Source organism: Sceloporus occidentalis, unplaced genomic scaffold (assembly GCF_023333645.1).
Source record: "Sceloporus occidentalis isolate IW3139 unplaced genomic scaffold, rSceOcc1.0.p SCAF_73, whole genome shotgun sequence".
Taxonomy (NCBI): Eukaryota; Metazoa; Chordata; class Lepidosauria; order Squamata; family Phrynosomatidae; genus Sceloporus; species Sceloporus occidentalis.
Genome location: NW_028317053.1, coordinates 5,071,915 through 5,200,000, shown reverse-complemented (window position 1 = coordinate 5,200,000; position 128,086 = coordinate 5,071,915). Strand labels below are relative to the sequence as shown.

Genomic DNA, 128,086 nt, shown 5'->3' with positions numbered 1-128,086 from the left:
TAAGGTTAGTGTTAGGGCTAGGGCTTGGTGTTAGGGTTAGGGTTAGGGTCAGGGTCAGGGTCAGGGTTAGGGTTAGGGCTCGGGTTAGGGTTAGGGCTAGGGCTAGATTTAGGGCAATGGTAAGGTTAGTGTTAGGGCTATGGCTAGGTGTTAGGGTTAGGGTTAGGGTCAGGGTCAGGGTCAGGGTCAGGGTTAGGGTTAGGGTTAGGGTTAGGGCTAGGGCTAGATTTAGGGTTAAGGTAAAGTTAGTGTTAGGGCTAGTGTAGAGGTTAGAGTTAGGGTTAGGGTTAGAGCAAGATTTAGGGTTAAGGTAAGGTTAGTGTCAGGGCTAGGGCTTCGGTTTAAGGTTAGGATTATTGTTAGGTTTAGGGTTAGGGTTAAGGCTATTGCTAATTTTAGGGTTAAGGTAAGGTTAATGTTAGATCTAAGGCTATGGGTTAGGGTTAGGTTAAGGTAAGGTTAGTGTTAGGGCTAGGGTTAGGGCTATCCTTAGGGTTAGGATTAGGGTTAGGGTAAGGGCTAGGGCTAGTTTTAGAGTTAAGGTAAGATTAGTGTTACGGCTAAGGCTAGGGGTTAGGGTTAGGGTTAGAGTTAGGGCCAGGGCTAGGGCTAGATTTTGGGTTAAGGTAAGGTTAGTGTTAGGGCAAGGGGTAGGGGCTAGGGGTAAGGGTTAGGGCTAGGGCTAGGCCTAGATTTAGGGTTAAGGTAAGGTTAGTGTTAGGGTTAGAGCTAGGGTTTGAGCTAGGGTTAGGTTTTGGGTTAGGGTTAGAGCTAGATTTAGGGTTAAGGTAAGGTTAGTGTCAGGGCTAGGGCTAGGGTTTGGGGTTAGGGTTAGGGTCAGGGTCAGGCTTTGGGTTAGGCTTAGTGTTAGGGTTAGGGCTAGGGCTAGGGCTAGGGCTAGGGCTGGAGCTAGATTTGGGGTTGTGGTAAGGTTAGTGTTAGGGCTAGGGCTAGGGGTTAGGGTTAGGGTTAGGGTTTGGGTTTGGGTTAGGGTTAAGGTAAGGTTAGTGTTAGGGCTAGGGGTTAGGGTTAGGTTTAGGGTTACGGCTCAATTTAGGGTTAAGGTAAGGTTAGTGTTAGTGCTAGGGCTAGGGTTAGGGTTAAGGTTAGGGTTAGGGTAGGGTTAGGGCTAGATTTAGGGTTAAGGTAAGGTTAGTGTTAGGGTTAGGGGTTAGGGTTAGGGTTAGGGTTACTGTTAGGGTTAGGTTTAGATTTAGGGTTAAGGTAAGGTTAGTGTTAGGGGTAGGGGTAGGGGTAGGGGTAGGGGTAGGGGTTAGGGTTAGGGTTAGGGTAAAGTTAGTGTTAGGACTAGGGCTAGGTGTTAGGGTTACGGTCAGTGTCAGGGTCAGGGTCAGGGTTAGGGTTAGAGTTAGGGCTAGGGCTAGATTTAGGGTTAAGGTAAAGTTAGCGTTAGGACTAGGGTAGGGTATAGAGTTAGGGTGAAGGTTAGAGCTAGACTTAGGGTTAAGGTAAGGTTAGTGTCAGGGCTAGGGCTAGTTGTTTGGGTTAGGGTTAGGATCAGGGTCAGGGTCAGGCTTAGGGTTAGGTTAGGGTTAGGGTTAGTGTTAGGGCTAGGGGTTAGGGTTAGGGTTCTGGTTTGGTTTAGGGTTAGGGTTAAAGTTAGGTTAGTATTAGGGCTAAGGCTAGGTGTTAGGGTTAGGTTTAGGGCTAGGGTTAGGGTTAGGGCTAGAGCTAGATTTAGGGTTAAGGTAAGGTTAGTGTTAGGGCTAGGGCTAGGGCTAGGGGTTAGGGTTAGGGTTAAGGCTAGGGTTAGAGTTAGGGTTAGGATTAGGGTTAGGGTTTGAGCGAGGGCTAGGGGTTAGGGTTAGGGCTAGGTTTAGGGCTAGGGGTTAGGGTTAGCATTAAGGTTAGGGTTAGAGTCAGGGTCAGGGTCAGGGTTAAGGTTAGCATTGGGGCTAGGGCTAGGGCTAAAATTAGGGTTAAGGTAAGTTTAGAGTTCTGGCTATGGCTAGGGGTTAGGGTTATGGTAAGTGTTAAGGTAAGGTTAGTGTTAGTGTTAGCGCTAGGGGTTAGGGTTAGGGTTAGGGCTAGGGCTAGATTTACGGTTATAGCAAGGTTAGTGTTAGGGCCAGGGTTAGAGGTTAGGGTTAGGGTTAGGGCTATGGCTAGGTCTAGATATAGAGTTAAGGTAAGTTTAGTGTTAGGGCTAAGGCTAGGTATTAGGGTTAGGGTCAGAGTTAGGGCCAGGGCTAGGGCTAGATTTTGGGTTAAGGTAAGGTTAGTGTTAGGGCAAGAGCTAGGGGTTAGGGTTAGGGTTAGGGCTAGGGCTAGCATTAGGGTTAAGGTAAGGTTAGTGTTAGGTCTAGGGCTAGGGTTAGGGCTAGGGTTAGGTATAGGGTTAGTGTTAGAGCTAGATTTAGGGTTAAGGTAAGGTTAGTGTCAGGGCTAGGGCTATGGTTTAAGGTTAGTATTATTGTTAGGTTTAGGGTGAGGGTTAAGGCTATTGCTAAATTTAGGGTTAAGTTAAGGTTAATGTTAGAGCTAAGGCTAGGGTTTATGGTTAGGTTTAGGGTAAGGTTAGTGTGAGGGCTAGGTTTAGGGCTATCCTTAGGGTTAGGATTAGGGTTAGGGTAAGGGCTAGGGCTAGTTTTAGAGTTAAGGTAAGATTAGTGTTAAGGCTAAGGCTAGGGGTTATGGTTAGGGTTAGAGTTAGGGCCAGGGCTAGGGCTAGATTTTGGGTTAAGGTAAGGTTAGTGTTAGGGTTAGAGCTAGGGTTAGAGCTAGGGTTAGGTTTTGGGTTAGGGTTAGAGCTATATTTAGGGTTAAGGTAAGGTTAGTGTTAGGGTTAGGGGTTAGGGTTAGGGTTAGGGTTACTGTTAGGGTAAGGTCTAGTGTTAGGGCTAGGGCTAGATTTAGGGTAAAGGTAAGGTTAGTGTTAGGGGTAGGGGTACGGCTTAGGGTTAGGGCTAGGGCTAGGGCTAGATTTAGGGTTAAGGTAAGGTTAGTGTTAGGGCTAGGGCTTGGTGTTAGGGTTAGGGTTAGGGTCAGGGTCAGGGTCAGGGTTAGGGTTAGGGCTCGGGTTAGGGTTAGGGCTAGGGCTAGATTTAGGGCAATGGTAAGGTTAGTGTTAGGGCTATGGCTAGGTGTTAGGGTTAGGGTTAGGGTCAGGGTCAGGGTCAGGGTCAAGGTCAGGGTCAGGGTCAGGGTTAGGGTTAGGGTTAGGTTTAGGGCTAGGGCTAGATTTAGGGTTAAGGTAAAGTTAGTGTTAGGGCTAGTGTAGAGGTTAGAGTTAGGGTTAGGGTTAGAGCTAGATTTAGGGTTAAGGTAAGGTTAGTGTCAGGGCTAGGGCTTCGGTTTAAGGTTAGGATTATTGTTAGGTTTAGGGTTAGGGTTAAGGCTATTGCTAATTTTAGGGTTAAGGTAAGGTTAATGTTAGATCTAAGGCTATGGGTTAGGGTTAGGTTAAGGTAAGGTTAGTGTTAGGGCTAGGGTTAGGGCTATCCTTAGGGTTAGGATTAGGGTTAGGGTAAGGGCTAGGGCTAGTTTTAGAGTTAAGGTAAGATTAGTGTTACGGCTAAGGCTAGGGGTTAGGGTTAGGGTTAGAGTTAGGGCCAGGGCTAGGGCTAGATTTTGGGTTAAGGTAAGGTTAGTGTTAGGGCAAGGGGTAGGGGCTAGGGGTAAGGGTTAGGGCTAGGGCTAGGCCTAGATTTAGGGTTAAGGTAAGGTTAGTGTTAGGGTTAGAGCTAGGGTTTGAGCTAGGGTTAGGTTTTGGGTTAGGGTTAGAGCTAGATTTAGGGTTAAGGTAAGGTTAGTGTCAGGGCTAGGGCTAGGGTTTGGGGTTAGGGTTAGGGTCAGGGTCAGGCTTTGGGTTAGGCTTAGTGTTAGGGTTAGGGCTAGGGCTAGGGCTAGGGCTAGGGCTGGAGCTAGATTTGGGGTTGTGGTAAGGTTAGTGTTAGGGCTAGGACTAGGGGTTAGGGTTAGGGTTAGGGTTTGGGTTTGGGTTAGGGTTAAGGTAAGGTTAGTGTTAGGGCTAGGGGTTAGGGTTAGGTTTAGGGTTAGGGCTCAATTTAGGGTTAAGGTAAGGTTAGTGTTAGTGCTAGGGCTAGGGTTAGGGTTAAGGTTAGGGTTAGGGTAGGGTTAGGGCTAGATTTAGGGTTAAGGTAAGGTTAGTGTTAGGGTTAGGGGTTAGGGTTAGGGTTAGGGTTAGGGTTACTGTTAGGGTTAGGTTTAGATTTAGGGTTAAGGTAAGGTTAGTGTTAGGGGTAGGGGTAGGGGTAGGGGTAGGGGTTAGGGTTAGGGTTAGGGTAAAGTTAGTGTTAGGACTAGGGCTAGGTGTTAGGGTTACGGTCAGTGTCAGTGTCAGGGTCAGGGTTAGGGTTAGGGTTAGGGCTAGGGCTAGATTTAGGGTTAAGGTAAAGTTAGCGTTAGGACTAGGGTAGGGTATAGAGTTAGGGTGAAGGTTAGAGCTAGACTTAGGGTTAAGGTAAGGTTAGTGTCAGGGCTAGGGCTAGTTGTTTGGGTTAGGGTTAGGATCAGGGTCAGGGTCAGGCTTAGGGTTAGGTTAGGGTTAGGGTTAGTGTTAGGGCTAGGGGTTAGGGTTAGGGTTCTGGTTTGGTTTAGGGTTAGGGTTAAAGTTAGGTTAGTATTAGGGCTAAGGCTAGGTGTTAGGGTTAGGTTTAGGGCTAGGGTTAGGGTTAGGGCTAGAGCTAGATTTAGGGTTAAGGTAAGGTTAGTGTTAGGGCTAGGGCTAGGGCTAGGGGTTAGGGTTAAGGCTAGGGTTAGAGTTAGGGTTAGGATTAGGGTTAGGGTTTGAGCGAGGGCTAGGGGTTAGGGTTAGGGCTAGGTTTAGGGCTAGGGGTTAGGGTTAGCATTAAGGTTAGGGTTAGAGTCAGGGTCAGGGTCAGGGTTAAAGTTAGCATTGGGGCTAGGGCTAGGGCTAAAATTAGGGTTAAGGTAAGTTTAGAGTTCTGGCTATGGCTAGGGGTTAGGGTTAGGGTAAGTGTTAAGGTAAGGTTAGTGTTAGTGTTAGCGCTAGGGGTTAGGGTTAGGGTTAGGGCTAGGGCTAGATTTACGGTTATAGCAAGGTTAGTGTTAGGGCCAGGGTTAGAGGTTAGGGTTAGGGTTAGGGCTATGGCTAGGTCTAGATATAGAGTTAAGGTAAGTTTAGTGTTAGGGCTAAGGCTAGGTATTAGGGTTAGGGTCAGAGTTAGGGCCAGGGCTAGGGCTAGATTTTGGGTTAAGGTAAGGTTAGTGTTAGGGCAAGAGCTAGGGGTTAGGGTTAGGGTTAGGGCTAGGGCTAGCATTAGGGTTAAGGTAAGGTTAGTGTTAGGGCTAGGGCTAGGGTTAGGGCTAGGGTTAGGTATAGGGTTAGTGTTAGAGCTAGATTTAGGGTTAAGGTAAGGTTAGTGTCAGGGCTAGGGCTAGGGGTTTGGGTTAGGGTTAGGGTCAGGGTCAGGGTCAGTCTTAGGGTTAGGCTTAGTGTTAGGGTTAGGGCTAGGGCTAGATTTGGGGTTGTGGTAAGGTTAGTGTTAGGGCTAGGGCTAGGGGTTAGGATTAGGGTTTGGGTGTGGGTTAGGGTTAAGGTAAGGTTAGTGTTAGGCGTAGGGGTTATGGTTCGGTTTAGGGTTAGGGCTAGATTTAGGGTTAAGGTAAGGTTAGTGCTAGTGCTAGGGCTAGGGTTAGGGTTAAGGTTAGGGTTAGGGTTAGGGCTAGACTTAGGGTTAAGGTAAGGTTAGTGTTAAGGTTAGGGGTTAGGGTTAGGCTTAGGCTTACTGTTGGGGTTAGGTTTAGGGTTAGGGCTAGGGCTAAATTTAGGGTTAAGGTAAGGTTAGTGTTAGGGCTAGGGGTAGGGGTTAGGGTTAGGGTAAAGTTAGTGTTAGGACTAGGGCTAGGGTTAGGGTTAGGCTTAGGCTTAGGGCTAGGGCTAGGGCTAGATTTAAGGTTAAGGTAAGGTTAGTATTAGGGCTATGGCTAGGTGTTAGGGTTAGGGTCAGGGTCAGGGTCAGGGTTAGCATTAGGGTTAGAGCAAGGGCTAGGGCTAGATTTGGGGTTAAGGTAGGGTTCGGGTTAGGGTTAGGGTTAAGGTAAGGTTAGTGTTAGGGCTAGGGCTAGGGCTAGGGTTAGGGTTAGGGTTAGGGTTAAGGTTAGAGTAAGGTCTAGGGCTAGATTTAGGGTTAAGGTAAAGTTAATTTTAGGGCTCAGGCTAGGAGTTGGGGCTAGCGTTAGGGTTAGGGTTGGGTCAGGGTCACAGTCAGGGTCATGGTTAGTGTTAGTGTTAAGGTTAGGGCTAGATTTAGGGTTAAAGTAAGGTTAGTGTAAGGGCTGGGGCTTGGGGTTAGGGTTAGGGTTAAAGTAAGGTTAGTGTCAGGGCTAGGGCTAGGGGTTAGGGTTAGGGTTAGGGTTAGGGCTAGGGCTTGATTTACGGTTAAGGCAAGGTTAGTGTTAGGGCCAGGACTAGGGGTTAGGGTTAGGGTCAGGGTTCGGGCTAGGGCTAGGGCTAGATTTAAGGTTAAGTTAAGTTTAGTGTTAGGTATAATATTTTTTTTTAGGTATAAATATTTTTATTTTAAAAAATACATCCTACTAACAAATTTGCTACTTCAAGTGTTACAAAACCATTATATCATTACAAAATGTTAAACATTATAAAAACATTATAACTATAAATCTTTTTTTTTTACTTTTGTAATTACACTTTTTTCAAATCTTTGAAAACCCAGTAATTACATTCTGATACATAAATAATCTAGAACCAAAACTCACATACTTTACATAAACATATGACAAGAGTATATCTGCAATGGATGCCTCTCAAGTGATGCCCGGTGTGGCCTCCGTCATCCAATAAGGCTGATCATCGGGACCGCACTCGCTCCCGCTCTGGGTCCCCGGCGGCCACTGATGTTCGCGCTGTGCCATCTGAAGTGCGCCGCTCTTCTGGACATCAACATGACCTAGGTGATCTCCCCAGGGAGGATCGTGCTGGCACCGAGGAGACGACGGGAGCTGCAGTGCCATCTTCAGTTCCAGGGCCGTCGGCTTCTACCACTGTTCCCTTTCTCCTGTTGGACGATGAGGACTCTCGCGACCTTCGGAAGTGGTCCCCTTCACCTGCCCCTCACTCTCCGGTTCGGGTTCTGGACGACGGCGGATTCTTCTATGACTCCGAGACCGACCAGGGGTTAGGGTTAGGGTTAGGGTTAGGGCTAGGGCTAGGGGTTAGGTTTAGGTTTAGGGTTAGGGCTAGATTTGGGCTTAAGGTAAGGTTAGTGTTAGGGCTAGGGGTTAGGGTTAGGGTTAGGGCTAGGGCTAGGGCTAGATTTAGTGTTAAGGTAAGGTTAGTGTTAGGGCTAGGGGTTAAAGTTAGGGTTAAAGTTACTGTTAGGGTTAGGGTTAGGGCTAGGGCTAGATTTAGGGTTAAGGTAAGGTTAGTGTAAGGACTAGGGGTAGGGGTTAGGGTAAGGGTTAGGGTAAGTTTAGTGTTAGGGCTTGCACTAGGGTTAGGGTTAGGGTTAGGGTTAGGGTTAGGGCTAGGGCTAGGGCTAGATTTAGGGTTAAGGTAAGGTTAGTGTTAGGGTTAGGGCTAGGGGTTAGGGTCAGGGTCAGGGTCAGGGCTAGGGCTAGATTTAGGGTTAAGGTAAAGTTAGTGTTAGGGCTAAGGCTAGGCGTTAGGGTTAGAGTTCGGGTTCGGGTTATGGTTAGGGTTAAGGTAAGGTTAGTGTTAGGGCGAAGGCGAGATTAGGGGTTAGGGTTAGGGTTAGGGCTAGATTTAGGCTGAAGGTAAGGTTAGTGTTAGGGTTAGGGCTAGGGGTAAGGGCTAGGGTTAGGGTTAGGGTCAGGGCCAGGGTCAGAGTCAGGGTCAGGGTCAGGGTTAGGGTTAGGGCTAGATTTAGGGTTAAGGTAAAGTTAGTATAAGGGCTGGGGCTAGATATACGGTTAAGGTAAGGTTAGTGTTAGGGCTAGGGGTTAGGGTTGGGACTAGGGCTAGATTTAGGGTTAAGGTAAGGTTAGTGTTATTGCTAGGGCTAGGGCTAGGGGTTAGGGTTAGGGTTAGGGCTAGGTTTAGGGTTGGGACTAGGGCAAGATTTAGGGTTAAGGTAAGGTTAGTGTTAGGGCTAGGGGTTAAGGTTAGGGCTAGGGCTAGGGTTAGATTAAGGGTTAAGGTAATGTTAGTGTTATGGCTAGGGCTAGGGGTTAGGGTTAGGGCTAGGTCTAGGTCTAGGGGTTAGGGTTAGGGTTAGATTTAGGGTTAAGGTAAGGTTAGTGTTAGGGCTAATGGTTAGGGTTAGGGCTAGGGCTAGGGCTAGATTTAGTGTTAAGGTCTCAACCATGCAGTCATTAAACCATGCATTTAATAAAAATGTGGTGGAGGTGGCGTGGAGAGTCTAAAGGAAAGACTTAGAACTGGAATGCCTTTCTTCTTACAGGAAAGCACAGGAACCACCAGTGTGAACATCACATCCCAATATGGAAGTATGCATCCTTGAAATCAAATACAAATGAATTAGTACCTTCTCTGTAGCAATGGGAAGATGGAGGACAGAGACATCATTCTGAAGCACTTGTGTGGAATATATGTATTGACATGTCTGACATCCGGTATCAGACACAGATTCACATCTTTTTTTGTTGATGATGAAGTATCAGAAGAACTCCTGATGAGTCAAAGTATGAGAGACAAGTTCAATGGCACCTTTGTCAAGCAAGATGTTGACCCCAAGATGTTGAGATGAGCATCAGAGTGGAGAATTACATGGATTTTCCCCATCAGGGGAAACTCTTCAAACTCTATGGCATACCCCCTCCTGGTGTTATTGAGGACTGAAGTGTCAGCAGTGATGGCAGACCATGCAAGATAGTAGTGCGTGAGTCTGTCTCTGAAAGTTGCAGGGCGAGTAAGAAGAAGAGGTTTGCAGAAGTCAAAAACACTTCTTAGTCACATCTTGGCCCTTTTTCTTGAAGGAAGAGAGCTATCTCGAGGATGAAGCCTGCCTTTTCCCTGAGGATAATGAAGACTGGGAAGGGAACCAAGACTTCCTCATAAAAATTGGGCTAAATGAGCAACATTGACTCGAAGCTGATCTTGGCCAATTGTACCTTTGCTTAGGGTATCCCTGATAGTTAGAGGGCATATTGTATTTCTTTGCTGTCAACCTCATTTACTGAGTAAATTCCAACTTCCCATCTGTTGAAAAGGCTGGATTCATTGGAACTTCCTGGGCGTGGCTATGCGTTAGCAGCGTTTCGAAGGAACTCCTGAGAAACGCCGCTCTACCTTGTGAAGGAGAGATCAGACCCCCCGGTAACAACAAGGGGTGAGTGACAAAGATCCTCTTGGAAAGAGGTGTCAGTGGGACCTGCAGCGGCTCCAGAGCTGGGAGTGTGCTCTGGTTGGAGGAGAGGTGGCAAGGGAGAACGCTCGGAGAAAGCTCAAGAGCCATAGGGGAAACCCCAGCGAGGCAGAGCAGCAAAGGCGGTGAAACCGCAATGCAAGATGTCCTTTTTTTAAAGAAGCTTGCTTGGGGGGGAAAAAAAGGGAAGCTTGGGGTTAAACCCAAACCGAAGACATTAGCTTATCTGAAATAATAGACTTCACAAGCATAAAAGAACAAGAGACCTGTAAGAATAAATAACAAGGAAAGGAGGAAGAATGTGAATGAGGAGACGGGGAAAGGAGAGCAAGTTGTAATGAGGAAGGAGGAGGAAAGAGAAACCCCCAAGGAGAGAGAAAGGTTTGAATCCTACTAAAATAAAGAGCCACTAATAGAGACATTTAAAACCAGTTCTGTGTATTTAAATTCAAAGGTCATTATAATCTTTAAAGATTGGGACTTTGCATTAAAAAAGGTGACTTAGGATTCAGCTGTGAAAGGAAAAGGGAAACACCTGAGGCAATTAGCTGAAATCCGCACTGGCAAAGAGTTCTTTTGTTGTTATATTGCTGCAATTGAGCAAAGGGGAAGGAGAGTGTGTGATGAATGGAATGCCGAGAGTGGAATTTGGAGAATAAACACAGAGGCAAAGATTCAGAAGAGGTGCAAGGCAATTCATAAAACTAATAAACAAAGAGTGCCTGTGTCTATAAAGAAAGAAATAAGAATGGCGACGTCAAGGACTTTCACAGCAACAACGCAACTACAAAAACAGTCCCAAAGAAGACAATCTTTTGATCAGACTTCTCTACTTGAAGAGATGAGGAAAATGCAAATTAAAATGCAGATGGAAATGGAACAAAATATGAAGAGGGAGATAAAGACATTGAGGGCAGATATTAAGCAAGATTTTAGATCAGAACTGTCAGAAATAAGGGAATTTTTAGAAGATATAACAAAAGACATGAATAATGCCAAGCAAAGAATAATGAATCTGGAGGAAAAAACAGAGAACATCGAGGAAGAAATAATAAAAATGAAGGACAAAGAGAAAGACGAATTGGAAAAAAAACTTGATGAAAAACCTCTAGAGCATTATAAGATTAGAGAAAAATGTCTGAAAATAAGAGGATTTAAAGAACAAAAAGGAGAAAACCTATATTATCGTTTCATTCCCGTCCTCACATATTATGCACAGATTCCAAACCAAGAACTTCATTGGGATATAAGCAATATGTTCAGATTGAATTCGGCAATAGCAAAAAAAAAAGGATTGGCCCCGAGACATTGTAATTTATTTCTTAAGAAAAAGAATAAGAGACCAGATATTAGAAATGAGTTATAAGAAACCTTTTTTGTTTGAAGAAGAGGAATTAAAATTTTTCAAAGATGTCACAAAGAGAATTTTGAGGAGGAGAGATGAATATAAATTTTTGACAGTTTTACTTAATGAAAATGGAATAATTTATAAGTGGGAGAAACTTGAAGGTTTATCAGTCCTGTATAAGCAAAAATGGCATAAATTAAACTCTGTTCAGAAAGCTAAAGACTTCCGGAAAAGGTGCAACAGAGATATAAGGAAAAATGCAGAGAAAAAGGACTTAAAGATGTACAAAGAAAAATTAAAGTCAGCAAATAAGTTAAAGGATGGAAATAACCCAAATGAAGATCCAGAAAAAACAGGAGAAGAGGGGAAAGGAGAAGGGGGTGGAGAAGGAGAGAAAGAAGGGAACCTGAGCGGAGAAGGAGGAGAAGGAGAAAGTTCAGAAGAGCAAGAAACATAAAGAAACATAAAGACTACTGGACTCCTTGATTTTTGTTTTATTTGATTAAAGGAAGGGAATTTAAATGACAGAACTCAAAGATTTGAATTTGTTTTCGTGGAATGTAAAGGGTTTAAATGAGAAAAAGAAAAGGAAGGAAATATTTCATAAGATAAATCAATTAAAATATGATATCGTAACTTTGCAGGAAACACATATAAAGAGTAAAGATAAAAGATTATTAAGAAACCCTAAATTAGGGAAGGAATTCATCTCAGCTTACAAGGAAAAAAAGAGGGGAATTGTGATATATGCTTCAAAAAAACTTGAAGCAAAAGAGTTATTTAATGATATTAATGGCTTCTATTTGGGAATAGAACTTAATGTACAAGGAAGAGAAATAATTTTGGTTGCAGTTTATGCCCTTCAAGAGAGGAAGGCTAAATTCTATTAAAAAATTGGAAGAAATATTGCAAGAATATAATGGAAAAGATATTATACTATGTGGGGATTTTAATGGGGTATTAGACCCACAGATGGATAGATTGGCAAGCAACAGAATTAAGGTAAGACAAGGTAAATTACCGAATACTTTTTTTAGATTGATGAATTCCTTGAACTTGATTGATATTTGGAGGCATAAAAAGGAAAATGTGAAGGAATTTTCTTTTTTCTCTGAGAGGCACAAATCCTTTGCTAGGATTGATTTCTTTTTAATTTCAAAAACGCTCTGTTCAAAGGTGAGAAAGGTCGATATTCTTGCGAGAACACACTCAGATCACAACCCCATAAGCTTACAGTTAAAAATCATAGAATGTGAATATAATTGGAGATTACAAGAATACTTATCAGAAAATGAGGAGATCATAGAAGAAGCTAAGAAAGTTCTCAAACAATATTTCACTGAGAATATGAACAAAGATGTGGGTATAGAGACTGTGTGGGATGCTGCGAAAGCAGTTATCAGAGGGTTTTTTTATACAAAAACATAAGCAATTTCAGAAGAGAAGAAGGGACAAAATAAACAAAATAACAAATGAAATTAAACAAAAAGAAGTTGAATTGACAACTTGTCTAACTCAAGATAAGGGAAAATTAATACAGGAAATAAAAATATTACAAAGACAATATTCCATAGAAAATACAGAAGAGAAAATAAAAAATATGAAAAGAGTTAAAGCTAAACAGTTTCAAGGAGCAAACAAAATAGGGAAATGGTTAGCATGGAGATTAAGAAAAGAAAGAGACAAAAATATGATTATAAAAATTAAGAAAGATGATAAAAATTTTACTGAACAGAAAAAAACTAAAGAATTTTTTTCCAACACTTTAACAAACTATATAAGGCTAAAGATCTGAAAGAAGAAGAGATGGAAGAATATCTAAAGAAATACAAACTTCCCATAATAGAAGACAAAATAAGAAAACAATTAGACCAGCCTATTACAAAAGACGAATTAGAGAAGGCAATAAGAAATTTAAAAAATAATAAAAGTCCAGGTCCAGATGGCTTTACAACCAAATTCTATAAAATCTTTAAAGAAGAAATATATGATCCACTAATTCAAACAATGAATAATATTAAAGAAAAAAAAATGCCCCAGACATGGGAAGAAGCAAATGTTTGTTTAATATTAAAAGAGGGGGGAAAATAAAGAAGATATGAATAGTTATAGACCCATCTCTCTTCTAAATGAAGACTATAAACTATTCGCAAGCATCCTTTCAAACAGATTAAAAAAAATATTAAGAAATATAATTTCCAAGGAACAATGTGGCTTTGTTCCAAATAGACAACTAAAGGATAATATAAGACAAATAATAGATACAATAGAATATTACGAAGTACATAACCAAAAAAAATTGGCCTTGGTTTTATTAGATCTCAAAAAGGCTTTCAATAATTTGGACTGGAAACTAATGAAAATGATACTAAAACAAATAGGAATTGGAATGGAATTCCAAAAATGGATAAATGCGATATACAGAAAACAAACAGTCAAGATAATAATTAATGGAAGCAGAACCAAACCAATAGAAATAAAAAAGGGGACAAGACAAGGATGTCCCCTCTCCCCATTGTTGTTTGTGATTACTTTAGATATCTTTATAAGGAGATTAAATGAAGCAACAGAGATCAAAGGAGTCAAAATAAAAGGTGATCAATATAAAATTCGTGCTTTTGCAGACGACATTGCTTTATCAATAGAAGACCCTATTTCTTGTATTTCAGTATTACTAGACCACATTAAAGAATTTGAAAAGATATCAGGTTTAAAAATAAATTTAGATAAAACAAATGTGATTACGAAGAACATGAGAAGAGAAGAAGAAATACAAATAAAAGATATGATGGGTTTCAATGTGATGAAAAAAGCAAGATATCTAGGTATAATAATAACAAAAAAAATGCAGACTTAATTTGGAATAACTATGTAAAAAAGTGGGAAGAGATAAAGAAGGAGATGAAAGAATGGAAAAAATTTGAAATTATCTCTACTGGGGAGAATTTCGGCGGTAAAGATGAACTTAATCCCAAAAATATTATTTTTATTTCGTACCATCCCTGTGATTAAGAATCAAAAACTCTTTGCGGAGTGGCAAAAACAGATCTCAGAATATATATGGGATGGAAAAAAACCAAGAATAAAACAAAATTATATGCAAGATACAACAAATAGAGGAGGGCTGGCAGTTCCTAATGTAAAAACATATTATGAAGCTTGTACTTTAGAATGGCTTAGCGCCTGGATTAGATTAAGAGAAAAGGAATTATTAAAACTGGAGGGTCATGATTTAAGATTCGGATATCATGCCTACATGTTTTATGGAAAAGTCAAAGTTAATGCTGCCTTTAAAAATCATTTTATAAGAGCTTCTCTTATTAAAACTTGGGAAAAGTATAAAAGATGGATTAGCCCATTTACCCCTCTCTGGTTATCCCCCCATGAAGCATTGTTTAACACGGATATCCAAAAGAAAGAAAGTTGGTTGACTTATAAAGATGTATGAATAAAAAAGGGGAAAGAATTTGTAATGAAATCTTTGGAACAGATTAGAATGGAAGGTCACAAGTGTGACTGGTTTTTATATCATCAAATGCAAGCTAGATACAAAATGGATAAAGGAACAATGAAAATGGGGGAGAAACCAACAAAGTTAGAAGAAATTATGGTACAAGAAAAACCTGCTGTATTATCTAGATTATATAAGGCATTGTTGGAATTTCAAATGGAAGGAGATTTAATAAAAGAAAATATGATAAAATGGGCAAAGGATTGTAAAAAAGCATTGGAATTAAGACAATGGGAAATATCATGGGGGAAAAGAATGAAATATACAGTTAGTCAGGACATTAAGGAAAACTTTGTAAAGATCATGTATAGATGGCACCTCTCTCCTGAAAAATTATGTAGAATCTATGGAAAGGGACAAAACTTATGCTGGAAGTGTGAAAGGGAAAGGGGTACCTTTTTTCACCTATGGTGGGAATGTGTTCAAGCCGAAAAATTTTGGAGAATGATAGCCAAAGGAATCAAAGATATATTAGATGTGGATTTAAAATTTAGACCGGAAATCTTGTTATTAAATATGTTGGAGGATAAGATAGAAAAGAGCTATGGGAAAATAATTTTCTATATGTTGACTGCTGCTAGGTTAACATACGCAAAATATTGGAAATTAAAGAAAGTTATTGAGATAGAGGAGTGGATTATCAAACTGATAGAATTGATGGAAACAGACATAATTTCTGAAAGAATAAGAGAAAATACAAAAACGATCTCAGAAATAGAGGAGAAGAAAAAGCAGGATAAGAAGAACTGGGGGAAAATGTACAATTATATAAAAGAGAAATGGCCAAACATACAAGATAAAATTTAACAAGGTACTTACGAATGTAAGTAAGCTTAGATTAGAAGGAATTGACTAGCTAAAGAACTTTACACTGTAAAAAATTAGAATAAGATAGTAAGAAGGGTAATGGGTGAAGTCATAGAAAAAATTTAAAATGAATATCTGTAAACAGATACATACAGATAAGCAGTTAGAAAATATAGGAGATTATCGCACTGCGTTCTGAGAACGTTCTCATCACGTGATGAGAACGGAACGCATTTGAGTATACCGCACGTATGTGTTCCAATCGGGTTCTCAGAACGCTTAAATGTGTTCCAAATGTGTTCCAGGAGGGTACAGATATGAATGTGTTCCCAGAGAGCTGAAACGTGATGAGAACGTTCCAACAGAAGTGTGTGCGATATTCTTATCCGTTCTCAAATCCGTTCCCTCATTCCTCCGTCTCCTGATTGGCTGAAAGAATGCCCTTCCCTTTTAGTCCTCCAAAGTCCTAGAGCGTACTAATTTTTTCTTTGCTCTCCCATGTATGACGTGCCCCCGTCTTTGACAAAAGGATTTTATCCTATTCTCTGCATACACACACGTGTGTGAGGTTTTTTTTCTGTGCACGGGTACAAAAAAGCAGAAATGGAGACATTACATAGACATAATGTATAGCACTAAGTATCACAGGTTGCATGTTTGCAAACTGTTACCGAGTCGCAAAAGCAGAGGATACAAGTGTCTCCGGAATTGTCACAGAGTGACTTCTGTCGCCAGCATATTGCAATGTGTCTAGACATATTTATCTCTGGAGTTGTGTAAGTGACCCATCTCTGTTGTGTGTAAGCACAATACACCATGATATCTGGGGGCTGGTGTTTAAAGGACATCTGGGGTCCGCGGATGCAGCGACACCGAGGGCTGCACAAGGAAAAGGGGGGAAATTTTCTGAGCGGGGGGGGGGGGAACCTGGAGGTTTCTCAGTTTTTTGTCTTTTTAAAACCTCTGTCTGTCGGGCTCTGAGGATTTGGGGCTGGCCTCCCTGTGGGCTTATGACAGATTGGGCTTTTTCCAGCTCGGCTTTGGGGCTTCTCCTCCCACTGCAGATGATTGACAGAGGAAAGGGAGGCATTTAGGGGCAAATTTAGACTGGGGGTTGGTTGTTCTGGGTCACATGTACGGAGGCAAGGAGACTATTGGATGGCCGGGTTTTGGGTATTGAAGCCATGGAGGCCATAATGGATGAGGGGTGCTGGAATGCTGGGAAATATATGCAAATTAGCTTTAAATTTTGGACAAAACGAGCTCATAACAGCAAAAGGAGCGGGTTGTGGGCAGCAGGACAAACGGTATAGGATCAACCATATAGAAAGAGATGTCATAGAGCAAGGAACGGAGATACTCGCCATGACACGAAAGACAGTGGAAATGTGTGGGGTCTGGGTTGCTCTTGATGCCAAATTGCTCAGTCGTGGCTCCTGTTATGGGAGTTTGACATGCTGCTGTATGCTGTTATCCTTGTGGGTGACACAGAAAAGAAAGGAGTCGCCTGCAGCGGGCAGAATTCTGGAGCAGCATTAAAGCATCTCATGAGATGCCCTAATGGGCTGCCAGAAGACCGCTGGCCAATATGACCCTGTTCTCATACTGTGTGACCTACAAGGATGACAGTATATTTCAGCCTGCACAAAAAGAGGCAGGGAACTTCCCCGCCTCACATTCTGGTAAAAGAAAAGAAATAGAAAAAAAACCCTTCCCTCCCCAGTGTCCCCTGAAGGTCTCTTCCATTTTGGGAGAAAGGGTGGGGGCCATGTAGAAATGCATGCAAGGCGGAGTTTCACACACTATAGACATCCATGGAGGGTGTACCGGGGATTGGCAGCATGCTGGCTAATATGCAAATGGATCTTGTTCTTTGAAACGCAGGAGCAGCCCAAGGAAGAGTGTTAACTAAGCCAAAATTACATCTGAGGAAGTGGGTTTATGTGTAATGTTGACCATGGTTTTCATTGCTGGCTGGTAAAATTATTTTCAAAGAACTGTTCTCCCTCCAGCATGTTAAAAAAGGGATCATTTCTGGATTTCAGGAATTATGTTCTTTTTCATCTGTAATCTGTTATGCATTTGAGAAATTATTTCATATTCAGAATTTAACTAATATTAGAATTTGTTTATAGTACTGCACAATTTGCCACTCAAAACTTACCATTGCTGATGGATCATTAAGCAACCATGTATATCAATACTCTCTGCCTGAATATTATTATTGTTATTACTGTTAAGCTTTATTTGCCAAGTGCTGAAAGTGTACACAGCAATGTATTTCCATTGCTTTTAATTGGGATAATTTTTATTTTGTAGAACATTTCTACTTGCATGTATAAAATAACATGTATGGCCACTCTACCATGCATTTTGGATTGTTTGAATGAAGACACTTCTTGGTCACAAAGTACATGTAAAGGCTGTCAAACAGAAGCGGTATGATGTGGGCTAACTTTACAGGAGCCAACTGGTAAATGTCATACCAGCATCTACCTTGACTGTTTGGAATGCTAGCTTTTCACAGCTAAGCGAATTTGATATCTGGATAAAGGTTGTTATGTTACCTCTATCTTTATGAAACTATGTACCTTTGATGCTCTTGGCAGTGTGTATTTCCTGTACTTGGTGGCATGGTATTCCAGAAATTATCAATCTGCCAGTCTGAACAGGTATTTTTATATAGAAGTAAAGGACACTACTGTTAAGCATGGCAACAGATGTGAGTTATTAATTACAAACTGCATTTATTACACTGCGACGCAATACAACAAAACAATCTTCTCAATCTGTAATAACAAACAAATGATTACCCAGAAATTGGGGAATCATACTGGTTAAAAATAAAGTCTGGTTCCCTTGGAACAACATACTTGTAACATATCCAACTTTGGATGCAAGTCAAAAAAAGGTTTTATAAAAAAATCAGAAATACCCTTTTAAAAAAAAGGACAATCAATACATCGTTATCATCGATCGATGCATGTTATTGGACATCTAAATAATAGCCATCTTATGTTGACAGTACAGTACTGTGTCCAACCTCTAAACTTGTATTCAATAACAATGCAGTAATAATAACATGTGTGAATACATTTAAGTGGTGGATGTTTTCTGCAGATGCAATTCAATTATATTCTCGATTTTCTTTAATCTTCCATTCATTCCCTGTAGTACTCCCACAATTTTCCAATTGATATTTTCCTGGATTTTCAGGGAAGATTGCACTGTACAGACAAAAGATATATACAAATAGCTTTTAATAAGACAGTTTATTGCAATGTATTCTCTGTTTAACACAATATGTTCGTATATTTCTTTTTATTTACTGTCTTGAAAGTAAAGTTTTCGTGATATTCAGTTCTCCGGTATATAGATGTATGTTATTAATATAAACCTGAATCCTTATATGACCACCACTCTATTTTGAAAAAGACAATGCATATTTATTTAAATTCACCTGACTGTTGAAGTTCAGTTATGTAGCTGGGTACAAGAGTTTGGGGTTCTGGCAAGATGTCTCTTGCCGAAAGGATTCCCGATGGTCCCGACTGGATTCCACTAGAGCAAGGTTCATCTATAGTATCTGCATGTTGATCCATATAAAAAAATTAAAGAGATAACTAGATCAGAAATTGTGCATTGATCATAGTAAGAATACTCTAGGAAAACTGCAGGTCGACAATACAACTAAAAATGTAGGACATTAAAATTTCTCCATCTTTTTGCAGTTAGAAAAAGTAAGAAAACAGAGTGGCAATGCTGTTGTCTAATAATTTTATCCTCCATATGTACACCCATCTATCCCTTCCTATGTTGGAAAAGTATGGCGGCCTCAGGGCTGGTAGTCCTTTTTAGTGTTGTTTTCTTTTGGAAACTGATAAGGGAAGTAGCCTAATATGATATTGATATAGTGACTGTCTTTAGCAACTGTTCCTTATGGCTACAACACTGGAGGAATTCCATGGCATACTATGCAACAATGAGCCTTTACTTGTAAAGCTACAAACTTTCCCGAGGGATTTTTTTCCTGGGAGCCATGGTTCCCCGCCATAAGCCACAGCTCTTTCATTAGGGGGAAAAAGGGTGGTTGTTTTTCTTTGGGGGGTGATGGCCCAAAACTATTCAGACTGTCCAAAAATGTATCACGCATCATTTTGAAATTCATGAATACCTCTTCGACGGTGCGGCTGTAGCCATGCATTTTTAATTGCACTGCTACCTCTCTATGCACAGGAAGAATGGGTATAGAACGGGACCTCATGAGCGTCTTTAATTTTCCGCTCCCCCTAACAAATCTCAGGAACAGATCAATCTCCTTATTGATCCATTTGGAACCCTTCCTACGCACCATCACTGCTTCCCAATAACTTCGGCCACTCCGAAATGTCCAGCGGGAAGAGGGATTTGCAACGTCATCACTGTGCCGGGATTCTTGGCGCCAAAATTAGACTTGCGCCCTCTAGTGCTTTTACTGCTGTGCCGGGAGTTTGGGAGTGCAGAGAGGCAGCATCAGCAGCTAAGTGCTAACGCAGAAGTTTATTTCTGAACCGCTATAATTACATTGCAGACAGCATTATTTTATACTTTCTGTAATTAGGAAAGCCATGGATAGCCATGCAGTGACCGAAAGCAGTGCCTCCGCACAAGCAAGGGGGAGGGTGTGGAGTGCCAATGAAGTTTTGGCCTTATTGGAGATATGGAAAGAACAAAAATTGCAGACCAAATTAAAAAAGAATTACAGAAATTTGGATACATTTAAGGTTGTATCTGATGAAATGGCAAAGAAAAACCATGTCAGATCTGCCGAGGAATGCCGAAGCAAATCCAAAAAATTGAGATTTGAGTACAGGAAGGTTGTGAAACACAATCAGAGAAGTGGAAGCAACCCTATTACATGTCCCTTTTATAGGGAACTAGAGGAAATCTTTCATGGGGATGTTAGCATCACCCCTAATAGGTTATCCCGAAGTCTTCATTTTGAAAGGGAGGGTGAAACCACAAATGTGACTCAAGAAACCGCATCCACCTCCATGGCTAACACAGGCGAAGGAAGCACCCAAGAAACAACTACCAGACAAGACAGTGATGAAGGCAAGTAGCCCATCTGTAATGCCTGAAGATTTCTGCTATGTGCGTGACAACATTATTTTGTTAAAATAACAAAGGCTTTACTCTTTTTTTCCCCTTGAATTTTTCAGATTCTGATGACACTTGTCTCGATGACACAGTCATTACGATACCTTTCACAATTTTGGAAAGTGGACCTACGCAAATAGCAGGTAGTCATATATAAATTTATGTCAATTTCTGGATCTCTGTTTTCTTCATAAATATTGTGAACCTGTATATGTGTTCAAAAGAAATAACGTTGGTGTTTAATGCTCCACTTTGAAGGTGCGACTGGAGAACAATTGGGTGACTTGGAAAGACATGCAGATGATACAAGTGGTACAAGCAATGGTAGGTAGCATCTGCTTTTCTAAGAAAATTCCTTGTCTACAACCCTTTACATGATGCTACCATAAGAAATAAATTTCCTTCCCGTGGGCTTAATTTATTTTCACTAATTTTTAAATTTCAGTACGTAACGATCCAGAGGACGAACCACCCAATGTATTGCTGTCTCCTGGAACAAGACTGCGTTCGAACAGGAACAGGAATCGTCGCGCCAGAAGAGGAGAACATATTGCGCGCACTATAATGCAGAGTGCAAGTCGAGAGGCCCAACTTACCCGGAGAACACAGGAACGGTTCATGGAAATTGTACACGACAGCATGAAAGACTGTAGGAGGACAGAAATGGAACTTGTAAATATTATGAAGGAAGATGTAAGGAGAAGTGCACAGGACAGACAGAGAATGTTGCAGTACATGGAGACCATGACTGAACTGTACCGGAGGAAAGTAGATCATGAATGTTCACTTCCAACGGGGCAACATGATACTATCGCCCAAGGAACTATGCACACATCAGTCAGGGCATCTCCGGGTGATATTCCTCCTTCAACACCAGGCCCAGCTATCTTTACCAATTTCCAGGAGCAACCATCCACATCGTATTTTGGTGGGAAACGTCAAGGGAACAATTCCCCTGAACTCTTTGATGAACTTCCTCCTGCTTATGCTCCTGATGGTTGTCCTGTCACTCCTAGTAGTGAAATTAGACATGATGATGACAACACAGTAGAGAACATCAACAGGGATGTTCAGAATGTTGTTGCAGTCACTGATCCCCCAGAAAATGAAGGCTGTATTGGAACCGTGCAATGTGTGAACAATGCAGGAACATCTTCCTTGCAAGGCGCAGTTGCACCTGTACCAAAACAAGATAAACCATGCAGTTCTCGTACTGGGAGGATAATCAAGAAAAAAAAATATTTTCCCCATAAGGGAAACATATAGGGAAAAGGTTCTGTTTTGAAACCTCAGATATGTTTCAGCATTCTATGTTTACCCTGTTACGTGCCCTTTGTGACCGATAAAGAGGGACTTAAACCATTTCTCATTGAACCAAATTTAAATTTTGTTTTCATGCTAAGAAAAACGTTTGTATGTCACCATGTGCATATGGATATGTTCTCACATAATGTATATACAGTTTATATAAATGCATGCTTTCTTGACATAATGGAAAACAAGCCACCAGACGGGTTTTTTCCAAAAGAAAAAGGATATTTAATCGTGTTTTAAAATGTTAAGTTATATTGTTGATAAAATACAGCTGTGTTCTCAGAAATTGGTCTACTGTCCTTAATATACCTAAACATTTCCACAACAATAGCAACATTATTCAGCAATGGTTTCTAGAACAGCCTTCCTTTTGGTTATCAAGTTTGGTATTATCCTTAATGTCTTCACAGTGTAACATTGCAATGGTAGGAACCATGATGTATTAATATAAATGTAATATAAACAAGCCATTTTTACACCATTTTTTTCCTATATTCCCAAAAAATGATATTTGAAACATCAATATAGCAATTGTATACCACTTCAAAATAGATTTCCAAAATTTGGGTAAACAATGAAACTAATCTATAACAGTCAGGTATTTATACCCCACAATAATATATACACCACTAGCAGAACCTGATTGGAAAAAAAAAGTTAAAAGAAAAAAGAATCTAAACAACCGTGATTCAACATTGCCGTCTGGTAAAGTTATTCACATGTTGTACATGACATGTTGTCAAACACATGTATATCAACATTAATAGATTGATACAAAGGTAAACCAAGAAAAAACGTTTTGATCAGATCAATGCTGTTGCCATAACTGAGGTGATGTTATGAAACATCAAATAATGTCAGTTTATGGTGTTACCGACCCAAAATAATGCTAGTTACTGCAGATCTAACAGTTTGACCCTCTTTTTTGTGATTTGTAGAGTGTCCTCTGATGTTATTCGCTAAAGCGGGGAGGACAATTTTCGCAGGTGGCTCGACATCGGGATCAAGCACTTCTCCCCTCGTCTCACAAATATTGTGCAGTATGGCACATGCTGTGACAACAGAGATAAAATTTTCCTCTTTCACAGTTAGTCTACCAGACAGACACCCCCACCTAGATTTCAATCGCGAAAAAGACCTCTCCACCACGCATCTTGCCTTGCAATAGGTGGTGTTATAAGCAAGTTTGTCAGGTGTTAATTCTCCACGATATGGTGTCATGAGCCATTTCCTGATTGGGTAGGCACCATCCCCTATAATCAGTGGTGGAATGGCTACATCGTGGACATGAAGGGTGGGATTTCCGGGCACAAAACAGCCTTCATCCATCACTTGACAGATAGCGGAATTGGTAAATATGTGGCTGTCATGAGATCTCCCACAATTCCCTACTTCTATGTCAATGAACCTCCCACTGTGATCTGTAGTTGCTTGCAGAACAATTGAAAATCCCTGCTTGCGGTTGATGTATTCCTCTCTGCGGCCCAGCGGTGGGCAAACAGAAATATGAGTGCCATCAATAGCTCCTATGCAGTGTGGGAATCCGAGTCTCTGAAATCCATCCATAATCTGAAAAAAGGCAAAGGTATAATAAATTTGGGATATCAAAAAAGTGGGTTAACATATTTCATATCAGATGATGCATTATTATTATTATTTTTCGGTATATGAAACTGGGATCAAAGAGACAAAAGCTTAAAAAGGACGATAGAAATTATTATGGTTTATATATATACCTAGAACACACTGAAGGGGAATCCAGATGTTACTTGTTCACATATCAACTCTTACAAATATATCAAGATACATTTTTTCAGAATTGCAAACCACAACAGCACAGCTGGATAAGAGAGAAGCCAGCAGCAGAGATGCACCTCCGAAGTGCATGCTCCAAGCCTAGGACCACCCCCCCAGCACAGCTGGATAAGAGAGAGGCCAGCAGCAGAGATGCACCTTTTACATCCATGCCCCAAGCCCAGGACCACCCCCCCAGCACAGCTGGATAACAGAGAAGCCAGCAGCAGAGATGCACCTTTTAAATCCATGCCCCAAGCCCAGGACCATTAACCCACCCCCATAATTGCAAAGGTAATTGAAAGCCTTTCTTTTTTTCCCAAACAAGGAAAAGGCAGGATGTAAAGATATCTTAATGGTAATAATAATAATAATAATAATAATAAATAAACTTTTTATTTATATGCCGCCCTTCCTTCGATCAGGGCGGCTTACAACATGTTAAAAACAACAAATTAAAATACACACTAAAAAATACACAGAAACCAACAATAAAAAGCCCCATAGCCCAACCTCTTGGCCACGAAAGAGGAGGGAGGCCCACAGGATATTTATTCGGGGAATGCCTGTTCGAATAGGAAGGTTTTAAGGTCCTTCCTAAATTGGGCCAGGGTGGTAGACGAGTGGAGCTCTATGGACAGCGCATTCCAAAGGGCTGGGGCAGCTATGGAGAACGTCCTCCGAGAAGTGGAGGTTAACCTAGCCCCAGGCACCTTCAGTAGCTGCTGCCCAGTTGTTCTGAGGGTGCGAGGCGGAATGTATGGGGAGAGGCGGTCCTTTAGGTATCCTGGGCCCAAGCCATTTAGGGTATTACATAAGCATGGTATTACATAAGCAAAACCTATATATCTTTAGATATGCATTAATGCATTTGCACCCAGAAGTCTTAGGTTTAAAAGTAATATTGATACACACCGTGTGGTAGTTTCCAAGCTGGATAGTTTTCCTCAGCAGCAGCTTCTCCATAGCAAGGCACACCTCGATGGCGATTTCTGCAGCTGTGGATGCTCCAACCTCAAAACGGGAAGCCACCTTCCTATACATCAGAGGGCTTGAGAGCCACCAAATAGTTAGGGCCACTCTCTTCTCCACCGGGATGGGACTCCGGAATACAGACTCCCCACGCTCCAGCTCTGGTCTCAAGATGCTAGCCAGATCAAAAAGGGTTTCTTTAGACATGCGGAAGTTAGAAACCCACATGTCGTTATCCCATCGCTGGAGGACTTCGTCACTCCACCAGTTGGTCCGCTCCCGGGGTTGCTGCCACCAACGTGGGATGCGAGGCCAGGTCGCCATCCATGCCAGACAACTGGATATATCTAGATTGCCGCTGGCAGCCATAACTGCCATCTTACTCAGAGCAGCCCTCCGGCGCGAAATGAGGACAAGTGATTTAGCAATGCGACTCCTTCTTCTCCTTCTTCGCTCTTCTTCTTTCTCTACCATGCTCACAAGATCAAAAAATGCTTTCTCCGACGCCATCTTTACACCCCACAAGGAAGTCACCGGACGACTTCCGGTTAAAAACAACCACCGAGTGGCTACGTCATTGGTACACCGCCCACAAGATCTAATACGCATGCGCTATAGCAAACCGTTCTGAGAACGGTTTCAAGAAAAAGGAATCGCAGTGCGGTAAACTGCCGTTCTGATCACATTCTCATCACGTTTTGATTGCTAATGCGGTAATATCCGTTCCAGGAACGTTCTCATCACGTGATGATATGGAACGTTCTCAGAACGCAGTGCGATAATCTTCATAATGAAACGGTAAGGGTTTTGACCAAGGAAGTCTCGTCAATGTCTGTCAAGGTCTTAGGAAGAATGAAGTGGAGAGAGTGAAAGGTATTTATATTGGGGTTGGGGGGGGGAGGGAGGGATGGTGGATGACTGTGTATTCTGATAAGATGCTTCTGTTATATGTTATATACGTTATATGTTTTATTTTATGTGGTTTAGGTAAATGTAATTTGTTTTGTTTTGTAATAAAAAAAATTTAAAGAAAGAAAAGAAAAGGCTGGATTCATTGAAGGACGTGTCCTCTATAATGGTCCTGGCCTGGGTGGAAAGGCCTAAGGATCACAACTAGGAGTGATATCGGAGAGCCACAGAACCTGCCAAGACCTTTGCTGAGCAATCTGCGATGTGCCATGCAGACTTAATTTGGTGTCCTGCCAAGGAGTATGCTTCAACGTGCAAAGCATTAGTCATACACCTGTCTTTCTCTGGGAGTGTTTTTTGAAGAAGAAGAAGATAATCCTCTCCCAAAGATTTTGCTGATATGCCCCTATGCAGACCAAATAATTGGCAATATGTAGACCTACGGTTGAGCCAGAATAGAATATTTTCACCATAAGGCCCAGTTTGCATCCCTCACTGTCTGATGGTGTGGAGTGAGACCTATGAGGTACATTTGATTTGGAGGCCTCGACAACAAATGAGTTTGGTTGAAGATGTTCCAATAGACAAATTTAATCCAAATTCAAAACGTGATATAATTTATCAGTCTTCTTTAAAATAGATTGTATGGTTGAAGGTGCAACCCAGGACTCCAAGAGATCTTAAGAAGAGATGGTAGAAACAGAATAAAGGGTGGAGTGGGAACCTTGGACTGAACGCATCTGTAGACCAAATCTATGGGATGTACTTCATGTTTGACCCACAAGTCCAATACATTCCCTGTCCTCAGCTCTTGCTCCATAAAATCTCTGACATTAGAGAGGATGATTTGTGCTCCATCAAGTACTGAGATGGTGATTTCTCCAGATAGACATCTGATGACTCTGTGTTGGAACTAATGCCAATGGGAGAGGCAACTGTTGGGGATGGTAACGGCCTTTGTGGGAGCGATTGCTGTCACAGTGGAACCAAAGGTGGACACTCCATGACATCCTGAGATGGTACCAATTGCACAAGTTGGAGCTTAGCCGGGATCATGTGAGGTTGCCAAGTTTGAGTCTCAACCACTCTAGAAATTGGTGGGGCACAAGATACCAGAGAAGATTGCAAAATCACAGACCTGGTTGGAGAGCCTTCAATATGGTGAGTATATTCACAAACAACGTGGCAATAGGGCACTTCATAAGACCTGAATGGATATGATATCTTTTTTGGTCTTGATCATAGTATACTTTCAGAGGATCACAGTGCTGGGAGGGAGAATAATAAGGCCAATATTACCTGTGAGTGCCTTGGTATTGATGGCCCTGTGAGTCCTCTCAAACTCTTCTCTCTGACTTCAAACTATGTCTCAAGTAATCCCAACCTTGTTAGTTTGAGGAGGGAGACTTCAAAGAGGATTAAACTGAGAATCTGGAATAAGCTTAATGAGGAGGAGAGCAAATTTTATGTGGAGGATGGGCTTGAAGCAGAGATCCTGGAAAGGAAACCATCGCCACATTGGTGGGCACCTGACCTCTCCAGGGTAGCAGCATGTTTAGGAGGAGATTCAATAATTTTGCTCTCTGAAGCCGACTCCAGGTCCACCTGAACCACATGAAGTGACTTCACTGGAGAAGAGGATCTCTGGACCAAGGAACCTCTGGGATCTGAGGAAACCACCAAGATCAAAGGCTTGGACAGCTCTCCTTCACAGGGGAATGATGTGAATGCTTTTTCATATTCTCTGCACAATGGTGGGACCTCCACAAACAAAGAATGCCCCAGTGTAGGAGGAACATTCCCCCTTTGCAAGGACATTGGTGGCGTCTCCTCCTTTGACACCATCTTCCCTATATTGTGGCTTGATACTGAAACCTTTCACTTAATAAGTTTTGAGGCAGCATCAGGTTTGTAATGCTGTTTCAATGCTTGTCAAGTTAATGCTGGTTCCAAAGCAGATTTGGGTGGAGCTGAAACAGTCCCAGAGGCAGATGCAAACGTTTCAAAGCCTGTTCATACAGAAGAATCTTAAGACAGGGTTTACATTTTTTCCATGCCTAAGGCATAAATGCCTAACAGTGCACACATGTGCTCACGTTATGGACCTTGCCTAAACATAGCAGGGAGCAAGAGTGGCTATCATTAAAAGATGATGAGGACGCCATAAAGAAGCAGCAATGAAGACAGTCCAAGGTTGTTACCAAAAATTGAATGGAGACAAAACCAGAGGGACACACAAAGAAGCATCATAGAGAATCAGCATCAGTGCAGTTCCTTCCTCTCGGACAGATTCCAGAGGGTGGTGCTCAGGGACCGTTGCTCAGCAAGGAAAGTGCTTAATTGTGGTGTCCCACAAGGCGCTATCCTGTCCTCAATGCTTTTCAACATTTACATGAAGCTGCTGGGAGAGATCATCCAAAGGCATGGGGAGGGGTGTTATCAGTACACTGATGACACCCAGATATATTTCTCCATGTCTCGGTCTTCAGCTTTGACTTCAAATGGTGTCTCATCTCTCAATGACTATCTTAAAGCAATAATGGATTAGATGAGGGAAAACAAATTGAAGCTGAATCCAGACAAAACAGAGGTACTTAACGGTATCAGCTCCGAACCCAGGCATTCTAGTCCTAGAAGGGGTCACACTCTCCTCAAAGGACTGTGTTCGCAGTCTGGGGTTCTCCTCGATTCGTCGCTTCACATGATAAATCAGGTGAATGCGACGTTCAGGAGTGCCTGTTATCAGCTTCGGCTGATATGCCAGCTGCACTCTTTCCTGGAAGTCAGGGACCTTGATACTGTAGTACATGAACTGGTAACCTCACGCCTTGATTTCTGCAATGCACTCTACATGGGGCTACCCTCGTGCTTGGTCCAGAAACTTCAATTAGTTCAGATCATGGCAGCTAGATTGGTCTCTGGTACATCCATAAGAGACTATATAACACCAATCTTAAGATCATTTCACTGGCTGCCCATCAGTTTCCAGGCCCAGTACAAGGTGCTGGTTATCACCTTTAAAGCCCTAAATGGCTTGGGTCCAACCTATCTTCGGGACCGCCTCCTTCCATATAATCCTCCCTGTACACTTAGATCCTTGGGGGGAAATTTGTTACAGCTGTCCACGACCTCCCAGAGGACCTTCTCAGCTATTGTGCACAGATTGTGGAATGGCCTGCCGGACGAGATCTGTCATATTACCACTCTAAACAGCTTTTTAAAAGCTATAAAGATGGATCTCTTCCGGCAGGCCTTTCCTGAATAGTTCTCTGGCCATCAGAAGAAAAAATCTAATTGCTGACCTCTGACTTCACCACAGTTATTGTATTGTTTTTAAGTATGTTTTATGTTTTAAATTCTACATTAATTGTATTTTAAGGGGGGGTGGGTTGAGTGTTTGGACTGCATATTTTAATCTTGTAAGCCACCTCTATTGCATTTTGTAAACAGGCAGGATATAAATAATTTATTATTAATATTATTATATTAACCAAATTAAATCAAGCTGAGGGATTTAGAAGCAAAGTCAAGGAATGAGCCAAGTCAAAACTGAAAATAAACAACTAACACAGTAAGGTTCTTAGATGCTGTTCTCATAGCAGATGAAAAAGAATGGAGGCAAATGAGTGGGAAAACTGAGGGATATAGTTGGTAGATGGAGCTACTGTCATAAAACCTTGCCTAGCTAGTCTAGAAGGCTCTGAAGGTGCTCTGCGCAAGTGCAGGAATGTCCCCAGTTGTGTGATTCACAGAGAAGAACCATTCTTTCTTACCTATATTTCCTGTCCTTCCTAAAGGCCTTGTGACAAATAGAGGAGCACAATTTTGTGAGCCTAGGTACAAACCCATATGTGGTTTGGGGAGCATTGTTGCCAGTCAGCATGTGTTCTGGAGTTCCCAAGGGCAGAAACCTGTCCTCTGGATTTACTAAAGTTGTCTACCCTAGATAGATAGATAGATAGATAGATAGATAGATAGATAGATAGATAGATAGATACTGTTAGGATTGTCAGAGTGAAATCTGAGAACAGCTCCTATGCCTTTAATGGTTGTGTAGAAGAAATAGTTCCAACAGGTGTTGATTGTCACAGAATCAGGTAACAAACAACACCTGCTGAAATTCCCTTTTCTATTCAACCATTAATGGTAGATGAGCCCTCTCCAGTTTTCATTCTGGCAAACCAGATACTGATTTCACATAATTACTGCAAGCTTTCCATAATGAGATGAGACAAGAGAACAGACTGCAGCTTGCACACTTTGACTTGGTCTCTTCTCCATATACTCCATATACTAAGTCTGAGAATGCATAAGTGAAATTAAAGCAATTGTCCATGCACCCAAGGAGAGAGAAGAGCAGAAAGACTGATTCATCTCTACTTCCATGCTAAAGTTGTGTGCATAGAAAGAAAACCCTTTATGGGCTGCTTTCCAAGTGTGGTTCAGGCATTCCTTTGCATGTGCAATTTAAAGCTGTCAAAAACTAATTAAATAATTACATGGTTGTTCCCGCAGCTGTGCACATTCTTCATTACTAGAGGCTTGAAGTGTGAGGCGGTCCCCTGTTTAGGAGTTTCAAAATATTGGTAATGGAAGGTGTGCTGTCAGTGCATGTTCAGTTGCTGCCAGAGAAAGCAAAAAAGGAAAGGCAACTTTTTTCCAGCCAGCATCTGTCATTCACTGAGGTAGACACCCTTATGTATAAAATTCCTATTTTCTGGAGAACTGACAAATTAAGATGACTACCCAAAGGAGTACAGGAAGTGATGCCATCTGCACACTGTCATCTAGCAGCCTTTCCACTGGGCTGTGAAAGTGGGAGAGATGGAAAGCAGGGCCATCTCACCTACCAGTCTGAAAAGTGAACTCTGCTGGCTTTTATTCTCCCCCTCTGTCATCCTGCAGCCTTTCCACCAGACTGAGGAACCTCAGAAATATCAAGATTTTGTGTATAGGTTTTCTTGTTTCCGTTACCCTCCCCATTCCATCTTCCTTTTACATCTTATCCTTTTTTGATTTAAAGCCTGAAGGCAGGGATGGTCTTGCCTTTCTTTATTAATCCATAAGCTGCTTTGACAGGCTTACCAGCTATACAGCACGGCATTAACGTTATGGTATAATTAACTCATTATACAACAATTATAAACTCCCAAAGCAATGTGTAATAAAAAATAAAAATAATATTTAAAAACAGGTTTTAAAACATCTTAAAAGACAATTAATTAATTCATCATGACTAGGGAAAGAAATTATCTCAGGAATAAGGACTCCCACGTCAGGAACTCCATTCTGATCTTTTCACACCCACATTTAAAGTTGTGTCTGCATGGGTCAAATAACACATCTTCTGCCTTCCCATGTCCTCATGGCAATCAGTCCAGACAATGCATGGCCCAGTTCTGGTACGAATTATTGTGATGATGTACAGTCAGTTCAGCATTTTAAATGATTTTTTAAAAATCACCTTTTGCTTCCCAGATCTTCCCAGAAAATCTGGAGCCCTCTGGAAGACACGGGGCAGCTGTTACACACTGTCCTGCTGTGCCACCTGCCACCACTGGCATAAGTCACTGCTTCTGAGGTCAAAACAAGGTGCCCAGCCATGCTGGCCATCTCATTTCAGATCTCCAAAAGACCGACTCATGCCAGTGGCAGCATTGTTGGGTGACACAGCAGGACACACATGGGAACAGCTGCCCAGTAGCACTCCAAAGTGCCCACACAATGGGGGTAATTCAGGAATATTCTGACCCATGTGGATGTGGTCTAAGACTATGAATTTAGCCTGATGGTGCTTGTTCCACTACTCACAGTGTCATGAAGAGCTTTTGATCATAGTAGCCACACTTTCCTTGTCTTGTTCCTTTTACAGGTGAGTCAAAGTGTTACCAGGTTTGGTTTTATATAAATTTTGGGTGCCAAGCAATCAAAAATCATGACCCCTGACTGACCCCATCGCGAGCCGCCATTACCCTAAGAGCAAGCCAACCACGTAGCCAGCAAGCTTGCTAGGCTTGATCACAGGAAAAAAGGTACATTTTAAACCTTAAGCAAGCAGTTTTGGGAGTTGCCCTACACGTTTCGCAGGCTACCCAAAGAAGAGAGGACAATAGAGGTAGCCTCTCTCCTAATGAGCAAGTGATTGTCTTAACCGCTCTGCCATCTAGATATTTGTCTTCCCCTGAAAAGTGCCAGACCTCTTCTTTCTGTATCCATTGTGTAAGTTTCAGCTTGGCAAAAGATAGCCATCAAGACCTTTGTTCACCAGGCAGCCACAGCCTGAGGATATGTTCAGGGGTATATAAGGACCCCACTTCCAACCCTCCAGTGGGCTTGTAGATTCAGTTCCAAGCCTGAGTTCCTTGCTTGTAGAGCATCCTGCTCCGAGCTTGCACTCCCTGAGCATTTTCCTAGGCTGAAATCACTTGAGCGAAGCCAAGCTCACTGTCACCGGGCCTCTTGTTAGCTTTGCCCGCTGGAACTCAGCTCTTAAGCCACCGCGGTCGCCGCTTGCTTTCCCGTTCCCGCGGCCGTGTATCACCATTCACCATCTCTCACATCCATCGCTTTGGAGAAGACTCCTAAGGTAATTATCCCAACGGTGCCTCTATCCTTCCTCCTTTACTCCCGAACTCACTCCTCCCTTGCTTTAGCATTGAATGTGTGTGTGCGTGTGTGATCCCTTTTGTTGTGTGGTTTCAATAAATGTTTATATTTTTATTGCAACTCATTGGCATTTTGAGTCTCTTTCTCTCTTGGGGTTGGACTAGATGACCTCTGGTATACACATAGGGACATGATCCCTCTGTGTGCGTTGTTAGGACACGCCTCTTGTAAATTCCCCTAATTCGATCCTTCCTAACAAAAGGGCTTAACTATACATTCTGTGTAATCCATAGCATATAGCACAATCTGGTTTCTTCTTTTTTTAATACTAAGCATGGAAGGAGGAGGGTTTCATCAGGAGCACACACCACAGGAGTGGGGAGGGGAGGATTAACCCTTCCCAGCCACAATCATGACAAAAACTTCCCACTCCAAAAACATATATGGGAGAAAAGGAAGGAAAGGGTCCCATGAGAGCTTTGATTCTATGGCGCATTACAGACCACCCAGAAGGGGCAGTCTTGCGCTGCTGCTGGTTGCTGCGTCCAGGAACCGCATCATCCAAACCGCGCGATTCCCGGATGCAGCAAAGAAGAAGCGCCAAAATGGCGCTTCTTCTTCCACCCCGGATGAGACGCCGTGAGGTGCTACTCGCGCACTCGCGGCATCACATCCGGTGCGCGACGTGCAGATGCTATGCATCCAGCACGTAAAGATGGCGGTGCCCATGAGTATAGGGTGCCACCATCTTTATGCCCTCATCACGTGCTAGGGGTGAGGCCGGTGTGGACGCTAGGTCCTCGGCCAACCCCTAGCACGTGACGCGGCGCCAGAAGAGCCCGTCTGTAACGGGCCTAAGATGAATTGCTACACAGGTAAGTGATTTTCACTGGGATTGTTTCATTGGGGTTAAGCATTCCCCCCTGAGTTGCTGCAGCCTCACTGGAAATCCACACACACTTTTAGAAGTGGCAATGAAGAAGACAGACCAATGCATACTATACATTTAATGCAAGGTGAGCTTGAGAGCTAACATAGTGTAGTGGTTTGAGCACTTGACTGTGACTCTGGAGACCAAGGTTTAAATCCCATCTTGGCCATGAAAACCCACTGGGTGATCTTGGGCAAGTCACACTCTCACAGCCTCAGAAAAAGATGCAAACTCCCTCTGAACAATTCTTTGCAAAGAAAAAATCATGATAGGTTTTTCTTAGGGATGACATAAGTCAGAAACAACTTGAAGGCACATGATAACAATGTTAGGTCCATAGACAAGACAGTCTCCTAACAGATGAGAAGATGTTTACAGATTTCCATTCAGAGACTTTGAAATCCCAGACAGGATAGTCTATAAACCACACAACAATTATTGTATCTAGCTATATTTACATTTAAACAAAAAGGTACATTTATTTGATGCTTGGTCAACACTTGGACAAAGCTATATACATACTAACACCTGTGCTGAAAGGACTGTGATGACTAATGGTGACAGAGCCTTTCTCAACATCTTTTGGGTGACATAGAAAGCCCTGAATACCTTAGGTCCAGGATACCTAGCAGATGACTTTCTCTTATGCATACACACGTATAAAGGCCTTATTTATTTTTCTACATCCAACAGAATGGCATCTGGCAACATTATAATAGGGGGCCTTCTGAGCAGCAGCACCTAATCTTTGGAATTCTCTTCCCCAAGAGGTCTGAGAGGTAAAAACAGTATTTGCCTGCTGAAAACATACATATCTGCATTCTCCCTGGTAATTATTTTCCCTGTTCTTTCTTATATTGGCTTCCAGTGTTTAAAATATATTTTAAATACTTGATTAGACTTTTTAAAGGTGTTTAGCAACACACACAGCTTGTTTCTAGCTTGTTTTATTATTATTCCAGTCCCCTGCAGATATCAGTCTCTCTGAACCAGTATGGTGTAGTGGTTTGAGTGCTGGACAGGGTGAACTTGGGCAAGTCACATTCTCTTTGCCTCAGATGAAGACAATGGCAAAATTCCTTTGAATAAATCTTTGCCAAAAAAGCTCAGTGCTAGAAATAATTTGAAGGCACACAACATCAACGAAGATGACAACAGTGATCTCAAAATATCAAACAATATATAAATGAATAAATAATACTATTAAATGGTTATGATTTTACATTATCACACTGTATGACTTTAATTAGTTTATTCAGACATAAGTCCTACTGAGTTCAGGGAGAGTCACTCCCACACCTACACACAGTTGGTGTGTAGAAAATTGCAGTCAAATTTGCTGAATTGATGCAAAGCCTTTCCTGAGCCCTCCTCAGCAATTTTGGGTAACTTGTTTCTGCCTTGGATGATTTCTGACTCTTCTGCTTTGGAAACAAACTTCACAGTAGCCAGGCCTGACATATTACTGACAGACACAGAAATAAAAGAACAGATTCAGTCTTGTGTACACAGGCCAAAGCAACCAGATTTCCTATTTTTTTCCACAGCATGAGATCTGCCCAAGGGCGGGAAAGAAGCAGTACATCCTTTTAATTTCTGCCACTAGTTGACAGGAAGCCACACTGGCAAGCCCCCTGAGTGCATCTTTTAAATCAACACATTCTGAGCTATTGGCACTGCTGCTCAAATTATGCAGCAAAACTAATGCTCAAGCTACAAGCTAACCCCAGTCCCCCAAAGTAAGCATTTTACATGGGAAAGAGACAACAGGAGGCATAGCATTAACTGCAGAGGACTGAGCAAAACAGCTAGTCATTAAGTGGCAATTAGACTTAATAAGACTTTGGGGACAAATTGAATTTTTGTAGATTTTCCTTTCCCTTATTATAATGTCTCAGCACAGGTGTAATTGCCTGTTTGGCTAGCACATTAGAAACAGAAACAAAGGGGAAATGGCTAAAGCTAAACATATTTTGCAAGATGTAAGAATATTTGTAAGAATATTTATGAACAAACTCTCAACAATGCAAGTGAATGATTCAGAGACATAATCCTGTTAGTCTGGAATATCAGTAATCACAGGGATTTTGTAGCACCTTTGAGACCAACTGAACAAAAGAAGTTGTAACATCAGCTTTTGTACAGTGAACTGATGCCCAAGAAGGACCTTTATGATCAGACTGTATGAATAGCCATGGAAATTGAAAACATGTGGGTATGGTGATGAGATTACAAATTCAGTTTTAACTATGGTAGCTGAGAAACAAAGGCAAGAAGAAAGATGTTCCTTAAGCCCAGGGAGTGTGGCTGGCCTTGTGATTAGTGGAGGAAGTTTTGAAATGTGGTGTGTGTGGGCTGGGAACCTGAAAGGAGATGTGATAAGCTGGCCAAGAGTGTCTTTAGCTGGCTGGGGTGTTAACCATGATATAATACAATCCACCCTCCGTATCCGTGGACTTGCCATCAGCGAATATGAACATATGTGGATGGCAAGCCCATGGGGGGGGTGTGTGGTAATGCCAGAGGAGGAGGAGGAGGAGACAGAAGGAGAATGAAGAAGAGAGGAGAAGGGGAGGAGGGAGAAAAGAAGGATGAGTGGTGGCAGGGCAACAGAGGTGGGTAAGAGGAGGAGGAGAAAGGAAAAGGAAGAGGAAGAGCAGAGAAGAGGAGGGGGAAGAAAAGGAGGACAAGAGGGCAACAGCGTGACAGAAGGGGGAAGAGAAAGAGAGTAAGGCAGAGAAGGCAAGGTAAGAGGAGGAAGAGCAAGAGCAGAGGCGATGGGGAATAAGAGGAGGCAAAGAGCAGGAGTAACAGTGAGGAAGAGGAAGAGGAGGAGGCGGGAAAGGGAAGGAGGAGGAGGAGAAAGAGCTGTGGCAGCAGCAACACAGAAAGAAGAGGAGGAGGAGGAAAGAGGGAAGAGGTGGGGAAGAAGAGGTACCCCCCTCACCAGTTGTTATATTGACTCAGGCTGCAGTCAAACAATATTTGATGGTCTATACTTTGCTTATGTGTGTGTGTGTGTGCACCTTCAAGTCCTCTGCTGACTTAAGGTGACCCTATTAATTTCATTGGTTTTCTTAGGTAAGGAATACTTGGAGGTGGTTTTGACAGTTCCTCTGAAATATAGCTTACAACACCTGGTCTTCATTGATGACATCCCATTCAAGGCTGGCCCTGCTTAGCTTCCAAGATCAGATTGGATCTGGTGCCTTTAGGGTATTTAGGCTGCTCTACTCGGCCTAAATCCAATTGTGAGCCCCAACTTCAATAGATTTACAGAAGTGATAATTTACTGTTAAGCAATTAATTTGGTGAGTCCTCTTTAGTTGGGACTAGCAATTAGAATTAGGTCTGAACACTTAAATCCTAGGTATGTCTATTCAGAAATAAGCCTCAATGAGTTCATAGGAAAATTTATTAGGCAAGCTGTTGACCCATGTAAGCCAGTATAATCAGCAACTAGCAAGGGTTCCCTTCAAGAGTTCAGACAGGAATTTTTTCAGCCTTACCTAGAGAAGCCAACGTTTGAATCTGAGATCTTCCACAAGAAAAGCTTATGCTCTACTACTAAACAGTGACCTGTAGCTTCCATTAGTTCAGACTCTGCTTACTTCTAAGGGTATTCCACAGAACTTAGTAAATTTCCTTTTATGGACTGTAGCTCCAAGAGTACCCCAATCAATATGGTCAGTGGAATTCTGAATGGCTGTCCAAAAAGGAACTTTACCAAAGTCTCGTGTCTCTTGTTAAAACCATCTATAATAAACATTTAATTCAGAGCCAAAGTATAATAGCTGTAGTTGACTTTAGCCAAAGTTCTTATGCTGCACCAATAATTTGCTTTTTTCAATGATAGAATGGCCCCTCCCCCTTCTTCTTGTGAATTGTAGCAGTTGTAATCCAAAAAGTAACTTTTCCAAGTTCTTTTCTAAATCATGGGCCTGAAACAGATGGGCAAAAACCGCCAGCTTCAGGCCACTTCAGGAGTGTGGTAGGCAGATGACACAAACTCCTGGTTGGCTAGAAGCCACATTGAGGCTGCCTAAAACAGCCCAAAACCAGCTGCAAAAAGAGTGACAGAAAACTGCTCCTTGCTGGTAATCTGTTCCAGACTGCAGTGTCCAGTTCCAGACTGCAGTGTCCAGTTGCCATGGTCCCATACCGATTGGGGTTGGAGTGACAAGAGGCCACTCCAAGCCGCCCATCTGCTTGAGACCATAGACATGACTTGTAAATTATAGACATATAGGTGTGAGTAGATGTATAATGTAGGCACTGCACAACAAAATCCACTTTTGATAAGTGTCTGATCCATGTCATTCCTGATAATACTGCAAGAAGCTACTTGCAGGTTTCCCCAGGTACTACGTGATGTGTGGCAGAAAACTTCAAAACCACTTTGACAATGATGGGGTTGAGAGGAACAAAATGTGTACTGGGAGAAATTACAGCTCTACAGTAGCAATAGCAAGTACATTTCTATACCGCTTATCACTTCACTTAAGCACTCCCTAAGCGGTTTACAATGTGTAAGCTAATTGCCCCCAACAAGCTGGGTACTCATTTTAGTGACCTCAGAAGGATGCAAGGTGAGTTGACCTTGAGCCCCTGGCTGGTACTGAACTCACAACCTTGTGGTTTGTGAGTGAGTGGCTGCAGTTCAAGCATTTAACCACTGCGCCACCCAGGCTCAATAATGCCTCTGATTTGCTAGAAGCTATATTTTCTAAATAATAATAATAATAATAATAATATTTATTTATTTATATTTTCCGCCTCTCCCTGCAGATCGAGGCAGGATTGCAACTGATAAAATCAAACAATATATTTACACAATACCATACTACATAAAATAATCAATAAAAATACGTCAAAATACAGTAAAATCATTAACATAGCCAAGTCGTTGTCTGTGTCTGTATTGCTGAATCAGGTGTAGAAAATTCTGTAAGATCCACTATAAAAGATCAGGTGGATAGGCTTGCTGGAAGAGATCTGTCTTAAGTGCCTTCTTAAAGGCTTCTAAGGTGATGGTGAGATGGATCTCTTCCTATAAGTTATTCCAAAGTGTGGGAGCTGCAGCTGTGAACACTTTGTGGGAAGTTGTGATTAGTCTGGTCTTTGTATGTTCCAATAATTTCTTCCCGGATGTTCTGAGAGTGTAATAACCAACACTTTGTATTGGGCCCGGAAGCTGATCGGCAGCCAGTGTAATGATTATAGTATTGGAGTAATATGGATGTACCTGTGACCAATCTGGCTGCAGCGTTTTGGATCAATTGAAGCTTCCAAACTTGGTACAAAGGTAGCCTCATGTAGAGGGCATTACAGAAATCTAAACAAGAGGTTACCAGAACATGTACCACTGTTTCAAGGTCCCTCTGGGCCAGGTAGGGGCGCAGTTGGCGTATCAACCAAGGTTGGTACCATGCACTCCTGGCCACTGCCTCCACCTGAGATGACAGCTGTAGAGACGAGTCCAGGAGTACTCCCAAACTGCGAACTTTGTCCTTTAGGGGAAGTGTGACCCTGTCCAGGACTGGTTGACAAATCTCCATCCCTGGACCAGGGGTCCCTATCGCAAGCACCTTATTGCAACAACAACAATAATTATAAGGCAAGGTCAGCTGCCGCCATTTAAATCAGTACACACATGATACACATATGCCCTGGCATAGCTCTGGGTAAACAGGTCCTAAAACAGAGTGGGAGATAACAATAGTGGAGTTTAAATGAACTCATCTCCATGACACAAAACCCCGTTTTGTACCATAAATTGATCTCTCAAGCGAGCAGCATTGATTACAAATTTAGCTACACATCGCAAAAGGAACTTTATCGTACCCATTCCCCCCCCCCCCCCCCGTTACGGGTATGGGAAGAGGATGCTCATGTGCACGCACAAACAGCCAAAAATGGATTTTATCGCACGCCAAAGTGTCCTCCAAAAGGCCCCGTTCTGTCCCCCGCCACCAAGCCGTCCCCGTTCAGTGCTGAGGGTGCCATTTTCCTTGGTCAGAAAACTTCCAACCAGAACATTTAACACCCCTCAGCACTGAACAGGGATGGCTTGGCACCGAGGCACAGAACAGGGCCTTTTGGAGGACGCTTTAGCATGCAATAAAATCTGGTTTAGGCTGGTCACACACGCACATGAGCATCCTCTTCCCATACTCGTAACAAGGGGGAAAACAGGTGCGATAAAGTTCTATAGGTATGTTCTCCAGAGAAAAGATATGACAATTTAGCTGAAAGGTCCAAGTAAGTCATTCTATCCAAGAATGGTTGTAAAAAGTGAGATCTCTCCTTATCCTATAAACAATAGTCAAACAGGATATGTGGAGTATCCTCAATAGCTGGGGCTCCGCAGATACATAATTTTTCTTAATAAGGTATTTTTTGAAGCCATCCTGTTCTTACCATTGAGTTCAATTGTTCAAATCTAGCTCTGGTGAAGGCTGTTCTCTGGCTCTGTGTTAAATGCAACTCAAGATAATTTTCTAGACCAAATACAGTTTTATTTTTAGCGAACCAGTTAAGAGATTTACACCCAGCTAACAAGGCTATATCTGATTGCGCGCTGATGTCCCAGATCCTTCGTTTTAGGGATTCCTAAACTGTGTGCCCAGCTGAAAGAAAATAATAATAAGAAAAGCCTAATTGGAACAAAACTAGGGATAGTTGACAAACCCAAAAGTTTGGGTGCCCAATAACTAGCTGTTCTTCTAGGCAGAGTTTGGAGTAGAACAGTTTTTCTACCTGATGTAGGAGACTGGCAATTATTTTTCCCCCAAATATGTCAGGATCAGGATCATATCTGTGCCATTGGCTACAACTGTTTCTTTCTTTCTTTCCTGAGAACCTGCCATGGACTGGCTGCTTATGATATGTGAACCAGCACTATTTTGCAGACCACCATTTTGATTAGAAGAGGACTGAAGAAGTTGCAGTCCATGAAAGCTAACAAATCCATCAAGTTATGTGTTATAGTGGCTTTCCAAGTGTCTGACAACCTCTCTTTTTAATACAGATTCAGATAGGAAGTAAAAACAGATTTACTGAGCTCCTGATGTGCTAGGTTTCCTTTGGTGGGTCTTAAGTTATATGCATTCTGCAACTGTGGCATTACCAGGCCTTTAACATCCAGGAACCCCTATTGTCCACTAGAAAGGAAGGAATGGAACACTATGGGCTCTTCCAATGAATCATTTTCTGTCGCAAGATTGTTTTTGGAACTGATGCTTTGGAAAATACTGTGCAACAATTTGTTATTCAAATAAACTTCATCAGGAAACATCTGTTAAGACCAGCTAGCCAGCAGTAATATATGTGGTAATGCATGTTGTTATTCCCAGACATCACCAAAAAAGCAACAGAAGAACAAGCTGTTTTGGAGTGTGCAGGTGTTGTCTTGCTCCATCTGATTTTGCACAGGATTCCACCACATATTGATTGGATTTATCTTAAAACACATATCTCACAACTTTTCTCCTCAAGGTGCTAGGTGGCTTGCTTCAAGTTAAGTTTTTAACAATTACAGTCGGCCTTCAGTATCCACGGAGTTGCCATCCATGGATTTCAGTACCCGTGGATGGCAAGCCCATGTTGTCCCCAATGGTTGCGCATGCATGTAGCCACACTGTCATTAGGGACAGCCCCCATTGTCCCCAGTGGCAGCCTGTGCATGTAATCCCATTGTCCCTAATAGTGGCACAGCCATGTACATGCACCATCACTGGGGACAATGGGAGTTGTCCCTAATGGTGGTGTGGCCACATGTATGCACCACCATTGGAGACAACAGAACTTGAGCATCCATGGATTTTGGTATCTCTTGGGGGGTCCAAAATGGATCCTCCACAGATACAGAGGGCCGACTATAAAAAAAATCCCTCCATTTGTTATTTGTTATTATCATGTCAACTTCACCTGTCCCAAAATAAAAAATCCCACAATTCCATAGAATGGAAACATGGCTGTTAAAATGGAATTACAGCGTTGCAGTTCTGTAGTGTGACAGGACCTTTATATGCAGAACTGTACTGTTGTCTTTGATGGGTCATACTTCCAAGAAAACATCTGAAGGATTGCTCTGCATTTCCCATTGATAGCATAAGGATTTGTGTTAGTCACAACTAACATTTTCTTTAGTCATGACCAACTTTAGCAGGATTAGGGGGCAAAATGTCTATCAGTGGCATGATGGTGTACCTGTTGTTGTTGTTGTTGTTGTTGTTATTAAGCTTTATTTATATAGCGCTGTACATACAATTAAAATAGATAAAATAAATCTGCTTGTGGAGTACATTCTACATAAATAATTAAATAATACATATTAAGTCATGTTAACATTCAATAAAATAGGGAAGACAACAGATTACCTCTGGGGTAATTAATCATGGGTCTGTATGCATGGGCCAAAAAAACCCATGTTCCCCCCAGCCTCATGTTGTCCTGTTAGGACAATGCAGGCCATTAGCCCTGGGTTGAGATCAGCCAGTCCAGATACCAATACAGTGGTCCCGGGCCAAACCTGGGCCAAAGGGACTTAACCCAGTCCACAAAGACCAGTTGTTGGTCTCAGAGTTTCCAGTAAACTTCGTGGCAACAGCAGCAGACCAAACATCCCTATGCAACCCTTTTCTGTAGTTACCATTCTGTCCATCCTGAAGGCTCCCATCATGGGCTCTGACATCAGAGGGGGGCACCTGGACATGTGGGTGTAGCCAGGCACCCTGTTTCCACCCTTACATGGCAGGAGCCTTCAGGATAGATGCAACAGGGGTGGCAGGCATGAGGAATACAACAGCTGTAGGTCCATGATGTGGCAGTGGGCAAACATGTAAACACTCACACATCACCATGTCAGCCTGGAGACTGGCATGGTCATGCCAGACCCAAAGACAGGATACCATGGGCTTGTTCCATGCTATCCTGGCCTTCTGCTCAGGTCCCATATCTCAGCTTTCTTGCAGAAAGGTAATATACAGTGGGTTGAATTTTTGGGTTGTATAAAATGACGCAATCTGTTACAACAGTACTAATTAACAGTTGCCCTATAAACATTTGACATAATTTACCCTTAGCTTGCTCACTCCCCAGTTGTGTACTGTTTATGAAAAAACTGAGTCAGGCTAACTCTAGTGTGTTTTTAATACCTTGTGTTTGCTTACTATATTTTTTGAGAAATTAGATAGGCTGGCAACTGGGGGGAAAATCAACCCAAGGCTTGTAAAACTGTCTAGCAAAATAAAACAGCAATAAACTATTTCATCTAGTTTACACATATGTGCTTATGTCAGATGGGTGGATGGAATTATTACTTAAGGTTTTCCATAACAGCTGCAACTTCCCATAAATGTCCTGGCTGCTGTAAGAAAAGGAGAGGTAATTTTTGAAGGCGGAACATATATCAGAAATTCTATTAGAAAGCACTGCTGTTGAAACTGATGTCTCTACCAGGGCATGTATCCAGTGCCACTCCCTCTAATGAGACATTTATCTCTGTGCAACACTTGGGAAGATACTTTTTAAAAAAAATAATGTGTTTTCTTACTTGTTACAATCAAAATTTGTTGCCACTGAGTTTTTTTTGGGGGGGGGAATTACTTCTTGTATTACATAGTTGCATTACATTATTTATTACTTGCTAGGCAGGGGGCTGTTACAGAATGATGAGAAAATGACAGAAAACCTGGAAAATTTCTCTAAAAATGCCATTTGAAAGTAAATGTTAGAACTAACTAGAATACACTGTTCATTGCCTATAAAAAGACAGGCAGACAGAAAGGGCATCACCACCTGCTACATTACTTTTTAAATGTAACTTGGTTACATTCCATTTCCAATCGGATAAACTTATTCTAAGTAACATGTACCTGGTGTTCATTACTTTTAAGTGAGAGCTCTGTAAACTGTAATTTTGCATACTAGTAAATTACTTAAGTTCCAAGGAACATTCATGATTATCAGTGATATTAAACCACATACTTACCCATCATGATTATCCCACCTCTTCTGCAGACAAATAATACAGTACAGTATAGTGGGTCAAATTCTTGCCCTGTATGATACAATCTGTTACAACAGCAGCAATTAACTCTGAACATGTAGGTTCTGCCTGTTGAAGGACTATGGCCATTGCAATCCAGGAGGTCAGAAACAGTATGACAAATAAGTTCCATAAAATTTTCCTGATTATCTACTGGCATTAACCTGCAGAACAGGGCTACCAGCTTTTATGTTTGCACAGGGACCTTTTTCTCATTACGGATTTCAGAAAAGAAAGAAAAGCCAACACACTCAGGAGCTTAAATTGCCAAGTAGAACCACAGCCAGTCAGCAAGACATCACAGTCCTGTTTCAAAAATACTCAGCCAAGCAATAGCTCACCTACTACAGACCTTGCAATAAGAGATAATAGCAACCAATTAGTTCCTTAGGTGACCATTCAGTTTAATGTAAATAAAGGAAACTCACAGTGCCCTCCGTTTGATACCTCTATGCTCCTGGTGGATGCCCTGGTACACAGATTCTCCCTCAGACTATGTATACCAAGCATCAAATTATTCCTTAAAATATTATAAATGCACACAATCAACATATGTATACGTTCTTTCACTGCACTACATCCTGGTTCCATTAAGTACTTGATTATACCACTAGATGGTTGTAATATATATTCTCAAATTTTAAGTGATTACTATAATGAACCCCCTCTGAAGAAAAATGACAAGAAAACCCTGTGATAGGTTCACCTTAGGGTTACCATAACTCTGAAATGACTTGAAGGCAAAACAATACACACACACACATATTAATAATAATAATGACACATTATAGTATCCATTATATTAATCATGCCATTCAAAATGAAGAGTAATGAGAAAGCAGTGTAGATGAAAGGGTTATCCCACTCCCCATACACACAGCATGATCTACTTTGAAATTGATTCTTTTTGCAGTTGTAGACAATTGCGATTCAAAACCTTGGTACACATAGTTTTTTGTGGGGGTTTCGGGCTATGTGGCCATATTCTAGCTACCAGTCCTGAAAGATAGCGAGAGGAAGACTCAACAAATGCAAATGAGAAATCTCCCAGAGTCAGGGGTTTCCCAGCAGACAATGAGCACTAATCAAGCAGACACTCATCCTCTTTTGCAGGCTCTCCCACCTGAGGCCTGCCATTAGCAACAAACAGTACACATGCAAATCACTCCTGCCTTTCCAGGTCACACAATATATATAGGCAACTCCTTTCAGGCAAACATTCTCTGAAGATGCCAGCCACAGATGCTGGCGAAATGTCAAGAAGAAACTCTGCTGGAACATGGCCACATAGCCTGAAAAACCCACAAAAACTATGGATGCCGGCCATGAAAGCCTTCAACTTGGTATACAACCTTGGTATACATGCTGCTAGAGCAGTGAAACAACAGAATCAGCCACCCATTAGTTAAAACCTAATTTATGAGTTGGATTATTTTCCAACTCATAAATCTTCATAATGGATTTAGCATGTCAATGAATACCAGAAGGGCATGCAGACTTCACATGTGAAGAAAACAGACTGCATGGCAGTAACGTTTGTGAAGGAATATGTTTGAATCCCCATTTGAATTAAAAAGTGAAGAGGTGTTTTATATATATAACGTGATATGTGTACAAGTGGTGGGAAAATGTTGCCAAGGCAGCTTCCAGTCATGTTTATATGTTGCTCTTGAAGCACATGAGGAATGAATGCACTACACACCTGGATATTCCTATGAGTGGATTTTCTGTAGCAATTTTGTTGTGTCTAATGCTGAAAGTGCCATGTCACAAAGCAATGTGCATGTTTCCTTCAGAAATACTTCTTGGCACAACCAATTTTTGCCCTAATGCATTCTTTTTAATCTGCTGCCATCTAGTGAGAATTACTAGGTATCTTTTAAATATTGCTGCTCTAAACCAGACGTGTGAGTTTAACTTGGGATCAATAAAATTTAGCAATATATTTTTAATCGATTATTGGTTTACTGTGAGTTGACAAGAATACAAAGAGATCAGTAACTCTCAACACCAATGTATACTGTTTTAGGAATGCCTTACTAGAAAACAAATTTGATAGTTAATCCGTTATATTTGTGGAAGATAATACAAAGGAAGAGGAACAAAAAAAGGGAAGATAACATAAAGAAGGGGAAAGAAGAGCAACATTAACATTTCTAGTCTTTTCAAATGTTTCAAATGTTTCCTATGTGTCACCTCCCTATAATCCATATAAGAGCCCAGTAAATTAAATCAGTATTATAACTCATATACTGCACAGGAAGAAATTGCATGAGGTGTACATTTTTCGCATCTAAGAAAAGTCTGTGTGTCTGCGAAGGGGCTGCCATGTGAAAAACAGGGTCCCTGTATCTTTCATGCTTGTGCAAAAGAAGAAATTTCAGAAGTGGAGTTTACGTAACAAGCAACACCTGCCAAAATTCCACCTTCTACTCAGAAAATCTCCTGCTTTTCACCTCTTCTGTAAAAGGGGAGGAAAGGGAATCAGATTGTGCAGAAAAAGGCTTTAGTCATGCAAATGAATATTCTAACCAATAAATGAAAACACTTCTATGGAGTATATCACACGGAGCTTTTTGGAGATTTTCCGGCTCAATTCCAACGTGACTGCACTTCCAACAATGCGCATTCACATCGTAAAGTGAATGTGTTATCAGACGCCATTCCTTTCTATGGGAGCTCCTTGCGAGGTGCTTCCGCAGTGATTCCAAAGTGACCCCTCATTTTGGTAAAACTGGAAAAAAGTGTTCACAGAATTCGCTTCCAGGCTCACTTTGATTGCATTGTGAATTTGTCTGGTGTGGAAAACCACTCCGATGTCACCCCCCTTGGCCCACTGCGTCCTGCTCCATCATTCCCCTCCTCCTCCTTCATGCCATCTCGCCCCCTCTGCCACCCTGCAACCCATCCCATCATTCCCATCATCCCCTGCCTTCTCCTACATACCGATCCTGGCCCCAGCAACCCCCAGCGAGCTATCCCATCATCCCCTGCCTTTTTCTGAATCCCTATCCTGGCCCCAGCAAACTCCAGTGAGCTACTCCAGCATCCCCTGCCTTCTCCTGCATCCTGATCCTGGCCCCAGGGACCCCCAGCGACCTGTCCCATCATCCTCTGCCTTCTACTGCATCCCAATCCTGGCCCCAGCAACTCCCAGCGACCTATCCCATCATCCCCTCACTGCTTCTTCAACCCATGGAGAATGACAGCTAAGGAGGGGGCAGGGAAGGAGGACAGCATCCAGAGCCCCACTGAGCATGTGCAAGGGTGCCTATTCGAATAGTTGAACTCTCTGGTGTGGTAATACAATGTGCACTCACCCTGCTTTGCTTGAATCCACATCACGTGACTTGCTTGGAATAGAACTGACTTCGCTTCCGCTCAATTCATAAGGGCAACAGAAAGGCAACCAGGTGTGATAAAACATCACGTTTTAACCTTAATTCGCATTGCTAGACAGGAGTGACTCTGGATCTGGTGTGAAAAAACATCACACTTGGCATTGCTAGAACAGGAGTGACTGCAGATCTGAGCTGCAACACCCCCCTCCATGTGTGATAAGGTCCTAAGATAGATAGCTGCTGTTGTGCTCCAGTTTGCATATTTGGATGGTAAAATGCTAGTCCACCCACCTATCCTGCATAGAGATATAAACATTTCTAAATTCTGAAGCAATGGAGGGAAAATATTTTTGCCCTTGGGATTTTGAAGAAACCATGAAATTGGGTGGAAACTGAAGAATAAGAGACTTATTTTCATATCAAATCTAAACTCATTTCACTGCTTTAGCACTTTAAGTAGCATATACAAATTTGCTACAAATATGCTACTTAGCATACTTAGGAATTTTTAAAACATACAAATGTTAATTTTGTACAAACACAATGAAGTCATATAGCTGGAGAGAGCTGGTTATGTTTAGTCATGTTTAGTCTGGAGAAGAGAAGGATAAGAGGTGATATGATAGCTCTGTTTAAATATTTGAGGGGATGTCATACTGAAGATGGAGCAAGCTTGTTTTCTGCTGCTCCAGAGACACAGGGCAATGAATGCAAACTTCAGGGAAAGAACCTAAACGTTCGGAAGGAATTCCTGACAGTAAGAGCTGATCGACAGTGGAACACACTCCCTTGAAGGGTGGTGGAGTCTCTTTTGGCGGTTTCTAAACTGAGGCTGGATGGCCATCTGTCGGAGATGCTTTAATTGTGTATTCCTGCATGGCAAAGAGTTGGACTTGAAGGCCCTTGAGGTCTCTTCCAATTCTGTGATTCTAATCCAACCCACCCACCTCACCAATACACAGCTAAAGCACCCCTGAAAGGGAACCATCCAACCAAACATTTCCAACAAAGGAGAGTTCACACCAACTGAGACAATCTGTTTCATTGCCAAAGGCTCTTAGTATTTTCCTAACATTTACTTGGCTTCTTCTTTCTTGTAATTGGCATATATTGTTTCAGATCCTATCATCTAGAACAGCATTTCCAATTATGAAGCACTTCTGAAACGGTGGGCCCTTGATATTCACTGGGTTTTAGTTCCAGGACCCCCCATGGATACGAAAATATGTTGATACTCATATCCCACTATATACAGTGGTATAGTAAAATGGTGTCCCTTATTTATAATGGCAAAATCAAGGCTTACTTTTTGGAATTTATATTAAAAATATATATTTTCAAGCCATGCATACTTGAATCCATGGGTGAGGAAGGGCCAACTGTATTTCAAGAATGGTGTCATATCACATTTCAGTCTGCTTTTCTTCGTGTTTAACATATGTATTCCCTTCAACTGTTCCTTATAGGGTTTTGTTTCCAGATCCTTTGAAGGTTTGGAAACATAACCTTTGCTAAAGAGAGAGCAGTACCATATCCTCCCTAAGCATGTACAAAGTTGGCACTCCATATCCATGGATTCTGTATCATGGTTCAACCATCCATGGCTTTAAAATAAATCTTAGAGATAAATAAATCTTACAGACAAATCTTTACACAGTGAACTTCCTGGAATTTTGAGTGACTAAAACCTCACCTTAAAAAGCAATTAACATGTTCCAGGAAAGAATCAATATTGCCCAAAAAACTGGGAAAAAGCACACATAAAAAGTGGGCATGAGGCAACAGCAAAACCTGGCAAAACTCAAGAAACTGTATTTTGAGAACTCATGCTTTTAAAAATCAGTCTTGAAGAATCCATAATAAAGCATTTACACATTGCTAATGAGAAAATATTACATAAGAGATAGTATGTGTCTTATGTTCCTCCCCCCCCCCAAAAAAAAAAAAGTTTTCAGTTTTTCACTTGGAAAAATTGAAAATTTGACCTTGGGAGAAAACAAACAAGTAAACAAACCAACAAAAAATCCCATGACATTTTTCATTACCTGCTTCTGAGCCTTCATATTTCTAATCCTACTCATACATGATTTGATAGTAAACATATAGAAAAAGTCAATTATAAACACACCTAGAGCAATAATGATGCTTTGAATGCAATTTTGGCAATTATATCAAAGGAGACACTGCCACATCCTGGAGATGCAATTAGTATTTGTAATCAGCCACAGTATGAGGCATAGCATAATACTTGTTATTGCTTGTGCCAGCCTGGCCTAGTTTTCACCTGGTGTGGGAGTTTCATCACACAGGACGGATCCCGGGCAGGAATGAGTTTTAAAAATCAGGGGCAAATCCGCAAAATCAGGTTGACTTTCAGACATGTCAGTGGCATTGAGCATTAACACAAAAATAATCTGGACAGAAAGTTGACAAAGTGCACTCGTTTTTACTTCCAAAATTGTCTGAAAGTAAAAAGGAGCATGTTTTGTTGACTTTCCGTCTGGATTATTTTCACATTAATACTTAATGCCACTGTCGTGTGGAAAAGATCCCGCTTTTGCAGGATTTTCTACTTTATTTATGTGTTAATATGCGACATCGTGTGAAAACGATCCTGCAAAAGTGAGATTTTCTGGTTTTAAATCCCATTTATGCTCGGGGAAAACTGTGTGTGATAAACTCTGTGGTGAAGTGTCACAGAGACCTGCATTTTGAAGACATTATTATGATATTGCTACTTTCATGTGTAGACAATGAAGCTACGAGGTATTACATAAAAGTAAATTCTAAAAGAAAAAAAATAAGCAGTTTGGGTGATTATTGCAACAATTTGGTGGCAGAGGTGGGATTAAAAGGCCCAGGGTGCTGTTATCCAAGAAACTTAGTGGAGGGGAGTAAGATAGTCATGGTATAGGAACTCTTGTACTATTTCTATGTAATCACTGTCTAGGTTGAGTTTGTGAAAGCCCCCGTAGCCACTAGTTTTGTTTACAAATTAAAATAACATTAGATAACAATATCCTTTATAGAAAGCGCAGTTTGGGGCCCACTGGTGATAGCTCTTCCATGTTTCCGGCTAATACCGTGTTTCCTCAAAAATAAGACACTGTCTTATATTTATTTTTCCTCAAGAAGACACACTGTGGCTTACTTTCAGGGGATTGTTTATTTTTATTAAGTACAGTACAACTATCTACGTTTATTCAAATATAGTTAAGTCGCCGTCTTCTTCTGGAACATCGTCATAAACTCTCCAAACCTGGGATTCCATCCTGAATTTATTGCGACTCCATTTCCTTTAGAACCATTAGCCCCAATCTTTCCGCTCCCTTCTGATTATTTTTGTGTTAAGATTATTTTTGTGTTAATTTCTTATAGCTGGGCCTATCGCTATGTCTTATTTTCAGGGTATGGCTTATATTGCGCAAATGCTCAGAAGTCCTGCTACGGCTAGGCTTGCCATATCCCGCCTGTGGGCGGGACTTTCCTGGTTTTGGGCAGGTCCACAAGATTAGGGTTGCCATAATGGAGGACCTCCAAACCGGGACAAATGTAGGACCAGGTTTGAAAATGTAGGACTTTTTTTTAAAATTTCCTGGCTAGGAAATTAAAAAAAAAGTCCTACATTTTCAAACCCTGTCCTCCTCCTCCCGGCTTCGGAGGATGCCTAGGCTCTCTCCCAAGCCGGGAGGAGGAACGGGGGCTGCTTGGAATCGCGGCGATCGCCGGGGTTCCAGTGGCCTCTTCCTCCTCCTGGCTTCGGAGGACGCCTAGGCCTGCTCCCAGGCCGGGAAGGGCGGGGGGAAGCTTGGCATCGCGGCGATCGCCGTGGTGCCAGGCTTCCTCCTCCTCCTCCCGGCCTGGGAGAGAGCCTAGGCCGGCTCCCACGCCAGGAAGGGGTGCGGGGAAGCTTGGCATCGCGGCGATCGCCGCGGTGCCAGGCTTCCTCCTCCTCCTCCCGGCCTGGGAGAGAGCCTAGGCCGGCTCCCACGCCAGGAAGGGGCGCGGGGAAGCTTGGCATCGCGGCGATCGCCGCGGTGCCAGGCTTCCTCCTCCTCCTCCCGGTCTGGGAGAGAGCCTAGGCCGGCTCCCAGGCCGGGAAGGGGCGAGGGTAAGCTTGGCATCGCGGCGATCGCCGCGGTGCCAGGCTTCCTCCTCCTCCTCCTGGTCTGGGAGAGAGCCTAGGCCGGCTCCCAGGCCGGGAAGGGCACGGGGAAGCTTGGCATTGCGGCGATCGCCGCGGTGCCAAGCAGCCTCGTCCTCCTCCCGGCTTGGGAGGAATCCTAGGCCGGCTCCCAGGCCAGGAAGGAGGCGGGGGCCGCCCCTCATGCGGCGATCGCCGCGAGGGGAAGCGTCCTCCTCCTCCTCCCGGTCTGGGAGGAAGCCTCGGCCGGCTCCCAGGCCGGGAAAGAGGCAGGGGCCGCCCCTCATCGCGGCGATCGCCGCGGTGGGAAGCAGCCTCCTCCTCCTCCCGGTCTGGGAGGAAGCCTCGGCCGGCTCCCAGGCCGGGAAAGAGGCAGGGGCCGCCCCTCATCGCGGCGATCGCCGCGGTGGGAAGCGGCCTCCTCCTCCTCCCTGGCCTCGTGGAGGCCTTGGAGGACCCCGCGGCCGGAGCTCCGACCGCGGAGCCGCCTCCAAGGCCTTGCTGGGGCCCGGGAGGGAGCGTCTCCGCGGCTGGAGCTCCAACCGCGGAGAGCCTTCCCAGGCCTCAGCAAGGCCTTGGAGCCGCCGCGGGGCCTGAGGTGGCCGCGGTGGGTGGGGCCATCCCGGTTTGGGCACCAAACCGGACCGGGACCGGGTTGGCACCGCCCAAACCGGGATTGTCCCGCCCCCCGGCGGGATATGGCAACCCTACGCACGGTCCCATCCTGGGTTGGCCCCGCCCCCGGGATTTCCCCCGCCCCCGGGCTTTGTTGCAAAGTCTGCAACAGCCGTGGCGGGGGAAAGAGAGAGAGGCCTCTGTAGGCCTCTCCTTTGGCGGGGGGGGCTTCCCTCCCCTCTTTGGCTCCGCTGGAGCCGAGGGAGGGAAAGAAGCCTCACCTGCTGAGGCCAGACGTCTTTCCCCGCCTGAGCTCCGCCGGCAAAAACGGAGCCCAGGCGGGGGGAAAAAAGCCTCCCCGAGGGGAGGATTCCTTCTCCGCCTGTGCCCTGTCCTTGGTGAGAACGGAGCCCAAGCTGAGAAGGAATCCTCCCCTCAGCGAGGATTCTTTTCCCCCTGGGCTCCGTTGGCAAAAACGGAGCCCAGGGGGAAAAGAAAGCCTCCCTGGGGGCGGATTTCTTCTCTGCCTGGGCTGCTTCCAACGGAGCCCAGTCAGAGGAGGAATCCTCCCCTCAGCAAGGCTCTTTTTCAAATGTAGGGAAACCCCCCCCCCAAAAAAGGTCCTACATTTGAAAATTTTGTCCTACATTTGTCCCGGTTTGGAGGTCCGGACTAATGGCAACCCTAGCTACGGCTTATTTTATGAGTCTTGTCTTATTTTCGGTGAAACAGGATATGTGTGTGTATATACACTCATCCCTCCGTATTTGCAGTTTTGATATTTGCAGAGTTGATGAATATGTTCTCTCTAGGAATTTCTAGGTCCTCCAGTGCAACTCTATGGACCAACTTTAACTAAAAGTTGCACTGGAAGGCCTAGAGATTCCTAGAGAGAATACTCTGCTAGCCATTTGTAGCTCCTCCAGTGTCTGTCGGACGTTGACCACAGAGTTGCCCTGGAGGACCTACAGATTCCTAGAGAGCTGTCCTCTCAGGTAAAAACATGGCGTTTCTGTTATTTGCGGTTTTTCCATATTCATGGGGGGGGGGGGTCTTGTGTGTGTGTGTGTGTGTGTGTGTGTGTGTGGTGTTGGCTGACGAACTACCATTCCCATCATGCCTCACCATTGGACACAACCAAGCCCCTCATGAGCCTGGCTAGTATTCCCGCAGCATGATGGGAACAGTAGTTCGCGAGAACGCGAAGCAGCCCTGCAAGTCAACAGTAGCAGTGTCACGCCGTCCTGGGCCGGAGAGCGAGAAAGAGAAATAGAGCTGGGCATGCGCACTGGGAGTTGGGGAGGGGCGCCCGACGCTGGTGAGGTAAACACCAAGTGCCGGATGGCGCAAAAGGCGGCGCGCGACGGGAGCTGGGCAGTGGGAGGGGCGGGGGAGGAAGGGGAGGGGCCTATCGGAAGAGAGGAAAGAAGGAAGGAAGGAAACGAAAGAGAGGGAGGGAGAGAGGGAGGGGGGACGGCCAGTTGGAGCGTTTTTGTTTAGCGAGGGGCCTCCTGCGCGAGGCCAGTGTGAGAAGAGGGGCGCGCGAGGGAGCGGTTGGAGCGGTTACGGAGTGAGTGCGCGCGCCGCCCCCGTCTCTTCTCTCGCTCTTCCCTCAGAGGTTGGAAAAGGAGGGGGGGTTCCTTCCATCGGAGAAGGGACGGGGCTGCGAGGCCTCCCTCCTTCCCTCCCTCCCTGGGGCCTCAGAGGCACCCCGGAAGCTGCCCTCCTCGCCCCTCCCTCCCTGACCCCATTTTGGGCGAGCGAGGGAGGGAGGCCCACCTCCCCACACACCCTGAGCACCAGGGTCCCCCTTCACACTGACTTTGGCAGCCTTTTGGCGCCCGAATATACCACCAGGTGGGGGCTGTAGCGTTTTTGTTCATAGAACCAGAGAGCTGGAAGAGACCCCCCCCCCAAAAGGGCCCTGGTCCAGCCCAGCTCCCTTCTTCTGCCATGCAGGGACTCTCACTCAAAGCGTCCCCATTGACAGATGGCCATCCAGCCTCTGCTTAAAGACCCCCAAGGAGGGAGACTCCGCCACTCTCCCAGGGAGTGTCGAACAGAGTGCGTTGTTGTTGTTGTTGTGTGTCTTCATTTCTGACTTGGATTTTCTTGGCAGGTTTCTTCGCAGGACGTTTGCCTTTGCCTTCCTCTGAGGCTGAGAGAGTGTGACTTACTGCCCAAGGCAGGGATTTGAACCCTGTACTCCAGAGTCATAGACCAACGCTCAGACCTGCTTATTCTCTCTTCACACCCACACTCAGCAAACTTCCTTCATCATTTGGTTAGACTATACCCAGGTAGTGATTAAAAAAGGAAAGACTGGGTGACCCAGTGGGGTTTTTGTGTGTGCTGGAGCTGGGGGAAATAGTCCAGCACTCAAACCACCAGACTCGCCTGCCTCTAATTTCTCATTTGATAATGAGGTGCTGTATATAATATCTGTGTGAACAGCTCCATATATGTCAGATTTGAAAAGCCTGAAGTGCTACCACTAGCCCCAACTAGAGCAGACACATTGAAATAGTGGAGTATTTGCTTTGTTTATTGGCCCAGTACGCTAGCTGGCACTGATAGTTGGATTTAGGCCATGGCTTTTCTCTAGTAAGAGAGCCAGTGTGGCACAGTAGTTTCAGTGTTGGACTCGAGACCAGGGTTCAATCCGCATCTTGGCTGTGGGTGACCATAGGCAAGTCACACTCTCTCAGCCTCAGGAGAAGGCAATGACAAACCTCTGAACAAATCTTGCCAAGAAGACCCATGATGGAGTTGTCATAAATTGGAACTGATTTGCAGGCACACAAGAACAAATTAATATGTTGCCAGCAGTGGTAATGTATATTTATCTGTTGCATGAGGCTGTATTTCCTTGTATAGTGGATCCTTGTTATCTGCTGGGGTTTGATTCTAGGATTCCCCCAATGATAGCAAAATCAATTGATGTTCAAGTCCCACTAAATATAAAGGCATAGCAACATGGTGTCCTCTCTATAAGATGGCAAAATCAAGGTTTGCTATTTGCATTTTGTACTTTCTTTGAATATTTTCAAGCCGTGGATACTTGAAACCATGAATAAAAAATCCGTGGACAATGAGGGTTGGCTGTGAATCTTCAGGATTGCAGCCTGTGGCTCTTAAGCATCTTTGAATTCAAAACTATCAAAAAGCCACCAAGAGAAAGGAATGTTAGCATAAATGACAATAATAAGTGCTCCCAGCTGTTATTTCCTTCCCATTGGGATTTATTATTGTGTTTGTAGTAGTTGTCTTGATCTAGGCGAGACTGAGAGCTGAAACAGGCTGCAGAAATAATCCATCTTGAGACCACTTTAACTGCCATCCTTCAGTGCTAGGGAATTGTGGGAACTGTAGTTTGTTGTGTCACCAGAGCGCTCTAACAGAGAAGGCTAAATGTCTCACAAAACTACAGTTCCCAGGATTCCCTAGCACTGAGCCAGGGCAGTTAAAGTGGGCTCAAACTGGATTATTTCTGCAGTTTGTTTTGACACTTAATTCCTCTTTTTATCTAGACAGTAACCACAATATTACCCAAGTGTTTTCTCCTCTCTCTTAATCTAAATCAGTTTTTCCCTAGATGGAAAGAAGTAAACCAAGATGGTGTTTTTCGTATGTTTTGAATCTTAACTGCTTTGCTTATGTAGGGCTGATATGAGTTGTTGTCCAGAACTTTGGGAAGGGACCAGTTTGGGAAAGGCTCTCTAGGTTATATCTTGATCTGTAAATATTCATGTGCACATTGTATGCAAAGTGAGTTACATGGTAAGTGATTGTATATAGATGATGTACCTTCAGCTCCCTATAATGCACTAGGTTTTAAATAGAAATCTTTCACAGTTGGGTCCTGTGATTGATTTATGCTTTTGGCTGGGTGTTGTCTGCTTTCATTTCCACTTCATTCTCTTTCATGTTGCCACTGTATCCTCTTTGAACCTAGGCTCTAAAGGTATTATTATATGGTAACAGGCTTGTTTCTGTAATCTTGTCAGATTAAGTTATCAAACAGATAGTCATGTTAGTCTGTTTCAGCATAAAACTGAGAAGGGGGCAGGGATGAAGGGACTCCAGCAGCACCTTTGAAACTTACTAGTTTGGTGTTTTTGTAGTCTGTGCTTTTGTGAATAGCAGTCTATTTCTGAAGTGTGCATCTGAATAAATGGATTGATATTCAGGAAAGCTCATGATAAAGAAGCCTATCAGTTTCAAAGGTGCTTCTGGATTCCTTTATTCTCCTGTTTTCACTTCTGACAGATTGAGTGGTGATAATCAGTCTTATCCAACCATATACAGTTGGCCCTTCTTATACATGGATTTTTTATACATGGATTCAAGCATCTATGGTTTGAAAGTATTTTAAAAAAGTATAAATTTCAAATATCAAACCTTGATTTCCCATTTTTTATAAGGGACACCATTTTGCTATGTCATTATATTTAATGGAACTTGAGCATCCACGGATTCTGTTACCCATGGGGGATCTTGGAACCAAACCCCAGCATATAACAAGGGTCCACTGTATGTCGTCTTAAATTATAGAGATCTAAAACTGATGTCACTTCTCTTCTCCAGTGTTGTAAGAATCAACCCTTCTCCCTTTGGGCATAAGATTGAACAAGTTAAATGGTTTAAGTATCTAGGGGTCACCTTTCAGTCATTGGGCGCCTAGATGTTCCACAAACCCAGTCAGCATCTCACACCACTAAAGCCCTAGTTCATTTCTTTTATACTAATGGTGGGCAGTTTTTGCCTGATGCATTTAGTGTATTCCAGACTAAGGTGTTTCCACAACTACTCATATCAATATCCATATGGCATATCAGTATGGATTTCTGGTTTCTCTTCTGTATTGAAACAGGTTCTCTCTGCTTTTCTTTGAAAATTGTTAGAGGTATTTACCTAATTGTGTGCTGTCAGCTATTTTATGGCTTGAAATTGGTCACCCCTTAGTGGAATTCACTGCTTCAAATTGGGTGTTAAGGCACTGGCTGAAACTTTTTTTATGTAGGCCTGGACTCTGACTATCCATTCCTTGTGCTGAAAGACATCTATATTTCCCTTCTCTTTGGTCTAAAAACATTGGAGAAAAGTGGCAAAGACTGGGCTTCTTGGATAATTTTCTTGCTACTCAGGACTTGATCAGGGCACAGCTGACTCTGGCTTATCATATAAAAGATATACTGATGCACAGTATTTTATATCCACTGCCTTGCACAACCTGTTCTCTAAGTTTAGGACTATAGTTCAGTCCTGAGAGGGAGACATATTATTTCCAAAATTTGACTAATCCTAAATATTGTCCTGCAGCTACAAAAGCACAATTTAATGTAATCCCGTTTGCTGTATTAGAGGGTCAATATCAGGGTCAGTCATGTTTGTCCGTGTGGGGAGGATTTTGCTGCATCTGCACTGCAGAAATAATGCAGTTTGACGATATTTTAATTGCCATGGCTGAGTGCTATGGAATTTTGGGAATTGTCGTTTTGTGAGACATCTAGCCTTCTCTGTCAGAAAGCTCTGGTGCCACATCAAAGTACAAATCCCAGAATTCCAGAGCATTGAGCCATGACAATTAAAGTGTTGTCAGACTGCTTTATTTCTGCAGTGCAGATCTAGCCTATAACTCATGTGCTTTTCTCTTGTACTTTTTATAAGAATGAGCGATTGAGATTAATTACACCCGTCCTATCTAAGGGGCTTAACAAACCACCCCAAAGGAGCTGCCTCTTTCATCGCTGGATCTGGCCTTTCTGTGGCTCCTTTTTGCGCTGTGGAAAGGGCACCATAGCTGCCGGCACCGTGGCTTTTCAGCACTCGTTTGGCACGTGTCATCTGGACACATCGCCAAAGAAGCACCATGATGCCACCCGCCGTGTGGTCAGGCGCATGGCATGATGCTGGTGTCGGGGCATGTGTTGTGCAGATGCCATGCTCCCACTCTGCCCCAAGGCCAGCGTTTAATGCCAGTCTGTCGAAGACCTAAATTCCAAAGAAGATCTTAGAACTGGTACTTGGTATACTTGCTCAGTGATTCTGATAAAAGCATAACAGAAGCAGTTGCAAAGTTTGTCTTTTCTGCTGCTAAAACCAGAAAGATTTTGACTAGCACACATAACAAATGGATATGTCTAATGGCTAAAATGCTACCTATCTTATAATGCTGTTTTTATAGCTTTTCATTAACATATTTCTATTATGTGTGAATTATGGCATGTTAATGGTTTGTGATAATAATAAAGGGAGACATTGGAAATCATTTATTCTTTCAAGAATTTGTCAATTAAATATTTAAATTTGTTTTTATCATTGTGTTACCTTATGCCAACTAAAATTGAGTAAATGATATTTTGTATTATAAGCTGTATGATAGTAAGCACGTTTAATACAAATGTTTTTATTGTATTGTTTTAATATGTAATTAATGTACAGTGGACCCTTGTTATATGCTGGGATTTGGTTCCAAGATCCCCCATGGATAACAAAACCCGTGGATGCTCAAACATACGTGTATAAGAAGGGCTGACTGTATTACCTAATGATTTGTTGACTATGACAAAGGATTTTATTGTTGGAAATGTCTGTGTTAATATGAGAGTCAAGTTTAAGAGGTGAGACCGGTAATTTTAAATACAAAGTGTTGCCTCCATGTGACCAGCACCCTATTTAGTGTATTAGTCTTTAGACCTCAGTGTTTTCATTGGGTGTTGCCTATGCTTTACATAATTATTGGAATGATAAAGATTGTGGCGTGGTAGTTGTGTATATTCACACCTTTGAAAGACTCTCTACTGGTAGTTTTCTTTGAGCATCTCTTCCATCCTGTTTCTACTACATAAATTACATTGGATAGTCAGAATATTTGAGACAATCTTAATTCTATTTTGGTAATATCCTTCTGTCACTAACCCATTGTTGTGTGATGCTGGCTAGAAGAGGTAACGCTTTTTTGTTTTTTGTAAGTGCAGTTAGTACCTTGCCTGAAGCATCAGTAAGTTTCCTTAGTGGCAATTTGATTCTAAATCTCATACGCTCATACTCAGCATTAGCTGCAGGGAGAGACTGGAAATATAAATAAAATTTATTATTATTATTATATTATTATTATTATTATTATTATTATTATTATTATCCTCTCCATGACTGGCACCTTTCCAATCATATTGTTAAAATATCCTTCTTCTCCTAATTCCACAGGGAAGGAGGGAATGGCTAATATGATGGGAGATGCTGCAAAACCATGCTTTGCCAGACGTAATAAAGAGCGGGGAATTTTAAATGAAGAGGATTTCCAGAAGTGTGCTGTACGTCATGATTACCAGTTAATGGATGATTATGGAAATGGGTACACCAACAAGACGGACATAGGACTTGAGAAGAAGAAGGGTGCCCCAGGTCATTGTGGAACAAGTCCTAGAAAGGGAGCACATGGTGCTTTGAGTAATCCAATTTCTTCTAAAAACATTGTTTACAATCAAGGGGTAAGAATAACCGATACCTCAAAAGACCAAATTAAGAAATGGGTATCCGACAACCATCACACTAATTCAGACAATTGGAGAGAGTACAGATCTACAGCCCGGATTCCTGTGATTATCAGGCCACGGAAGGATTCTTCTCATGAATGTGAGAACCTAGGAAACAGAAATGGAAGACGGCAGCTGCTGGTAGACCTAACAAGTGAAGATATGTCAGATAGGAAAGGAAATTCAGGTAAAAGAATCTTTAGTTTTTACCAGTTGTCTTTAGACCATGTTCTGTCACGTTCAGCAGCTTGCTTGTCTTTTAGGTTATCATGTCCACTGTAGGAAGAGTATGGCCTGACAATTACATGAAGTCCATCCCCATTTTTACAGCCCCCAAACCTATAGAGCCCTATTTTAAATATATATATGGGTGAATCTCCTAGTGCTTGGAAACACTGGCTGCAGCAAAGGTGGCATTTAAACTCTTCCAAACATTCAAAATTGACTGAAAACCCTAACACATAAACTCAAAGCAGATGTCTGATTTCAAGCTGATTTTCAACTGAAAATCAGGAGGCGTGGTCAGGTTTTGATCTGGAAATTGGCCTCTGCTGGAGTTGCCCATGCCTACCATAGCCTTAAGGTTGTTCTCAGGGGTCCTTTAATTTTGGGAGATACTAGGATTGCACATTTCACTCAGTGTTACAGTATGCATTATTCTTAAAAATATTGGAGAAGATTTAGATTGGTTGATAGTACCCCAGTCCTCCCTCTGGTTTTCAGACAGAAGTAGTGCTTCTTTGCATTGGTTAAATGAATATCCCTTATGAGCCACTCCCCCATTTCTTTATGAAGGTTCCCAGCCTGGTCTGGAAAAAGATTCTGATTATAAATAACAAACTCAGTGTTTAAGAATCACAGATTTGAAAGTCCTCATCCTTACACAGCACTGTATACAAAAGTAGAGGTGCCAGTATCAGAACTGTGTCAGAAACGTCTGTTAGGAAGTTCTGCTGTACATGCCCTACAGAACTAGAAATATGGAGGAGCATTATGGTAATGCTTTTTTACAGCTGCCAGTCATTTCAGCAGGGGGCATATTTTGGTAAATGGTGATCTAAGTACAGTGGGCCCTTGGTATCTGCTGAGGCTTGGTTCTAGGAACACCTATAGACACCAAAATCCATGGAGGTTAACTCTTTGGAATATATGTCAATATCTATAAAACTTTGGATGTTGAATCCATGGATAAGCAAGCCATGGATACAGTGGACCAATGTATCTGAAATACTTGGAAGACCTGTAATTTCATCATTATGTCAAGTTCTTCCACTGAGTCAGATTGCAGACCATTCATTCCTAGTTGCTGTAGCCTGTAAATCATCTGGTGGCCATAATGACGAGCTTTTTCAAACTAAACTAGGCTGGTCCATAGAAGATAGACACACAGTTAAGATATACAAGCTTAAAGGTAATGATTAGAATTTGTTAAAGTACAGTGTGCCTGCATCAGACGCAGATGCCTTTTACACAGCTTTCAGCTTATGCTGAAAGCCGCGCAACGGAAGTTGAATGGGGTGTGCGTCATGCACGAGCCCCATTATTTTCAATGGAGCTTGAGCATACATGCTATTTGCCTTATGTGGAGGGAATGGATCTCCGCATAAGGCAAGGGCGCACTGTAATTCAAATGAGCAGCATTAAAAAGAACACAATATAGATGTTTAGTGGGGGTGTTAAAATGAAAAAAGGCTATTTCATCATATTAAAACAAACCAAAACCCATGACCATAATTAAGTACTTTGATTGCTTGGTTGCTTCTGTTGGCTTGCCAGTTATCTTAATGCTAATGGGTTGCTATCATTTTCTTCCACAATGGTAATGCACCAATATTTGAAAGGTTTCAAATAAGTGTATTTAGGAAAATAAAAGCTAACAGATACTACTTTAACCTTACAGGCCTCTTGCATTTAAGTAAGTCCTGTAAGTTCCATTAAGTACAGTGAGACTGCTGCATAAATGTGCACAGGACTGTACAGCACATTTATTTATATTTAGAGGGGAGGGGTTTGGGGGTTGGGTGTGTTAGATTCCCTGTTTGGGGAGGAATTCTGTGACTCCAGAATTTTATCATCACAACCTTCAACTCCACCGCAACTTTTGGCTATCTATAAATGTCTGTAGAGTACTTCATCACTCAGTTTCTCTGAATTTTGTTTTGTTAAACTGTGGAAATGCAGTGAGTTCATAATTGGTAATTTATGAACTGTACTCTTTTCTAATATCTGTTTAAAAGAAATGAAGAAGCATAGGAGGTCAAGGAGATCACGAAGGACAAGAAAAAAAGAGAATGATCAAGATGATGAAATAGACGGTCCAGTTATAGATGAGTCTCTGTTGACAGCAAAAGAATTACTAGGACTGCAGCAGGCTGAAGAACGACTTAAACGAGACTACATTTACAGGCTGAGGAAGGTAGTTATTTGTGCAATGTATTTTTTGTTGTTGTTGAATATGTACCTTGAGACTAAAAATATCTGCTAGCAGTATCCTAGTAAGGAAGAAAAACAACAGAAAAGCATTTGGAAAAACATAGCAGAATGTTTTAGTCTTAAAATATCAAATATAATTTCATAATATTTGAAAGTTATTCTGAATAAGATAGTACTTGTTATGAACAGCATTAATAGTTCTGGATAATACTTTCAGATAGTTGGCTTTGCTGAAAGTTGATGGAGTGCAACAGACAAAGCAGTTGTGTCAAGTTAAAATCTGAAGCTTTCAGCATAAATCAAATGGCTGACGAATAGAAAATCTAATGAGCAAATCACTTAACTGAACACTGTGGCAATAATCCAGTTTGTGACCCCTTTAACTGTCCTGGCTCAATGCTAGGGAATTCTGGGAACTGTAGTGTTTGTGAGACATTTAGCCTTCTCTGTAGAGAGCTCTGGTGCCACAATAAACTACAGTTCCCAGGATTCCCTGGCACTGAGCCAGGACAGTTAAAGTGGTCTCAAACTGGATTATTTCTACAGTGTGTTTTGGATCTTAGTTGCTATTATTCTTGTGGACGTTGATGTGTGTGGCTTAATTGAATCCTTCCTTTACTACCCCTGGAAATAAATAAATACCCCATCTCTCATTCGCCTATGTTATCCTTTCCTAATCTGGCGCTTTCTAGGTATAATAAAGGGTTTCAGATTGAGGAATGCTGTCTGATGAAAAGAACTGATAAAGCAAAAGACTGCTGAACCAAGACTGTTTTATATGTTGTGTAACAGAACACTCAGTTAATGTACTGAGGCAGCAACTCAGGGCAGTGAGATAGCACCAGTGCAGCCAGAGAAATAATCCTAGAATAAACCATAGAGGCGCGTTACAGACTGCCCCTTTGGGGCGGCCTGTAGGCGCGCCTTTCCCCGGTGTATCGGGGCCTCAGCTGCCAGATCGGCAGCCTCCGAGGCCCCGATCCACCACTTTGCAGGCTGCGGGGAAGCGGCAAAAGGCCTCTTCCCTGCAGCCTGGAAAGGGGTGTCCTTGGGGCTTCAAGCCCCAAGGACACCCCACGGTGGCGGGGAGGAAGAGAAAGGGGCCGCTTGGCCCCTTTCTCCCTTGCGTTGCTGGGCGCAGCCGTCTGAAGGCTGCACCCAGCGACGCAAACCAGGAAGGAGCTCCGAAACGGAGCTCCTTCCTGCTCTGCGCAAAGGGCGCATTAAGCGCCCTCGCGCGGAGCGATGGCGTCACGTCTGCGCCGCCTCGTTTGGAGGCGGTACGTTCATCACGCCATCATGGCGATGGCCGTGTGGAACGGCCGCCGCCATTTTGTATGGACTCAGTCCGTACTAGGGTTAGGGGGGTGCGGAAGCACCGCTCCTTCCTAACCCTAGTACGTACTGAATACGTACTTTATGGCGGTCTGTAACCCGCCAGAGACGATCTAGAGTGCCTGCTGAGTTTGGAGATCATGATAAACAAGTGCAGCCCTCCTGTTTGCAATGGAAGTTATCTTTGCTATTCATCAGCAGTATTGTTTATTTATTTATTTATTTTCTGCCATTCTGGCCTCACTAGGGAGGGACCTCTAGAGCCTGGGAGCAGTCACTGAGAATATACCTCCGTTTTCCCACCAGATGAGCCTGAGAAGGTGGTGGGATAGAGAGAAGAGCCTCTAGGGATGATCTTAGTGCTCTAATGAACTCATATAGGGAGGTATGGTCCTTCAAATAACCTGGATCCAAGTCATATAGGGCTATATCGGTCAAAGCCAGCACTTTGAATTGTGTTGGAAATTGTAGCCCTAGCTAATTACCTGGCTACAGCTTTTGGGGCCAGCTGAAGTTTCTGAGCTCTTTTCATAGGCAGCCACACATAAAATGCATTACAGTAACCCAAACAGGATGTCACCAAGGCATGTAAGCAAAGCCATCCTTACCAGGATAGTGGGTATTGGGGTTCAAAAATATCTCAAGTAGCGACATATTCAGTCATCACTGGGTTTGTTTGTTTTTTTCTTTTGGGGAAGGATGGGCTTTATTTTTTTTAACGTTCAGATTTCTACATCTCTCTTTTTTTTTTTGGTAGGCAGGAATTGTCTAATAATTTATGGTTTTTAAATATAGTTTTGGTAATTCTCAAGGTTTCTTTGAGCATGTTGATCTCTTCCTCTTGTTTCTAAGTGCTGTTGTCTTTACTCCATTTCTGATGGCAAAAAAGTACTGAATTTGCTATGAAAGAGGGTGTACAGATCAGCCCACTCCCATCCTGCCCCTCATGTCTTCCAAGTGAGTTGCACTGTAGCACGTACCACACCCATGGCATTGCTGGCTGGGTATAATGGAAGCTGTGGTCCAACACATCTAGAATACACCAGGTTGTGGAAGTTTTCTTCAGATAAATCAACTGAAAATAGGATTCTAAATTGAAAATAGGATGCTAAATTATCTCTTTTTTTTCTATTTCCTGTAGAATTGCTCTATCAGTTCAGAATGTTTTAAATGATTCTAGATAACTTCATAAGTAAATAGGCTGTCAGTGGGTCAGAGTGGAAAAAAATATTGTAAAACAGTAATTTTAATATATTGCCTTCTCCTTAGCGACCACGATGCTACCCAACAGCCAAATATACTTGCAAATTATGTGATACTTTGATTGAATCTGTGGCATTTGCTCATAAGCATATAAAAGAAAAAAGACACAAGAAAAACATAAAGGTGAGTAAATGGCAAATCATACCTATAGCATTGTAACCTACTGGTTAACATTTAGCATTTTATCAAGAAAACTCAGAATATCCCATGCCACAGCATAGTAGCTGATCAGTAGCTTCCACAACTGAGCATAAAGGCTCAGAACATAAAGGCTTCTGCATTCCACATTTCTGTGTTCCAAGCCAGGATACTCTGTGTTGCTTCCTGAGAAGTGGAGTAGCTATCTTCTCCTTGACCTTCCACAGTCTAACCTAAGCCCTTTTATTATTACCCAAAGTTCTGCTGCTAAAATTATTTGTCAGTCCTGTTACTGAGATCATGGTATGCCCTATAAAAGAGATAGGGTAGGAGTCTAGTCTAGGGAGTGAATTAAACACACATCAATTCAGCAGGCCAAATGTCTTCCAGAAAATTTGTTGTTAACTGCTGTCAACTTGACTTTGATTTACAGCGATACTATGAATGTAAGACCTTGGAGTCACTCCATCATCAACCATGCTGCTCAGGTTTTGCAGACTCAGGGAAGTTACTTCTTTGAGTCTTCCATCTGGAATGTGGTCTTCCTCTTTTCCCACAGCCTTCTACCTTGCTAAACATTAATTTCTTTTCTAGAAAATACAATGCAGCAAAGGTGAATGGTTATTTAGGGTGTCTGGAGACCTTCAGACAGCTGTGAATGATTATGCTTTGAAGGAGTAAAGAAGCAGGAGCATATTGAGGTATGACAGCATAAAGAGAAAAAGGGACAAGGTTGTGGAAGGCCTTGAAGAAAGAAGCAGATCCAATTAGTTTCTACTGGATTTAGAAGTGGACAGGAAGTCAGTGTAGGGATTTCAAAATGCATTCTGAATGAGGCAGTACCCATTTTTTCATGGCTTTGACTCTCTTTGAAGTCCTACTTCTTGTAGATATTTGGCTTACAGATTTGATGATTATTACTTGTGCTCGTTTCCACCCTATGGTAACCTTTATATTTTATTCATGAAGTAAAGAGCCTAATATTGGGACTTGAATAATTTGCCATATATATATTGGTGTCACATTATTATTAGAAGCAATAGTCATAAATCATATGTAATTTTATTGTTACTTTCTCTTGTACAGATGCAAGATGTTCTGTGGTTAAATATTAATTTTCGTGTACTAGTGATATTTTAGCTCATATGACTTGAGTGTGGTTTTATAAAGCCATTTCCATATCTTCCTCTCTTTGCCATACCCCCCAATACCAATGCTTTTCCAAAATTTGACCTCCAAATGATCCATCACAGTTCTCAAATCTCTAGGGAATTAGATGTGATATTTGTTATGTTTTCCTTCCCTAGAGGAAGTGACTTCCATTTGGCCCCTTTGGGTTTAAAGAAGCATGGATGGAAAGAATCAGCAGAATTGCTTCTCACATCCCTTAGAGAAGGGAGGGGCAACTGTGTAATACTAGGGGGTGGCATTTGCACTTCAGGACACATTGGAGGGCCACATCTCCACTGTACCTGCTTCTGGGAGGGAGTCCCCCACAAATACACTTTAGGGGACATGGAGGCATGTTTTTAGTCCTTCCTAGGCCCCTAGAGGACATTTTAGGGTAAAGGTTTTTTTAATTTTTTTGCATAATTTTATTTTGACTCTTGGAGGACTCAAGAGAGCTCCAAGCATGGTGGAAATGCTCTCCAAACTACCCCAGAAGTCATTTGTGGGAGTTTCAGAGCAAACACAATTGTGGTGGTGGGGAAATGTGACCCCCTTGGACACCACAAAAATGGCCTTAGTGGGCTGCATGTGGCCCACAGGCCATATTTTGCCAAGCCTTTCCTTAGAGCATACAAGTGGCCTTTTTGAGGGGGGGGGGGTGCATTCCTCTCAGGTGTGGTGGGCAGCATTTAAAACATTAAACCTCTGACAGCTGCCCACTTTGTTTTTTGCTAGTAAGAGGACATACATTTTGCATTGTTCTCTGAAAACAATTTCTTGGGTTTTTCCAACCTGTACAATATGAAGGGATATAAGGGCATTTTACAATTTTAAAAAATCTGTGTTCCAGGGTGTCTTTCCATAAATTGTTAAAATAACTCTGAGAAAATATACTTAGCTTTCTTTGTCTGTTTATTTCCAAAGGAAAAACAAGAACAACAGCTTCTGACAGCACTACCTCCACCAGTACCTTTACAAATTGAAGCTATTGGGATTGCCATTGAGAAAGTAGTGCAAGAGTTTGGGTTAAATAATGAAGATTTGGAACAAAGGCTTGGAATTAAAACTACCATGGAAAATGTATTGCATAAGAAATTACCAGGTAATGATTAGTTGTGGAGGCTTTCTTCAGAATTTTATTTAAGTGGTATTTAACTAGTTTCAGTTAGTATTTTCATCATCTGTCTGTTAACAAAGTATGGCCTTGAAGTAGCAAAGAGAAGCCAGTATAACAGCTGAGAATAAGTGGAGTTACTAAATCATGATTCACTGTTCATGTCCTTCATAATATTTATGGAACATAGACTAGCCACTAAAGGAGCTTGGGACTAGAGCCTCTTCTAATTCCTAATGCTGAACTAGATTAGTAGTGCAGAGAACTCAGGATTTTCCCCGCCCCGCGCATTGTGCAATTTGAATTAAATTTTTCCATTTTGTTTTACTATAGATTGTTCTGTAAGACTATATGGCTCTTCCTGTAGCAGATTTGGTTTCAAAAACTCAGATGTAAATCTTGATATTCAGTTTCCCGCCAGTGTAAGTATGGCCTTTTTCTTTAAGAAATATTGAATACATAGATTTTTTTTCTCAGCTTATATGCTTTATATCATTTGTATCAGCCACAATGGCCATCATGACAGCAACTTTAGAAAAGTTATCCATATGAGGGATTTGCAAAAGCAAAAAAATAGAGTGTACCCTGCTTACATAACAAAAATGTGCATAAAAATCCTCTTAAGTTATAGTTGGTGTTAGTAACATTTTAATTAGATTTTTCCTTCTAATATGGCTATTAGAAGAAAATTATCTTACATCAAAACCTATATTTAAAAAGCCTTCTTTAAAATATACCTTATCTAAAATGTTAGGCAAGCTGTCCTAGGCATCAGAGGAGGAGCGAGATAAGCACACATGCAAGTCCCCCACCTCCCTTCTAATACCTCAGAGAGCTTGCGTGAGCTCTCTGAGGCATTGGAAGGGAGGGGGGGTGGACGTGTACACACACTGCCTTTGCCCCTTCCATGCCTTATTTGCAGATTTTTCACTTTCAGCTGAGTCTTGCGCCCCAACCCCTGCAAAAGTCAAAGTTCAGCTGTATACCAAAAGTAACAGTCAATATTATCATTGAATAAGATGTACATTTTTTAATTTCCTGACGCCATTGAGAATTTCACTGTCCTAAAAGAGGTCGGTTTATTTGACAATAAGAGTACGTAAGGTCTGTTATAACTAAAATGGGTCACCAAAAATGGCATGGGACGTTTTTGTCCCAATACATTATGTTGGCTGGGATTTACCAAAAGTACCACAGTAAGCAAAGGAATCAGTTGTTTGGACATTTTATTTTTTATTTGTTTGTTAAATGAATAGGAAAAAACAAGAACTCTGTGGCAAGTAACTGACGTTTAGGGAAATGTTTTACAATTGCATGTCTGTGCTGCAGAATGCCTACATTGCTAGTCACTTCTGCGTGAATCCTGTTCTAAAACATGAGGGAATAGAACAACCCTTTCTAGTACATAAGGTTGAATAAGCAAGTGACATGCCATGAAGTTTTATACTTCTGTAGAATTTGAAATACTTAATTCATTAAGATCTTTAAAAATTCTATAGCTTTTGTTCTGCTCTTTTTCATAGATGTCTCAACCAGATGTTCTCTTAATTGTACAAGAGAGCCTGAAGAACAGTGGTAAGGCATATTTATTCATATCTGTGGTTAGCCACATTTTCACTCACACAAGATTAAGAGTGGAATAACACTGCAGAAAAAACAGAGATGATCTTTTCTTTCACCAGCTTCTTTGTTTATATCATTTCCATTTGGTCAAACTTACAGATAAATGCTTCTTTAACGTGCTGGTGAGGCAGGCGTATCTGCTCTCCCCTTTTCTCTGTGTTTTGCTGTTCACATACTCAGTAAGGGCTTCTGGAGACAGCTGTGTTTATCTTGCTGTTGCACACATGGCTGCATTAGGATCAGCTAGAACCAATTCCCATCCTTTCCCCAGCTCAAAACTGTATTGCATTGTTTACTGTCACCACACTGCTGCAACAGAACAGTGAAAGTCTGCATTTCTTCAGCCGCCCTTTACCATCCTCTCAATACTGATGCTGCAAAATATGTCCAGGTAAACAGACAATGAAAAGAAGGGGAGGTGCTGGGTTGGTGTAAAAAGAAGCTTCTTTGTCATAATTTTTATGACCTGAGGAACCTCCGTATTGGGAAAATACTTATTCAGTTTTATTATGGCCTAGGTGCTAGCACTGATCTGTTAGCATTGGGAATTGCAGCACCTCTGCAGTATGCACCTAGTAATTGGCCATTTAAAACTGCAGCCCTCTCAAATGTTAAATACTTCTTCCATGTAGATGTTCAGATCTGAAGGAAAGGCTGCAATGGTCAAGTATGAGGGAAGACAGGCAACCAGAATACATCTGATTTCTCAACAGCAAGATTGCCTATATCAACTTTTAATAATAATAATAATAATAATAATTATTATTATTATTATTATTATTATTATTATCCCGCCTCTCCCTGCGGATCAAGGCAGGTTACAATAAAAAAGATAAAAATACATAATGATTGCTGGTATCTATAGCCAGCTTTTTAGATTACGCCCTACTGTAGCAAGAAGGCATGTGAGATTTAACAGATGCAGACTTTTATTCTGCATGTTCTCCTGGTTCCACAGTCAGTATCACAAATACTGATTAAAATTGCTATAATGTCCATAAGCATGGATTAAAATAGATAAAGCCACTGTAACCCATTATATTCATTTGTTTACGAGTCTTGAAAAGGGCAGAACACCTAAAAATACCAAAAATTAAAATAAGCACAATAAAGCAATGAAAAGATCAGGAAATCACGTGGTTGCTCAATTGTAGGGCAGGGCAAGGTATCATTTTCTGAAGTGATTCTTCCTCTGTTTTAATTGCCAACACAAAGGTGTGTTTTACAGAAATTGTAATCAGTCACATCATTCAGCCTGTGTGCCACTAATTCAAGCACCAAATGCAGATATAGAAACTGAAACAAAAATTATTCCAAATATTTTACTTGTCATACATCTTGGTGCTATGTGGCCTAGCCTCATTTCTGAATGAAGATATTAATATACATGCCTTAAAAAAAACCTGGATGGCTGTCTCCTTTTAAGACTGGGAATTAATGGTACATACTATACCAAAGTTATATTCATGGAAGCTTAAAAGACATCAGTTTAGTTAATGTTCCATTGTGTGGTATAATATGATCTAGATTTAATGCCCTAGATTTGTCAAAAAATCTACTAATATTTACCTGCTTGCTTCAGCCTTTAAAACGGTATTTTCAAAAGTTGATCTAATTATTGTGACTGAACAAGAATTGTTTTAAGGCATTTGTCAGTGTTATAGATGTGATAGATAAGGCACATGGGTTTCTGCATTTGAGCATGATGGCATTTTTGTTGTTACTGCTTTTTTCACCACTAGAACATTTCTTTTAGTTTTGAATTTTCAGAATCTAATAATGGTTTAAAGTGACCATCTGAAGTTCATGGATGGCTGAGATAATGATGCTTTTGCTTTCTGATGATTTTGTTTTATGCACAAAATTATTAAAAATATTGTGTGTAAAATTGCCTTCAGATGCATACAAATTTCAAGTTTAGATTTGGGTCTTATCTCCAAGATATGTCATTATGTATATGCAAATATTCCAAAATCCAAAAAAAATCCAAAACCCCAAATGTTTCAGGCCCAAGCATTTTGGATAATGGAGATTCAACTTGTAGGTTCAAATAGCAGTTCTATAGTTACATGAAAACTACAGCCCTTTAAACCTTTGTTTAAAACATAAGCGAAGAAGTAAAGGGGATTCTTTTAATTTTCTCTGTGTGAGACATGTTATGTTTGACATTTATTCATAACCATGATTAATGTGGCGTTCTCTTTCCTCCCTTAGACTCTTTTATTGATGTTGATGCAGATTTCCATTCTAGAGTGCCTGTGGTGGTGTGCAAAGAAAAACTAAGGTCTCAGTCAGCAAATTATTGTGTTCTTACAATGTATAGCCATGTGAATTACAGATGCCCACACCTATGTTAGTATCTGTACTAAGTAAATAAAAAGAGAGAGAGAAGAATGATTCTCAGTAACCGTCCAGTTTAGACATTGGCTAATCAAATGCTCCCAGGAAGCCCTCAAGCTGGACATGAGGGCAACAGCATTCTTTTGTTCATGTCTCTGAGAATCTGTTATACAGAGGCAAGGTGTCTCTGATACTGGAGAAAAATGCAGCCTTCATAGAGTCATAGAATCCTAGAGTTGGAAGAGACCGCAAGGGCCATACAGGAAATCACAATCAAAGCATCCCCAACAGATGGCCTTTCTCTTCTCTGTTTGAAGACCTCAAAGGAAAGAGACCAGTACCTGATGATCTGTTAGAAATCTAATAGTAATTGTGGTAGTATTTAATTCTTACTGATGCTAGGAGTAACAAATTATGTTATCAGTCGTATGCCATCATAATAAGTGTATACATCTGTTATAGCTTTAATAATAATAATAATAATAATAATAGGTTTTATTTATATACCGCCCAATCACTGGGAATCCTAGCGGTTTACAATAGAGGGGATAACAGACAGTTCCCTGCCCATAGGCTTACAATCTAAAAGACACGACACAAAAGGAGAAGGGAATGGTGAGGGGGGAGGGAATCAGGTCCAGCATTCTTCTCTCCCTCTGAGGCCTGGACCAAGGCAGATGGACCGGAGGGAGGGCTCTTCTTCTTCAGGCTACCCCTTTAAGTTTAGATAAAGTAGTAAGACCACCATAAAGCAGTGTTAGATAAGGGCATTGCTTCTATGGAACAGCGGTCTCAGGAACATGTATACTAATGTTTGTTAATCCAACTGTGTTATCCAGTTTGAGCCAAAAAAGTCACCCAGGAAACAGGGATCCCAGCCCAACAAAAGTCAGGATAGCCATCTCAAATTTTAAGTTTTTATAATGCATTGAGCAGAAGAAATCATCCCACTGCTGCTACTGAAAAGAGTAGCTGCATATATTAATATGCTCATTCTCCCTGCATCCTAAATAAAATGAAAGGACATATTTATTTTTTATTTATTTATGGTATTTATACCCCACCCTTCAGCTCATAAGGCTGTCAGAGTGGCTTACAATTATTATTTTTAATTACACAGGCTTACAATCTAAAAAGACATGACTCAAAAAGAGAAAGGAATGGTAATGGGGAAAGGGATCAGGTCCAGCAGTTCTCTTGCTTGGACCAAGGCAGATGGACTAGACACTCGGCTTCTTAATCTAGGCCAATGGACTTTGCAAAGAGGAGGAGGAAACACAGAATTGCTGTTTTTAGCAGTAGTCATTCATTTCCAGTCATTAAAATTTCCATCCTTAGTTTGCTTTATTTGTTGGAGGAAGAAAAGTTTTAATTTATGTCTTTATCTTTTTAGTGGCCTTGTTTGCAGAGTAAGCGCGGGAAATGAAAATGCTTGTCTAACGACAAACCACTTGGCTACACTAGGGAAATTGGAACCTCATCTTGTGTCCCTAGTTACCGCGTTCAGACACTGGGCTAAGGTAAATCTGATCCTAGTAGCAAAGCATTAGGTATCCGTATTTATATATGTAACTGAATATTGAACCAGTGTGTAAGCTTGGGTTATGACCAGATTGCATTATGCTTTATGGATAAAATTGCTTTGATTTTGAAGATAGTGAAGGTCCAGTAGATATAGCTTTGACCTTGGCTTAGCCATTTAAAATTGATATATTTTTTTAAAAATTACAAATAATGTGAACAAAATCTATGGTGAGTTAAGACCCACCTTGTGTGCCTTATTGTGATACCTTCTGTCACCTCTATGAGGTCAGGATAGTGGTGAGGCATTCCTAACTCCCCAATCTTTACATTGTGCCAGGATCAACTGTGAGAGGGTAAGTCAGGGCAGGAGCAGGTTCTCCCCTGCTCTAAAGTTTCCATGTAGTTAGGCCTGTGGAGGAGGGTGAGTCTGTGCAGAAACAAGTCCTAGAGAACCACTCACTACGCTAGATAATCTCATAGTGGCTTTTCACAGTTTCCCAGGATTGGTGTGACCAGCATCCCTCCTGACTTCTGCATTTGAAACTGCTGGGAAAATTTGTTGAGAGTTTGGGATTTCAGGACCAACAGAATGCTTATGCAAATCATAAGGTTGTGAGTTCAATACCAGCAAAAGGGCTCAAGCTTGACTCAGGCTTGCATTCTTCCGAGGTTGCTAAAATGAGTACCCAGATTGTTGGGGGCAATTAGCTTACAGTTGTAAACCGCTTAGACACTGCTAGTTCAGTATGAAGCGGTATATAAATGAAGCTGTTTGTTTGTTATGACTCCCAATATTTTCTATCCTTTCTATTTAAATGGAAAGGGTTAAAAAACTGAAAACCTGAAGCTCATTCTAGGCAAGATGAGTGAGTGCTCGTGGTCATTTGAAAGGCAGATGAGGGAATAGGAATCTGTTTCCTCTCGGAGTCTGAGGTTTGCAGGGTGGACATACAGTCATCTCTCCGTATTCACTGGGTTAGGGGCAAAGGACCCTCACAAATTCGAAAATTTCATCAATAGCCCCTTTCCCCAGTTTCAGAGCGACAGGAAGGTGTTAGAAAGGAGTACTTGTGCTTGCCTCTATTCCCTCCTCCGATGCCTCAGAGAGCTTACTTGAGCTCTCTGAGACATCATAAGGAAGCTGGGGGACTCGTGCATGCTGCTCTCACGCCTCCTCGCCACAGGCAAGCCCTCTGAGGTATCAAAGAAGGGAGATAAAAGCACACATGAGATTCCCCTACCTCCTTTCCAATGCTTCAGAGAGCTTGCCTCAGCTCTTTGAAGCATCAGAAGGAAGATGGGAGACTCGCTGTCCCTTCCTCTGGCTGCTGCTGCCCTGGAAAGCCTTGGGAGAAGCTTCCCCAAGCCTTTCCAAGGCGGCAGAGGCTTGGGGAAGGGAGTCCTCTCTTCCTCCAGATTCTGCTGCCCTGGAAAGCCTTAGGAGCCCTTCCAAGGTGGCAGGGAATCCTCTCTTCCCCCAGGCCCTGAAAAACCTTGAGAGAAAGAAAAAGAAAGAAAGAGGTTGCCTCTCTTTCCTCTCACAGTCACCCTGTAGCTGGTTCAGCTGGGCTAGGAACAGAGCGGCAGGGAGGGGATGGGGAGGAGAGGGAGTGTGTGTGCATGTGGAGGCATTGACCTCGCAAATGATCAAAACTGGGAGTTCCAAAGCTGTGAATACAGAGGGACTGTATTTCTGAATTCAGTGTTGAACCAGGATATCCAAATACACTTGCAAAGTTAAAGCTAGCACCCCAACTGCTTCTTCTCATGTATTTGTTGGATCTGTTGGATTGGCACATGTCTTGATTATACATTGGAACTACTGTAATGTGTTCTACATGGGATTATCTGTCAGAAATATTCAGAAACTTCAGCTGGTTCAGAATGCTGTGGCCAGGCGGTTGACCTGGCATGGCTGCAGAGAATATGTGTCTTCCTCGTTACAATAGCTTCACTGACTGCTAACTCGGTTTCCAGGCACAATTTAGAGTGCCGGTTATGAATTTTGTAAAGCTCTAGAAAATCTGGACAAGTTGCCAGACTGTATTCTCCCATATGAGCTTGGTCAGATTTTAAGAGCCCCTTCCCTTTCATCACTACTCTCAGAGACACATTGACAGAAACATGTGAGAGAGCCTTCTCAATAATTGTTGCTAAGCTCTGGAGCTCTCAGGTGAAGGGCCCTAGGTTTGTTCCATCATTGTTGTTCTTTTCCTGGCAGATAAATACATTTTTATTCATACAGGCTCTTGACTGCTAAGCCACTTTGAGGTCTATTTGTAGAGAAAGAATGAATGTTAAATGAAATGTATGACATTAAATTAAAAAATAAACATGTTGAAATTAACGAGATTTAAATACTAGCTGCTTTGACTGGACTGTAGTCTTTGGCCAGGTTTAATTTTTTTCTTCCACTGTTTCAAAGGTAATAATTTTCATGATTTCTTCTAAAGGGCATTGGACTATATTGCTTTTTATTAACTTACTGAAAATTAAAAGAAACATCACCTTACCCTATATATATATATATATATATATATATGACTATTTAATTTCTTTTGTATTCTCCTAATGCTCAATGTAGCAAACTTGTCTTGTTTTTGATTTGATGTTATTAGCGTCTTAAGTTTTATTTCGTCACCAATATTAGTAAAAACAGTGTTTTATAATTGAGATTTTAATAGTTGTGATCTGATCAAAGGGATTGGTACTGCTGTCAGCAAAACACTGGCATAGTGATGTATCAACACAATAGACAAATAGCACGTTTCTTCATTAATAATAATAATAATAATTTGTTTTATTTATATACCGCTATTCCAAAGATCATAGCGGTGAACATCAAGTAAGCTAATTAGCAAGTAATTACTTAGTATACAATGCTGCTTTACTTGTGTGGGAATGCTCTCTTCTGAGTCATTACAACTCAAGCAACAGTTGTAGAATCAGGTTATTATTCCTCAGTAGTACTGTGAAATGGTGTTCTTTATGGTCAGTTTAAAATAGCTGCAAAAGAATGTTTTAATAGATCTTTCCTTCTCCCCCTCCCCCCCTTCTCTCTCATTGTAGCTATGTTGTGCAGATCGTCCTGAAGAAGGCGGCTTACCCCCTTATGTGTTTGCTCTAATGGTTATTTTCTTTCTGCAACAGAGGAAAGAGCCATTCCTGCCAGTTTATTTAGGATCATGGGTATGTGCATGTGTGGCATAGAATCTTTTTAAGGATTTAAAAGATGTTTTGAATTCTTTTTCTCTTGGATACATCCAAGGTAGGGTATTTTTAATCATCAAGTGAAGAGAAGGAAACAACCAATCTTAACAAGAAGTGCATTTAGACATTGCAAGTATGGCTCACAGAATCAGAAAATAGACATAGGTTTCAGTGTTGCCTCTTACCTCCCCTCTCCTTCCTTGTGTATCTAGCTTTGAAAAATTACTTTCCAGTGTGACAGAGCATAGTTTGGAATGGTATCTGAGTCAGCAAAGGATTCTTTAAAGCAGTCCTTGAAAACTATTTATAGAGTCCTATAGGCTCTGCAGACATAGGCGGGATACAGACCGCCCCTTTGGGGCGGCCTGCACCCACCCCTTTCCCCGACGGATCGGGGCCTGAGCTGCCACAGTGGCAGCCCCAGAGGCCCTGATCCACTGCTTTTCCAGGCCTCCAGGAAGCAGCAAAACGCCCCTTCCCCGCGGCCTGGAAAGGGGTGTCCTTGGGGCTTCATGCCCCAAGGACACCCCGACAGCAGCGGGGAGACAGAAATGCATTGAGTGGCCCCTTTCTCTTTTGTATCGCTGGCGCAGCCATGTAAAGGGTGCGCCAGCGATACGCAGCACAAAAAGAGCTCCGTTTTGGAGCTCCTTCTATTGCTGCTGAAAAGGCGCCACAGGCGCCCTGCAGCAGCACCAGGACATAACGGCCATGCCGTGCCATTTGGACGCGACGTGGCTGTTACGTCAAAATGGTGGCACCCATGTAGCCAGGGCACCGCCATTTTGATGTCCTGGCGACGTACTAGGGTTGCGGGGCGTATATAAGCAATGCCCTGAGGCAACCCTAGTACATTGCCAGAACGTGCTTAATGGCCCATCTGTACAGGGCCATAGTTACCCTGATGGTAGAGGCATAGGCAGTGAGGAAGAAGAAGAAAGAAGGAAGGAAGAAAAGAAAGAAAGAAGAGATGGTTGTGATGTGATGAGAGAAAGACCTTGTTGGCTCCAAGCTGCATATTCTTCAGTTGTTTGTTTTCCAGAGGGACCATGGAATCAAGGCAGTAAAGGAGGTTTGCCTTGGACATTTGCCTGTCCCATCTAAATGAAACTGGAAGTGAACTTTTGGTCACTTCTGATTTTTCATCATTATTGTGCCTTCATGGGGCTGGTGCAGCCCACAATGGGTCCTGGTCCTGGGATAAAAAAAAAAAATGCCCCCTGGGCCCTCCAACATTTGCTATTCCTAGAATAAAGACCTTGTGGACTTTGAAAAAAGGTTATTCAAAGTTCATTACCAAAAGTTCTTGAGAGAATTTAGAAGTCACAAGCTAAGATGAAAGATCCTTTTATGACTTATTGGTTAAATGGTCATTTACATGGAAGGTAGAAACATCTTAAGTGTCACAATGAAAGAAGGTAAACAGTGACACTGATGCTCTTTAACTTTGTTGACTTTACCCAATTTTGCTGTTTGTGAACAGTAGGGTTTTTTTTTAGATGACACCACAATATATAAGGTCTAGTATTCAGTTGTGTTAAAGAATGTGGAAACACTCTCCTAGTCTAATCCAACAAACCTGTTCTGTTCCAACAAGTAGCATATATTGCTTGTAATATCATTTGGAGTGGAGGAAGCAGTGGAAATGCTGTTAGACAGTGAGTTGGATTTATACTTTTCCTTTTGTGAATGATAGGGCTCTTTATATTCACAAAAGAGGTTCTGATGGCAGAGGCCACAGGTTGCCCCAAGCACCACCTTCCACACTGTTTGGGAGGAGTACCTGAGTCCTCTGAAGCAGATTTTCAGAGAGGGAGGAGAGGGAACTGACAAAAGCCACACCTAGATTTTCTAAGAGGAGTGAAATGAAAATCTAAGATCATGTTTTCTTTAACACTAATTTTTCTGTCTTAAATTATTACTTTATCTCTATTGCTATAGATTGGTGGATTTTCATTGAACAAATTAGTGAACTTTAATCTAAAAGAGGTTGAGAATGACATTGTGGTGTGGGAACACAGTCCTGCTATTGATGATCCCAGTTCTTCAAAGGAATCTTCTAAGAGGGGCAAGGTATGATATGTTAATTTGGAGTGAGGTAATATTTAACATATACAGTGGTGCCTCGGGTTACGAAATTAATTCGTTCCGCTGTCAATTTCGTAACCCGAAAGGGTTTCGCAAGCCGAATCCCCATAGGCGCTAATGGGGAAAAGCCGCGATTTGGTGTGAAATCGTGCAGAAAAGCACCAAAAGTTTTTTCGTAACCCGAAAAAACTTTCGCAACCCGGAACAATAATTTCCTATGGGTTTTTTTCGTATCCTGAAAATTTCGTAACCTGGGTAATTCGTATCCCGAGGTACCACTGTACTTTTATATAAAAATGAATGCTTTGCTTGTAAAATGTAATTTCTGATGTACATACTTTAGAGTATTATAGACTCCCATTAGCTAGGGAGGAAAAAGATTGGCACTGTCATTGACTTTAGTGAAGCTTGATACATCCTGCAGTATGCAATCAGTTCTGTGGACATGCACAGGAGAACTGAAGAATCAGAGTCCCTGTCCAAGCAAAAGGAAATCATTAATTGTACCTGATCAGCAACAACTGGGTACATGTGTAATCCAATTTTAAGATAAATGTTTGAGTCAATTCTTGTAACTTAATATTTTGTGTACATACTTGTCCCAGTTAGTTAAACTCATTGGAAAAGGACTTGTTAGTTAGAATCACATAAACTCCAATGATTTCAGTGGGACTGCCACTGGATTTAGCTTTTCTCTGGAAGTAAGTCCCATTGCATTCCCTAGGACTCATTTCTGAGTGATACGCTAATCAATTAGACAAGGCCAAAGTCAGAACTAGAGAGGCAGAACTACAAAGCAGAACTGGTGTTTTAGGCAAAATAAGCTAGAACAGGTGCCCTCACATGATTGCTACTTCTGGCTCATGGCCGCTACATGCCAGGGCTAGGAAGCTTAAGGCAGAGCAGCTCACAAGTACAAATCTTAAGTGTTGGTATACTGCAGGATAAAAGCAGGTGTCTTCAATTTTGCATTTAATAAAACAGAAGCTTCAGCCGAAAGTGTTGTATGGATCTGAAATATGGGACTTTCAAGTTGCTGCAGACTGAAAGGAATGGCAAAAAGTTGCCTAGCAAAATTAGGTTTTCTGTGACAATTGGCTCATAGTCAAATATCCTGTTCATAAAATTTGGGTTTTCAGAGATTTCTTTTCTCAGAAAGAGAATTTACCAGTAAAGAACAGTTCAAGTTATGTGTTAGTGACATGTTGTTCCAACAAGACTTTGCTTCTCTTATCTACCATAGTTAACATCTCCCCATGGTATAATTTACTTAAACCTCTTTCAGGCCCAAGGGACTACCTATTTAAAACTGAAGTTTTGTTTAAGATGGGAGCTAACATTAGCTAGGTTCCAGCTAATGCTCTCCACAATTTTGGACAGCAGATTAGCTAAACTCCTTTAACAATTATGCTACTATTTGGAGTGTTGTATTGTTATATATTTTAATCATGTTTTATGTTAATTTTTATAGTTTGGGAGGGAGGGTAAGGTCAGGGTTTTGTGGGTTTTATTGTTTTTATATTGTGTATCATAAACTCTGTTGTTACTTAACTTGCATGTTTAAAAAATTGTATTGTTGTGATAGTGACAATTTTAATTGTTTTTAAAATTCCATTGATAGATTTTAATTGATTTCCTTCTATGAGCCACCTTGATAGAATTCTACTCTGGAAGAAAGGCAGCATATAAATAAAACAAAACAATATTGTTGTTGTGATTTGAATGAAGTGGATGACCTTCCTCATTATTTGTTTAGCTGTCCTTTATAACAGGGAAGATGATCACATGACGGATGGGACAGCATCATCCTGCCCCTGTCCCATCCTTCCCACCTCATCATGGGAAGGACTTTCACACATGACCCGTGGTTGACCCGGCAAGAGTGAGAGTGATCACGCAAATCACTTTCACACTACAGCTGGCTGAAAAGCACTTTCAGACATCATTTGCACTCTTTTGTATTAACAGAAGGACCCGTTAATACCATGGCTGAAAGTGCTTTTCACCTGGCTGCAGTGTGAAAGTGATTTGTGCAATCACTTTTTCTCGGGTCATGGACGGGATAAGGATGGGTGAGTGATCCTGTCTCTGTCTCATCCCCCTTGGGATAATCTCCAGGGAATCAGCGGAAAATACCTTATAGGCTTGCTGTGTATTAAAAATAATTGGTCTGCCTGCCCCCCCCCCCCAATTTTTTTTTTTCTTTTTAATAAGGATTCTAGAAGAGTTGTAAATTTCTTAATGGCACTAGTGAAAGCCTGTCTATGTTACTGTAAGACTCTCCCAAAAGTCTGTTGGTATATTTTAATTGTTACTGGCAAGCTTAGTAATATTTGAAAGGGATTTGGAAATTCTACATTATATTTTAACTTTGTCACTTGCTATTTGTATAACCTCTTTGATGTAAGATTGTGATGAGCTTTTGTTATAAGTAATTAAACTTTAACTTGAAGTGACATACATAAAATTATGCCATTAGTTATAAAACTTTTAGCTTCTGTGTGTAACAATACTGCACTGAGGTCAAGTTACTCTCTGACTTCAGCTGGTACATTTAAAACCTTGTTAAAACTGTCATGTTAATGTATTTTTTTCTGATTTGGAATGTAGCTTCTAGGGAAATGTAACAATTTACCCTTTGCTTTCATTGGTAGGTTCCCTTAGTATTTGATTCAGATCACCAATGTTCAGTCCCAGTTGGACAACTCTGGGTTGAACTGCTTCGTTTCTATGCCTTGGAATTTAATTTGGCTGATTTAGTAATCAGCATACGCCTCAAAGAAAAAGTGTCTCGTGAATCAAAGGATTGGCCTAAAAAGCGGATTGCTGTGGAAGGTACTTTAAATTAGTTCACTTGAACAAAGGTCTAATTTATGTAATCTGTTAGGGAAGTTTTATCAGTTTGGGCCTCTACAAGTAAGTTAGGATGGCACAAGCTTTGTTTGACGCTGGAGAATTAAAGCAATTTGACACCACCTTAACTGTCATAAAACGGTAAAAGTATTCCCCACTGACAAAGTTGTCAAGTTGTGTCTGACCATTGGGGGTACTGCTTATCTCTGTTACTAAGCCAAAGAGCTAGTGTTGTCAGAGACTAATCTGTAATCATGTAGCCAGCATGACTGCACAGAATGCTGTTTACCTTCCCACCGGGGTGGTACCTATTTAACTACTGGCATTTGCATGCATTCAAACTGCTAGGTTGGCAGAAGCAGAGACTAGTGATGGGAGCTCACCCCATCATGCGGCACCCAAGCCTCAAACTACCAACCTGCCGATCTTGCAGTTGTCAAAGCCAGCATGTTAAGTACTTGAGCCACTGCATCCCATCCTATAGAATCCTGGGGTTTGTAATTTGATGGGGCACCAGAGCTCTCTGACAGACCAAGTTGAATTCCTCACCAAACTACAAATCCCAGGATCCCAGAGTAATGGCAGCTAAAGTGGTGTCAAGCTGCTTTAATTATGCAGTGTGGATACACCTCAGACATATGCTGACCTTTTCCCCATTCAATAGAAAACTTGTGGGCTATTCTGTCGCCTTTCTTCTTCCCTTCTCTCACTTGTTTTGCTTTACTGATGGATTGATATGATAGCCTCTCTTTACCACAGTCTTTTAGCCTACAGCTGTTTGACCATAGAATTCTCTGTAGGGGTCAATACAATAACATTGAAAACACCTGATGTCAAGGGAGGGCACACAGTTGCTAGGCTGAGGCCCACTCTCGGCTGATTTCTATAATTATTGTCTTCATATGCTGCCCGTATGGTTTAGGTGGCTTTCTCTTTGCAGTTCCTCACTCAAAAGACCTGTTAAAGAAATTTAATGTGAAATAGCTCCATCAATGCAACAGACAAATTGTTTTTAAAAATACTATAGATATATGTTTACGTCCTGTTTCCCCTACCTGTGGTACTTGCTGGATGATTTACCAGTCAAGTGAGTAGCATAAAATTCAAAGAATAAATATAAAACTACAAGTTAATAGTTATATATCTAGGACAGTTGGAGTAAAGAAACATTTACATAATATGAATCCCAGTATTATAGTTCTGGCCGTACTTACTACGTTTACTGCCTTCTGACTCTATTGTGGGTCACGCCTGTTTGGATGAAAATGGAAGTGTCAAGAAGTACTCTTAGTTTTTTAAAAATGCTTTTTGAGGTCTAAACAAAGCCTGTTGATATGGCAAGTAGCATTTCAATTGAAAAGTTTAGCATCTGGGGCAAAATTATTCACATGTATCTCATTCTTTTTCTGGTCCTGAAGGGGATGAAGGTGATTTTTGGGTGCTGCACAAAAGATCCTTGTGGGCAGGATATTTTCTATGCATGGCCTATACAAGTATGATTTGATCTTCTGCCAAAAAGCATCCAGTGAAAGAGGGAGCCAGACCTCCCAGAGCACACAGTTGGGGCACCAGACCCTGTAACCACTTTCCCTGTCCCTTGTGTTTCATTGGATGGAAGAGTGCAATGTAGGGTCTCCACTGATGACCACAGTATGCTCACAAGTTCAGATTATTGTTTTGAGCAGTGTAAGATGACTTCCACAAATAAGTAATGGGATCATGATAAGTCTTGTGAAATCCAGGTTCTTGAAAACAACTTTCACTATAGACATATCCTGATCATTTTAAAACGTTTTGCTTGTTAAAACATGTGTTTTGAAGCTTTGCTTTTGCATTCCATGCTTTGTGCACCTACGATGTCTCACAGTCTGCATGTATTCTTAACATTTTCAGACATGAGAACTGACCCTTTTAATTCCATTTGGAGATAGCAAGTAAGCAATTTTACAGAGTTTACTTGCAACTAAAGTCCTTTTCTGTTTTGTGTTTCCCATTTTACACTCATTGGTGCATTGTTCTACAGCTTTCATAGTCCATGTATGACTTCAACTGTATTTTTAATCATGTCTTTTATTGGCAACTTGGGTTGGTAATGTGAATTTTTCGCATGTAATAGAAGATAGTATTTGAATCTATGGTAACACTTTCAGTAATGCATACAATAAATTGGATGATGTTTGACTTACTCTTTTCAGATCCTTACTCTGTGAAGAGAAATGTGGCAAGAACCCTTAATAGTCAACTGGTATATGAGTATATTCTTCACTGTCTACGGGCAACATACAAGTATTTTGCCATGCCTCATAAGCAGAGTACAAAAAACAACCAGAAGACACTTCTGGAATCCCCAGCACTCCTAGAGCCCGAGGAGACGGCTTTTAAACATGATGTTCCTGATACACAGAATGAACATAATGAAGCAGAGAAAACTGCAGTGGGCAGTTGTACAACTGCTACCAAGACAAGTTTATATTTTTCTCAGGAACAAATGTATGAACCTTCTGAAAACTTTGATGCTGAAAGCTTTGTGGAAGAACAGTTGGCAGAAGGTATAAGCCATTTACGAATTTCTCATGAGGACTCAGACTGCATAATTGAAGAATTTATTTCTGGAGACAACGAGGAGTTTAAACCAAGCTGTGAAGAGACAGAGAGCGGAAATGAAGGGGAAGAAGATGAGCGTGAATTTCTGAAAAAATTGCTAGAACGTGCAGGTATTAATCAAGGTTTGGATGAAGACATTGAAAGTGGAGACCTTGCAGTTCCAACTAATGAACATGATGTTGAAACTGACAGCATTTCTGATTTAGAAAGTTTTCAAAACACAGTTATTTCTCTTGATGACTTTGGCTTACAGTGCAGTGGCATGCTAGATGGCAAGGTTGATGATGAGGAGAGCACAGAAGATACTGATGAGCTTGATGAGTCTCTAATCAAGTTGGAACCACCAACTCAGGAACAAGTATTTGAAATGGATAACTCAGAGGAGGAAGTGGAGGAGGAGGAGGAGGATGAAGAGGACGATGAAGAAAACAGTATTGTAAACCAGAGACATGGAAATGCTGTCAATACTGAAGATGAACTGGACAACACATACACTGGATCTGGCCTGGAGGAGGCTCTGTCTGAAGAAGAACTGTTTATATCTGTTAAATATGAGAATACAGAGTTCAGGAAGAGTGCAGATGAGCTTCCAAGGGTAGATGTGAACAAAGAAGATAGTGCTGAAAAAGAAGTATTTTCAGAAAGTAGCATACCTATAGATCAATGTAGCAAATCTGAATTCTTCTATGAATTTAATAAATCTGCTTTCACAAAAGGCAAGGTAATAATCTCTAAGCATCAAAATTTTTTTGTGTACTGTAGTGCTTTAATTGCAGATGATACTTATCTCTGGAGGTCAAATTCTAGTCCACATTAGAAGGTGTGAGTTTTACCCCGCTTGTAACCTTAACTTTCACATTGGTAAATACGGATTAATGGAATGTCTGTTCCAGCAGTTTTCCACCATAGCACTTTCAGTTAATCCTTGTAATTTCCACCACTCCCACTTGCTGTACAAGGTCAGGCTGATGGGTTATAAGCTTCTACCACATCTCTGAATGAAACAGGAGAGTGGCTGATCTCATATTTACACACTTTACGCACAGAGTTAAATTGGAAATATTAAAAGCTATAAATCTGAAGCAAAGCTGTGGACTGCATGGGAAAGGGCAAGGAGCAAATCACTCTCAGCTGGTGCTTGCCAGCACTAACAGCATCCTGAGATTACAATTTTGCTGCCTGCATGTACTGGATGACAATAAAAGGTTAGGCTCGGTGACTGTAGCTTCACTACTCCATCCTTTCAGTCACTGACTGGCCTAGCATTTAAAAAATATAACTCCACTTGGAACCAGAAATCCACTCTTTTCTACATGTACCCCACCCATTTACTATGAAGCATAGTGTTGCTCCCGCCCCCAGCCCCCCATTGTGATGTAAAGATGGCCAACTGACTGAGGGTGCTTCCAATTCATTCACAAAATAGTTCATTTTATGCTATCAAAGTACATATAGTCTTGATTGTGAAACCTTCCCGTGAGTTAGGGTCAATATTGTTACGACTCTTTGACCATTCAAGGAGAAGTGAGATTATAATTAGAATAAAGTGGCACCCAGTAGCACAGAAACGTTCTACATCTTGTATAAGCAAATTCCACATCCACATGTATCCTGAAACTTGATTGTGGTTGCTGTTGTTTCTGGATCTCTGAGATTTCTAGAAAGTAATGAGCTGAGAGAAGAATAGCAAATATGTTTTTCATTCTCTTGTAGTCACCTACAGTTGTTTGCAGTTTGTGTAAGCGAGAAGGTCACCTAAAGAGGGACTGTCCAGAAGACTTCAAAAAAATTGAACTAGATCCTTTGCCACCATTAACCCTGAAGTTTTCCAGTACATTGGATCAAGTGTGCATCCAGTGTTACAGTAAGTTAGCACAACTTTGTCTAATTTGCAGATTGACTGCAGATTTCTAATTGCATGAACAATATTATATAAATAAAATTGTATTAGGAAGAAAATGTATTTCACAAAGCAGAATTGCAACATCACTACACAAAGGTTAATAATAATAATAATAACAACCTCCACAAACCAGCTGGACTTTATGATTGTATTTAGAAGTAACAGAAGAAAATGGCAGTTAGGGAATTGATAAGTTCCACATCCTGGTGGCTACATCCTTTTCAGAGTTGTGTCTTGCCTCACTGCCTTACAACTGACTAGCAACTGGAATTTAGGTTGTACATAAACTTATGAGTGTTGCTAAAAATCTGTTTCTTTTGAATAAATGTGTAGGTATTAACATTATTGCTAATGACTAATTTGGAATATATACAGAAATAAGTTGTTACTGTCTTATCAGTTCTTTACGCCAACCGGATATGTTCTTCTGTCAAGTAAACAAATGTTTTTCTTCCAAAAATTTAATTCTGTAAGTTTACAGTGACTCTTTTACTTCATGTTTTCAATATGAAGTCCCTGTACCAGGAGGAAAGTGGAATATAAATAAATAAATAAAATAACAACAATAATAATTGTATCTTGCTTCATAGCTTTTATATTTATCCTCTTGTAATACCTTTAATGATAAATATTTTTCTTTTTTATTATAAAATATTTTATTAAACATAAAAAGACATACAGAAACAAATACATCATCATCAATGTACACTTGTATGTAATTAAGACATACATAAAAATGATCAATACTTTTCCAACCGTGTCAGAACTATCAGAAAATTAGAATGTAGTGCAATGCTATTTAGGAATATTGAAAGAACTGTCTGTTTTGTGTATTTGCCACTTGCTGTCATGATTCATTTCTAAATCAAATTCTTGTATATTTTTTTCAACAGAGGATTTTGCTCCAACTGTTCTAGAGGACCAAGCTCGTGAATACATACGGCAAAATCTTGAAAGTTTTATCCAGCAAGAATTTCGAGGTGTTTCTTGTGGTTAAAAATTCTTCTTGTTATTTAATTCCAGTTTTTCATAAAATCTTTATTTCCTTATGCTAACTGTGTTAGTAGCAGAAACTTACAGGTTTTTTTACATCTTGTTTCCTTTTTAGGGACACAACTATTTAAATATATAAATAAATAAAATTGTATTTAATATGAGGAAATGCTTAAAAGTGTGTATAATCACTGAATATCACTGAAACAAATCTTTCCTTATAGGTACTAAATTAAATTTGTTTGGCTCTTCAAAGAATGGATTTGGCTTCAAGCAAAGTGATCTTGACATCTGTATGACAATTGATGGTCTGGAAACTGCTGAGGTAGCCTTTAAATATTGGTAGCTTGACAAACAGATATGTGTTATTTATCTTTTGGGGGTTTTTTGGGGGAGGGGTGTTCCCTGAGGAATTAAATGTTGAACATACACGCCAGCCTGCAGACAGGTATTCCTAATAAAGATTATTCACTGCAAGAAGCAAGAGGCTGATGAATGAGCAAGTTCACTCTTACAGTATTCATGTAAATTTTTTTAAAAATCTGTTTGTTTGTTTGTTTGTTTTACAAGTTCATAAATCTGTTCTAAAATAGGAGGACTGTTTATCTTGTAAAGATGTGGGAGGATATAATACTATATTATATGAAGAGAAACATGAATAGTCAGCCACATGTTTAAATGAAAATGCAGGTTTAGTATCTCTTATCCAGAATTGCAAAATCATCCATGTGGGTTGCAGAGATAGTGACACCTTTGTTTTCTGATGGTTCAGTGTACACAGACTTTGTTTCATTCACAAAATTATTTAAAATATTATGCATAAAATTAACCTTAAGGCTATGTATATAAGGTTTATGTGAAACATAAATGAATTTCATGTTTAGACTTGGGTTCCATATCCAAGATCATTTATTCATATAGAAATATACTTGTCCCTCCATATTCGCTAGGGTTGGGGGCACAAGACCCCTGTGAATATGGAAAAAATTCAAATAACAAAAGAGGACACCTCTCTAGGAATCTGTAGGTCCTCCAGGTTAACTCTGTGGTCAACGTCCGACAGACACTGGCCATAGAACTGCACTGGAGGAGCTACAAATGTATTCTCTCTAGGAATCTCTAGGTCTTTCAGTGCAACTTCTAAACTTGACCATAGAGTTGCACTGGAGGACCTAAATATTCCTAGAAAACATACTAATCAAACCCGTGAATTATCAAATCCACCAATATCAAAGCCGCAAATATGGAGGGATGAATGTATTCCAAAATCTGAAACGCTTTTGGTCCCAAGCAACCTGTAATGCTTCCAGTGGATTGGGTCACTGAAGAACCTTTCAACACAACAGAGCTGATAAAACTGCTAACCTTTTCTGTAACAGGATGTCTTAATAAATGATTTCTAATATCGTTTAGGCATTTCATATATCATAGAATCCTAGAGTTGGAAAGGCCATCCAGTCCTATCCCCCCTGCCATGCAGGAACTCTCAATCAAATCATCCCCGACAGATGGCCATCCAGCCTCTGTTTAAAGACCTCCAAAGAAGGAGACTCCACCAACTTCTGAGGGAGTGTGTTCCATTATTGAACAGCTCTTACTGTCAGGAAGTTCTTCCTAATGTTTAGGTGGAATCTCTTTTCCTTTAGCTTTCTTCCATTGCTCCTTGTCCTATTCTCTGGCGCAGCAAAAAACAAGCTCGTGCCATTTTCAGTATGACATCCCTTTAAATGTTTAAACAGAGCTATCATATCGACTCTTAACCATCTTTTTCCAGGCTAAACATACCCAGCTCCCTAAGTCGTTCCTCATGAGGCATGGTTTCCAGACCCTTGACCATTTCAATCACCCTCCTTTGGACATGCTCCAGCTTGTCAACATCCTTTTTGAATTTTGGCAGCCAGAACTGGACACAGTATTTGAAATGTAGTTTTTAATTATATTGTTTTTGTTTTAAAGACACCAAGTAATGTATTTTATATTCCAAAACACATTAAGTACAACAAAATACCACAGATCCTTTAAAATTTGTTTCTCTAAGGGTTTTTCACATGAACATCAGTGCCACCCCTTTCTCTTTTTAGATGTGTCTGTTTATCTGGCATGGATTGCTTTGTGAGAACTTGCTTGCATTTTTTCTGAACTGGAGATAGTGAAAATATGGTCCAGTAGTAAGGCATATGGAACCTAAAGTATGTTTCGTATATAATTTCAACAGTAATGTAGTCTGTTCTGCAGTGAAGCATATGAATCAGTCTATTACATGATGAAGTTCACCACCAAATACAGCGCACCCGTTCCATACGCGGGTGTGCCATACGCGGCTTCTACTTTACATGGAAGCTGTGCTGCAATACATGGAATGGCGCTCACACGCCACCACAAGCACGAGCCCCATTCTACTGAATGGGGCTCGAGTTTACGCTGTATTTGCCTTATGCCGGGGGGGGGGGGTCTGGAACAGATCGCCACGTAAGGCAAGGCTGCACTGTATTGCAGACCAAGTGTTGCTGCTAACAATAATTAAATATTTATATTTAGGCTGAGAGACATTGACATTACTTTCTTATGGTTAAATTTCATCATTTCTCTTACAGGAACTGGATTGTATAAAAATTATTGAAGAACTTGCAAGAGTACTCAAGAAACATTCAGGTGACATTTGCCGGAAATTTTATCTATCTATATGCATGGACACATTATTTGTAAACATCAGCAAACATTGAGTTAGTGCAAGCTGAATGTTGTAGGATCAAGCCTAAATTACATTGGGGCACTTCTCATGATGCATTCATTTGATGCAGAATCCTAACTAAATACATATATATAAAAGGCAGGTCCTCCTGACTGCAAAATGTGGTATGCTTATGACCCTATCTTCAACGAGCTTATCTGTGTCCTTCAAAACTTCCCCATAGTAATACACAGAGCTTTAAAAAGTTATATTTGGACTACAAATTGGAGTATCTCCTAGCCACTATAATGAATGACCATGTTGGCTAGGGAATTCTGGAAGTTATAGTCAAACTAACTTTTCCAAGCACTCGTGATGACTTTTGAAAGGCCTCGTGTTATCAATTTCTTTCTTGTTTGCCCCAATAAAATAATACGTAAATTATACATACAAACTTATTTTTGAAGTGAAATCAAATGGCAGCAAAAGAAAAAGGTGCTCATTTTGAGGGAAGTGGTACAGATGGTGCAATAGGGAAAATGCAGAACACAATAAGTAAAGAGGTAGTACAGGAATACCTAGTTAATCTAAATGAATTGTCTCTAGAGCCAGATGAATTACATCCAAGGGTATTAAAAGAACTGGCAGAAGTAATATCAGAGCCACTTGCAATAATTTTTGAGAACTCCTGGAGAACAGAATAAGTCCCAGCAGACTCTAGTCCCCATCTTCAAAAAGTAAAAAAAGAGGACCCAAACAATTACCACCTGGTTAGCCCAATATCAGTACCAGGAAAGATTCTAAAGTAGCTCATTAAACAGAGACTCTGTAAGTACTTAGAAAGCAATGCCATAATAATGTCAACATGGGTTTCTCAAAAAAAGGCATGCCAAACTAATCATATCCCCTTTTTTGATAAAATTACCAGCTTGGTAGATGAAGGGAATGCTGTGGATGTAGCATATCTTGATTTCAGTAAGGCCTTCGATGAGATCCCCCATGATATTCTGGCAAACAGGCTAGTAAAATGTGGGCTAAACAATGCAACTGTTACGTGGATTTGTAATTGGTTAAACAGCTGAACCAAAGCATGTTCAGCAATGGCTCCTCTTAATCCTGGAGTGATCAGTGGGGTGCCACGGGGTTCTACCCTGGGCCCAGTGCTGTTCAACATCTTTATCAATGACTTGGATGATGGAATAGAGGGCATGCTTATGAAATTTGCAGATTACACCAAAGCAAGAGGGGTAGCTGAAATGGTCTTAATAAATTAGAAAGCTGCGCCAAAATTAACAAAATGAATTTCAGCAGGGGAAAATGTAAAGTACAACACTTAGGGTGAAAAAAATAAAATGCACATATATAGGATGGGGGATATTTGGCTTGACAACAGTACATGTGTACAGGATCTAGGAGTCCTAGTAGACGACAAATTGAACATGAGTCAACAGTGTGATGCGGCAGCTAAAAAGGCCAATGCAATTCTATGCTGCATCAATAGAAGTATAGCGTCTAGATAAAGGAGATAATAGTGCCATTCTATTCTGCTTTGGTCAGGCCTTACCTGGAATACTGTGTCCAGTTCTGGGCACCACAATTCAAAAAGGATATTGACAAGCTGGAGAGTGTCCGGAGGAAAGCAAATAAAATGGTGAAGGAAACCATGCCCCTATGAGGAGGGACTTAGTTAACTGTGTATGTTTAGCCTGGAGAAGAAACAGTAAAGAGGTGATATGATAGCCCTGTTTAAATATTTGAAGGGATGTCATATTGAGGATGCAGAAGCCTGTTTTCTGCTGCTCCAGGACAAGGAGCAATGGATGAAAGCTACAGGAAAAGAGATTCCACTTAAACATTAGGAGGAACTTCCAGACAGTAAGAGCTGTTTGACAGTGGAACGCACTCCCTTGGAGTGTGGTAAGACCTTCTTCTTTGGAGGTTTTTAAACAGAGGCTGAATGGTCATCTGTTGGGGGTGCTGTGATTGTGTTTTCCTGTATGGCAGGGGGTTGGACTTGATGGCCCTTGAAGTCTCTTCCAGTTCTATGATTCTATGGTCTTTACATTCTGAATCCCCCAATATGATGATCAGTGACATCAAATAAGGTGCCCACAACTACTGACCTTTTTGTTTGTTTGTTTGTTTTTGTTTTGTTTGCAATTTTCGTATTTGCATAGGTCTAAGAAATATCTTGCCCATTACAACTGCAAAAGTGCCTATTGTTAAGTTTTTTCATGTCCGGAGTGGTCTTGAAGTGGACATCAGCTTATATAATACCTTGGTAAGAGGACCTTCCAGTGACTTCAATGGCTTTGAAACATGCTATGCTTTTGCAGGTGAAGTTATTCCAAATGTGTCTTCTTTCTGTTGCATTCACATTCAATCTCCTTGTTTCTTTACAGGCTCTCCATAACACAAGACTCTTATCCTGTTATGCAGCTATTGATTCCAGAGTAAAATATCTCTGTTACACAATGAAAGTATTTACTAAGGTATGGCAACATTCCTGAAGCTGTGGGAGCAAAAAAGACAGGTCAAATTTTGCAGCTAATTTCCTTCTCTCCTTTCAGATGTGTGACATTGGTGATGCATCTAGAGGTAGCCTCTCTTCTTATGCTTATACTCTTATGGTGCTCTATTTCCTTCAGCAGAGAAGCCCACCTGTCATTCCTGTCCTTCAGGAGGTACAGTATTTATTTAATACTGGTGCACTTGCATGTTTACTTTAAAAATCCAATTAATAGTCTTAAACTGTGCCTTAACAGTCAAATGTTTCTCTTCTTAGATCTACAAAGAACCAAAGAAACCTGAAATGCTGGTTGATGGCTGGAATGTCTATTTCTTTGACAGACTAGAGGAACTGGTGAGGAGGCTAATATTTAAAAAAATTATCTCATATAAAATCTTAGTTTACATTTCTGACATTTGCCTGAATAACAGAGTAAAATTGACCCAAAGTAGTGGGGGTGAAGGAGTGGGGACTTTGTTTCCAATCATCCTTAATTCTGAATGTATTTCTCAACATAAATGAGGCAGTTACTTTGTGGTGCTTCATCCCCTATTAATTTTTTATAGATTGATTGTACATTGTGATTTGTTGGAGTCATTTTAAAAATGAGATACTGAAAATACTATGCCCTTAGGTCTTAAAAACCTAGTGATCTCCTGAAAGGTGATGGTTAAAAAGACCTAGTGACCTCCTAAAATATTAAAATGGTTTATCTGTCTTTATGTCTGTTAATGCTTAGACCACAACTTGATTTTTCCATTTCTTATGAGAAAGGACCATATAGAGTGATAGAACATGTGTTTTTATATATCTCTGTGTACAAATATATCATCACAAAGGCTGAATCCGCACTGCCTAAATGCCATAACACAATACAGTCCCTAGAATTCCATAGCATTGAGCCATGGCAATGAAAGTGGTGTCAAACCAGATTATTTCGGCACTGTGGATGCAGCCAAAGACTTTTGGAAGATCAGCAAGACCCTATTTGATAACAACAGGTTTTACAGGCCTGGATTGTGGTATATTTGTAGCAGTTAGAACTTTTCTTGGGTAAATCATCAAATAAATAAGGAGTTGAATGCTTGTATGAGCATTTAGAGGGTAGGATTGAATCCAGTATCTTTGGAGCACGTATATTCTGTCCTTTCATGGTTTTACATAAGACCTAAGTTAAAAAAATAGCTGGACTATGGATTTGACAGAGTCTGCTAATAGATCCAGCTATATTGAAATAATTAAATAGCTATATACTTAATATTTTAATTTGAATAATCTGCAGTGTTAAACATCAAAGCAAAAAAAAAAGTTATTTCTCACTTTCAGCCAGCAGTTTGGCCAGACTTTGGTAAAAATAAAGAATCTGTTGGTGAATTATGGTTGGGACTGCTGCGTTTTTATACTGAAGAATTTGATTTTAAAGAGCATGTTATTTGCATCCGAAGAAAAAGTTTGCTGACAACATTCAAGAAGCAGTGGACTTCAAAATACATAGTTATTGAAGGTATTTATCTAAAATCTGAGAGTATTATTGATGATTTAACAAAACCATGTTTACTGCAAGGACTAAGTCTGATTAAATGCTTCACTGGTTATATTGGGATAGCAGCTTTAGTTAAAGTTGTTGCAGTTCCGCCACACATGAATAGGACAATATGCAGAAAACCATATATTCACTGACAGAAAATGGAAAGCTGCCTCTTCTGCATGGAAGCTCTCTGTCCATGGAGCCTGTCACATGGAAACCCTCCATGGATGGATGGCTTGTTCAGACCTTTACTGTTCATGTATGTGAAGAGATGATGGAGGAGACAGAGCTAGCATATTCTTTGATGTATATACTTAATCTAAATGATGTAAGGCCTCAATAAGGTAATAGTTTATGTACATTGGACTCAAACCCTTCAGGACTTTCTCCCTACCTGTGCCTCCTGAGCTATCAAGTGTTACGCTTAATACTATGCTCAGTATTTAATGCTTTCATCTTCCTTATATATCCTGTCAACTTGATTTACATTCCTTCTTGTTGTCCCTTGTATAGACAGAATCTTTTGAGTGTTGCTGACTAGTTAACAGGGAGCTGATAATGAAAGTGCTCCAATGATACCTAATCTTTAGTCCTGTAACTTTGTTCCCTCAGCCTCTACATTCCTAACCGATTGGCCAATTTGTATTGATGGTGGCGCAGTGGTTAAATGCCTGGACTGCAGCCACTTACTCACAAACCGTAAGGTTGTGAGTTCAGTACCAGCGAAAGGGCTCAAGCTCGACTCCAGCTTGCATCCTTACTAGGTCGCTAAAATGAGTACTGATAAGTGCACTGATAAGTGGTATAGAAATGTACTTGCTATTGCTATTCTTCCTTTGTGTTTCTGTTGGAATTGTACACCCTCCTCTTTCTCTCTCTCTCTCACACACACACACACACACACATATATACATACATCGAATCATAATGGCAGTGAACTTTGCTGAAATACAAGATTCTGAAGTCTCTTTCACAGTACACAATAATAGCACGTCAATACTACTTTAATTGCCATGGCAACATCCCATGTAATTCTGGAACTTTTAGTTTGGTGATGCATTAGTGTTCTTGCAGAGATTTCTAGATACTTCATGAAACTACCAGTCTCAGAATTCCATAAAATGGAGCCATGGATGTTAAAGTTACTGTACATGTAACTTTGGAAGAGAACTAAATTTGCTATTCTTAATACTTTTTATTTCTTTTCTCATTCTCAAAAATTGGGGTAGGAGGTAAAAGAAACTTTGAATATGGATTCTTCTTTAGAAAAGCATGTTAACTAGCATTCATTTGGGGTTTTAATTAATTGAAACAGTTTGTTTCATAAGACCTGGGGTAGGTATTGAGATGGATTTTTTCTGAAGTCTCTAACATTCTTTTTTACAGATCCTTTTGATCTGAATCATAATCTTGGTGCTGGATTATCAAGAAAAAGTAAGATTCCTTGTTACAATTTTATGGAGAAAAATACCTGTATCAAGGTGTGTCCATTTCTCCATTTACATGGTTAATTACTTTTATTTCATTATTCTAGTGACTAACTTTATAATGAAGGCATTTATCAATGGAAGGAGGGTATTTGGCACCCCAGTAAGAGGATTACCTAAAGAATATCCCTCAAAAATGGTGAGTATGTGAAAAATCTGCTGGAAATATTTTAATAGGAGGTTTTTGTCATATAGGCCCCATACAGACAGGCCAAAATAAAGCTGCTTCAAGTCACTTTGGAGGTATGCTGTTTAAATGATGCATGTGTACTAAGAGTCTGGAGGTTGCGCCTAAGCTGCGCTCCAGTCCTTAGGATTGGATCATGGCTTTGGTGCAGCTTCCAGACTCTTAGTACACATGCATCATTTAAACAGCATACCTCCAAAGTAACCCGAAGCATCTTTATTTTGGCCTGTCTGTGTGGGGCCATAGTTAATACAGTATGCAGACATTTGCTTACACATGCACTAAAGCAAAAAAAAAAAAGATTACCTGTGTGTGTCTGACAACAATGCATCTCTGTTTAAAATATTATGCATTCTTGAAGTATTCACGGAGGTTCTGATGGCAACATTCTCTATGTTAAACATTATAATCTGTATAGATATTGTTTAGAAAAAAAATACAACTGCCACAAGGTTGCTGAATAATCCTTCCCACCGTCGCATTACATTTGTGTACTGTATTTGACTGATAGAAAGTGAAGCTTTGATATAATAGCTGTCCCCCCCCCCCCCCCACACACACTAAATTACATATAATAGAATATGAGTAGGTCATCTTGTTTGTACAACTTTTATATCGTATTCTCTTGTTGATGCTCCTTCCCAGTGGTGTAATGTACTTGTCATAGATAGACCAGCACTTGTCATAGGTAGACCAGCTTTGCAGAAACTTAAATATGAGCATTTGGATGTAAAAATAGTTTCAATAAGGGAAGACTCAGCAGGTGTGTCATTTTAATTTTGGGTGAGGGGGAGATACATCTGCAAGGTTTTTCCTTGAGGTTATTTGCAAATGATCATTAGAATGTGCATGTTTGTCCGAAGAAAGGAAAACCTGAATAGGTCTACACCTGGTATAGCGCCAGAGCTTCAATACTGTAAGTTTCTTTGCTGTTTCTTAAATCCTGTATGAGGTATTGAAAAAGAAATTGTTAACATCATTAACAGAGCTTCAGACAATTCTGGTCACTTACCCCCACACAAGTTAATATAGAACTGAAAGTGATATGATAAAGGAAATGATCAAGGGACTTGAGCAACTCCCAGCTGAGGAAAGGTCATATCATTACCCTTTGCTTAGAAGAATGGAAAGTAGTATGGTGAGAACATAATGTAAAATTGTGCATAAATTCTAATGTGGTGTGAATAAAGAGAATAGGGATAAATTCTTTCCCCTAGCATCTCACAAACCTATTACTTGGGGTCATCCACAGAAGCTGAATGGTGTGGGATTCACAACAGAACGTCCCTCAAAAATGCTTCTCCACACAACATACCATCTGTTGTTGAGTTGGCTACCACTGAATGTATTAATGCCCGCTAATTTGAGCAGCTTCCAAAGGGCTTTAGATAAAAATCACTGGAGAATGGGGCTAGGAGCGAGTTTCTATGGCTATATATTACTCCCAGTAACACAGGGCCGGTACAGACGGGCATTGAAAGCCACCTTGAAGGCGGTGTGGGGGCATGGCATACGCATGACACATGGCCCAATGCTGCCCAGAAGCCACCTGCCTGCCCACATGTGGGCTGGCTTCAGGGCACTCCGGTGGCAAAGTGTTTAGACACTGCACACTGCCCAAGCGCTGCGAAGCTGCAGCGGTGGCAAAAGGGGACTCAAAAAGGAGTGGCATTCTGCCACCTCTTTTTGAGCCAGCAAATAGCTGGATTGGGTCTGCAGAATGTGATTGCCGCAGCCTTGATCTGGTGTTCAGGGCCGTCTGTTTTGGCCCATAGGCAGTATGCTTCTATATATCAATTCCTGGGGAATATGTGTGAAGGTGCTATTTGATATGTCATCCATGAGGGTGTCCCACAGTTATTTGGCCAGTATGTGAACAGGATACTGGACTAAATAGGCCTTTGATCCAGCATGCCTTTTACTATATTCTGAATGAGTATTGCTTTCTTATTTGCATAAGGCAGAATTAATTGCTCTCATATGGCATCAAATGCCATCTTTTTGTAATATTTTTTGTTAGGAATATTTTTTTGATCCTGAAGTATTGACAGAAGGAGAACTGGCTCCAAATGATAGATGCTGTAGAATTTGTGGTAAAATTGGGCATTTCATGAAAGACTGTCCCATGAGGAGGAAGTAAGTACTATGTTTTCATATAAAAGGGTAGTCTTCCTTTGGTAGTACAGTGTACTTATGCATACATATTGTCCGCAGTTTTCTAACCTGTTAGCAGTATTGATAACATTACATCTCCTCTGGGGCATTGTGGATGTAAGACATGCTGCTGTAGGAATTTTAAAGGATTGAGAATATGTGACTTTGAATATTTTGAAAATGTGATTCTGTTCTGTAGGAATTAAACTAAATCAATTTTATGTATAATATAATACGTCTTAATATATTACTTGCTTCATGAGTATCAGTTGTAGAATTCCTGGTGTTCATAACAAGACATATTTTGTTTATAATTTAACCATATAGCCACAAAAACGCATGACTTTAGACTAATTTGCAAATAATAAAATCTAGAGGTGAGGACATAAGTAAAGAAGAAACAATAAATTAAAGTTGAAAAGGCTGATTCTGGCTACAAAAGAATAACAAATGAAATACACTTTTCCAGTTATTTCAAGACATCCAGTATAAGAAAGAGTGTGAGATGCTGTTATTTTCTTATTTCAACTATCATAAAAAAGGATGACTGTAATTCATGTTTTTAGACTGAGAAGACGGCATGATAGTGAAGATCCTCAAAACCAAAGGTACACAGAAAACAAAGAAAAAAGAAGTAGAGAGGAAAAGGACACCACAGTTAAAAGTACAGAAAAAGAAGTTTCACTAAAGGATGGGAAACTACAGATATGTATACTTAATAAAAACAAATTGTGCCGTGGAACATTGGAAACTGGAAAAGAAAAGACTCACAAGCAGCCGGTAGAGAAATGGAAGCGACAGGAAGAGAGAGATTTAAGAGAAAAGCGTTGTTTTATATGTGGAAGAGAGGGACACATTAAAAAAGAATGCCCACAACACAAAGGATCTGCAGGTATAGCATTTAGATAAAGTCCAAGACTAAAAGTGTACATGCTATTAAATATAGTTTACAAAGTTAACTAGAAGATTATGTTCTGTTGTAATACATGAGTGCTGGATCCAGACTTGGATCTTGGACATGGAGTAGAATTCCATGAACAAGACATTTATCTCTGCAGGTGCAGGGAGGCTGTGCACCCTTCCCTCCAAAAAACTGAGAAAAATAATACTGGTACAAGAATGCCTGGAATCTGACATTTATAATATTTTTTACTGTTCCAGCTCATAGGTTAAAAAGTTGCATTTCAAAACTCTTTAAGGATTTGTATTGCTGAATTTTTGCTGGGGTCTGCAGAATTTAGAAAAGCATAGTATTATTATTATTATTATTATTATTATTATTATTAACCTTTATTTATAAAGCGCTGTAAATTTACACAGCGCTGTACATAAATTTTTTAGTCAGACGGTTCCCTGCCCTCAGGCTTACAATCTAAAAGACATGACACAAAAGGAGAAGGGAATGGTGGTGGGGAATAGGATCAGGTCCAGCAGATCTTCTCCACCTCCGAGGCCTGGACCAAGGCAGATGGACTGGAGGAAGGGCTTGGCTTCTTGATGGATGGTTAGAAGGAGGCTTCCTGGGTCAGAGAGGGGCTCACCTCTGGGAATGCTTCTCTAAACAATATAGTCTTTAATTCAGTTTTGAAACTGGGTAGAGAAGTGATGCGGTGTGCATGTTGGGGAAGAAGGTTCCAGGAGTAAGGGGCAGCAAGCGAGAAGGGACGAATTCGGGAGGGGGCAGTGGTACTCCTACACTGTGACAGGAGACCCTGACTACCAGAGCGGAGGGTGCGAGTAGGAATGTAAGGAGAAAGAAGGTCAGATAAGTAAGGAGGGGAATATAGTAGAATTGTATATTTTGTTTTTACATTTAAATTATAACAACTTTACCTTTCTCAGGTGTTTTGAAGTTAGAAAGTCCATGTGGGTCCCCTTTATCCAGTGCTGTGAAATACTCTGGTCAACTAAATCAGGTAACTATCATGTTTCAATTTTTTAAAAAAGTTTTTATGTTCCAACTCTGTGATCCAGTTAATGTTAGGAAAATAGAACATTCAGTAAGACATAGCAAATGTTATGGTGCCACTGTTGCACCAAACATTAGGTAACTGCAAATGTTCACTCATGCTTTATCTATTTTTTAAGGGACTACTTCCACAGGAAGAAAAAAAGAGACAGAAAGGAAAAGTGTTCTTGAGTCCCCCGTCAGGTTTGTGAACTAGGTTTCATTTGGTACATAATTTGCACAAATGAAGGGATTTTTGCCAAGGTCAAGGTATCGTTGGATATATGTCCATAAGCAAAACCTTGCTGACTGATGACTGATCGATCAGTCAGGAACTGTTCTTTTGTTTCATTGATTCAGCATTACACCCCTGAATAGAACATAAAAGTATAAAACACGGTGAGACAAGAAAAATAGCAGTTAAAGTAAATTTTAAAAATCTAAATATATATATTGGGGATCACAAAGGCCTTTACTAACCCTGAAAGGGTTTCAGATGAACCTCCTTGGGAACAGAATTCCAGTGGCAGGGCACCAGAACCCAAAACAAACCTCCTTGTTATTCACTTGCCTTACTTCAGACCAGAAGTGGGCAAATGTGGCCAGTGAATCAAATGTTGTCTGAGGCCATTCTTGCAGCCCACAGGATCCCAGCCCACTCCCATCAGCAAAATGTCTATTTCTCCCTTCTGAAATTCTTCAAGATTTGTGTTTAAATAGCACAGGGACCCCAAACCCGGGGGAGGAGGGGGATCCCAAGATAAAACAAAGTAGATTTTGGCCTACTTACATCTATCTATCAGCCTGCCTACCTGTCTGTCTGTCTTATTAGGCATTTCTGGGTCTGCTTGGTGGTAAGTCATTGGGACTAAAAAGTGGTTTCTGTGCTGTTAGATGTTGTCTACCCCACCAGTTGACTTTTCTTCAGTTCCTTACGTGCTATATTCACTCAGCATCAAAATATATTTCCAGTAACAGTTACTCAGTTAGCATTCTAGAAGCTGCGTTCATTATTACATAGAATTTTTAAGGTTATTTTATGGAAAGTCTTATATATAATTCATTACAGTAGTTTTAAGAAGATTGCCAGAGAATTGATAATGGTAGCAAGATTACTTCTAGTGGTAAACCTGGGTCTAAGAGCACCTCCCATTGTAGAATCAGATCCTTCAGCAGGTGTACAACTCCCATGTTCTTGGACAGAAGAACCTTTCACTTACAAGTGTTCCATCTTGTCAGAACTGGCATTTAGTTAGCTCTCATCCAACTCATTCTTTGAATGTCATAAAAGAGCAATCCACTTTACAGTTGGGGCATTGATTTAACACTTCTATTACTTTTTGTAGTTGACTGACAGGGGTCAGCAACATGACCTAGGGGGCCAATTTTTTACCCCAGTAATAAGCCACGCAAACAAACTAGGCATAAGTGGGAATTATTTCAGAGTACTTTGGGTGCTGTGTTATAATTCGATTGCTGGTTGATGTTGCAAGCTATTGAAAGTTCTAAGATTTGGGGGGGGGGGGTTATACTTGTGCTATTTTTGGTGGCCAGAAAATGTTTGTTCTTTTTTTCAGCAGCTGGCAATCGCTTCCCTGTTGCTTTTAAAAGAAATTTTGGGGCTGAAATGATTAGGGGCAAAGCAGCACCCCTAAGGGCTGTTTGCAGACACAAAAAAGAATTTGTCAGTCTTCTAAAAATGTTGGTCTTTGTTAGTCTGGGTGGGGTAGGGGGAAACAGTTTCAGAGAAGCATGGGCCACATGATTTCAACCTACTCTAACAGAACCAACAAGGCTGTGTTCTCTGTGCCATTTTTCTGGCATAATACATTTCTTAGGGCAACCTAGACAGTTTAAGGCACAGACCTTAAATTGGTTAAAATATATCTAGATACTCAGTCTGACACAGAAGTACCTACTCACTCCAGACATGAACAAAAAAAAGATGTTCATCTCATAGTTGCTGTTATTTTCAGAAGATACTATCTGTCTAAATGCCAGAATTATCAAAGCCATAATAATGTTTGTGTGTGTGTGGTATTAGAACAAGGGTGCACAATTGACAGAGGCTAAGGGGCCACATTAGCCATCCTGTATACCTGGTAGAGCAAAACATCCCTATACAAAAAAATTATGGTTGCCCCAGAAGGCCCCCTTCTAGTGTGGGAGGCATTTTCACCACATTATTGTGTCCTCCTGAGCTATTTTAGGCCCAGGAGAGGCTTCTTACAATAGGAAGTAAACTGGAATGATCTTGGGGTCTCAAAAACCTGGCAAAAAAAACCCTAGCAGGCTTTTTGGAACAAATACAACCCTGGGGGCCACACCTTGCCTTCTAATCCCTGTATTAGAAGATTCCATATGATAAATAGATCCAATATCCCTGGCTTTAAAAGGACAGTGAAACATTGGCTATAGTGTCCCTGTGTGTCACAGAGGTGCTGAGTTCAAAAAACTGGACCATTCAAGAACCAAGCTCAGTTACAGTATCACCAGAGTATACCTCTTATTTTCTAACAGTGTCAGAGTAGGTCGGCATAAGAGGGAAATACATTAATGAAGATACGCTGTTGTTTGCAGAACAAGACCCAAATAGTGTGAGGGAAATCATAGGGAGACAGTGGCCCGAAACAGACAGACCAAATAAAGTGACTTCAAGCTGCTTTGGGGGCATGACATTTAGATGACGCATGCCCCCAAAGTGGCCAGAAACTGCAGCAAGCTAGCAAGAGCCAACCCTTTCAGGAGTGGATTTAATCCACTCCCTGCTGGCTCTGGTTTGGAACAGTGGCGGCAGCCCATTTTGGGAGTGGGCCCTGCGGTCGCCTTAGGGTTGGAGCTGCTAGAGGCCACTCCTTCGGGGCCATCTGCTTCAGCCCAGTGTTGCCATAGAGGGTAATTTTATATATCCTTAAAATGTATTTAAATCATGACTGAATCACTTCCCAGTAAGGCAAATTATTGTGCCTTGGAATAGGAGACTTCTTCAATTCTGGACAAGAAGGTGTAACAGAAGGTACCAGACAGAATTTGTGGTGATGTGAAATGCACTCAGTCTTTACATGAGGCAGTACTGTTCAGAGTGGTGGCCCTGGATGCATTGGCTACTTGTAGTTCAGAGAGGCCTAAGAGTTATCTGGCTGAGAATTCGAAATGCCCCTCCCTAAATTGCAAATCCCAGAATGCAACAGGAGGCAGCCAGAACAGTTAAAGTGGAATAGCAGCACTATAAGAGTGCAGTGCAGTAATCTAATTAGTGGACCTTGGAGCCCTTGGAATTGAACTCGCAACCTTGTGGCTGCAGTACTGGCATTTAACTACTGGCCACTGGGGCTCCTTGTGCCAGTGGGAACAGGTGTAGCCTTGGTCTCTGGCACATGGGGAAAAATGATCGGAAAGCTTGGGGAGCACTGGTCTAAGGAATATTTAATTGAAGATTGAAGTCAATCTTCACTAGAGCTGCATTTTTCCTCAGGGCTGCAGAATGGATTCCATTATTATAATGTATTTTTTTTTAAAAAAATACATATGTTCATTGGGGTTATGTTTATTTCTTCTTCTAGTTTTATTTACATATTTATTTGTGACCTTTTCTTCCCTTACCACAGGCAGCCTTACCAGTAAATATATGACTCAGGTAAAAGCTTCACAGAAGAGGCCCCATCAAGATTCATGAAAAACTGAAGCAATCTTTTAAGATGCAATACAGGCCGTCCATTTCCTTAAGAAATGTTTATTTTCTTTACAGCCTCTGGGTTCACAAAACAGCAGCACACTCTTCATCATAAGTTTAAAGAAAAACTTATTTTAATTAAATTGCTACAGTTGAAAAAGCAATGGATTTTAATGTTTCTTCATATCATGAATCCCTGCTCTTGCTATATTGGGCATTTTAATAGAAAACCATAATGTTTGTGTTTACTACATCAAACATGTAGATCAGGGATGTCCATAACCCAAACCACTTCTAAGTGTTTCTACATTCAGTCTGAATGATTGATTGCACTTAAATGGTGTGCAAGCCAAATATAGTGTCACCTTCAAAATATTTTTGAAGGATAAAAGTGGTATTTATTAATTGATGAACATTTTCCTGATTCCTTGTGTGAAAAGTGTTTGATATGTCTGGACTGCTACTGCCGTATTTGCAAATATTTTAATTTGTGGGACGCTAAAACATGGACATTTAGTGAAGTTCTAGATAAACTCTCTGGAAAAGCAGTGCCATTGAGCGAATTCTTCCCTTCTGCTATTTTATATAATTGAAATGCTGCTGTGCTTGTGTACAGAGAAATGGAAAAGCCAGTTCCATTTGCTGCTGCTGCTATGATTCTTTTCCCCATTGTCTACGACACTAAAGCAAAGTTCCTCTAAGGAATCAAAAGATGTATTTGGCAGTTAAAATATCCATCTGCTTTTTTGAAAGGATAAAAATGATTATCTATGTGCTGGTGAAGGAGTTACTTTTGTACTTTCATGGAGGCTTAATGTCAGGATTTCCTGGAGATGGTACAGTAGACCCATTCCATGAAAAGTATACAGGAAAAAAAAGACCAAAAAAAGCCACTGTTATTTATGACATTGAAATAAAACAACCAAGTGGGAAAAAATTAAATTTCTACTTTTTTCTTTGTGTTATGTAAATGGACCACAGAAGTGGAGAACCATATGGAGAAAATTAGATGTGTTTTTATCATTATATTAAGGGTATTACAGAGCAGGGATGGTGTAGTGACTTGAGTGCTGGATTAGGGCCTCAGGGTTCAAATCTCTGCTCAGCCAAAGAAAGCCCCTGGGTAACTCTGGGCAAGTCACACTCAGCCTCAGAGGAACGAATGCTGTCAAGAAAAGTCCATGGTAGGGTTACCCCAAGTCAGAAATGGCTTGAGGGCACGCAGCAACATCTTCAGGATATTTTACAGGTCAGGCTAACAGCATACTTTCAGGACTGGCTAAGATTTTCATTGCACATCCTGGGGCTTATCTGATCACGTTCACTGATAACCTTGGGCCTGATCCTGAGAGAGAGAGCTTTGGATTAAGCCAAGTGTGCCACATGATGCATACAGCCCTAACCTCCCCTTTATTTCAACAAGGCCCCTAAGAAGGGCAAGCAGGATGAGAAGACACATCCTCCTTTTGCCAGCCATGTCCTACATTTCAGCCTTCTGTCCAGGAGGAATTTCAAAGCTTCCTCTACTTTGAACAGGACTAAGAAGCAGGGATACCTTTTATTTGGTCTGGAGGAGAGGTGGTGAAGAGGTGATACGATGATTTGTTGTTAACTGACTCAAGTCAGTTCCAACTCATGGTGACCCTGTGGATGAGACATCTCCAAAGATCCCCAACTTCCACTTTCTTGCCCAGACCCTACAAGCCCCTGCCCAGAACCCCCTGACTAAGCCTGTCAATCTGGTTTGTGGTCTTCCTCTCTTCTACCCCTCTAACTTTCCAAGCATTATACTGATCCATGCCTTCCCACTATGTGGCCAAAGTACAATAGCCTCAACTAGACCATCTTAGGTGGTTCACAGACCACCCCTTTGGGGCGGCCTGTTCCCACCCCTTTTCTCACTGTATCGGGGCATCAGCTGCCACAGCAGCAGCCTCTGAGGCCCTGATCCGCCGCTTTCCAGGCTGTGGGGAAGCGGCAAAAGGCCTCTTCCACGCGGCCTGGAAAGGGGTGTCCCTGAGGGCGGCGGGGACAAACAAAGGAGCCACTCGGGCCCTTTCTGCTTTGTGTTGCTGGCGCAGCTGTCTAAAGGCAGCGCCCAGCAATGCAAAGCTGGAAGCTCTGTTTCGGAGCTCCTTCTAGCGCTGTGGAAAGGGCGCCCCAGGTACCCTCGCACAGCACGAGGACATCACTTCCACTCCACTCCGTTTGGAGGTGGCGCGGTCGTGACATCCCAATGGCGATGCCCATGTGTATAGAGTGCCACCATTTTGTACGTACCAGGAATGTACTAGGGTTAGGGCGTCCAGAAGGGACGCCCTTTCCTAACCCTAGCACATACCTAGTACGTACTTTGCGTGTGTCTAGAACGCGCCTCAGCTTCCAAGGAGAGCCCTGGTCTGATCTGTTCAAGAAACTTTGTTTTGTTTTCTTGGCTGTCCATGTATCCCAAGTCCTGTTGTCCACCATCACATTTGAAAAGATTTGATTTTCTTTCTATCTGCTTCCTTCACTGTCTACCTCTCACATCCGTACATGGCAATTGGGAATACAAGGGCCTGGGCGATTCTGACTTTAGCGCTTGGCTGTATGTCGTCTTTGTGATATAATAGCCCTGTTTAAATATTTGAAGGGATGTCATATTGAGGAGGGAGCAAGCTTGTTTTCTGCTGCTCCAGAGACTAGGACCTGGAACAATAGATGCAAGCTCCAGGGAAATAGATTCCAGGTCAACATTAGGAGGAACTTCCTGACAGTAAGGGCAGTGGAACACACTCCTTCCTCGGAGTGTAGTGGAGTCTCCTTCCTTGGAAGTCTTTAAGCAGAGGCTGGATGGCCATCTGTCACAGGGGATGCTTTGATTGAGAGTTCCTGCATGGCAGAATGGAGTTGGACTGGAAGGCGCTTGGGGTCTCTTCCAATTAGGATTCTACGTCCTCCATTTTGTGGGCCTTGTCCTCCTTCGCACTGAGGCGGTAACCGTTGGTTTCCAAAAAAAAAAAATACCGAGGCCGCGGAGGACCAAAATCCCTCAAGCCGCTCCTCCCGCCTTCCCTCTGGTCTAGTGAAACCAACCTGGGATTATCCCCACCCCTCTCTCCATTTCCTTCTCGCTGATTGGCTCGGGGCTGTGTCAAAACAAACACGACAACAAATCCCAAAAGCGTCTGCAACGGCGACGGGCGGGGCTTCGTACGTCCCAATATCACCCAATAGGAGAGCGTGAGCAGGGCCTCCGTCGTCGCCCCTTCCGTGACGTAAGCAGCGCGCCGCGGCGTCGCGTTCTGCGTGCTTTCGTCCTCCGTGTCCATGGGCGACGACGACAAAGGACGGGGCTGAGAGGGAGAAGGAGAAGGAGGGGGCGGGGAGTCGGAGCCATGGCTTCGTCGATGGTGAGGGCCACCGTCCGCGCCGTCAGCAAGAGGAAGATCCAGGCCACCAGGGCCGCCCTGACGCTGGTCAGTATGGGCGCTGCTCTCTCTCTCTCTCTCTCTCTCTTTCTGTTGGGGCGGGGCTTCTTGGTGCTCTACCGGTTGGTAAACAAGCGCCTTGCGCATGCGCAGTCCTGTCGAAGGGGGACTGGGCTCAGGGGCCTCCTGCCATTCCCCCCATTTTGAACTACAGTCCCTCAGCCCTTCCTTCTCGCAAGCAGCAGCCAGGGTTCCCCAGGGGAGGCTTCTCCTAAGTTGCAGCAGACACACAGGCAGCGCCGTGCTCCTCTTGGGCTGCAGCCGCACTGCAGAAACAATCCAGGTTCACCCCACTTTGACTGCCCAGGCTCCATGCTGTGGCATTCTGGGAATGGTCGTTCGTTGGGGCACAGCTTAAGGATACTGTACTTTACAGCCAAGATAACAGCGTACCTCCAGTTACTGGCTAAGATTTTCATATACACTTGTCCCTCCACAAGGCCCCCTGAATGTGGGAAAAGCGCAAATAACAAGAACACCCTGTTTTCACCTGAGAGAAGGACGCCTCTCTAGGAATCCCTAGGTCCTCCAGGGCGACTCTGTGGTCAATGTCCCACAGACACTGGCCATAGAACTGCTCTGGAGGAGCTGCAAAGGCCTAGCAGAGTACTCTCTCTAGGTCTTTCAGGGCAAAATTTAGTTACATTTTATTGTGGCACACTAGAGCTCTCTGACAGAGAAGGCTCAATGTCTCACAAAACTACAGTTCCCAGAATTCCTTAGCATTCAGCCAAGGCAGTGAAAGCGGTCTCAAACTGGATTATTCCTGCAGTGTGTTTTGGACCATTGTTAACCAACAAGAACAGAGGGCGCATCTACACTGGAAATATGGCTCTCTTTCACAGAGGGCTAAAAATCCCAGGATTCCATACACTTAAAGTGGCGTCAAACGGTGTAGATGCACCCAGAGATTTGCTGTCTGCGCCTAGTCACTTGAATTCCTGTAACGATACGCATGGAAAACATAGGGAAGGGATTTGTCCTGGGCCAGAGCAAGTAGTAGTAACCTGGTATTCAGACTTCTACATCAAGTCCTTCCCTTATGTTCCAGTCTGTGCCTTCAATGGACCCATGGAGGTGAGCAGGTTCACACCAGGGAGCAGCACCCCACAATGGGCCCACGGTTGCTGGCCCTGACCCCAGTCACCTCCACGAATTACAGTGAAGCAGGGTCTATGCTTCGGATTGGGAACCCCCAATAGGACTATAGAGTTCTTATTCTTAAATGCTGTGGGTTTTCAGAGATGACGAGGAGAGGAAATGTCACAAAATTCCCCAAAAGCTAAATAGTTTGGGATCTGATTCATTGTGTTTACTTCATTTGGTAAACAAAACTAAAACATGTGCTTTTTAACTTTATATGTTATATAACTATTTTCTTTTCCTGATGGCCAAAAGTATTTGAACTGAGAGGCTTAACTGTGAAAAAAAAATCAGCAAAACACATTGAATGTAATTTAAAAGTTCAGACCTACATGAAACTTTGCTTGAAAACTATTTTATTGAAATATGTGTAGACTTTCTAAGACATGCGAATCTCAGTAGTATGTATGTTTCTTACGTTGCTTACATTTACAAAGCACTGCAAATGGTTCAGCTTGTCCCAAACGTTGTGCAGTAGATAAGTACTGTAGATTATTTCTTAGGTTTAAAGCTGTGTCACATATTCTTTTACTGTGTTAAATCAGTGCATGAATAGAGAATGGGGTCTTGCCTCCATATGGCTCAATGGAAGGTTAGAGCAGGTTCCACATGGGTTCAGTTATATGGGCAACTGAGAATCCTAGTTGCACCAGGATTCCCAGTTGTTTATATAGACCCTTTGCATGTACAGATATGAGCATAGGACATTGGAGGGAACAAAAGCCGCACTTGTAGAAGGGACTGGAAGAATTACAAACTGTGGCATCTCCACGGCAGGTTAAACGTGAACCAGAAGAGGGGCTCCAGGAACGCTGGGAAGCCCAATGGCAGGAGTTCCTGAGGACGCTGCAGGCCCCTCATTCAGGATGGGAGAGTGTGCATATGTCTGAGGAGCCCACACCGTGGGATGACGCTAAAGGTTTCCTGGCCTCCTTCGAGCAAGTTGCATCAGCATGCCGGTGGCCTCAGGACAAATGGGTCCCCCTCCTCCTGCCAGCCCTCAGTGGAGAGGCTGAAGAGGCCTTCAGCAGCCTCAGTGCCCAAGACAGGGGAGACTACCAGAAAGTGAAATCAGCCATCTTGCAAGGGGAGGCCAACGCCAGGGAGAGGCAGCGGCAGCACTTCAGAGAGTTCTGCTATCAGGAAACAGAGGGGCCAAGAGGTGTTTATAGTCAACTCCGGGAGCTTTGCTATCAGTGGCTGAAAGTGGAGCGACACACAAAGGAGCAGATTCTGGAGGTGCTGATCCTGGAGCAGTTCCTGACTGTCCTACCCCAGGAGATGCAGAGCTGGGTCAGGGAGCATGGCCCAGAGACCTGTGCCCAGGCTGTACTTCTAGCTGAGGATTTCCTGGTTAAGCAGAAGGAAGCCATGAGGCTGGAGGAGCAGTTTCCGGTATCACAGGCTTTGGAGTTGCTGACAGATGAAGAATCTTTAGAGATAGGCCAAGATCAGCCCCCAGATGCCTGGAAAAGGCATCTCTGCAAGGAGGAGCAAGATGACGAAGGGAGCTCATTGGGAGTGAAGCAGGTCCTTGAGAACAAGGAAAACAATATTCAGCAAGGGAATCCCGATCAAATGGAATCAAGAGAAACCCTGCTGAGAGGAAGCAATGTTTTGCAGAGTAATGAGGCAAGACTAAGGTGTGGGAGTCAGCAGGAATCAGAAAGTGAGCATGTAGCTAGCCTGGAGAAAAGGGTGGACAGAGCCCTTCCCAATGTGAAATGGAGATTTGATCAGAGGGGATCCAGAGCATACCAAAGAATTCACTTCTCTGGAAGCCATTTTGGTTGGCGCTCAGGTTTTGGAGTACGTGGAAGATTTAAGTCAGGAAAGAAAGCATATGAATGTGCAGAGTGTGGGAAAGTTTTTGATCATAAAGGGAATTTTAAAAATCATGAAAGAGTTCACACTGGAGAAAAGCCTTACAAGTGTTCCCAATGTGGGAAAAGCTATATTCAGAAGGGAAACCTTATGATACATGAGAGAACCCACACTGGAGAAAGACCATTTATGTGCATGGAATGTGGGAAGACCTTTAGTCAGAAAGGAAATCTTGCAAAACATGAAAAAATGCACATTAGAGAACCTGTATAAGTTTTATTTTTGTGGAGTAATATTGTTGTATAAGATGTGATTTGACTTACACCTCTGAAATGGAATAAGACTGGTCACAGTAGTTTGGTCATACTATGCATTTTGGTATCTGCAGTTATAAAAGAGAACAAGATAATAACTATTACGGCTATGTTACTTTGAAATTGTGTTGTACAGCACTATGCCTTTATCTAAGACCAATGGGTGGGCTATTTGCTTTTAAAAGTGCCCTGAAATACAAATATACTCGTCCCCACAGAAGTGCAAAGAATGGAGAGTAGGACCAACACAAATATATCTGTCTGCCATTGTTTCTTCTTTCTCTTTCTCTCTGTGCATATATTGATTGAGTATCTGGACAGAACATAAAAGAGAGTTATAGCCATCTGAAAAAAAGTTAATCACAACTTCAGAGGAATAAAAATTTGACTGTTATTATATCCATTCATGAAGTTACGCTGATGTACTGCAAAAAAAAATGCTTGTCTATATTTCTGTGAGAAGATACAGAAGCAAAAGTTTTGTGTTATACATTTTATTGAATGTGTTCTCAAATTCTGCCCAGCAGAAAGTTTGGAATAATGGTTCTAGTTGATGCATTTATTCCTCTGTTAACATCACTTTGTCAGTTGCCTTTCTAAAAGCTCCATGCCATGTGTATGCACAGAGTAAGCAATCCTGCTTCATTGTCATTGATTGAATACACAGGCTGCAGCATAAGAAGAGGGCTCTAGCAACACCATCCTCTTTGCAGCACTATTTAATATTAGTTGCAGATAGAAGGGCATGAACCATACCCATGAGCAGTACTGTGGGGGAGCTCATAATGTTGATCGAGATGTAGTTGCTTTTTTAAAAAAAATGTAACCCCCCCCCCCCCCAAAAAAAAAGCCAGGTGCATGCATACAGTCTCCCTCCCACCCCACTTGTCTCAACTGCTTTTAGGAAGCAATTGCTTATAAGGAAAAGGTTTTTAATACCGTGCTGTACTGTTTTTATTTCTTGTCTTTTTAATGAATAAACTTTAAATTGTTTTTGATTCTACATATACTTTATTTATCAATGTATGTTTTGACCTATTTTCGGTCTATATCTCTTATAATTTTTGTAAGTGGCCTTAAATCCCAGTTCTGGAAAATATGTGGTATATAAATAAAATAACAACAATAATAGTCTAATTATACCATCACTTTTTTTGTTCAACCTTGATCAACTGAAAGCTACACCAGCTTGAAAGTAATTGCAATAAGAGAAGACCCAGCAAATTCTCTCTTTGGAGGAGTACAGCGGGCCCTTGGTGTCAGTTGGAGTTTGGTTTCAGGATTCCCATGGATATCAAAATCTGTGGCTGCTCAAATCCTATTATATACAATGCTGTAGTAAAATGGTGTCCCTTATATACAATGGCAAAATCAAGGTTTGTTTTTTGGATTGTTGTTGTTGTTAATATATTGTCATGCAGAAGCTGTGTATGTCTGCACTGTCCTCTCTCAGGAGTTAGAATTATCTTGACTTCATCAGTAGTCCAAGTAGTGGCTTTTAAAACCATCAACATTGTGAAGAGCTACACAATTTCCACCTCTTAAGTTCTCTGCATTTGAACATCACAACATGCATAAGGAAAGGAAGAATGCATGGATAGATCTAGATGTAACTCTTTAGATGTGCCTTTTGAGTATTTACTGTATTGTTGTTGTTTTTTAAAGCTAAACAAGCCGATAGCAAAGCCATAGATTATAGTGGTTACTACACTTTACAAAGGATTTTGTGAGGTGCAAAAGATGCAGGAGAGGGTAACCACAGTGATCAAGGAGATGGGCTAGCTGCCCTATGAGGAAAAGTTAAAACGTTGGGGCTTTTTTAATGAAGAAAGTTAATAAGGGGAGGCATGGAAGAAGTGTATAAAATTATGCATGGCTTGGAGAAAGTAGATAGAGATTTTCTATTTCATTATATTGGAAATGAGTCATCTAAAGATAAAAGGAAGTATTAATTTACACAACACCTATTTAAACTGTGACACTACTGCAAGGTGTAGTGATGAATACCAACTTGGATGGCTTTAAAAGGAGGCTGGACTCATAGAGGGTACTTGACACCAATGGAAATTTGCCAGTAAAGGTTTGTGCCTTCAGTATATCTAAACTGATCATATAGTTACTTTTCCTTTCTTAAATCTTTCTGAAATTGGCCAGTTAATAGGTTGTGCCTCTCTCAGTAAATGAATTCTGTGTGATGTCTTGGTGTTTCTTTTTCCTAGAAATTCATGTCTGAAAGTCACCTTGAATTGTGAACTTTGTTGACCTGAATAATTATAATCTCATATTCAGTTACAAAATTAATGTTTGCTTAGTCTGGAATACAAATTACTCTTGCTTTAAATGCTTATCTTCAGTACAAAGAATGTGTTGTTTACCAAAATTATTTTTAGTTGAGCTCAGATTATAATCTAAACTGATGTGCTCTCTTCCTGTCTTTCTTGTATACTGCAGTGGCAGGAAGCTAGATAGATGAAAGTCTTGGACATAGGTGCCAAGGAAGTTGCAATGTTTAGGGTGCTAGGAATGGAGGATTGAGACCTTTTCACTGCTGTTTCTATAACTGCAGCCATCAGTTTAATAAAATGGGGGAGGCATTGGAAAAGCCGGGCACGTGTATGGTGGAGATTCAAGGACAACATTTGAAGCCATGAGTCATGTGAGAGCTGAATTTTGGAACTGGACCAAGATGTGAAAACTGAGCCATTGTTAATCTGATTTTAAAAGAAGAAGAAGCAGCAGCTCTGCTGAGCTCATTTCTGATCTTTAAAACCACGAGAAATTAAATTATCTTTATGTTGTGTTCTTGTATTATTAATAGAAGCCCTTGCTTGTGGTGTATAGAAACTTGCACTGAGGATAAAATAGGTTTAGAGATGACATGAAGATAAAATAGGTTTGATAGTTAATATTCATCCAATGCAAAATTACTAATGATGAAAATATCTTTCAGACCCCATCTGCTGTGAATAAGATAAAGCAACTACTTAAAGACAAACCTGATCATGTAAGTAGATGTGGAGGGTATCCTTAATATTATTCATCTATATAATAGTAGCTTTCGGTGTGCTGTTGATTGATATAATACTGCAGCTACTCTATGAAGCATATATGAGATGTGTACTATAATACTTTAGAAAACAAGAGTTGCATTTTCCCATTGACAAGTTCATGTGAAATCTGTGTTTTAAACTTGGAAAAATGCTAATCTAGCAGCTGCATTTTCAACTGTGTGAAAAGGCAATACAGTCGTCCCTCCTAACTCGCGGATCTGGGATCCGCACCCTCAGATATCTGCGGAGGAGTGACCTCTGCTATTTCCAATGATGCGCCTGCATGGGGGCGTGCCCCATACAATCCTATGAGGCTTGAATATGCATGAGCCTCCGTTTTCACGGGGAGGTCTGGAACGGATCCCCAGCAAAAATGGAGGGCCAATTGTACTCATATTGATTAGATTAGTGTTTTTTTTTCTGTGTGCCTCATAACATACAATGAAATTTGATAAACTTCTTGAGTGTCAAGTTAGCAAATTTAGCACTGTAATTTAATATACAGTTTTCTTTGGCTAAGAGCTAGCTCCATAATGCAGATATTTGTTATACAGTTTATTTACATTAAGCCATTTCTATCTGTTGCTTTTTGGCTTCTGTTTACACAGTTGGAGTCAATAGCCATAGTCTTCCAAATTTTACTTATGCTTAATACCATTAAAATGAATGATATTTTAGTGATGTTAAATTTGTGCAGTTACTTTCAGTGGGGCTTACAGCACATCTGCTTAGAAATAAGTGTCACTGAGATTGGTGGGACTTATTGTTTTTCTGGTTTTAGACCAGAGAATGTAAGAAATGTAGGTTTCTTTGAAAACATTAAATGATGTGGGAATTCATGAGACTTTAAGATGGCATACATCTCCCATCACTCTCATCCAACAGTAGATAGTAATATAGAGTTATGGTAGATGTCCATATGGAAAATCAGAGGTACTTTACCCCTGCGTTAAATTTTAAGTGATTGGCTCTTACTACTTAAATGTTAGAGCTGGCAATAAATGTATGCATTTTTTAAAAAAATCTTTTGATAACCAGTCATACATAACATTTTTTTTCTTCATAAGGAAAGAATTTTTAAGTGTTAACATTTCCATTTTAGGTAGGAGTTAAAGTTGGTGTTCGTACAAGAGGTTGTAATGGACTTTCTTACACACTAGAATATACAAAATCAAAAGGGGACTCAGATGAAGAGGTAGTACAGGATGGTAAGTGTGCTTTTGAATAGTCACAGCTCCAAAATATTTGCAAATCCTTTTTCTACTCTTTTAAAATATTACTGTTAATTTTAATCTTAGCTCTATTTAATGATAGGTAGCAAGCTTTTCTTAAAGTTAATAGGAGTTTATAAAGTAAAAGGGAATTATAGTCCACTACATTGATAAGCTAACTCTTTCCTTCAAATAAACATAGTGTTTATTCTCTAAAATGAACTGTTCTGTCAACAGCTGCTAAAAGCTCAATAATTGACGGGGCTCATTTATGAATAGGTCCTATATTATATGAAGATCATATCCAAGTTCTTTTAGGCTCAAGGTTCATACACTGAAAAATACAATTTTTATATGAAAACACCTTAAATAAATAAAAAATGTGCATTCCTAATGTAAGACGCAGGTCCAGACTGTGACTACATAGTCCACTTTTTTTGAATTATGAAAGCATTTTATTTGCAGAGGGACAGGGCATTCAAACAGTGGATCTACAAAACGAAGTTAAGGGAACCTGAAGCAAGTTAATTCTGTTAAAAAGAGATTGCATAAATTGTAGCAGGAGGATGAGGAATGTATCATTTGCAAGATGTGGTCAAGCTTCAACACTTAAAAGCCAGGCCAGTTTGAAAATGGAAATTACAATCCAGCTATATTTGACATGCTGAAAACAAACTAAACGATGAAAAACCAAAATCTCATTATTTTTCCCTTCTTTTCCTCAAGGTGTTAGAGTGTTCATTGAGAAGAAAGCACAGCTGACCCTTCTAGGAACTGAAATGGATTATATAGAAGACAAAGTGTCCAGTGAATTTGTTTTCAATAACCCAAATATCAAAGGAACATGTGGTTGTGGGGAAAGCTTTAATATTTAAAGTATCAGGAAAAAATCCACAAATCCTTTTCAAAGCAATCATTTGGCGTGTGTTTATTAGGTCTTTTAGGCTTTGTAAAATATGGCTGCCTTCACGGGAAAATAAAAGTACTGCCTTTCTGAAGTGTAATCTGTGTGTTAAATTGCAGCCGTGCATATTTTCAAAGTTTGATAGCATGGAAGAAGATTTGTCTTTAAAAGCTGAGAACTTTGTGATTCATCTCTAATTTTATTTGTCAAAAATCCTTGTACATTGAGATCTCATAAGTTCTACATAAGACACATCCTGAAAAGTATTATGAAAAGTTATATTTCCACTTGTTTTATCTTGAAGAAATTAGAGTTTGCATTTAAGTTCTTAAAAATGGTCTGTTACACTTTAAAGTGAAACTCACATATACAGTACCAATAATGTGCAGCATTTCCTTCTTTTAAATAAAGTCATGTGTCTTAAAAATGAATGTTGGCAACCTGAGAGTTCAGAAGTCTGGATCATGTGCTTATACAGTTTTAGGTAAATTAATCAACATGCCAAATAGCTTATATCTAAATCTTGCCCCCTATTCCACTTTCCTTGTTTTCTTGCTGCTAGGAAAACCACTAGTATTTTCAGGAATATCCTCACCACAGTGTCTAAGAGAAACATAAGGCAGAATTTTATTTGAATTCTGTCCTTTAAAAATCCCTTGTTTTGTTCAGTTATATAGATGCCCTGAAGGAAATGCAGGTTCTCTCCATAGTTCATAAGTCTGGATCATTTTGCATGGTCTGCTTATGGAGGAAAGTAAGCCACTTTTTTTCTGGGGAATTTTCTTAGGCAGCATTTCATGGCGTGAATATATATTTTGGTTAAAGCTCAGTCTGAGTACAACATTTCAATTTCATTATCACTTGTTTGGATAAGGAAACTGGAGTATTTTTTAAAGATGTGACTGCATCTAACATTAGTTACGATTCATATCATGAATTTATAAAATCAGTGTAAGGCTTGTTTGCTTAATCTTTCAATTAAGACAGTATTGTACATCTAAAGAGTTTATTGTCTTAGTTGTCAGGATGAAGCAAAGCCATTTTCCCACACAAGTGTTTCTAGCATTCTTTTGTAACTAATGTTCAGTTACCTAATGTAGACATTTATACTAGCCTGTTTGGGAGAGAGAAATGTGTTGTTAGGAGAGTGCTTCATGAGTTACTTCACAAAGTTACTGGTTACAGTAACTTTATCAACTATTGTAGTTTTTTATTCATGTCTCTGCATGTGAATTAAACACAGGAGAAATATAACTTGGAAACAGCTCAACAAGGGCAAATTGCTTTGGGCCAGCTTTGGAATTACAGTGGACCCTTGTTATACGCTGAGGTTTGGTTCCAAGATCCCCCGTGTATAACAAAATCCGTGTATGCTCAAGTCCCATTAAATATAATGACATAGCAAAATGGTGTCCCTAATAAAAAATGGAACATCAAGGTAAATTTATACTTTTTTGGAACATTTTCAAACTGTGTATGCTTGAATCCGTGTATAAGAAGGGCCGACTGTATTTGCCTTGCAAACGTTCAACGAAAGACTTCAACATCTTCCTATAGCTGCAAGCTTAATTGCAACTAGAAAAATTGTCCAAGCAAGAATTAAAAAATGTGCAAACTTGGCATGTTGAACCAACTGCCAAGGAGTCTGAGGCCTGTTACAGACTGCCAAAATAAAGCTGCTTCGGGTCTCTTTGGAGGTATGCTATTTAAATGATCCATGGGTCCTAAGAGTCCGGAGGTTGCGCCAAAGCCACACTCCATTCCTAAGCACTGGAGTGCAGCTTTGGTGCAGCTTCCGGATTCTTAGGATGCATGCATCATTTAGACATCATACCTCCAAAGAGACCTGAAGCAGCTTTATTTTGGCAGTCTGTAACAGACCTGAGAATATGTCTGAGAATGTCACCAAGCCTAATATTGCAGTTGTTTCACACTGCAAGATATTGGGCTAATGCAGTCTAAATTTCTATAAGGGGCACAAACTTGGTATTTAACTGCTTTTTAATTGGCAAAGAGAGGACTAGGAATGTAAGCAGTACAATGTATGGATGCTATTGATGTACTCCAGTTTTTGAGATATTTTTAAAAACAATGAAGGATGATGTATATTCTGTTTTTTGTATAAAAGGTTTATGAATAACGTGTGCACTTCTATACTATAAAAATATAAAGTATTGTCAAATTTAAACACCTAACGCACAAATCTGAAGTCGATGTTTTGTTAGTAATAGTTTATAAATGAATGTTCTTTTCTTAATAATATATAATATGTGCAATTCTGTAACTTAGACCTGTTGTAATAAATTACCTTTTGGTAAATACAGTATACACCTTTAGAGAGTTCTACTGCAAATCACACATGAACATTTTTGAATAATACTTAGTTCTCAGAATTGCTAGATGGATTATTACACCATGATTCAAAGTTTTCAACATGAAATCCCTGTTAGTTGAAGCCAACAAAGGAAATGGGGGGAAGGGGAATCTAGCAGCACTTCCACTTCTAAGGAACTTGATTGAAGTCGAAGGCTTTCATGGCTGGCATCCATAGGTTTTTGTGGGGTTTGGGGGCTATTTGGCCATGTTCTAGAAGAGTTTATTCCTAACGTTTCACCAGAATCTGTGGCTGGCATCTTCTCTGAAGATGCCAGCCACAGACGTTGGCGAAACGTCAAGAATAAATTCTTCTAGAACATAGCCCCATAGCCCGAAGAAAACACAAAAATCTAGGAAGTGGATTGAAATCCATGAAAGCTCATACAAAAATAAACCAGATAGTCTTAAAGGTGTTGCTAGATTCATTCCCCACCACCACTTTCTTTTTAGTAATTAAAAACGTTGCCATCTATCTTATCTGCTTACAGATGAAAGGGAGCGGCATAAGCCTACATTTGAGCTTCAGACTCAGATGTCCTTCGACATAACCTCACCTTCAACATATATGCTTTGGGCCTGCCACTCATTGAGCAACTAGCCATTTAAAAGAGTTTATCAAAAGGCTAGTTGCCTTTGCAGAGTTGCTGCTGCTGAAGGGAGACGCTTCCCCCCCCCCCCAAAAAAAAAAAAATCAGCATAGCAATTAGACTTAAGTCCACTTGCAGCTGTGGAGACTAAAAATACCATAGGGGAATGAGGGAGAAGAGAGAATTGAATGAATGCTGAGTGTGAGAGAGGCTGTTGTCCTACCCACTACTGGCATGTGGTCTCCACATAGTTTCCCAAGAAGGAATGTGATCTGTGCTTTTAAGGCAGAGGTTCTCTATTAGTCTAAGTTTCCATTTTTATTGTGGGAATCATTTGGGCATATTCCCCAGCTGGTTGTAGCTTTCCAAATCCTGCTTTTTTTTTCCTATTCTTAAATGGATCACTACAGCAAATCTCAGTACATGAACTAACACTTTTCTCCCTCATTTACACTGGATGTTCAACTGTATCATACTGCCACATTATGACATGGCCTGTGACTACCCTGGTAAGCCATCTTGCCATCTCCATTTTCCCTTATTAGCCCCTCTGGCTTGTCGAAGTGCCTTTTGGGACAGTAATTAATGCTGTTGGCTGTCATGAGTCAGTGTAACTAATCCCCATGACCACTAGAGCGAGTACACATGTATGTATGCATTTGCCTAGATTTAAAATATATATATCTGGGTCTCAAGTTTCATAAACCAATGAAAATGGGAAGTGAAGGAAATTACCAATGAAGAAGCCAAACTTTGCTGCAATAAAGACCAAAAAGTCACTGCTGTCTACGAAGGAAGGGGTCTCCTTTCCTAAATACATCTGCCTGAGGAGAATAACAGATGCATGGTCAATGCAGTCCAGGATCTGAACACAAAGGTTCAAAAGTCACACCGGGAGTCACTGAAGAAAATAATCCAAGGAGCGTGCTAAAGGTTGGGAAATGAGATGGCAGAGAATGTAACACAATGTTCTGCAGAGATTGTGTAGCCTGTAATCTCCCTGAAAGCCAAGATGGCCAAATTGAGACTGTCATACTTTGGCAACATCATGAAAAGGCTGGACTCATTAGAAAATACATGCCAGGGAAGATAAAAGATAGAAGAAAGAGACAAAGATCACACACCAGATGGATAGGCTCAACCGAGGTCACAGGGCTGAACCTATAAGACCTAAGCAGAGCAGTGGAGTCTGTTCAAGGACCCATTTCTTTGTCTTTTTGACTGTCCACAGTATCTTCAGCACTGAGGTTCCCATAAATCGAAGTCAACTTTTAGACCAGTGGTCCACAAACCTTCATCCTCCAGGTGTTTTGGACTTCAACTCCCAGATGCCCTTGCCAGCTTGGCCAACATTCAGGAATTCTGGGAGCTGAAGTCCAAAATTCCTGGAAGACCAAAGTTTAGGGACCCCTGCTTTAGACAGTTCACAACAAATCCAGGGATGCCTCCACAGGGCAGAAATAATCCAGTTTGACCTCACTTTAACTGGAATTCTGGGAATGGTAGTTTGTGACACCAGAGCGGAGCTCTGTTACATTTTATTTTAATTTTTATTTGTTTTATTTTTAGTGGAAAGGCAGAATAGAAATAAAACAACCCATCCTGATTTGATTAAAAGTCATTAGAACATACTTGTTTTGTGCAGGGTTTTATGGAGCTTTAAGTGCATAGAACAGATGTGGGCAACTGGCTACCCTTGGGTTTGCTGAAGTCTCATACCTATGTAAAAAAGGCCATGACAAATAGATAGCAGCATTCTATGCATTATTTGTGTGTTCATTTTTTTCAAACTTTTATGTAAAATATAATAATTTATCTGCTACATAACACTGTAAACTTGTTAATGCAAATATGTAATCCCACAGTCTATGATGTACTGTAATGTTATTGTTAATTTTATAGTGTGACTATATTTAATTAAAAATTCTAATTTACTACATCAGCCCACTGACCTTCAGTGCAGGAGGTAGGATATTGAACTAAAGACTCAAGAGTCAAGCCTGTCTGCTCCAGGTTATTTCAGAAGCAGCATCTTCTGCAACTCACATCAACTTCAGCCAGCACAAACAATGGTGAGTATAGTCCAAGAACAACTGGAGGAGCACACACTTCCCTCATCCCATTGAAAGTGGGAAGGGGTTCTGACTTGTGCTTTGTCTCAAACAGAAGAGGAAAAAACATTTTAGTCCAGCTCTTGTTATGGACTCAAAGAGGTCTCAATGGAGGACTCTTTGCAAAGCATAGAACCATGGAACCTAGCAGTTTATCACACAAGAGGCATCCTGTGCAGAAACGGGATTTAAAACAGGATTTAAAACCTAAGATACACAACAGCGCAATTGATTTTCATACACATCGGGGTTAACGCAACATTAAACTGGCTAGAAAGTCGACAAAACACGATTCTTTTTACTTTCTGGATTTTCTGGAAGTAAAAGGAATCCTGTTTTATCTACTTTCTAGCTGGGTTAATGTTATGTTAATACACCTTAACAGCAACCTCGTCTGAAAATCAATTGTGCTTTTACGTGACTTTTCTACATTCTGTCTGGGTTGATGTGGGGTTAAGCCGGATGTTTAATGATAAATCCACTTTTGTGGGAGGTTTTCACTTTAAATCCCATTTTTGCACGGGATCCCTCCCATGTGATAAACTCCATAGAGTTGAAAGAGTCTCCAAAGACCACCTAGTCCAACCCCTTGCCATGGCTGCAGTTACCCCTACATTGCTCTAAGAGGTGGCCATCTAATCTCTATTGAAAAACCTCCAACAAAGGGCATACGGTCATGTTCTGAGCGATTGTGCTCCATGGTCAAACAGCTCTTTTACCCTCAAGAAGTACTTCCTACAGTTTAGGTAGAAAATCTTTCCTTGCCATTTGAATCCATGTTCTGAGGGATTGTGCTCCATGGTCAAAGAGTCCTTACCTTCAAGAAGTATTTCTTACAGTTTAGGTGGAAAGTTTGTCCTTGCCATTTGAATGCATTGGTTTGTGTTCTTAGCCTCTGGAGCAGCTAAGCCAGACCCTGCTGCCTTCAGTGTCCCCTTCACTGCATGTGCCAGCAAACTCTCATTCCAGGGACGTAGCCAAGGGGGGGGGGGGTTCTTGGGGTCCGGACCCCCCCCTTCCATTAGAAAAATGAATGGTGTGTGCTGCTGTGCCGCCGCACCCAAGCCCCATTATAATGGTGGCACTTAGTCTAGACCCCCCCTTCCTAAAATCCTAGCTACGTCCCTGCTCATTCCCAGAATCCCATAGCATTTAGCCATGGCAGTTAACAGTGGGGTCAAAATGGATTGTTTCTGCCCTGTGAAGGAAGCCCCAATCTCTCTCTTTGTTGTTCTTTTTCCCCAATAAAAACTATGAAATACTCTGAGTGCCTTTCCCGCCAAAGGAGGAGCAGGTAGTGGGGCTGGGGCAACCCTGTGATGCGATAAAGATAGCATTTGGCAAAGGTCAGGCTTTGGAGACCTTTCTTTTCCCTCCCTCCCTCCAGCCCTTGGGGGGTTGCCCTAGTCTTTTCAGCCTTGGCACCTGCTCCAATTGTGTGAAACCTTCCTCCCCCTTTCTCCTTATTACTACTGCATTTATGTTTATTTTTTCCAAAACTGGTTAATAAATGCTCCCTATGTCTTTGTCTCCACCCACCGCCCAGAACTGGATTGTTTAGCTTTGTCAGCAAAGTGCAGCTACCATGAGTCAACATAAAGAAGATGAACCAACAGATAAGGAGGAGAAGAATGAATTATTGCCTTTAAATTGCAGAGTAAGTGGACCACGGCAGGAAAAGTGATTCGCAGTTCTACAGTATTTTACACCTCTGGTGTCTTTCTTTTCTCTTAAAAATATTTTGGTTTATAAAACCAGACAAAATGTATAAACCAAATACTAGTAGACAGAGCCAATTGGAAACAGCCAGATAATAAATTCATCACCGAAAGATAATATAAAGATTAACTACAGATTCTATATAAGAAAAAGTATCAAAAGAAGACCTTAAGAAAAAAAGATTACCACCAATTACAGTTACAAGATTGATAGTGTTCCTCATGTCAAATCCTTTTTAAGCAACCAATTATTACAAAAGCATCGGGTAAACACTCTCTGCCTAATGCTTCTTGAGCATTGACATTAATTATGTCACCCTGGCTCTCCCAGCTATTTGGACTTCTTAGTTTTATCTATTAACATATTGGCTCTTAAATGAGGGTATTTGTGAGTTTCCCCCACCACTCTGTAAGATATCTATATATGGTCTGAAACTATTAATCTTTATTAAAATCTTGATTTCTTTCTTAGTAAAGCTGTTCTGTAAACTGCATAAGATATGAGTGGTATCTGAAGGGGAAACCCCTCTAACTTCCTGCATTATTTTTCCATTATCTTCCCACAATAATTTTGGATCAGTTCATAACTTAACCAAACAGGGCCAGCCTTGCCATTAGACAGAGGGACATAAAAAGAGAAAACTGGCTCCAGCAGTAGGCTTCAGGTGTTATGAAAGAGTAGCAAATTGTTAGTTATTAATCTGTTTCTACTTTATTTTTATTCCCAGAATTAGGGGTAGGGGCTTGTGGGATTTTCTGCTTCATGTGTCAAAATAATGTGCTTTCCTGGGGGTGGTGTGACTTTGGCGAAATGTGGGGTGAATGGGTGGGTGCCATTTTATCTCTGCTTCAGGCCATTCCTCCTACCATATGAAGAAAATCTTCACTGGGAGCAAGATGATGCCAGCAATTGCTGTGAATGTAAGGGTATGTTTAATGTGTACAAACTAATATCTGGCATTATTGATGTGGAAGTTACAACAATTCTTCCTGATTGCCAAGTGGGCCAATAACGTGTTACTTTAGTATAGAGCTTTCTGCATTGAAAACATAGCTTTTAATTTTGTGATCTTTTTCCTGAAGCAAATGCCCTTGATTTGTCAAGTTTATCATCTCAAAGAGAGGTTAAGAGGTAATATAAATTAAGCTCTTTTTTAATCTTATTAGTCAGAATACAAATTTGCATGTATTGTAGCCTAAATGGAGCTTAGTCTGCCATTAATATTAAAATTTGAGTAATATCCTTGACCTTCTTTCTTTGAAAATTATGCAAATTCTGTTCTTTGTAGAAATAATTGAATTAATCATTTTACAACTACAAAATTCTTATGCCAAAGAAATTGAGATAAGATAAGGCACTGGTAATAAAGATTTAAAATTTATAGTTTTTTGTCAGTTTTCTGGGTTATGTGGCCTTGTTCTAGAAGAATTTATTCTTGACATTTTGCCTGTATCTGTGGCTGGCATCTTCAGAGAATGGTGGCATGGAGGTGTGTGGGGTATATATACTGTGTGTCCCTTGGTTGAGAGGAAGTGATTTACATGCTAATCTGTGTGTTGGTCTGTTGGTGAATGGCAAGGCCTCATAGAGTGGGAGGATATACGACAAGGATGTGTGTCTATTTCATTAGTAATCTATTGCCTGCTGGGAAACCCCCTGACCCTGGGAGGTGTTTGTTTGCATGTGCTGTTGAGTCTAGATTACGCTATTTTCCAAGACTGCTAGCCAAACTTTGTTTACTTTATGGGTTTCTTCTTTCCTCTTTAAGTTGTCCAGGTGTTTATAGATTTCAATGGCTTCCCTGTGCAGTCTAACCTGATAGTTGTTGGCATAGTCCAGAATTTCAGTGTTTTCAAATAGCATTTTATGCCCAGGTTGGTTTATAATGTGTTCTGCTACTGCTGGTTTTTCTGGCTGGCCCAGTCTGCAGTGTCTCTCGTGTTCCTTGAGTTGTGTTTGAACACTGCGTTTGGTGGTCCCTATGTAGACTTGTTTGCATTTGCACAGTATGCAGTAAACTCCCACAGCTATGAGAGGGTCTCTCCTGTCCTTTACTGAATGCAGCATTTGCTGGATTTTCTTGGTCAAGTCTGTAGATCATTTGGAGGTTATGTTTCCTCATCAGTTTCCCTATCCTGTCTGCAACTCTTTTGATGTATGGTTAAAAAAAGTACTTTCACTTTGGGTGGTTGTTTTTCTTCACTCCTATGTTTGTTTTTTTCTGGGTCTGGCAGCTCTTATGATGTCTGAGTTGGAGTAACCATTAGCCTGTAGAGTCCAGTTTAGGTTCTTCAGTTCATCTTCCAGGAAGTCTGGTATACATGGCATATATATACCACACACCTCCATGCCACCATTCTCTGAAGATGCCAGCCACAGATGCGGGCAGAACGTCAGGAATAAATTCTTCTAGAACACAGCCACATAGCACTGAAAGCCTACCAAAAAATATGGATGCTGGCTGTGAAAGTCTTCCATTTCAGAATTAAAATTTATCCCAGACTTGTAAAAAGACTACTGAGATGTAGTTCTGTTTGATTTGTGGCCTTATTTTTCAACAAAATAAATATTGCCCCAGTATTTAGGGGGGTTGTATTGCCATACAGTCTCATTCAACAATTATTGGATCTGATTGGATTTAGTCAGAAATGGGGAACAGAAATTAAACTTGAAAAAAAATATTCAAGTGATAATTCCATTGTTATCCAGCGATAACAAGGGTCCACTAAATCTTAGAAATAAGTACAGTGGACCCTTGTTATCGCTGGGGTTTGGTTCCAAGATCCCCCGTGGATACCAAAATCCGTGGATGCTCAAGTTCCATTAAATATAATGACATAGCAAAATGGTGTCCCTTATAAAAAATGGGAAATCAAGGTTTGATATTTGAAATTTATACTTTTTTTTAACATTTTCAAACCGTGGATGCTTGAATCCGTGTATAAGAAGACCCAACTGTAAATCCATATTACTGATAACTGGTTGTATCTGCTGAAATATCTCAAAATATGTATTTTGAGCCCTGATGGCACAGTGCTTAAATGCCAGTACTGCAGCCAGTATTGCAGCCACAAGGTTGTGAGTTCGATCGCAGGTTCCAGGGTTGACTCAGCCTTGCATCCCTCCGTAGGTCACTAAAATGAGTACTCAGCTTGTTGGAGGCAATTAGCTTACACGTTGTAAACTGCTTAGGGACTACTTAGTTTAGTATATACATGTACAGAAATGTAAATGCTATTGCTGTGTATTGCACCACAGCTTCTGTCTTGCTTTACAGCTTCTGGGATGGTTTATATTCAGTCCTAATCTCATTTAACATTAGTACTGGTTTACTTGGTGGTGGGGAGGTGGGGGTAATGTGAGCTCTGCTCAGTAAGTTGGATCCAGATCAAATGTTGAATTTTTTTCCTTCTTGGTGCCCTATCATACTAATCTGTTATAGTGCAATATTCCAATGTAATTGTTGTGGCAACATACTGTGGATACTTAGGGTTTGCTGTTTAGGAAGGGGCATTTAGAATTCTCAGCTAGAGAGCTCTTGGGCCTCGCTACACTACAAACCCCAGAATTCCACAGAATGTTCTCATGGCAGTTAAAGCACAACATGGGTAGATCTACAGTGCTATATAAATAAAGCATAATAATAATAATAATAATAATAATAATAATAATAATACAGCTCCAAGAACCTCCTAGGGAACATGGATTGGCCATGCTAACTGGGGAATGTAACATTCCCAAGCTGTGATACAGACATTCTCCTCTATGAATGGAAAGTCTTAAGCTTCCTTCAAGAAAAAGGAAGTTTGTATGTATGTATGCTGCAGTTTCCCTCTACAGTCCCCATCAACACATCCCATCATGTTTCACAGGGTTTCTCAATTATTTGGAGCAGCTTTTCAGGGAATCCAGCAGGGAGATACCACTCTTCTCTTTCTGTGCTAGTCTAAAAGCATTATTTTGCTTTAAAGCAGGTGTCTGTTTATTCCCAAAACCAAGGCTTCTTTGTAAAATTTTGGAAGTTCAGCAGTAGGAAGGATGTGGCACTCTGTGGGTTGGAAAGGTGGCAAAATCAGCCATCAGCAGTTTTCCACCCCTGACCTGAACCAGCTAGAACTACAGAACTTACTATGTTGTCCAAAGCCATAATTTTGTTTCGGTGCACCCTGTATAAGCCAGAATTTATCTAAAGACCAAAACCTGGTTTACAAACTTGCCTTTTTAAAAATGCACAAAACAGAATCCCAGGTTCAGATATCATGGTAAGCTTCTCATGTTTGGTTAGTTTAACTGCTAGTGCTAATGAGTGGAAATCACAGAGAGAAAATGTGCTGTCACTGCTGATTTTGCCACCAATGTTGTCTTTCCATTCCTGTACATTATTCACTTCATTGGTTGTGTGGCTTTATTTTGCATTGTAGTTCTCAGTCACTGCAGTTAATTAATTAGTTGATCTATAACTCAGTTGGAAATGGTTAATAAACTATTGCATCCTTCTATTCAGACCTCAGTACCAGTATATTGTGTCTGTTACTTTCTGCAGGTATCAGAACTGACACTGGCCTGTGGATGCCTTAAATGGGGACAAGAGAAGCACTTTTATGGGATGGATTTTTTGGAATCCCATGCATCCCTTTTCCATGCTGTTCGGTCAGTTGTAAAATCATGGAGGAAGGCTGTAGAATATAATAGGGGCAAACATTTGGAGGTCAAGAAATCTGATGGTAGTCCTTGGGAGAAAGATGTTGTAAAGGAATATTTCAGTATACTGAAAGACAAAAAAGAAGACAAAGACACCGTCACACGACAGCATTCTAAATCCACCTGCAGATCTGTACATTCCAAACATCTTATGTCAAAAAGCAGAAGTGTTATTTTTAGAAAACAAAGAAAACCTGATCTTGAAGAGTTGCCACCATCATGCTTGTTTCCTTACCTGGTTTTAATTAAGAATTGTGTCCCTTTGCCACTCTCCATCCTCCAAAGACTATGTCTCTCTGGAGAGATACTGTGCAAGATTCAGTATTTTTCACGGAAGCACAGAAAGAAGAAAGAAGTAACTCTGCCTGAATCAGAACGTCGAGTTCCGAAACCACAGACAGAAACAGGTTGGCAAATGCAAGTAGGAATAAGTAAACATTTTAGAGTCCAGGACCATTCATGGCCCAGATTTCTCAGTATAACTTCTAAGTGAAAATACTGTGTGTAAGCAATTCATAGTTAACAACTAAAAAAATGAAAATAGGGCTGTACTCAAAAGCATGCTTACCATGAAGAAGGCCCATTTTATTTCAGCGATTCTCACTTCTGCAGAATAATATTTAAGAATATGATGTGCAAGAGGCAAAAGCTTAAATCAAAAGAACAATTATTAACTAGAACAGCTGTGCTGCATGAAGGAAAGGGGCCATACTTTTTAATTTATGCATTATATTAATGCCAAAGGAGGCAACTCTGGCACCATCGGGGGTCATAATTAGTGATGGGCAGTTTATTGCAGCGTTCTAGATAGACATAGACTAGGATGGACAAAGTACAGTCCTTGGACTGAGTGTGTCTCCCAAGACTGAGCTTTCACCCTGTCTCTTCTTAGCAAAAGGGGTAAATTGCATTCCCAGAAGTCTCAAGGACTGACCATTCACCATGTAAACAAGTTGCAAAAGGCCCCTGGACTGTTTTAACATTTAGAATAACCTTGTTTTTCATAACCCTATTCTTTAAAATCAAACATGAAATCTTGTTATTCCTGGTTTGGGGGTTGTTGTTTTTTTTTGGGGGGGGGGGGGTCAGAGCCTACAGACTCCCATGTGCCCCAAGTTTAGAAGATTGTCCATTTGGACCCATTGTAGATGCCCACCTCTGGCATTGGCCGGTATTCCAATTGTGACTTGCTATGCTATTAAGAATTCATGTTAAATTCATGGTAAGTAAATAGTGCTCAGTAAAGCAGAAGGGGGGTAGGAAAAGGGGAAGATTATTGAATGTATCTATCAGGAATACAAAGAAAACCACAACCCTGAGTCTGCAAGACCTGAGCAGGGCTGTTGACAATAGGATGGTCTCTCATTCATGGGGTCACTCTAACTCTCTGAGTAAAAATTTACTTCATGGCAGTTAACAACAACAAAATCACAATCTGAATATGAGTAATTCAAATGGGCAATGTGTAGTCCTCATAATGATGCTAGACTTCAATTTCCATCAGCTCTCGCCAACATGTAGAGTGTGGTAAAGTCAACCAACATTTTGGTGGTTTTGCAAAATATAGCAAACTGAGACCCTAGGTGCACATCTACAATGGATTTGCCTCCATTATATGGCATATCCTTAGTTCTATACTCACCTACTCACAGAACATACAGAAAACAGAATTATTTTTAACCTCTTACGAGTACTGATGATCAAGCTTGGAAAAATTAGAGTAGCCATCATGTTTCAGGTATTGTGGAAGCTCCACATCCAAAAACATAACTTCCTCAAGCTGTGAAGTTGATGAAAATTCAGCTTCTCTGTAATCAGAGTACTGCTGCTCACATGTTTTTGTGCAAACTAATATTAACATAAATGCTGTTGGCTGATTTTGCATATCTCTGATTTTCTGTTCACTCAGCAGTAGTATTTAATAGCTGTTAAATACTACTGTTTAAAGCTACTGTTCAAAGACATAGCTGTGTTAGTCTGGAAAATTAGTATGCAAACGGATCTTGTAGCACCTTTGAGAGCTGGGCTTTGGCATGGTTCTACTTGAAAGCTCCAGTGGGATCCTCCATGCTTCACTTTCAATTTTTCCTAAGTCTCTGAGCAAGTTGCTATACAATCCAACTTTTTATTGGCTACGTTCAAACTGTGCTTAAAATGTTCCATACTTGGACGGAAACATTGCATAGCTTGTCATTCTTTTAATAACTATATCGTGTTTCTTATGTTTTGTCTGTGTTTTAGAAGTAAAGTACGTCACTTTTGACAGCCTGAAAGAACTGCAGTGGATGTTATTTAAAGGCTTGGTAAAAAGGAAACCCAAAACTGTTGGAATGTGGAGGGAACCGGTATACAGTTTTGGGATTCAGTGTGTAGCTCCTGTCAAAAAAGCAGAATACATCCTCCCCTTGATACCAAAAGACTGGATAATTGATGACTCTCTCAAGTTTTCAGAAGAAATGACACACTTGCTTCTCCAATACGATCCACGCTCATGAATGTGAAGGCAATGTCTGAAGTTCTGGAGAAAATCCATCTAAAATGAATTGAACAGTTCTCAGTGTTGGTATAATTAGTATAATGCTAATACTACAAAACAGCTTTGTACCCTTTGTTATCTGTTCAGAGCATTCATGGTGGTCTGAAGTACACAGGGAAGACATATTTATTGATTAAAATATTTATGTCCTGACATCTGTCCACAACATTTGAACCCAGGCCCAAGGGTTACCCTAGTTCCAGACATGTGTGTTTTTCCTCTGTTGTGTTATCTTTACATGTGCTTGGGATAATGGTTAAAAACTATAGAAATAATAATCTTGTGTGGAATGCTGTCATACTTAAGAGTTTTAAAATTCACTTTAGGTTTGGCACATAGGTGCTTTAAATAAAACAAACATGGGCATAATTATATCATATCATTCATAGACAGATAAACAGATATATCAATTATATCACAGACTTGAGAGGTCAGGGAGGCCCTGTCCTTGCTCTCCTTCCATCAGCAAGTTAAAACATTTTTATGCCATCAGGCTTTTACAAACTGACTAGAATTGGGCTTTTAAAGCTGTGGAGTTCTGTTTTTAAGGTTTGTATATAGTTTTAAAATTAATTTTAATGTCTAATGTTTTTATTTTATAAAGTGTAGAATTTTAAAATCTTATATTTATACTTTTATTAATGCTTTAGTATAGTTTTTCATTTGTATTGTTTTAAATATGTTAGCTGCCTTGAGTCTCATTACTGGAAGAAAGGTGTGATGTAAATGCATAAAATCATCATCGCTATAATTCTACTTGAACTGCCATGTGGGTCCCTTTGTTGTTGTTGCATGCCTCCAAGTCATTTTTGGCTTAAGGAGACCATAAGGCAAAACAATCATAGGTCTTTCTTGGCAAGTTTCTTTAGAGGGGGGTTGCCATTACGGTTGCCTTAAGTCAAAAATAACTTGGAGGCACACAACAACAACACCAAATCAGTTGCTGGAGTTTGCAAGGTGGATGATGCAGTTGTACTTGTCTTCCACTAGATGGCTTCCCATAGACAATAAATTGACCTCAGAAATGCTTTGCTGTGGGTTCTTGTTCTGGAAGGGGATTG

General features: G+C 41.1%; 4 protein-coding genes across 10 annotated transcripts; all 4 read left to right on the top strand.

Annotated features, from left to right (window-relative positions):
• The first annotated feature begins 52,220 nt into the window (after positions 1-52,220).
• TUT7 (terminal uridylyl transferase 7) lies at positions 52,221-102,010 on the top strand. 6 transcript variants are annotated; one of them, XM_089494580.1, is made up of 29 exons: positions 52,221-52,363; positions 58,003-58,518; positions 60,569-60,747; positions 63,369-63,485; positions 65,595-65,772; positions 66,118-66,206; positions 67,308-67,359; positions 69,622-69,691; positions 71,141-71,267; positions 74,341-74,460; positions 76,423-76,554; positions 79,224-79,404; positions 81,618-82,747; positions 83,740-83,890; positions 84,823-84,909; positions 85,147-85,247; positions 87,517-87,574; positions 89,771-89,874; positions 89,996-90,085; positions 90,164-90,277; positions 90,379-90,456; positions 91,429-91,606; positions 93,017-93,064; positions 93,165-93,256; positions 95,325-95,440; positions 96,025-96,350; positions 97,301-97,374; positions 97,547-97,610; positions 101,015-102,010. In XM_089494580.1, exons 2-29 carry the CDS (start codon positions 58,014-58,016, stop codon positions 101,080-101,082), a joined length of 4,629 nt encoding a protein of 1,542 aa, XP_089350706.1. In that variant the 5' UTR covers positions 52,221-52,363; positions 58,003-58,013; the 3' UTR covers positions 101,083-102,010. The 6 variants fall into 6 exon arrangements, with proteins under 6 accessions (XP_089350706.1, XP_089350708.1, XP_089350707.1 ...); XM_089494582.1 differs by having other exon boundaries at positions 52,221-52,411; XM_089494581.1 differs by lacking the exon at positions 52,221-52,363 and adding an exon at positions 52,418-52,650.
• A 2,343-nt stretch (positions 102,011-104,353) lies between these two features.
• ISCA1 (iron-sulfur cluster assembly 1) lies at positions 104,354-113,426 on the top strand. Its single transcript, XM_089494523.1, has 4 exons — positions 104,354-104,537; positions 110,781-110,834; positions 111,983-112,088; positions 112,818-113,426. Exons 1-4 carry the CDS (start codon positions 104,457-104,459, stop codon positions 112,964-112,966), a joined length of 390 nt encoding a protein of 129 aa, XP_089350649.1. The 5' UTR covers positions 104,354-104,456; the 3' UTR covers positions 112,967-113,426.
• LOC149286036 (zinc finger and SCAN domain-containing protein 21-like) lies at positions 105,621-110,772 on the top strand. The gene is made up of 2 exons (XM_089494525.1): positions 105,621-105,626; positions 106,428-110,772. The coding sequence occupies exons 1-2, from the start codon at positions 105,621-105,623 to the stop codon at positions 107,787-107,789; spliced, it is 1,368 nt and encodes a 455-aa protein (XP_089350651.1). The 3' UTR covers positions 107,790-110,772.
• A 4,517-nt stretch (positions 113,427-117,943) lies between the features above and the next one.
• Positions 117,944-127,032, top strand: LOC149286034 (uncharacterized). Of its 2 annotated transcripts, XM_089494597.1 has the most exons (4): positions 117,944-118,030; positions 119,616-119,726; positions 124,332-124,896; positions 126,731-127,032. In XM_089494597.1, the coding sequence occupies exons 2-4, from the start codon at positions 119,655-119,657 to the stop codon at positions 126,982-126,984; spliced, it is 891 nt and encodes a 296-aa protein (XP_089350723.1). In that variant the 5' UTR covers positions 117,944-118,030; positions 119,616-119,654; the 3' UTR covers positions 126,985-127,032. The 2 variants fall into 2 exon arrangements, with proteins under 2 accessions (XP_089350723.1, XP_089350724.1); XM_089494598.1 differs by lacking the exons at positions 117,944-118,030; positions 119,616-119,726 and adding an exon at positions 120,871-120,919.
• Positions 127,033-128,086: the final 1,054 nt, after the last annotated feature.

What these genes read in the sequence shown, in the direction of transcription:
- ISCA1 (XM_089494523.1), top strand. Translation starts at nt 104,457, where the DNA reads ATGGCTTCGTCGATGGTGAGGGCCACCGTCCGCGCCGTCAGCAAGAGG. An exon ending in TTAAAGACAAACCTGATCAT is followed by an intron (nt 110,835 to 111,982) that starts GTAAGTAGATGT and finishes TTTCCATTTTAG; the next exon opens with GTAGGAGTTAAAGTTGGTGT. An exon ending in TGAAGAGGTAGTACAGGATG is followed by an intron (nt 112,089 to 112,817) that starts GTAAGTGTGCTT and finishes CTTTTCCTCAAG; the next exon opens with GTGTTAGAGTGTTCATTGAG.
- TUT7 (XM_089494578.1), top strand. An exon ending in ACATTTACAGGCTGAGGAAG is followed by an intron (nt 60,748 to 63,368) that starts GTAGTTATTTGT and finishes CCTTCTCCTTAG; the next exon opens with CGACCACGATGCTACCCAAC. An exon ending in TTGACAGACTAGAGGAACTG is followed by an intron (nt 90,457 to 91,428) that starts GTGAGGAGGCTA and finishes TCTCACTTTCAG; the next exon opens with CCAGCAGTTTGGCCAGACTT.
- LOC149286034 (XM_089494597.1), top strand. Translation starts at nt 119,655, where the DNA reads ATGAGTCAACATAAAGAAGATGAACCAACAGATAAGGAGGAGAAGAAT. An exon ending in TATTGCCTTTAAATTGCAGA is followed by an intron (nt 119,727 to 124,331) that starts GTAAGTGGACCA and finishes TACTTTCTGCAG; the next exon opens with GTATCAGAACTGACACTGGC. An exon ending in GAAACCACAGACAGAAACAG is followed by an intron (nt 124,897 to 126,730) that starts GTTGGCAAATGC and finishes TCTGTGTTTTAG; the next exon opens with AAGTAAAGTACGTCACTTTT.